The sequence below is a fragment of the Danio aesculapii genome, chromosome 15, assembly GCF_903798145.1.
Source record: "Danio aesculapii chromosome 15, fDanAes4.1, whole genome shotgun sequence".
NCBI classification, from domain to species: domain Eukaryota; kingdom Metazoa; phylum Chordata; class Actinopteri; order Cypriniformes; family Danionidae; genus Danio; species Danio aesculapii.
The window spans coordinates 35,603,083-35,747,261 of NC_079449.1; the positions used below are offsets into that span (position 1 = coordinate 35,603,083).

Consider the following 144,179-nt stretch of genomic DNA (forward strand, 5'->3'; position numbering starts at 1 on the left):
CCCTCAGGATGTATTGGGTCTTTTTTTTTTTGATGAAGAAATTACAAGATACTTGTGTTCTATACACAGCATCACCAAAAACGAAAGATAGATAGATAGATAGATAGATAGATAGATAGATAGATAGATAGATAGATAGATAGATAGATAGATAGATAGATAGATATGAAATAAAATAAACCCTTTGCAAAGAAGTGAATAAGCTGAAGGAAGGAGCAAGTCAGTAAGTGACTTAAACATAAAAAATAAAAAGTTGTAGACTATTGTGAATATAGCTCATATTTGTGAAGTTATGTCTCTGAATTGTTACTGAATTACGTTGTATTTTTGTATTCTCACAATTGTCAAACTTTCAAAAGAATCTTATTTGCATTCATATTAAGAATTACTTATGTGTCAAAATATTATGTGTTGTGTGTCAACTAGCATGGCTTCAAAAGCCTCATCTTACACAGAATGAATCATATAAGCTAATATCACGGTTCCTTTAGTCAGCTGTGTTTCACAAGCGTGCACTCCTTTGTGTTCAGTGGAAACGAGAACATATGTTAATTTAAGTAAATGTGATATCAAAGGCAGGATTTGTTCATTCCATGAGTGTTTGCGCTTGTGTATTTCCACTGGCACTTTAATGAAACACATAATTAAATAAAATTGTTGAAATTTGTTGTAACATTGTTATTTCATGGTAATCTTAAAATGGGTCAAAGCTGAATCATTTGATACAGTTTGATTCCTATAAAAACATGCTGACTAACTGAATAATTTGAAGCAGCTCAAGAGGTATCACATTAGAAATGTGTGATTGAAACAGCAACCAAAAAATATATGTGTGACCAACTTGGAAACATTGTGCAAACAAAAATGATGTAAAGAAAAGCATGGATTGCGTGACAGAGAACAGTGGACAATAATAATTTAAGTGAGAAAATCACTGATTTATGATAAACCTTCTGCTGTCAGCAATATTGGCATGTAGATGTCTTCGGGAGAGGAATCTTATCGAACGTGAATTTCCAGGCAGATCAGACATTGTGTGGATGAGTTATAAGAACTTTCTTCTCCATGACGAAACACTCAACTTTGTCAGTCCGTCATGGACACGCCCTTTGACAAAAACTCTAGATCTTCACAATTTCACATCACAAAGGCCTTTGGATTAAAGTAATGGAACAAGTGTGTGGATTTTGAGGCAGATCAGACAATGCATGCCTGAGTTATAGCAATTCCTGTTTTGTGGCGAAGCATCAAATTTGCAAGGCCGCCACAAATATACCCTTCAACGAAAACTCTAGATCTTCTCAATTTAACATCGCCAAGACCTTTAGATAACAATACCAAATTTACATGTTCATCTCATAAAATCCTTAGGAGGAGTTCGGTAAAATACAACATCTGAAAATAACAAAAACATGCACTTTTTCGGCACAGGAAGTTAAAACTATCTGACTTCCTGTTGTGTTTGAGATTTGCTCCAAGAGACTTTTTAGAAGGTATTGCATGTTTGATGTGTGTGCCAGTTTTGTACTTGTGCGTGAAACGTAACTCAGGGGCCACTCTGTCAAAAGTGCATAGGTGGTGCTGTCAAGCCACACCCAATTCCAAAACCTATAACAAACGTAAGTTTTCACCACTTATGGCGCGTGTGCAAAGTTTTGTAAGTTTTTGAACATGTTTAGACTGTTTTTTTAATGCCTTCTAAATTTTAACATTCATTTTAAAATGCATATGTTTGGTTATTTTGGTTTTGGCATTTACACTGCTCCAGCATCTTTGACCTGTGAAAACTGAACATTTTGAAAATGCTAAAGACTGCATTTTTGTCATATTCTGAGCTATTGTTTGTTTTCTCCACAAGATGTCACCATTTTCCCCAGTGTTTCTGTTTTGGGTTCATTTCTGTTAATTCCGTTCAGCTGTGTCTTGTTAGTCTAGCCTATTTATTCTACCCTCTTGTCTTCACTTGTTACTTGGTTTTTGAGTGTGATGTGCTACCGCTGTTGCCGTAAGATTGTTGCCAGATTCAAGATCCAGACCCTGGTGGCGGCCCAACTAACCGATTGTATGTTCCAAAGGCTGTTCGTTCTCGAGTTCTTCAGTGGTCACATTCCTCCCGGCTGACCTGCCATCCAGGTATTTCCCGCACCTTGGACTTTCTGCAAAGACACTTCTGGTGGCCTACAGCTAAAAAGGACGTAATATCCTTGGTTAATGCCTGTCCTGTTTGCAACCGGGGAAAAACCTCACATCTTCCTCCCCAAGGTCTTCTGCACCCTCTGCATATTCCCCACTGACCATGGTCCCACCTCTCTATGGACTTCATTACTGGCCTCCCACCCTCCCATGGCAACACCGTTATTCTGGTCGTTGTCGACCGGTTCTCCAAGGCTGCTCGATTCATTCCCTTACCAAAACTCCCATCTGCTAAGGAGACAGCAGACCTCGTTACCTCTCATGTCTTTCGAGTCTTTGGAATTCCACAGGACATTGTGTCAGACCGGGGACCTCAGTTCTCATCCCGGTTCTGGAGATCTTTTTGCCAGGCATTGGGTGCATCTATTAGTTTGTCTTCCGGTTTCCACCCCGAGTCTAATGGACAGACAGAAAGGACTAACCAGAGTCTCGAGACCACATTAAGGTGCATGGTGGGTCACAACCCTTCATCATGGTCCTCATACCTCCTCTGGGCTGAATATGCTCACAACACTCTCCGCTTATTCTCCACTGGGTTATCCCCCTTTGAGTGCCAGTTTGGACTCTCCCCTGCTCTCTTCCCTGAGCAAGAGATTCAAGTGGCTGTTCCCTCTGTACAGCAGCATATTAATCGATGCCATCGGACCTGGAGAGTAGTCCGCCGTAAACTTATACAAACCTCTAACCAGTACCAGAGACAGGCCAACCTTAGATGCAGATCTGCTCCCTACCTTCGAGTTGGTCAACGGGTTTGGCTCTCCACTCGGAACCTTCCCCTTCGGATAGAGTCCCGCAAGCTTAACCAACGCTACATCAGACCATTTAAGATTATCAGGAGAGTAAACCCAGTTTCTTTTCGGCTAGAAATACCTAGGTCATTTAAGATTAATCCCACCTTTCATGTGTCTCTCCTAAAACCTGTGTTGTGTTCTTCTTTTGTTCCCTCTGACCGATCCCCTCCTCCCCCTCGCTGCATTGGGGGTAAGCCTGCCTACACAGTCCGCAGGATACTGGACGTTCGGAGGGTGCAACGGTCTCTGCAGTATCTTGTGGACTGGGAGGGTTATGGTCCCGAGGAGCGCTCCTGGATTCCCGCTAAGGACATCCTTGACCCCAAGTTGATCCGGGATTTTCAAGCTCGCAGTTCGGGTGGTCTTGGTGGGAACGTCAGGAGCCGTTCCTAGAGGGGGGGGGGGGGTCCTGTCATATTCTGAGCTATTGTTTGTTTTCTCCACAAGATGTCACCATTTTCCCCAGTGTTTCTGTTTTGGGTTCATTTCTGTTAATTCTGTTCAGCTGTGTCTTGTTAGTCTAGCCTATTTATTCTACCCTCTTGTCTCACTTGTTACTTGGTTTTTGAGTGTGATGTGCTACCGCTGTTGCCGTAAGTCCTCTAGTTACTAACTTTCATCAATTGTGTTTTTGGTTAAAGTACCCTTTGCTCTACGGAGAACTTTATGTTGATTAACTACTTCCTATGTTTTTGTCTGGGTGCTTTTTGATGAATTTGGATTTCCTAAATAAACAGCTTTTTTTTAACTAGACCTTGTGCCTTGGCAATTGGTTTCACCAGCTCTCCCTGTGGCTGAACAGTTAAACACTGGTCTACTACACCAGAGACCCGGGTTCGAGCCTCAGGCTCATCACAATTTTAGTTTGGAAACATTGGTGTTATGGTTGCATCATAGGCTCATTCCGAAAATGTAGCCCTATATACGTTTCTGGAGATTGGGAATTATGTAGCCAGAGGTACGTATGGCTGCGTTTTTTCTTTAAAACCAACACTATGGTGGTGGTATGACTCCATTCCTTTTCGTGCTTACCAGCTGACCACTTACCTCCGTATGGACGGCTTTCCTGCTGTTACCAGTTTGCCCAGTTAGCTCGCTATGTACGTTGAAGCAGAGAGGAGTTGACCCCATCGAGGGAGTCCGACAAAAACTGGTTCCAGAAATTGGGTGAGAAAAAAAACTAGGCCAAAAAATAACATCAACAAGTAAATAACAAGGCAAGATTGTGGTAAAATCAGGTGAGGGCTTGTTTCTGGATTGATTTTTAAAATGGTTGGGTTTAGGGAAGTGAGTGGGCAGGTCAGTCGATGAGTCAGTCAGTCAGTCGACAGCGGCCTCTGGTGGATTTACGCGAGAACAGCAGGTGCGAATGGCACTCACGAGAGAAATTTGAGATCTAAAAAAAACGTACAGAGCGTCCTTTGTCAGATTCTTGTTAACAAAAACTGCAAAAAACAGTTCTCCTGGGATGTATTTCGAGATCTCCAGAAATGTATATAGCGGTTCATTTTCAGAATGAGCCTGGGTTGTATATTTAAGTATAGACAGACTGACATTCAGACTTTTATCCACAATGGATCTCTTACTTTGTCTTTTGGACTATTGTATATCATTCCCTGATTCATTAATCCCCCTATGACTATGATACATGTAACTATTACACAAACAGTGGACTTCAAGTATTGATGTCCGCAAAATGTATGCATGCCCAGTGAGCATGAATGGTCATGTATCATGCATTTCAGGATGAAAAAAAAATTTCTGAAATGCAATAAAAATGTCTGTCTGGACGAATGCCATTTTAAAGATAAAAAAGCCTGAGATAAAAAAAAAGTTTGTGACAACATGTCTATGGATTATTATTATACACTGTTAAACAACTGAAATATAGAGGATGGCCTAATAAAATCTATCCTTAAAGATGCACAAGTAAAGCGAGTGTCAAGTATGTTTTTTTCCCATATACTCTAAATTGGTCCTCTGCTTATAACCCAACAAAGTACACACACACACACATTCTGAGTAAGAAGTGAGAGCACACACACAAACACACACATTGAGCATACACCCAGAGCAGTGGGCAGCTAATGCTTCCAGCACCCAGAAAGCAAATAAGATAGGTGCTTTTTAAGGTTAGGTGGTGATGATGGTGGTTTATTTGTCCACTTAATCACCTACAATAGTATATTTGTGCTCTAGTAGAATCAAAAACATACATACAGAACATTTAACGGCAAAAGCTAAAAAAATAATCAGCCATCATTTACTCACCCTTCAAAAATGTTGAATTTCTGTCTTCTATTTAGCAAAACTCATAGACACTAGCTATGTTTCCATCCACCTATTTTTATGCACATTTTGGATTTGCCCATAAAAAAGTTGATGAAACTTGGCAAGTTGATGCCAAGATGTGCATCAATTTTGAAAATGTGCATAAAAAAAGTAAACTTCTTTTTCAATAAAAAAATGTGCATAAACTACGATGGAAACACCTTTACTGAACAAATTTCAGCATGTGCATTAAAAAAGTCATGTGATTTTGTTATAAGAGATCATGTGATGATAAAAATGTGTGTAAATGGACAAACTAGCAGGCTGAGCACATTGTATAACATCTGAAATTTTGTTTTGATTTTTCCAAAACGCCTTAACCATTTCAGTATTAGTGTTATTAGATTATTCATTACATCCAGTCAAGAGCTTGTGTGCTCCGCGTCTCACTCCTCCAAACTCCACCATGCGTTTATTGCGTGTTGGCATTGTCAAGCAAATGATTTATTAAAGAGCCCCTATTTTGCATTATAAAAGGTCATATTTTGTTTTTAGGGGTCTAAAACAACAGGCTGATATGCAAGGTCAAAAAACACTTTCATTGTCTTATAATATGCATTTATTTTTACCTAATTATCCCAACGACTCCCAAATGATTTGTTCAGCGATTCATTTGTTCCCAAACCCCTCCCTTGAAAGAGGCTGATCTGCTGTGAATGGTCTGGTGACCCAATGTATCATTGGTCAACTTGGTTCAGCATGAGACAGAGAGAAACGCCCAACACGGCTATGTAGTAGCAGAGTATGTGAGAGACCAATGCTGTTAAACACCAGCATAATCCTCTATTCTAAAATCTATCCCCAAGCAGTGGTGGATTTAGGCATGGGAAATATGGGCTAAAAACGGGCAAAAAAAAGGGCGGCAACTTGCTGGGGGCGGCACGGAGAGACGGTAGTAAAAATCCCAGTAAAAATTCCAGTACGCCACAATAAAAATCATCTGTGCTTTAAGATATACAATTTACTTTATGCAAATGTATTAATTTAAAGTGGTAATCCCAGAATGAAGACTTTAGTTCACATTTGGCATTTTTTGTAAACACAAGTTTGTTATTCTCTATGTGCAACTGAAACAATGCTGGTGAAAGAAAACCGACACATGCGCACAGAAAACCATTCCCGCGTGCCTCACATGCTGCTGCTGTTCTTGTTTACGTGCACGCTGATAAAATATGCGCTGCTCATGCGCTGTGAAACCAAAGTAAATGCCTTTCTGTTCCTTTTATGACACGCAGTGAGTTTTGCAAGTTAACAAAACTGAATCTTATAATATGATGATGATGATTTTATTTTGACCAAGCATGGCTATGAAGCAGAAAGGAGGAATAGAGTCAGGGAGGTAAACTTAGGACCCAATCCCAATTACATTTTTGTACTCCTACCCTTTTCCCCTTCCCCTTGGCCCTTAAAACCAAGTGTGAAGGTAAAGGGCTTCAAAATTTACCCCTAAGAATTGGGACAGCTCCTCCATGAACCGCCACCTGATCGTGGTGGAGGGGTTTGAGTGGCTGAGTGATCCTTGTCGGGATGTTGTCGGGGGCTAATGCACGTGGTAGGGTCTCCCAAGGCAAACAGGTCTTAGGTGACAGGTCAGACTAAGTGCGGTTCAAAAAACCCTTATGAGTACAATGACATCAAGGACTGTGACGTCGCCCATTAGGCGCAGCCGGGGCCTCACCCTGGAGCCAGGCCTGAGGTTGGGGCACGTATGCGAGTGCCTGGTGGCCGGGTTATTTTCCACAGAACCCGGCCGGGTTTAGCCCGAAGGAGCGACGTAGGACCATCCTTCCGCAGGCCCACCACCTGCAGGTGGAGCTGTAAGGGGCCAGTGCATTGTGGAACGGGTGGTGTTTGAATGTTAGGACCACGACAACCCGATCATCAGGCACAGAAACTGGCTCTTGGGACATGGAATGTCACCTCACTGGGAGGGAAGGAGCTCGAGCTTGTCTGGGAGGTGGAACAGTACTGACTAGAGATAGTTGAGCTCACCTCCACGCACAGCTGGGGCTCTGGAACTCAACTTCTTGAGAAGGGCTGGACTTTCTTCTACCCTAGAGTTGCTCACAGTGAGAGGCGGCAGGCTGGTGTGGGCTTGCTTATAGCTCCCCAACTTAGCCACCATGTGTTGGAGTTTTCCCTGGTGAACGAGAGGGTCGCCTCCCTGCGCCTTCGGGTCGGGGATAGGTTTTTCAGTGTGGTTTGTGCCTACGCGCCAAACACCAGTGCAGAGTACCCGGCCTTCTTGGGGTCCTTCGGAGGGGTGCCCAGACTAAGGACTCAAATATAAGAGTGTACATCAGTGCACATGGCACCAGGACACCCTAGGGCAGAGGTCAATGATCGACTTTGTGGTTGTATCATCTGATCTCCGACCGTATGTCTTGGACAGTCGGGTAAAGAGAGGGGCAGAGCTGTCAACTGATCACCACCTGGTGGTGAGTTGGATCCGCTGGCAGGGGGGAAAGCTGGACAGACCTGGTAGGCCCAGGCGTATTGTGAGGGTCCTCTGGGAAAGTCTTGCTGAACCTCAAGTCAGAGGGATTTTCAACTCTCACCTCCGGAAGAGCTTTGACCAGATCCCGAGGGAGGCTGGAGACATGGAGACTGAGTGGTCCATGTTCTCCGACTCCATTTCTAACGTGGCCGTGAGGACCTGTGGCCATAAGGTTTGTGGTGCCTGTCGGGGTGGTAATCTACGAACCCGGTGGTGGACACCGGAAGTAAGGGATGCCGTCAAGCTGTAGGAGTCCTACAGGGCTTGGGTGGTTTGCAGGACTCCCGAGACAGCTAATGGGTAACAACGGGCCAAGCGTGCTGCAGCCCGGGCGGTTGCAGAAGCAAAAACTCGGGCCTGGGAAGAGTTGGGGGAGACCATGGAGGAAGACTATCGGTCGGCCCCAAAAAGATTCTGGCAAACTGTCCGGCGCCTCAGGAGGGGAAAGCAGCTCCACATCGATGCTGTTTACAGCGGAAGTGGGGAGCTGTTGACCTCGACTGGGGATGTGGTCGGGCAGTGGAAGAAATACTTTGAGGATCTCCTTATCCCCACCATCATGTCTTTTATTGAGGAAGCAGAGACTGAGGATGCCGGGGTGGACTCTGCCGGTTAGGTCTCTGGATTTTGTGGGGCTTGTCACCAATTCTATTCATAATTTTTATGGACAGAATTTTAAGGCGCAGCCTTGGGCTGGAGGGGGTCTGGTTCGGGGACCACAGGATTTCATCTCTGTTATTCGCAGATGATGTTGTTCTGTTGGCTTCATCGAACATGGACTTTTAGCATGCACTGGGGGCGGTTTGCTGCTGAGTGTGAAGCGGCTGGCATGAGAATCAGCACCTCCAAGTCCGAGGCCATCTCCAGGTTGGAGGAAAGTACTTACCCCAGGTGGAGGAGTTTAGGTATCTCGGGGTTTTGTTCACAGGTGAGGAAAGGATGGAACGTGAGATTGACAGGTGGATTGGTGCAGCGGTGCAGTAATGCGGTCGATGTACCGGCCCGTTGTGGTGAAGAAGGAGCTGAGTCGAAAGGCAAAGCTCTCGATTTACCAGTCAGGGGGGCAGGGCGCACTCTTATGGATAGGGTGAGGAGCTCTGACACCCAGGTGGAGGTGTTCCAGGCATATCCAACCGGGAGGAGGCCTCGGGGAAGACCCGGGACATGCTGGAGGCACTATGTCTCTCGACTGGCCTGGGAACGCCTCGGGATCCCCCTGGAGGAGCTGGAGGAAGTGTCTGGGGAGAGGGAAGTCTGGGATTCTCTCCTAAGACTGCTGTCCCCGTAACCCAGCCCCAGAAAAGCAGCAGAAAACGAATGAATGAATAAATTAATTGGGACAGCACTACAGCACCTGCACACATCATCATGTGTCATCGCGATCTCATGCTTCATATGACTGCTGAAGTTATTCCAATTGCTTTATTTTTTGGTAGTTATCTTCAGGAAATCACTGAAGGCATATATTATGTTATCATAACAATCTAATGTAGCAATAAGATCGTAATACTGTGCATTTAACACAGGAGGCCATATTCATATGTATACACACGAAAACAACATTAACATTATAGCAGACACTGTAAAAAGGTCATTCACAGCCACTAGACTTTTTTGAAAGGTTATTTGAGTGTCAGAATGTTGTGGGACTGCTATACAGGAGTTATGATTTGGAATTATAGATTTTAGCCAAATTTAGCGGTTTTTATTTTAGCATATATATATATATATATATATATATATATATATATATATATATATATATATATATATATATATATATATATATATATATATTTGAAGCATGAAATATTAATATGCGCTACACACTGCATAGAAGGTCATTTTCAAAAACCCATAATAGGGGCTCTTTAAATTAGTTTTTTTTTTTATATTTGAAGCATAAATTTACAAATAAAAAGCATGACAGTAAAACATGAACACAGTTATGAATATATTAAAACATGTGCTTGTTTGTTGTAAAAATTCATAATAATGACATAAAAAATACTAATTTGTGGATCTCCTTACTTCCGGCTTCAGCAATACTGATGTCATGGCTGGTGTATTCTGGCAAATTTTCTTACCCCTTGGTTTCGGGTGTGGTCCTAAAAAATCTTCGTTCAAAGGGGTATTCACCCCTTGTCGTTATCCCTACGCCTTCAAGTTAAAGAGAATTGGGACACCCCTACCCCTTGACGTGAACACGCAAAAAGAGGGGTAGGGGTAAGGGGAAGAGCTAAGTAGAATAGGGATTGGGCCTTAATAACATTAATTCTTGGCCTTGAGTCGGGTCTAAGATGAACAGATAATTCTTTAAAAACCTATATATTTTTCTGTATTCTATAGAATTGTCATAATATTCATGCAAAATATTTCTTGTGATCTTAGCATATCACTCCAGTTTTGTCTTTAGGTTGTTTTCCAGTTACATTTAGGATTGTTTTCTGTTATTCATTTAGAATAATAATTGTATAATAATAATATTAATAATCATTTTATATATATAAAAAAATAAGTATTTTTAATAATCCCAATTCTGGTTTTGCACATATTTTACCCAAAGTTTGGTTAAAACAACATTTTCTGGTCCATATGAACTGTAACAGTTACTGACAAAGTCTCTGTCAAAGTCTGACAAAGGGTCATAAATAATAGTCTCTGCTGCTCCTTTCTTTAATAGCAAACGACTGACGAATCCCATTTTGCAGCATAGGTTATTTTATCAAAAATCTGAAAAAAAAAATTAAAGAAACAAACACAGCACTAGGTTGGCTATATTTTTGCGACAATTAACTTTAACCTTTTATTCCCCGCAGCTGAATCTTCATCTGTCAGTAATCTTCATCTTCGTGTCATGATCAGTTCCATGATCCCCCACGCTACGCTAGTGACTGAAGAGAAAGGCACGTTCACGTTATACCAGATCCAGTACTACATATTTGGTGATTTACCATATCAGCGTTGACACATTCAGGCAAAAGATCCAAACCCAACACGATTCATTTATTTGATGAATCGACAATTTCATTAAAGAATAAATCATTTTAAACACAGTGCACTTTCAGATTTTAACCACTGGATGTTTTCATTCACTTAGTGCTGTGCTACACACTGCATGGAAGGTCATTTTCAAAAACCCATAATGGGGCTCTTTAAATGAGGAAAAGATTCAAGATTCTCCTTGCACAGTAAATTCCATTTTTATTTTTGATATTTTGCACCAGTTTATCAGAAAGTGACAAGTTTGATCTCTTTGACTCATTGGATGGAAACGCGGCTTTATTCGCACACCTGTTATGCAATATTCCAGTATTGCGCATAAATTTAATTACCATCTTTGGATGGAAACATAATTAATGACATCCTATATTTTATTATTTTTTCCCTGCAATAGAAAAGATCTTCTAAAGAACACAAAAGAAACGTAGGGTTTTGGCTTAAACTACTAATTACTTTATGCATTCAATACATGCAAAACTTTTTTGTACATATCTGAGACCTACTGCTAAATAAAACCACATTCCACATCCTACTTACTTCCTCTGTCACAATCAGAGCATTCAGACTTTTTGAATCTTATGTAACCTTTGTAAACATTGTTTAGTTGCTTGATGAGAAGCTTGTTAACAGCATGGATGTATATAAGGGATAGATAATAATGGTAGGTGATATGCACAGATTCCCTCATTTAAGCGTCATGCGTGGCAGATGCTATCTGTGCAGGGAGCAAAAACACTCAGAAACCAGAGTCATGACTAAGCAGATATCAGTCATTCACACTGCGAGGAAGTGAGATGTCAGAGTAACCCACAAAAACTCCATAATTTTTTTATTTTCTGTTAACCTGTAGGTATTTCCTTTTGACCATGATGACACAGATAAACAAAGATGATGTATGTGGAGCGCAAAAGTGCAAAAGGATTTATGCTGCTGTAGAAGTTTCAGCGAGTGGGTTTCATTTTTCAAGTTTTATTTTCTATGTTTTGTTTATTCTCAGGCTTACTTTTAGTGAGAGGTGTTTTTTTCGTAAAACTGCTTTGGAAAAAATTTTGTTATGAAAAGTTGCCCACAAATGAATTTAACTGGAAATTACTTTTTGAGTCTACTACACTGGAAAAAAATGGATGCAAACAATGTATATGGGATAAATTTCAACAAACAAATTACATTTAGTAATGTTCAACTTAATTTGTTTGTTTAAATTCAGCCCAAATAAATTGTTTACAACTTACCTTAAAAAAAAAGTAAATCCAAGGAATCATCTTTAAATCATTTTTTTTCAGTGTAGGTGTACTTAAAGTGAATCTTTTTATTTATGCATCTGCATGACTCTATGAAAAAAGTGTGTGTTTTTTTTATAATGATTAATTCCTTATATATGATAAATTGTTTATTAATGTAGTACTAATAGATACTAGCAGCTTGCCAGATTGACAACACTATGCAAGGGTGTGTTTAGGCCATTGAATTGATGTTTCCCAAATTCATTACTCCAACAAACATTCGCAAACTTCTTTGCAAACTTGTACCTCTAAAGCTGTAGTTAGATGCATAGTTCCTGGCTGTGTTCTATTCCCATTTATGCCCCCTATGCCGTATTCATTTCAAATGTTCCAACATTTAAACTTGGCATGATTAAAAAAACATTGCAATCATCTTTCTTAATTTGCTTTCAAAGTATCTTTTAGAGTTCAGTTAAAGCGATCTTCAGATTGACAATTGTGTTCCCTTTGTAGTGCTCTTTGAAATCATGTATGCCATTTAAAATCATTTAAGCCATTTTAAACACAGCCGACCTATTATTTAAAAGCAGATTTTACAATATGTCTCCAAAGCTTGTGAAAACACACACATATATATTTATACATAAATAATGTATGCTATATAATGGTTTTAGTTTATAGTAGGTTATTTATTAAAAAAATGTATCTGCACGGTAAATGACATGGGCCTTTTGGTTAGAACATTTTTGCAGTGGTTTGAATGTGTCAAATTGTGAAAGTAGAGTAATGAAGTTTGCCCTGCGCGCTCACAGTTTTTAAAGAAACTTTTTTGTTGCGTTAACCTTGTCAATACTATCGTTCAAAAAGGTCATGATTTGCACTCATTAAGTAATTGCTTCGTACTGTTTTTATTTTTACATTCTTTGGATGATACAAAAACACAAACGTTTCGACACAATTCCTTCCTCAGTGTGCGTGTGAAATTGTAAATGTAGACTTTAAAAAAATTATAATAACAATAAATAATACCCTACGTAATAATAATAACAGTGATAATAAATTAGTAATAATAATTATTAAGCATTATTTTTTCTTAATAAATGGCCTACTGTAATTTACAACCATTATCCTAACCCGATTTATATGATTTATATATGGGATTAGAATAAAGTGTTTTTATGTTTTAGAATAGAATATGCCATATTCTCAATAATATATGTAAAGGAAACATATGCCCTATATGTGCCATTTACATATACTTCAATTAATATGAAAACGAGTGCATGCTTTCACTAAATCTAAAAACTAAAAATGCGCGTACATTTAAAACAATAAGTTGCACAAAAAATATGGCTTTTTTCTCTAAAGAAGTTGTTACTCCACCCTGTTTAGGGCATCATTATGGACATTTTACGTTTTAACTAACGTGGTTCAAATGATGGATCTGCGACAAAGCAGCTACAGTTTGGGAAACACTAATCACTACATCGTTCTTTTCCCAAATGGCATAGTTCTATGATAGTTCATCTGCGAGTTATGTCATTGTTAAGGCACATGTTAACGCACCCCAGAAGATTTAAGATTAAGATTTTCTTATTTATCAAACACAACTATTTTAACAACACAGTCATACAAGGAAAAAATTACAGAAAATGAACACTAAAATTCACAAAAAACTTTTTTTTGTAAATATTTTGTTTAATTTATAATTTAATTTAGAAAATTTTAAGCTAGTTTAAATGTAGACAATGTTTTATGAATAAAAACTGTACTCTGATGTATTCATTAACTAGTGTCAGCAGGAAAATAATAAACAGTCCATTTAATTAAACACTTATTTCATGCAGCCGCCATTTTAAAACACAAAAGCAAGGCTGCGGTGGGAAGAAACACTAAAGTATAGGATTAGCACTGTAAACATTGCAACAACATGCTGTGTACTACAAACCCCCCGCTGTTGCCGCGATTTCAAAATGCAGATATGGTGTAAACATTACTTTAATATCATTCAGTTCAGTTAAATTTAAACAATTAAAAGTATATTAGGCATCAAATAACATTACAATCTCTTTCAGAGTAAAAAGCCTAAGTGTCCTCCTATAGGCTTCAATTCATGGCAGCAGGTAAACACTGTGGGGACGCTTCCCAGCTTCAGCCTATGTAACCCGTTGAGCGATAAAACAATGCAGTCCTCTGTAGCACACCCTCGTGTTGTCTGTAATAGTGTTATCCCAGTACTGAAGTTTTAAAAACGACCATTTCCCGCTAACATTTAAGCGCCGCTGAGCACGTTCATAAACAGTGCTGATTTGGCATAGTATTCACCAGTGCTCAACAGAAATGACTGTGATTGGCCATAAAGGTCATCAGTTCACCGCTCTTCACCAAGTGCAAACAGATACACGGACATTGGAGAGTTTTAAAGCCGTGAAGATCCATCGATTCATCAGTGAATCACTCATCTGTGTTTGCGCTCGGTAAACATCGGTGAAGTGCGGTGAACTAATGATCTTCACGGCCAATCACAGTCATTTCTGTTGAGCACGTGAACACAATGGCAATTCAGCACTGTTTAAGAATGCCACCAACAGTGCTTAAATGGTAACGAGAAATGGATGTTTTTTTTATTTTTATTTAAGTACCGAAATTTTGTATTGTGACAAGTCTAATATAGTGAAAGAATCAGTTCATTAAAATGTGTGTTTGGGAAAAGAAATGTTACTAACTAGTGCCATTTCCCTTAACTTAGCTGACAATGAGGTCCAATATCCCTTTTTATTTTCACTAATAATTCAGAATGGACTTTGAGTCACTCGGAAGGCAGTGAAAATATAATTTTTTGTCACTTTATCTTCGCTGATAAGATATACAGCCAGGTACACAACATTCCTGTGTGACTCAGGTGATACTTTCGGGTTTCTTCCCACCGCAGCCTCGATTTCGCTGTTTAAAATGGCAGCCGCGTGAAAATCAGTCTATTACATTTAAAACAGAGAAGTAGCAGATCGGTTTGACTGTACCACGGAAACACCTCACACTCCCGGTGCACTAAAAAAACGATTCTGCAAAACTGTTGCAAACAATTTATAAGGGTTGAATAATTTAAACAAACAAATTAAGTTTAGTAACATTCAACTTAATTTGTTTGTTTAAATTCAGCCCAAATAAATGTTTACAACTACTTAACCTAAAAAAAGTTAAAAAGTAAATCCGAATACAATTTTTCAGCTTGCTAAGACATTTGCCCACAGTATGCAGAGAAATAATCTGCTCTCAAGGCAGCAGGTGTGAGAGACGGCTGTGTGGTTCTGGGCCACCTGTGAGTGCTCTGATGTGGGGGAGAGGCCGATGACAGCAGATTTTACAACATACGATAGAAAATTTATAAAAGTGCTATATGATTAAATCAGGCTTGTTGGCATTGGTTGGGAGCCCCTCCTCCTTAATCGGCTGCTTGCCTCGCTTATTGGTTAACCCTCTACTGCACGCATTATGATAGATATATTTAAAAAATATATATTTGACTGTTTTTATTTTTATTAAGCTGGCTTAACTTGAAGTGCTTTAAAAATGGGGACATTTTTTTTTTTAAGATACTTTATGATATGTTGCCATATGGCAGCAACATCCAACAGTGTAATGTAACATCCAACTTAGCAATTTCAAATATAAAACTTTTCTTATGATTAATAATTTTGTTGTTTGAAATGATTTAATTGATGTTGCAGTATTATAAGTTTTAACACAGAATTTATAAATGACACCTTATACATACTTCCAAACAACTCGTATTCTAACAGCTTTCATTTATTCCATTCTTTTTTGCTGAATATTATTAAAAACAATCATAATATTGTATTATCATGTATACAACATAAAGTGAATATAAACATTTTCACCAGTAAATATTATAACAAATAAATAACAAGTCTAGTATATCCAGATGCATCAGAATAATGTAGCTATTAAAAATCTTTATATATTATACTACGCCTGTCTTATCTGCCTCTGAGCTAACTTATCTGAACTGTCTCTATCACTACTCTTATCAAATGTCCAATCTGCATCATTCTCATGGTCACTAAAACCCATCTCATCCTCACTTTCATCTGCAGGAAGAGCCAGTTGTGTTCTTTTCTTCTTTTACTTACCATAGAGCGTGGTGGTCCTCACTAATACACTGTTCCCTGTATTCATATCTATTTAAAAGTTGTATTGCCATTAAAACAAGATTTTATCCATAATGCAAATGTCATTAACATACAACTAATCAACATTATATTACTAACATTCATGTTGTTATAGTTACAACTTAAAGGTTCACTGCTGACCTTGCTAGCTAGCTAACCCATTGCAATATTGCACGTTCCACTATTGCACAGTGTTGCCATTTAGCAACGCATGCATTTGATCGATTTACAAAAAACTTTGTCATATTCATGAGTTGTGAATATGTCATCAAACCTTACTGAAGGTGATGTTTCAGATTTTTTTGTGGATCTGACATAATTTGATCCTTTGTTTTTATTGACGTTTACATTTGCATTCAGAAACTACTCACAATATATGCCAGTCTGTCAGAAATCGCCACATAAAAACACAGCATGTCATGTGACTTAACCAAAACACATCATTGCTAAGCTAAGGTCTTCTCTTTCCAACAAAAATGTAAATGTTAGTCTTAAAGGAACAGTGGCAGGGAAATTAACATAAATAACATGTTGCCATATGGCAACACCATGCGGTAGAGGGTAAAGTCCACCCCTGAGCCCAGAACACCTTGCTAGGTAGGCATCCAGGAGGCATCTGAAACAGATGCCCAAGTCACCTCAACTGGCTTCTCTCTGTGTGGAGGTGCAATGGCAGTGAACAGTGATAAAAGCAGCTGAAATGACTTGCCTTTGCAGGGTGACAGAGCTCCTCACCCTATCTCTAAGGGTGCACCCTGCCAAGGAAAGTCATTTCAGCTGCTTGTAGCAGAGATCTAATCTTTGTCCATTAGTAATACTGAGAATTGATACCTAAACTAAAAAGTGTTAGCGCTATTTTTAACCTCTAATATAAATTTAGTAATTGTACTGTTGTGTTCTATGTAAGCTGGAGTTATGTGACTTATGTGAGAAAGCGATTTTCTATTGCGATGAGAAAGCAGTCATGCTACAAATGATTGTAAACTTGAGACATTTAAAGTGAACTAAAGTATTTGTGTCCATCCTCATGTTGATTTGAAGTATTGCATCAAACAGAGGACTTTACTTGACAAATATGAATGGACAATTACTATGCTAGCACAAACTAATTCTGAAGCAATACACACATTTCTCCAAACATCTGCTCTTTTTTTTCCACAACCCAAATTCAAATCACATCATCTTAATTTTACGTAAGCTTCTGTGATGGTGTGTTGAATCAGAATACAACCTGAAAAGCACTGTTTATTTCCTACTCTATGTGAAGAAGGAGGTCAATGATTGTGGTTGAGTTTCATTCTGTTCTCTCATTTGCTCTCTCAGTACATTGCATCACATAGTCCTATGACTCTGCGGAAATAATGAGTAATGCTTTAGGACAACTTTCTAGCTCTTGGCTCGGAAGATGTATCTAGGACTTCGCCTGCGCAAAAAAATTTCATGGATTCTCCACAGCTTATCTTATCTCTATTTGTGATCAGCAACGGAATACAGAAGTGACATAGTTTACTGCTAGAGGAAGTCACAAGCACATCCTGTCATTTTAACATGCAAACAGAAACACAGGGTTTCCACTTTAGGAAGTGTTGGTTTTTCCCTGCATCATTAGAATTTGTGTATTTAAATTGGGATTTAACACAGTATATTCCTGCCGCAACATTTGCTTCTGATCTTCTTACTGATTATATGCAAACGGTTTGTTTCCTGTTTAGTACCCTCAAACACATTAAAGTTTACAAAACCAAAATGAGCTTAAAGATAAAGTGATAACTTTAAAAAAGAAACAAAGCCTCTTTTGACTTGGGCAAGTGATCAACATAGTGAAACACCATATCAACAAAGGAAAGCAATACCAAACATGAACTCGGACTGTTTCTATCAAGTTGTTAGAGCAGTTGGCTATAGTATCGGTAACCTACCCAGTGACAAACCTGTTACCCAGCACTCACTTTTGGGGTTTTACACCTACCTAAATTTAAAAAGTAACAGTTGCTGACTCCAGTAAGCTACAAACACAAATTAGGTATCATCAGGAAGAAGACACTTTGAGCTTTACTTTGGTAAAAGGGAACGTTACATGCTCAAAAATATAAAAAGTTATACATAAAAAAAATTGTTTTGTGCTCAATATTTGTTTTTCGATATACAAACAAAGGAAAACATTAATGTAATGTCCAAAGAAAAATTACTTGAAAGCCAAGTATTTCATGAGTCTATATTTCAAATTTGATTAAGATAACATGCAAAATGAAATTTCCGTAAAAAGTTTTCCGAGACTATATCAGTGTTCTTCTTTCCCTCACCGTCAGAGGCACTTTCTCAAAAATGACCTTCCCAAACTAAAACATTCACAGTTGCTGAATAATTTGGTCTACATTCATAGTTCATGTATCTTTGGACCTACCTTGATCAAATGACATAAAAAAATACATTAAAACATGTTTAAAAAAATGCTAACTGATTTAATGTCAGAACCATTTGATACCCATGCATTGATGCCCTTTTGACAACCAAACTAATGACACAAAATTATTATGATTTAAATAATAATTTTTGCTTATTTGTTTATTCCTTTTTATTAGTTTTTTTATCTTCAATAATGTTTGAATTGAAGATTATGATCGCAAATGACGGCGGCCTTTTAGGGGCAGTTCGCATCTCGTGTCATTTCTAGAGTTTGCGCAAGTTTGTTATTTCCAATAGAGGTGCACGACTTCCAGAGGCACCCAATTGAATGAATGCCACAAGCGCACCGCAAGTGATGTGAAAAGAACTGACCGATAAGCTTCATACTTTGTATGGAATATACACATTTCGGTAGACCAATGATCTCAAACAAACTGCTTAAAGGGCACCTATAATGAAAATCAACTTTTGTTAACTATTTGGACAGAACTGTGTTTGGTGTAGTGTCTTCACTGTCATATTGGAGTGATATAAACACAAGTCTCTTTTTTTAAAATTACTTATGTTAAAATAGGATCCAAATCCTATTTTGAGATCCACCACTATGTGACGTAGGAGTGCGGTTGTCCCTGCCCACCGAATTGATTCACAGGTGCCATGTCCACAGAACATTTTTTGCAAAGAAACTTTGATTAAAACATAACTCTTTGTGATCATCTGCACCTCAATAATTAATTTTATAAAGCTTAAAATAAATAGTTTGTAATAAATAGCAAGTGTATCTGTCTGTGGACTGCAAGACAGGGGACTTCTTCATCAGTTTGTCATGACAGTTAGCCTACTCAGCGTTGCCCCCTGTGGTTGCAAATAACAGTACAATGTTGAGCGTGTCAAGTATGAAAGCCTCTGCAACTGTACGTTAATAACTGTAATAGCTGGGTTTAGGTTTGGGGAAGGTGTAGACATTAATAACTGATGGCTGGGTTTAGGTTTGGGGAAGGTGTGGACGTTAATTACGATGATGGCTGGGTTTAGGTTTATGGAAGGTGTAGACGTTAATAACTATCATGGTTGGGCTTAGAGTTGTCGGAGGTATATATGTTAATAACTGTGATGGCTGGGTTTAGGTTTGAAGTAGGTGTGGATGTTAATAACTGATGTACAGCACCATCTTGCCGGCAACATAGTTTTGACATTTGGGTCTCCTTAACTTCAAGTTAAGCCCCTTCATACTACTTCACTACAACTTCATGTCTTGCAGTCCACAGACAGACCCTAATCATAAAGAGGGTAAAAAAGCTATGTAATTCTTAACCGCTATAATTACCACAGCCGCATGGTCTCAGTAAACTTACATATGTGTGTGTGTGTGTGTGTGTGTGTGTGTACTGCAAATGGCATTTGTGTGTGACTCGTCATTTCAGAAAGGCTTGAATAGACTCCAGTACAGACACATCCAATAAACTTAGGTATTTTTGACTCTTGACCTTATTTCAGCTTCATCTGTGCTGTCTCTATCACTGACTGCTGTTTATCTGACGTAATACATGAGAAGCAGACATGCACATCAGAGTGGTGAGCGGGGAGAAACAGCTCATTTGGATTTAAAGCCACAAGCTACAAAAGCAGCTACATTGTCCTCAGCCACTAAAATGGGCAGATTCTACATTAGATGATAAATAATCTGATGAGTATTTTGAGCTGAAACTTTACAGATACATTTTTGAGACACAAAAGTCTTTTCTTACATCTTGGGTAAAATGAGTGGCCTTTAAGTAATGGATGTAATGTAAGTAAACAAATTGATATTTAAGTTTTCCATTGTTCCCCACCACCTTTTCCGCACTATTCAAAACAATGTAGTACACTTCAAACTGTAAATTTTGAGTTTTGTTGTACCCCAACACATAAAAAAAAAAAAAAAAAAAAAAAAAAACACGTAAGTTCTATTTGTATAAATTATAATTATAGTTGATTTGGTTATATTAAATAATTCACAAAACACAGTTAGCATAGATTGACTTCGATGCCATCATTATTCATATTAATATCACATTCCATTACATTCAGCAATGAAATTCAGAACATCAAAAAATGTCTGTACATATATAACATGTACAGTGAATATTTACAATACATGTGCAAATTCGCAAATGATCAATACAAGTCTGTAACACAATTCAGAATTATATTGCAATCTGTCAGCCAGAATAACTGTGAGCGTCATCATATCCTGATGATTTCACACTCTCCATATCTTGTCTCTTCTCAGCATTTAACCAAAAACGCTGGCCTGACGCATGAAGGAAGTGACAGAAGCTGATTCTTCATTTGAGGGCCCAGCATATGTAGCACATCTCTGCCATCTTTCTAAATAAATAACTGCTAGAGCAAACAGCATAATAATAACCTAGTTCAACCTGAAAAAGTCTCACGTAAATGTCAGCTCTACGTCTCCTAATGTAAAAGGCAAAGTGTCCGTCTTGTAAGGCTCTTTTAAAAGTAGTGGACATGTAATGAAAAGTGACGACTCCTCTGTTTTGTCTGAATGGCAGGACAGATCGTCCAGTCCTAATATATTCACAGTCTCTAAAGGAGATTTTTTTAAATATCTTGGTCTATCGTTGTCATTACCAGTTTGTTCGTGAGAAAATGAATCAAAGTCTGTTAGGAGCTTCCTGGTTTTGCACCACATGCAAGTTTCGGAGTCAGAACACAAGCATGTGACTTGACCAGATCGATAGCCATTGGTGTGACTAACCACATTAGCGTCTTCATCACATTGAATGGTTGTTTCGGTTTCATCCTCAGCTGAAGGACTCTGACTACGATACCCATCCCCAATTACTACAATCTCAGATAAGAGATCATCATGCATAGGCTTGGGTTTGTCAGAAATATCTTGGGTTTGAATTCCCAATCCACTGTCCTCTCTTGTTCTTTCAACAGTACTGCTGTTTCCTCCTCCATCCAGGAAAGGAAGCTCCTCAAGGCTTCTTCTTCCACCGCTGAGGCTGTCCTCGGTTCCTGTCAGACTCCCACAGCCGCTGTCTTCCTCTCTTAGGGGTCTGTTTTTGATCGAGTCCTGCTGGCCGATGCTTACGCCGCTGTCAGTGCTTTCCCTTCTCTCTTTTTCATCCTCAGAAAGCTCCTCTATTTCATCGAATGATTTGGTCTTTTCTGCCATTTTAGTGCTGTTCAGTAGCCATCCCTTCTGAGTGACTGATTCCACTTCAGTTTGTCCTACATTCATTGGGAGCCATCCATTCACAGCCAATTTCTGATAGACAATAAATGGAGAAACATATGGTGAGCACTTAATAATTAATCTCACCATAACAGAAATTGTATACATTCAAATGGTTCAGTCAGATACATGGGGTATGATCAATTTATCAAAAAATCATTTATAATGTTACAAACTATTTAAAAAAATTAAACATTTGAACTTTCTATCAAATTATCCTTAATTTTTTTAATAAAAAATGTGAAGCAGCACAACAGCACAATTAATGTTTTCTACATTAATAATGCTAATACATTATAATGAGAGCACTATAGTTCTAAGAGAGATAACTTTAAAGGGCGACACTTTATTATGGACCAATTCTCTCTGTTGACTAGTGGCACATTACCTGCCTATTATTAAGACATTGGCTGTTTGTCAGTACTTTAAAAGTACATATTTTGCTTAATTTTATTCTACATCTCTAATTCTACTTAAAACTGCCTTAATAATTATTAATAAGCAATAAATAAGTAGTGTATAGTGCAAAAAAATTTAAATCTTAGTTAATGGTTTGTTAGCAGGAATCATAAGTGTGACGTTTTATAGTTATTATCAGCTCTCTGGATTTTCCATTAATGAACATTATACTCAAAACACAAACCAATTAGTGTTTTATTTTATTAACCAAAAATAAATCTTAAATATTGGGGAAAAGTATATATTTAGGTAATAACGGGCAATGAGCCATAGAATTATTAGAAAATAGTGTACACCTCAGGTTAAGAAGGCATACCAACTATTCTATTTGTGTTCAGATGTTGCATTTTAACACATTTTTATTCAGCATTCAAGGGTTCAAATTTAGCTGATGATTGATAACGCAGAAAACTAAGGTTAGAAACTTTGGTAATTTATAGTGTGTTTGGATTTATCTGATCGGTAAATCATGTGATAGTTAATACGGGACCAGCTGTGGTCAATCATAAGCATGTGATCCTCTCAAAATTAGTTTTTAAATAAACTTCCCTTTTGTCTTCAAACAGCAGCTGTGTGTGAGTCTAGTCTTTTGCATTTCGCATACAAAGCCTTTTGTATTGTTTTGTTTAGATTTTTTGACAGTTGTAGGGCTGTGAAATAACAGGGATCATTCAGTGTAGTCATGTGGGACTGTAATACGGTTAAAACATGCCTGGAACTACTTTAGCTCTTGGTTTATTTGAAAGTAATTTAGCATACATTAGAATGTTCAACAATCAAATTCAAGCATTGAACAGCCCAATAGTGTATTTATCTTGTATTCGTTATGTTGTGGGGTCCAAATGTCCCCATTAGGTATTGAACTACTATTCAATTTTGACTTTGTGGGCACATTTGTTTTTTGGTCCCCATAATGAAAACAGCTCATATATCAGATGGAATTAGGTATTTAGATTTTTTTCATTTTTATTTCAAGGATCAGGTTTGATATTACAGTTTGTACAGTATGAAAAAAACATTACATATATGGGAAGCCCCCATTAAGATAGCTGTACAAATGTATGTGTGTAAAATGTCTAAAATAAATATTTATAATATTATAAGATATATTAATATTTTATATTGGCTTATAGTTATTTTCCATAATTCTCTAATTGCTTTTTATTCTGAAGATACATTATCAGCAGTTTATGAAATAGATGTAAAACATAAACTAACATTTTGCTCAAAGCATGTACTAATTAAAGGCCAATTCAGAGAACTATAAAGAACTTTAAAGTAGTCTGTTATATATATTTTACCAGAGTTGGGTTGAGTTGAGTTTAAATAAACCAGAGTCAGAACGCTATCATTCTATGAATGGTATCATGTTATCATTTAACACCAAAGAGCACTGACATCACATTTACGTAAGATACAAAAAATCCCTAATGTTTTTCTTACTGCTACTGTTCCTCGAAAAGAGAACTGACACTTGTGACAAGAGTTAACGCTGAGTCTTTCTTATTAGGGCTCAATTCCTTTTTCTAAAACCCCGAAACTGGCTTGCTCTAACACTTTTAGTTTTCATGAAACTAAATCTATTTCCAAATCACCAAATTGACTCACCAGAACAGCAGGCATTTTACCAGGACGCCTCAGGAAGAAACAGACTAATAACATGAATAAAGTTATGACTCCGACTACACCAATAACTCCGATGGAGATCACCACTGACAAATCTGAAAAACAAGAGAAATATATTGGAGCCAATGCACACTTTATCTCTACACAAAAATGAATGAAAAATGAAAAGTGATGCTACAGGAGAACCCTTTTGAAACCTTTAACTGATCAGTCCATTTATTTTGCCCCTATGAAGAAGCTTTTGTGAAATATGAAAGTTCTATGAATTCTAAAAGTTCCTTATGCAATCATTGATACCAATAAAGAAAATTTATTTCTAAGATTGTATGCTTTTAGAAATATAATTAATTTAATGACACCGTTCAAAAAATTATATATATATTATATATATATATATATATATATATATATATATATATATATATATATATATATATATATATATATATATATATATATATATATATATATATCACGATGATGTTTGACATCATTTTTATTACAGTGTAGTAATGTACTATATAATCCACTCACAACAAAGAAACTATGACAGATGTTCTAATGGTTTTAACCTCTACTGGAAAAGTTTGTTTAGTACGTTTATTGATGGCATGTTAAACGAACAATAAATTCTAATGGATTATAACCCCAAAACACACTAGAAACCATTAAAATGTATTGGTTTTAATGGTTAAATTGTGATGGTTTGGAATGCTTTTAATGGTATTTGTAATTCAATATTTTTTAGGATTGATGAAATACAAAGTATAGCATTATTAAAGAAAAAATTATAACTGATGACTGATACATCACAAAGTTCTACCTGACCCATTTGTTAAAACAGTAGAAAATTTGATCTGTAGTACCTGTGGGTGGATGTATGCAGCGTGGCAATGAGGTATTGCTCACTGCATTAGATGTGATCTCCAATCTCACACGGACACAATACGCTTGCCAATATGATAAATCAGTAAATTCCACTTCACCATCTTCATCATCATCATCGCTCAATGTTTTAGCCTACATCAGAGAAAACACAGCTTTAGAGATCGCAAGAAAATACAATGGAAAGCATTTTTGTTTATCCACTTTTTCAATATCATTGGTTCCAGATAAGACTTCACAAAGGCATCAGTTACAGTTTTAGTAGCCACTCAAATGAACAAGCTACAAGGTAAATCATTAAAACATGACAGCAATTTGAATGGTAAAAGGCTGTGAAAATGCTGCTAATTCACCAAAATAACAACATAAAAAAATTTATGTAAGGAAAGTTTTGGATTTTGTATCCCCACAATGCAGGTAAACAACCTTGTTGTCAAAAAAAACAACATCTAATATTAGTGTCAAAAAACGGAAAGAAAGATGCCAATTTGTGTCCCATTATTTTATTAGTCAAAAGAGCATCAAAGTGTGGAAGTCAAATGAATGTCAAGGTTTTGACAATAAATAGATTAGCATTTTAGACGTTTTTTTTATGTTGTTTTTCATCACCGAGCAAACAAATTTTGTTTAATAAACATCTAATAGACATCTAAACGTAGCTGTCAGTGAAAATCTAATAGACATCTAAGAATAGCGCAAAACTAGACTAGTCGTCAAACAGACAGATTAGACAGATTTTATATGTGTAGTCATTCATTTCTGTTTACTTGACGACTAGTCTAGTTTTGGGCTATTCTTAGACACATATTAGATTTTTACTGACAGCCCAAATTTAGCCTTGTTTTAGCCAAGACGACTATGTTTAAACATCTATTAGACATCTTTTAAATACAAAAAAAATGCTTGCTGGGCATCAAGGTGCCAACTGGGTTTGTCTTCAAGCTATGTACACTGAAAAACCAACCTTACTCTCCTGTCCTCTCGGATACAGAATGGCAGAGTAACTTAGTCCATATTGAAAAAGCTCTTTGAGAAATGGCTTTCTGTGAATCTTAACCTTCATCGTATTTGGCCCGGAGAACAGGTCAAAGTCTGGAGGCAACAGCTTAACTAAAACACAAAAAGAAAACCGTCATTACAATTAAATCTGATTTACAAAATATACTATTGTCAGTTGATGCAAACACAACAATTCATAATTTATATGCATTTTTTGTAAGACCTGCTCATCCCCCAATGATGGTTGGGTTTGCTTACTTTTAAAAATAATATAAAGTCATATAAATGTGTAGGAACTAGCTACTTCTTTGCCAATATATAAAATATTTGCATAAAAAGTCCATACTTACTATCATCTAAACGAATCCTTCTTATCACCAACCAGGAAGATTCACCATTTCCACTTAACAGTTCAATTTTTACTTTCATTGTCGGTTTGAATATAAAGTTCCCAAGATCACATTTAGTTTCTGTAGTCATGTTACATTCTGGCACAATGTCCCATTCAGCATCAGGACCAATATCTCTAAAAAAAGACAAACATATTAGCTTTATATTGCTTAAGCTGGGATAATAAACTGAAATGTGTATATGGTGTTGGTGGATAGTAAGACTGCGTACAGTGCTAGTTTTACTTGATAAAAGGCAGGTACAGGGGCCCCATTAGGGGGATCCCACAGCACTGTTACATTTCCCTCCCATATGTCGAACGTCAGATTTAATTCCTTCTGCTCACCTATGAACAAAAGAGAAAATTTAGCGTTAGGATTTTCCAGGCTCTGTCGATGCTCTTTACTTCATAAAAGAGAAGTGGTTCATTTGCTTTTGTTCTTGTCATAGTTCTAGTCTCGCATTTAAGCTGTACTTTCCGGACGTAGGAGGAATAACAACACCTTTATTGAAACAGGCTGAAGTCATTTTGAAGTTGGATGCCCACTTCAACTGTGAAATCACTAGATTTTGCAAAGTGCTATGCAACACAATGTAACAGCAGAAACTGGTGGTTCACTGAAAAATACAGTTACACAAATCTGTGTTTTCTTGAGTGGTATTTTCTATTGGCTTCAACTTTAAGCTTTATTGGGGCATTGAAATTTCCTTGAAATGTCTTTAAATTAATAACTTAACAACGGATTTCTATGATGTTCAAGAAATAAGGAAATAAATATGATCAGATAGTCATTTCTACATATTGGTTGTCGGAGTTATGAACACAATGTTTGTAGGGGGGATCCAAATTTGGCAAGGAATTTACATCACTCACGTCACTGCTTTGACAGAAAAAGAAACCCCCACTTTCCCTTCATTTCTTCTTTTCAGTATTGTTTAAAAAAAAATGTAAAATAAAAACTAAATTTTATATGATATATATATATATATATATATATATATATATATATATATATATATATATATATATATATATATATATATATATATATATATATATATATATATAATGGCTAGAATAATAGATGTTGTCATCAGTTGTAATTGAAAGCTAGGGTTATTCCCCCCCAAGTAATGACTGTTAACACCTCCGAAGTTAACACACTGTAAAAAAATATATATTTAGTCTTGACAGCATATGTTTTAGGTCATTACAACTTATTAAACTAAGTTAATCATGTTCTAACTTAATTTTATTTTTAAGTTACGCAAGCTGTTTTAAGTCAGTTTAACATAATATAAGTTCAATGGACAATGGTTAATTTGATTCAGCTTAAAAATTTAAGGTAATCAGGATTTTTACAGTGCAGTTAACAGTGGCATGATGTTGGCTAAAACTTTTTAGTGCTGTTTAACAATTAATCTCTATTAATAGTGTACAAAATAAAAGTTTGCCTTCACATAATACATAATATATACACAGTAAGTGCACTGTGTGTATTTATTATGTATAGTGTATATACATGCCTACATATACATTCATAAACTACTGTACTTTACGGAATAATTTAAAATATTCACATATATTAATTAATTACACCAATTCATAAGTAACATGTAGTTATAGTATATAGTTATAGTTTATAGTATATGTATATTTAACTATATAGTGTATAGCTAAAATAAACTAAAAAATAAAATAAATACACAATCTAAATCATGTTCATGCTGTAAATCATATATATATTTACAGAACAAATGACCAAATGACACATACATATGTATATATACTTAAAACAATCCTACCTGCTATCAATCCTGGGATCCAGCAGACTAGAAAACAAATCCATGAGGTCCAATCCATGTTTTAATGTCAGTTCAGCATCATATCCAACAATAATACTCAGTTCACGTCCCTTTCCACATGAACGCTCAAAACCCAAACTCACTTTAACGCTCTAAACATCTGTTCAAACAGCTACAACAGCTCAATGATCATCTACTCTTCAGTCTGATATGCATGTCTCTCTCTTGTTCTCTCTCTTTTCTAAATGTGGCTTTGGGTGGTTGACTGGCTCTCTATGTATTTGCGCTGTGAATGTGAACTTCCCCTCTCTGTTTTGTTTCACTCTTCCGGCAGATATTTCCCCTTATCTTATATAGCAACATGTTTCTCTCTCCCTCTCTCTCTCTCTTGTGGTTAACACTGTGTTAATATATAATCTAAAAATTCTAACAGTGAAAATGCAGTATACAAGTATGTTAATTATTTCCCAATGTAAAGGGAAATACCAGTGTATTCATTAATAAGGGAAATAACCAGAGATAACTTGTTTGTTCTTGGTATTTACGAAGGAATTTTTGTTTGTAATGGCTTAAAAAGTTATTACTGTTTGTGTTTAAGAGTTTTTTTAATAAACAACGAGAACTATGTTGCTTCTTCACAAAACTGAACCAGTGGTGTATTTACATATCCGCATGTCGCGAATGTGTGTTTTCATATCTGTGCTTGCGATCTGTAATGAGTTTTGTGGTCATTGATTATACATGCACAGTGAATGCACATCAGTTTGAAACATTTCTGCTCTTCTGATATGTGTGCGTGTGTGTTTTGGTCGAGTGTGGTTGGAAGATTTAACCAAGTTCTAAGAAGACGGCTGAGCTGTTATGCATATTATTATAATTTAATTGGAAAGTTGTTTATTTTTATAACCCAATAAATAAATATGCTTCAAGGATAATAAAAAACAAGATAACATGAATAAAGAATATAAAATGATGGATTTGTGATAGGATATTTATTCATTTATTCATTTTCCTTCGGCTTAGTCTCTATTTCAGAGGTCGCCACAGCGGAATTAACCATCAACAACATATTCCAACATATGTTTTATGTAGCGAATGCCCTTCTAGTCGCAACCCAGTACTGGGAACCACCCATACACACTCATTCACATACACTCATACACTACAGTCAGTTTAGTTTGTTTAATTCACTTATAGCGCATGTCTTTGGACTGTGGGGGATACCGGAGCATCGAGAAGAAACCCCCGCAAACACAGGGACAACATGCAAACTCCACGCAGAAATGCCAACTGGCCCAGTCAGGACTCGAACCAGTAACCCTCTTGCCGTCAAGGAGATTTAAAATGTTTGTTGCTTTAATTTACTGTATATATGCTATACTTGCATTATCCGTCATACAAATTATCACATTAAAATGTACATTAAAATTTATAATTAATAACAGTAGTGATTTTTTATTTAGTGACATTTTTTATTTCATGTAAAATATATATATATATATATATATATATATATATATATATATATATATATATATATATATATATATATATATAGGGCATTCGCTACATAAAACATATGTTGGAATATGTTGTTGATGGTTAATTCCGCTGTGGCGACCTCTGAAATAGAGACTAAGCCGAAGGAAAATGAATTATATATATATATATATATATATATATATACAGTATATACATACATATATATATATATGTATATGTATAAACGTTTCTTGAATACATTATGCACATTTCATTATACATTTACGTATATGACTCTTTCAAACTAAAATGTGAAATATAAAAATAGTTAATTACACAAAATATACACAAAACAGCTTGCATTATTTTCCATAATATATTATTTATGCATTATAAACAAATCAGAGTATAAAGAAATTAAATATATATTAAAAACTATATTACATACTGTAGATTTAGGGCTATTTATGGTCAATAAACAGTCAAAAGCACAATTAATTATATAAAGCAGGGTCTGTTGCATAAGAAAAATTAAAACTGTCTGGCATTTGTTTCACTCTTCATGTTTCACTTTCCTTACAAAAAGCAGCTTGTTCATACCTCTGGTTCACACTTAATAAAACTTAACAAAAACGGTCATCTAGAATCAGTTCCCCTTTTCCCTATGAAGTTTTGTTTTTCGCTGTTTATAAAGAAAGGACTGGTCCCAGAACAGTACTCTCACAAAAGGATTTTCACACACCTGATCTGAGGCTAAATCACATGAAACATAAGACAAAACTCACTCATCAAGTCTGCTTTGAAAAAAAAAAAAAATCAGATTATCGAACTATGACTATGTAAACAGAAACATAAGCTGTTACGTGCTCAGCCAGAATAAAAAAATTAAAATATTGTCCATATTGACATGAGAGCATCACGCAGTTGCTGCAGATTTGTCGGCTGTACATCCATGATGCAGATCTTCCGTACATGCCAAAGGTGCTCAATTGGACTGTGATCTAGTGACTGTGAAGGCCATATGAGTACAGTGAACTCATTGTTATGTTCAAGAAACCAGTCTGAGGTGATTGACGTTTTGCATTATCCTGCTGGAAGGGATGGACAAGGTAAGCAACAATACTCAGGTAGGCTGTGGCGTTGACATGATGCTCAATTGGTACTAATGGGTACAAAATATTCCAAGAAAATATCCCCCACACTGTTACACCACCACCAGCAGCCTAAACCATTGATACAAGGCAGTATGGATCCATGCTTTCATGTTGTTGATGCCAAATTCTGACCTTACCATCCGAATGTCACAGCAGAAATTGACTCATCAGACCAGGTAACATTTTTCCAATCTTCTATTGTTCAAAATTGGTGAGCCTGTGCGAATTGTAGCCTCAGTTTGCTGTTCTTAGCTGCCTTCTAATATAGCCCATCCACCTCAAGGTTTGACGTGTTGTGCGTTCAGAGATGCTCTTCTGCATACCTCGATTGTAACGAGTGGTTATTTTAGTTAGGCCCAATCCCAATTCTATTTTTGTACCCCTACCCCTTCCCCTTGGTCCTTAAAACTGAGGGTAAAGGGCTTTAAAATTTACCCCTAAGAATGAGAGGATGCTGGATGCAGACCTGGTGCAGAGCAATCTGAGCTGCATTCAATGCTTTTTAACGCACTCACCCAACCCCACCCCAAACCCTACCCGTCACAGTGACGTCACTCATTCCATTGAGTGCATTGTGTCTGACTGAGTCATCGCTGAGTGATGCAATCTCAGCTTGCATCATAAAGGCTGCATCCAGATACTATTGCTAAGAATTGGGACAGCACTACAGCACCTGCACACGTCATCATGTCATTGTGCTTCATATGAGATCAGATGATCACGACTGCTGTAGTTTTTCCAGTTGTGCTATTTTTTGTTTTTTATCTTTAGGAAATCACTGAAGGCAATGATATCATGTTATCATAACAATCTAATGTGGCAATAAGATCGTAACTGTACTGTGCATTTACACAGTGGCCATATTCATCTATGTAAACACACGAAAACAACATTACGTTATAGCAAACACTGTAAAAAGGTCATTCCCAACCACTAGACTTTGCTTACAGGGTATTCGAGTGTCATCGAGTGTCAGAATGTTGTGGGACTGCTATTCATGAGTTATGATAATGGATTATAGATTGCGAAATTTAGCTGTTTTTATTTAAGCTTTTTCTTTTTTTAAGCATGACTGCAGCTCACTGGATATTTTCTCTTTTTTGGACCATTCTCTTTAAACCCTAGATATAGTTTGCGTGAAAATCCCAGTAGATCAGCAGTTTCTAAAATACTCAGACCAGCCCATCTGACACCAACAGCCATGCCATGTTCAAAGTCACTAAAATTTTCTTCTCCATTCTGATATATATTAAATTTGATTAAAAATTAATGCGAAAAATGAAAAAATAAAAAAATATTATTTTAGAAAATAGCGCCGGAACTCTTAGTGGCTTTGATACATTTCTCAGATCAGAATTGAAATTTTTAAAACAGTAAGTGCATTTCTCAAAACAATGCATACAAATAGCAAAACAACATGGATTACCAGCAAAAGCCAGTCTCTTGCTCAAAACCTTTAGTTCATCTCTCAAAGCTTAATTTCTGTGTCCATAAATTTGTCAGTGCCATCAGAATGATGAGTCTTTGTATCATTGTTTATGGATAAGACCATGTGGTAATTACCATGTTGTCAATATAAAAATGTATTCTAGAGGGCTGTTCTGATGTAAACTATGGCTATTTTTTTAACTAATTAATTAATTTATTTATTTTGCTGTTTGTACTGTAATTTGTTGACAGATCATGTCATTGTGATACAGAAAGAAAAGACAGCACTGCATACCACAAAGAAAGAAACAAAACAAAAGCAGAAATGTGAACATAGAACAATCTCCTTTGTGATGATGACCTTCTTTAGAAATTCACCTGGGAGAAATTCACAAATTGTAGACAGATTTAGAAAAAAGTCTAACAGAAATGTGTAGAAAAAAAAATGTAAGAGCTGCACGGCGCAGTGGGTATCATTGTCGCCTCACAGAAAGAAGGTCACTGGTTCCAGCCTCGGCTGGGTCAGTTGGCATTTCTGTGTGGAGTTTGCATGTTCTCCCCGTGTTTGCGTGGGTTTCCTCTGGGTGCTTTGGTTTCCCACACAAGTCCAAAGACATGAGGTATAGGTGAATTGGGTAAGCTAAATTGTAGTGTATTTGTGTGAATAAGAGTGTATAGGTGGTTTCCAGTGATGGGTTGCAACTGGAAGGGTATGCTGTATAAGTTGTTGGTTCATTTCGCTGTGGCGACTTCTGATTAATAAAGGGACTAAGCCAAAAAGACAATGAATGAATGAAAATGCATCATGATAAAATATTATGACAACTTGTTCAACTGTTTTGCATGAAAAGACTTAAGCCAAGGACAAATGATTAAATGTTGTGGGGGGTAAGGCTATTCAACACAGACCAAAATAATAAATTTCGATCAACATGACATCAGCAACTGATAATATCAGAGAATTGGACATAGTCTTTTGCATGGATGTACAAAAGCATTTACAACTTGTTCAAAGGAATGGAAACAATGTTTTTTGATGTGCACTACTGACACAATGATCTGAAGACTGAACAGGGAGTTTTGAGAATTTCAATTCTGATCTGAGAAATATTCCAAAGCGACTGAGAAAAACTGTAATATGGGTTTCTGTTTTTATTATGACCTGAGAGTGTAAATAGGTCAAACTCATGACGAATCACAAACTCAAAATCCACATCATGTGTACATATCTAGGGCATGCATCTATATTTAGACTCAGAATGTAAGTACCAACTAAATCTGATCTTTCCTGAAAACACACACAAAGAATCAGCTATTTAAGTCACCAGTCGCAGATTTGTGTTCAAATAAAGCTGACATCATCATCAGTGTGGATTCTCAGAGAAGGTTCACTGATTGAAGATGAAGATTAACTCAGTTAATAAAACACTCACTGACATATTAAAACAGTTTGTTAGAGATTAGGGCTGCAGATGTTGTTATTGCTATGGCATGACTGCTCTTCTCACAGTTAGAAAAAAAAACAAAACACATACTTATTTAAAAAAAAAAAAGAAAAAAAGGATCCAGCAATATGAAAACCACAGAAAAAAAAAAAAAAAAAAAAAAAGGCAAATGTCACAAATGTTTCACACTTCGTGAGGTAGGTGACTGAACAATATGGCAAGCTAATCAAATGAATAAACAAAGAGTATTTGGATTTGTAAAATGTGAATTGATAGGGGAAAATATGGCTTTATAACTAGATGAGCAAACGTTTGAAGCAGACTTTGATGTTGGCTTGAAAAAAGTTGTGAGAATTAGCATATTGCTAGCATGGCTTATGTTTTTAGCATGTTTCTAGTATGTTGCCATTGTTGGCATGAACTGATATATTTATAGCATAGTTAGCATATTGCTAGCATAATTCTTACATTGCTAACGAGGTATTAGCATGTCTAGCATGTTCTTAGCATTACCAAGATTTACAACACAATATCACGGCAATTCGTAACTTCTTGATTTAGTGGCTAATTCGTATGAAATCTTATGATCTCATTTATTTTCGTATGACAGACATTTTTGTATGACAGACAAATGAAAAAATTAGGCACTAAACCATACCTGCCAACATTTGTTTCTGAAAATCCAGGAGACCTATGTAGTGGTGGGGATGTCTAGGTGTCGGGGGTGTGAGGTGTCTGAATAACCCAGCTAAGTAACTGTACTGTTCACCGGGCTTGGGGCAGCTGCTGCCATCAGATCCTATACCAAAGTCAGTGATACGGGGTGTTATAGACTGTACCACCCTGCTAAAAAATCCAGCTTAAACCAGCCTAGGCTGGTTGGCTGGTTTTAGCTGGTTGACCAGCCTGGTTTTAGAGGGGTTTTGGCCATTTCCAGGCTGGTTTCCAGCCATTTCCAGCCTGGTCTTAGCTGGTCAGGCTGGAAAATGACCAGCTAAAACCAGCCTGGTTTAAATTGGACATAGCTGGTTTTGGCTGGGCTCTCAGCCTGGCTAGGCTGGTCAAGCTGGTTTTAGATGGTCATCTCCCAGCCTGGCCAGCTAAGACCAGGCTGGAAATGGCTGGAAACCAGCATGGAAATGGCCAGAACCCCTCTAAAACCAGGCTGGTCGACCAGCTAAAAAAAAGTTTTTTTCAGTAGGGCAAAAAGATGTGGCGAAATTACGGTAGTTTTCCGGGAGAAATAACAAAACGGGAGGGTGGCAGGAGATGGGTCTGAAATACGTAAGACTCTCGTGAAAAACGGGAGTGTTGGCAGGTATGCACTACAATGACTAAAACGTTAAAAGTTACATTTCCTCATGAATTCAGGCTGAAAATTAGCATGATGCTAACATAAATTAGCTTGTTTCTAACATGTTAGAACAAATTAGCATTTTGTTTTCATGTTCAGGCATGAATTAACACAATGCTATCATAGGTTAACACAGTGCTAGCATAACATTGGATTAACATGGATTTGCATGTTTCAAGCATGTTTATAGCACATTTTAAATAATTAGGATGTTGTTAGCATGTTTCTAATATGAATATGCATTTGGCAATACAAATTAGTTTGTTGTACACATATTTCTGCCTTCAACATGTTTATAACTTGAATGTGCATGTTGTTAGGTGTGTTTCTATCAAAGATTAGCATGTTTTCTAGCATATTGAATATTGCTACTGTATATTAACATTACCATTGCTAGCATGAGTTTGTATTTTTTAAAGCACGTTTGTAGCATGTTTAGTTTATTGCTAGCTGGTTAGTTAGACAGATGATGTATAAAGGACTTGACCTGGATGGACGTAGGTTGCTCTGTAAGATTTCGTCACCTTAGAACTATAAGGTTCTATCTGACATTTTTGTCAAAATTGAGTTATTCACATATTCTTATTAAAGAACATCTGATTTACATTATATGATGTTTTTTTTATATATACGTTGTTTACGTTTTAAGACTTTTTATTTAAAAAACAAAAATGGTTTATCTACAAAGTTGAACTCTAGCTTGGCTTTATAAGGTTCTTTCTGTGAGCCAATCAGCATTTTTAATGCACGCACGAGGACCAATCAGGATTTAGCATTTCCTTTACATTGAGATTCATTCATTGATTCATTTTCTTTTCCGCTTAGTCCCTTTATTACTCTGGGGTCACCACAGCGGAATGAACCACCAACTTATCCAGCATATGTTTCCAGCTGATGCCCTTCCAGCTGCAACCCATCACTGGAAAACACCCATACACACTCAATCACACACACTATGGCCAATTTTAGCTAACCCAATTCACCTGTACCGCATGTCTTTGGACTTGTGGGGGAAACCGGAACACCCGTAGGAAACCCACACCAACACGGAGAGAACATGCAAACTCCACACAGAAATGCCAACTGACCCGACTGAGGCTCGAACCAGTGACCTTTTGCTGTGAGGCGATCGTACTACCCACTGCGCCACTGCATCGCCGACATTAAGATGAAATGTTAAATTTTACATTGTTGAAAAAGAGATGAATATTAAAAAATTTATATATTTAATGTGAAATATATTTATTTGTTTACATATAATAAGTGAAACACTTTTCAGTGTTAATTAAACTCATTTGGTCATCGTCTGTTTCTTTTAAAGTCTTTAAATTTTATAATAAACCTTGAAGGGCAAATACTTCTTTTAATTCATGGGACATATAATTCAATAAATATAATTAAATAATTCATATAAAGCATAGAATTTAATACATATTGACACAGTAATTAGATAAAATTAACATCTGCATTGGAAAAAAATATTTAGCACAGCCTTGTACGCTTAATTTAATCAAGAAAAAATATTAATCCTAAAACATGAAATAAATATTATAGAAAGCAAATATTTTACTTTCTCAAGCATCAACATATTTTTACAACTCTAACTTATATATGTTTTGATTGTATTTCTTAAAACGTAATGCTTCAATGAATGATCTGCCAGATAGAACCTTATAATTCAAAGTGGAAAATGACTTTTCAGAATGAGAAGGTTCTATCTGCATTTACTGTGTTTTTTACTCCAATTTGCAAATGTAAGAGAACTTTGATCATTTACATTTAGAGAACCCTTAGGGTCTCTGTCATGTTAATGTATGAAAGACAACTGTTACACACATATTGTTTGCTATATGGAATGCAAAAACTTTGAAGCTCAATATCTCAAAATCATTTAGAACACAGATAGAACCTTATATTTCTAAGATGACGATTTGTTAAACTCACTGGAAAGTCCATACAATTTGTAAAGAGTATTCAATGCTTTTTTTTAGAACTGTAATCAGTTAGAAAATATAAGGTCTAACATAAGTTTGATAGTTGCAGGTTTAGGAGAAGATGCACGAAAGAAGAATATACTGTATTTCAGGCTTTCAAACTAATAATCAGGAATACAATTGTTTGGTGATTTCCATTGCACCATGTTTATGGGTTTTATTTTGCTTTATGAGGAAGTGTGCTCAAGTTGTGCTCATCATGAGGTTTCATTTTTATATTTGGTCTAATGCACTGCTGCTTTATCACTAGTTTCATGGTTTTTCCTTTGTTTCACTGCTGCTTTCAACAAATCAGTGGGTTTAAGTCAAGAAGAAACACATACACACACAAAACACTACATAGAGTTGCTTTTTTTGTCTTAAATATTCTTTTTGATTAGAAATCACTAATCAATGTTGGTGCTGGCTGTCATTTGAATATTTTGCATTTCCATATTAATGCATTTTCATATGTGAATGTATTCATATAATGTGCATTCATGTATTAGGTTTAATATTAAGGTTTAAAACTAGCACCAAAACAGAAATCATTTTTCAGATGTTAGCCTGTCATTTAGCCAACTGTGAAGACGACTTAATAAAATCCAGACAAATAAAATTAGATCAAACATCGCCCTCTTCTGGTATGATATATAATCACATCAAAAACCAAAGTTCATTTCATTCACACTAAGCAGACATTTGGCTAGCTGCACAACGTCCAGTCTCTATTAAAACTAGTATGTCCAGCAGTCACAAATTTTGACAGTTTCCATATGAGTGACATATAAAGTGACCAAGTCCAGCTATTTTTGTTTTGCGAGTTGGTTTGGGGCAAAATCATCAACAAACATTTTTATTTATTTATTTTTTTACATCTAGTCAGCGATGTGTCTGAATAGAGGTGGTTAGTCTGTTGAGTCTGGTGAAATAAGAGAGGATATTATGTTCCACACTGGGCTGTTGACGATTTTACAAAGAAACTGCATCCAAAAGGGTTATGAAACCCTGGACAAAGATTTTAACAGATTTGTGTGTGTTGAATATCAATTAAAACAATGTTAGCATTTGTTAACTTTAATTGTAGGGAATAAGTGAATAATTCTTACCACACCCCCTCCCCAACCCCTATTTTCATTTTCCGGGTTTAAAATCTAGTGTCACTGGTAGTGTCTGATTATCATTAAGTATTTGGTCAATTAAATGTATAAAAATATGACAATTGTCTGCTTTCATTTGAGGTCTGATAAGGGGACACGCTTATGCAGATATGACTGTGATTGGCTCTAATGATGATCACCATTTTTTACAACAATATATACAGTATAAGTAATTTCACATGAGCAGCTGTGCAATATGGCTGTATATCGGCACTGGTGGGAGGCAATCAAAACAGTCCTTCTTTATGAGAAACTACTTCTGCCATTCCTTCACATGTGCAGCTGACCGTCAGAACAACAGAAACCGTTGCTACTTCACAAACATTATTTTAGAGCTATTATTTGAATAATTCTCTAGCGTAACGTCTAAAATTATGACAAAACAGGTGATTTTGCTCACATTTTAAGATTATAAGGCTGAATGGCATGAAATGTCATCAGTCTACAGAAATTTCCCAGTACTTCTCTGTTGCAATCAGGATATTACAATAATTAACTTTGAAAAGCCAAACCAGCGCAAACATTAGCAGAAACAATACCAGACCATGGTCTAAATACAGCACTACAACATACAAAAGAGAGATCGACATTTACTTATATATATATTTAGTTTTATATATATATTTAGTTTTATATATATATATATATATATATATATATATATATATATATATATATATATATATATATATATATATATATATATATATATATATATATATATATATATATATATATATATCTCATAGATGTCCTCATAAATCCAGTACTTATGTCCTGTATTGCTAATATAGAAGTTCTTGGTATTTACTGAATTTGGGTGATTTTTTAAATGTCAGTCACTGTCCACACCTGCATTACATCATCAGTTTTTAAAAATACACCTCCCTTATTTTTGTCTTTGCCTGCTGGAAAATGTGTAATCTGAGATGCTTCGAACTGTGTTAATTAGAGTGCGTCGTAGTTGTTTAATACATTACTGAATATTGGATCTGTCATTGTGCCTTAAGATAATGTTTTACAATGAGAAACTGTGGAATTTGTATGCTAAATAACTGTAAATTTTATTTGTATTATTAAGTTTGATGTGCATTTAATAATGCTATGTGGCATTTCAGTGATGTCACTCAATAATTACTGTAAATAACTGTAATGACACCAACAAACAGTAAAATATGGCATTTATAAACACGACACCCTCATTTTTAATTTTTTTGGATGACACATCTGGTGTTTTTGCTGCTGGTGACTCTACTGCTGAAAAAAAACATGTGTCGGCATCTTCAGAGCTGGATGAGTTTTTTCATAAATAATTTTACTTTTAACATTTTTTAACACAAGTCACGTGTTAAATAGTCACTATCTATAAGGTAAATAATTGCAAGCTTTTTTAAATTAATTATTAAAAATTATGTCAATAACCATCGAATATGATGTTCCTACTTATGAGTTGAAAAGATGTAATAACAATGTCAGGTTTAATGAATGTACGGCACCAAATATGTAAATATGGTAAATTACAAGACAATATAGCAAGGTTTGTTAGTTTTGCTTACAGAAAATGAAGAACAATAAATTCACATGAATTATGTTTTGTTATTGACACACCAAAAAAGTTGCTTTTGGATCTATGTATTCCACCGCATTGATCCACTGTATGTATAATAAAATATAAAATAGTGTATATACTTATCTATTACAGATCAGTGTTGTCACCATGTTTCTCACTAGCATGCCCCCAACTCAGAAACTTTGGGTGTAACTCATTCAACTCATAAATGTGATTTATCTGACATGACTTGAACGCATACTAAGTTCTCCTCCACCTACGAAAATTTGAATAACAATAATAATAATAAACAATTCATTACATTTAGCACTTTTCTGGGCTCTCAAAGCACTTTACAGATATTGTAGCATCCACCAATTTGCGCTAGACCCCACTCCACACAACAGCTTATTATTGGGGAGAATGAAAAGTGATAAAGATAATTAAGATATAGTAATGATTATGAGATCATGATGGACACAGACCAGTGAGAGTCACCTTGCTATCGATGGTGGTCTTCTGTGCCCTATGGCTGGAATGTCGCAGACCCCCTCCCAAGCCTCGTCTTTTTAAACGCAGCCCGCCACGCCTCTGTGTCTCTTCTTGACCCACCCCCTCCGTCTTTCCATGGACCAAACCTCCGTCTTCCCCTCGTCACAGGGGGGAGGGTGACACGTCTGGGGCCATGGATGTTGTCCTCACACACACCTGCTCACCCCTTGGCATGAGTGTTCGAGTGTTCCCAGCTAGAGAAAGGGGGGTGGCCTCCAAGGCGAGCCCGGTGGTTTGTTTTGGGAATGCAGCCCAAAGCGGGTGGTAAACTCCACCTAAGGCTAAATACTTGCATGAGACCAATAACGAACAAGTACCATGAGGGAAAGTTAAAATGAACTTTGAAAAGAGAGTTCAACAGGAAATAGACCTGGGTCCTATTCCATTATTCCTAGCTGGGGTATTCAATAAGGCAAAGTACCGGCTCTGCTTTGAACACTCACATTTTTTCAAAGAAAATGCTCTGTGCCCTAGCAGTGGCCTGCCTCGCAGCGGGACTGACCAGCCAGGTCACCGAGATCCAACTACGAGCTTTTTAACTGCAGCAACTTTAGCATACGCGATTGTAGCTGGAATTACAGCAGTTGCTGGCACCAGACTTGCCCTCCTATGGGTTCTCACCCATGGGTTTGTGATGCGCTCATTCCAATTGCAGGGCCTCAAAAGAGACCCGCATTGTTATTTTTCGTCACTACCTCTCTGTGTCAGAAGTACTATGGAACCTACAAATGAATAAATTCATGTAACGGAATGTGACTGTCGCTGCACTCCATACTGATAAAGTGACGCATGTGATTTGAAGAGGAGCGAATGTGGACACATTGGCTTTTGGGTATGTTTAAACAGACATATACACATAATAATAATAATAACAATAACAATAACAACAATAATAATAATAATAATAATAATAATAATAATAATAATAATAATAATAATAATAATAATAATAATAATAATAATAATAACAGTTTGAGTTGTGCATCATGCTCTGATCGGAAGAGCCTAATCTTTCTATTGTTGAAGGTGAATAAGAAGGAGTAGGAGGTTCTAGCAAAGTTGTCCCCAACTTGAAGATTCCTTAAAAAATATGTGTTTAGCTAAATGGAAACATTGTGATGAAGTGCTGAGTTGTTCGGCATAACAAGCAGTTTTGCCTGGGCAAGGATGATTTAAAAGTCATGGTCCTTCATGCAGAAAAAAAAACAAAACAAAAAATATACAAGCACAACACAGGCTCATTCTGAAAACGTAGCCCTATTTACATTTCTGGAGATTTATATTTTATGTACGAATTGTGTAGCCAGAAGTCTGTATGGCTTTCCCACTATTACCAAGCTTTTCCAGTTAGCTCACCTATGTACATCGGTGGACTTCAGATGCAGAGAGGAGTTGAACATGACGACAGGGTTCGAGTCTGGTGAAGAAAGCAGGTAAAGCAAAAAAAGAAGCCAAAAAATAAACAAACAAGCAAATAACAGGGTGAAAACGTGGTAAGATCTGAAAACATTGTAAAAAGCAGATGAGGGCTTTTCTTTTTCTGGATTGGTTTTTAAAACTGTCGGTTGGGTTTAGGGAAGTGGGTGGGCGGGTCAATGGGAGGTTGGGTTTAGGGAAGAAGCAGGGTGGGTCAGTCGATCAGTCAGTCAGTCGACAGTGACCTCTGGTGGATTTACATGAGAATAGCAGGGAAGAATGGTACTAGCGAGAGACATTTGAGATCTGAAAAAGCATACACAGCAGCCTCTGGCGGATTCGCGAAAACAAAAACGGCAAAAAAAACATAGCTCCTGAGACGTATTTGGCACTCTCCAGAAATGTAAATAGGGGTACATTTTCAGAACCTGAAAACCTGAGTTGTACAAGCAGCTATTGTCAGATCATCAAGCAGTAATGAGAGGTACTGCAGAGTCTATTATCAGCATACTGTAGCAGTGATAAGAAAATCCATATTTCTGATTGACAGATAGTCAATCGATAGTTATGCTATGTGGAAGGAGAACAGAAATTGTGAAAGAACTGGGCCCTGAGGCATCCCAGGAGCAAGACATGGCAACTTGAACACTTCAAGAAAGACACTCCAAGAACCTAAAATTAAGGAAGCATTTATACCACTGGAATGCAATCTCTTAGATGCTGTTTGATGGTTGACATGAGAATCTGGCATGATAATACATACATCATGAGAAATAACTAAGATTTGGAGGCCTGAGAGCATGGTAGTCTCTGTAGAATATCTGATTTTGAAGTCAGACTGGTCACTGCTTGTTCTGTGATGGCAAAATAAAAAAAATTAAAAGAACAAACAAACTTGAAAAGAATGAAACTTTTCATTTAAAAATGTTTCTCGTTCAATCATTCATTCAATCATTCATTTAATCATTCTTTTTTTTTTTTGGCTTAGTCCCAAATTTAATCTGGAGTCGCCACAGCGGAATGGAAGTTGCCAACTTATCCAACATATGTTTTACGCAGTGGATGCCCTTCCAGCTGCAACCCATCACTGAGAAATACCCATACACTCTCATTCACACACATACAGTAAGGAAATTTTTTGCTTACCTAATTCACCTATACCATATGTCTTTGGACTTGTGGGGAAAACCAGAGCACACTGAGGAAGTCCACGCAAACATGGAGAGAACATGCAAACTCCATACAGAAACGCCAACTGACCCAGCCAGGGCTCGAACCAGTGACTTTCTTGCTGTGAGGTGATTGTGCTACCCACTGCACCACCGTGCTGCCCTAAAAATTTTTCTAATATGATGTAATTTGGAGGCCAAGATGGATTCTCAGCATCACCACTCACATGATCTTTTAGAGATCATTCCAACATGCAGGATGGCTGTTTAAGAAACAGGTCTGATTATTATTAGTGTTGCTACGTAGTATTTATATGCTATAAACATTTATGTTGCTGTTGACTGTATAAACAGATAGTTTTGAGCCAGAGTAGCGTCAGGTTTTTCATGTTTTTAGTCAAATCATGTGGATCCAAGTTTCAAGGTGGCTTTTGTTACATTTTTCTTTTGTTGATACAATAAATTGCAGCAAATACCTTCTTATATAACTGTGCCAAAAGCTCTGTGTTGTAGCATAATAGCCAATGAATGAAGTCATGTAACTTGCCCATTTATTACTGTCATTGTTTTTAGTTCATATTTTTGAATTGTTTGCATATTGGTTGAAATATTTCAATACATCAAGGTTGCGTGTGCCTTTGTCATGCATAAAGATGTGTTAATAGAGAGCGTCCATAGACAAACAAGTACAAGGATATAGGGAAGGTCATTTGCAAGTTATTGCACCCGGTTACAAACCTTTACTTCAGCAGAAGTGTGTCCCTGGGGAGTGTGATGAAAAGATGCTCAGTGACGGTGAATGGCTGAACAGTGCTACCTGTGGTGCAGAAAGTTGTTGAATCACAGCTGACCTTTTTTGCCTTGTCATTCTGTCTTTGTGCAGTGTGAGTTGAGCTCTTCCTGTTCAGTGCTGTCAAACGGCTGCCACTGCTGTGACGATGATGAACTGAAGAGTTTCCTTCTGACTACTGCTGTGCAGGAGAATGCGGTCACGTTGTAGTCATCCTGAAAGAGTCAAAAAGATTTCATTCATAATCAAACTATTAAGCTGCTCTGATTTGATATGTATTTATAACAAAAAGATCAATAATAATAATAATAACAATGGTAAAAAATTCATACTCTGTCTGAAAATTGTATTAATTACTTTTACCAATTTATCAGTCTTTCCTCTTTTGTTTTGTTTTTATTTTATTATATTTGTATTATGTATATATTATTGTTTACTTTTGTTTGCTTGTTTCTTTGCTTTTATGCATTGCTTCGAATTTGTTTTGGCATTTTTTTTACCTGTTTTATTTTGTTTAGTTTGGCTTTGCTTTCTGTTTTGTTTAATCGTTGCCTTTTGTTTTTATTTGTTACGTTTTTTAGGTTTTATGTGTTTTCTTTCATTTTTTTTGTGTGTGTTTTCTGTTTCAGTTTGCTTGTGTTATTACTGGTTTCATATACCTTTTGTTGGATTATGCTTAATTGTGATTTGTTTTGCTTTGATTGTTGCTCTTTTTGTATAGACTTCCGGATCACATGATTTCATACATTATCTAAAAAATTATACACATTTGTAAATTAGACAACTTACATATTCAAAATGAAAATACAAAAACAAATCCTAAAAATACATCACAAATAAAGAAAAAACATAAAATAAAACAAAGAAATGCAACAAAATATATCCAAAAAGAAAAAAAAATTAGCCCAAACAACTTATTAGAAATTAAAGTTTTGGATGAATATCCAACTTCTCATTTAAACCTCTTGGAGACAACGTATCTAGAGTGAAAATCCAAAAGCCTTCCGATTTGGACACTCAACAACTTCAATGTGATGACTTCTATGTCAATGTCAAATAGCACATCGATGTTCAGAAATTGTTCCTGAACATCTCTTTATGACCACAGTGTACCCAATGTCATAAAGCGTGATTCATCTCAGACTGGTTTCTTAAACATGACAATGAGTTCACTGTACTCAAATGGCTTCCACAGTCACCAGATCTCAATCCAATAGAGCACCTTTGGGATGTGGTGGAATGGGAGATTTGCATCAGGGATGTGAAGCTGACAAATCTACAGCAACTGCATGATGCTCTCATGTCAATATGGACCAAAACCTCTGAGGAATATTTCCAGAATCTAATCCAGTACCTTGTTGAAACTGGTATGTATATATATATATATATATATATATATATATATATATATATATATATATATATATATATATATATATATATATATATATATACAGTTGAAGTCAGAATTATTAGCCCCCCTTTTTTTCTTCCTTTTTTAAATATTTCCCAAAGCAAGCAAATTTTCACAGCATGCCAGTTAATATTTTTTTCTTCTGGAGAAAGTCTTATTTCTTTTATTTCGGCTAGTTTAAAAGCAGTTTTTAATTTTTTTAAATCCATTTTAGGGTCAAAATTATTAGCCTCTTTAAGCAAATATTTTTTGATTGTCTACAGAACAAACCATTGTTATACAATAACTTTCCTGCCTAGTTAACCTAATTAATCTAGTTAACCTCCTAGGGATTCGGTGTCCACATATGTGGAAAGCATATTTTAGCTCTCAAGTGGTTATTTAAAATACTTTGAATGTTTTATATTTTGTTACAGACATAAAATGTCATCCTGCAACTGTTTTACAGCATATGAAATATCCCAAATACAATTTTTTACTGTCCAAAATGGGAAAAATGGGAAACTATGACAGTCAAAGCAAGTAAAAAAATATATATTTTAAATATGCATTAAACAAATTCAGGAAAAACTGTTTTATGTAAATTTGGACTACGAGTCCACATATATGGACATAATTTTTCTCTAAAAGTACATCGTATCAAAAGATGATACTTCGGTTTTTATTCTAATTAGGTTCCAAAAAGCCCAAATAGCAAAGAGAAATAAAAAATGCATGTAAAAAAACACCTTGGGCCTGAAGAGTTAGAGGTTAAAGGTTATGCCTTTAAAAGTCACTTTAAGCTGAATAGAAGTGTCTTGAAATATCTAGTAAAATATTATTTACTGTCATCATGGCAAAGACAAAGTAAATCAGTTATTAAAATGAGTTATTAAAACTATATAAACAGAATAAACAGGGGGGCTAATAATTCTGACTTAAGCTGTGTGTGTATATATATATATATATATATATATATATATATATATATATATATATATATATATATATATATATATATATATATATATATATATATATATATATATATATTAACCCCTACGTACCTTAACATGTATCATTTTGCTTAATTATTGTTTGTGATTTAAAAGATTCTTAAATGATCAAACATTACTCTAGAACCTAGATGTTTTGAACCAACACACAAATCTATTTTTCCCCAAGCATTAACTTTGTTTCTACACACAAGTGTGTAGTAAATCACCAGTGTTCTAAAATATTCATTGAGCCTGACGCCAATGGCATGTCCTTTGTTATCATTAAAATTCAGACTTTTTTTTTTTAATGTGAGCTTATTTTAGTATCATTGTTTACATGTGGAGAAGTGAGGTAGAGGTCCAGGTTGTGGATAAACTTGTTGGACAGGTAGAGATGACACTGAAAGAGGGAGGATCAGAGGGCAGTCCTTACTATGTCTTGATAAGTAGTTCTAAAATAGACAAGAAGGTCTCATTATTTCTTTGGGACTGTAGAAACAGGTCCAAATCCCACCCACCCAAAATCCACAGACACTTTGGATCTAAGCATAGTCCTCCTGCGTCAAATGGCAGAAAATGACACGGTAAGAGTTAGTCTGCAGGGTGAATGCTATTATTTTTCATCAGATCTATGTTATATTTTAATGCTTGTTGGAGAGATGTCAAGTTCTATATAGTTTATTATTAAAAGCCTGCTTTTAAAAGCTTTTGTTCAGGTCTTGCTTATGTAGTGGTTATGAGCGTTTAAAAGTTACCCAAGTTGGTTTCACAAGAAATTTAGGATAATTTATTCATTTCAAATTTAAAAACAACAGAAATGATATAGAAATGATAACTTCTAATAATAATTTGTCTGTTGATTCAAATAAGTCAAATCAAAACACATTTAGTTCTGTGCATTGGGTTTTTTAAACTTACAAAAAATTGGTTTTATTTTGTAACATTTATTCCAGATTTATGTTTGCATTAAAAAGTGAAACATTTTTAAACATTTATTTTCCCTTTTAGACAACACAATATTTAACTTTAGAAGGGTTAAGAAAAGCAACATTTTGTGCAATAACCCTGATTTTCAATAATAATAATAATAATAAAAATAACAATAATAATAATAATAATATTAATAAATGTGTTTTTATATGTGTATGTATCTAACTTTATATTTGTTTTATAATAAAATTTATTTTGTTAGCATTACTATTCACCACAGCAAATTAGTTAGAATGCACAAATTTACAATAAGTATAATACATTTATTAATCTTAGTTAACGTTGATTTCAGCATAATATTACATTATTAAAAGTTAATTTGCGTCAATATATATAACATTCACTAACAGATAACAGTATTAACTGTCATGAACAATAGATATGGTAACAAACATACTGCTTAATTTTAATATTAGTCAATGGATTAACTAATGCATTGTTTTTATTTTTTTCTCCATTGCCACAGCTAGTTTACTACTAATTGTTTGTATAATTGCTAGTCTTGCTGTCTTAGTTGGGAATGAATATATTGACAAACCAGTTTCTCAACACTAAACTGAAAGCCTTCTGTGCTTCAGCTTTGGTATCAAGCACTGAATCGCATTTATTAAATGGGGAAAACTCTAAGTTAGAGTGTTGATCCTGACATTAGATCACACCTCTCTGTATACTGAGGAAAAAACCTTCTGTTAATTCTGAGAATTAATTTTAAGGGACTGTGGTAAATTGAGATAATCCTCACTCCCATTATCAAATGTCACACAGAAACCCAATGTAAACTGAAACTTGTCCTGGGGTTAGTATTGTTTTTTACCTTATTGTAAGACCATGATATGTTCTTCTACTTCATTTTACTAGTTAAGTAGATTGAATGAGTACGCAGAGATGCATTACTGAAAGTTTATTGTACCTGAAAGACTAAATATTTTATCTAAAAATGTACTGACATAAGTGGCATGGTGGCTTAGCAAAGTCTCGGCACAGCAGGAAGATTGATGGTTCGAGTCCTGGGTGGACCAGGAGGTCTTTCTTTGTGGACTTTGCATGTTCTGTGGGTTTCTTCCACAGTCCAAAGACATGCGGTATACAGTAGGTGAAATGGATAACTAAAATTGGCAGTAATGTGTGAATGGGAGAGTGTTTCCCAGCACTAAGGGCTGTGGCAGGAAGGGTATCCGTTGTGTAAAACAAGTGGAAAAGTAATTGGTGGTTCATTCCGCTTTGGGCCTGATAAAGAAGAGAATAAGTTGAAGGAAAGTGAATGCAATGTACTGACATATTTTAGAACTATTAAAAAAGACATCTCATAGACATCTACACATGGTCAAAACAAGTCTAAACATGGGCTGTCATCTAATAGACATCTAATAATTTCTAAATCATCAGTTTTATTCATTTTGCTGCCATTTTTTGCAATTTATTTTTGCATTATGGAATCTTGATATTTCCTCCAACACCTTTTAAAATCAAAGAGTTTGATGAAGTTACTTTTATTGACAATTTTAATAGTTTGAAGTGATATATTGTCTTCACTTGTGTTTGTTTAAATTACAGTATGAAATTCTGGTTATAAACTTTTTTTTTCCTTGTACAACATGTGGTCACAAACTACACAATACTCAATAAAAATCACTTTGATAAACTGCAGTGCTGAATTTTCGACAACAAATGAGGTAATTCATAACCTGTGAATCACTAAATATAGAAACTGCTAATTAAGCGATATTTTTACAGTGCCATCAAACAAACAGGAATGAATGACAATACATCTATCTGATTAGTCTATTTCTGAATTACTGTTAGATGTCTATTAGATGTTATTGACAGAAACTTATCTCTAAAAATACGATAGAAACGGTAAAATAAATGTCTAAATTTTACAATAAACTACCTTATTTCATTCATTAATAGTATTATACACCAGTGTTTTGAAGTTCTAACTCTGCACATCATATCTTTGGTGCACAGACAAAAACACACCTATAAGTAAGGATTTTACTGTAGCATTTTTACATTTTTATTTTACCATTGAACTTATGGTAATTTTTTATCATGCGTTCAGGCTGTAGTGTGAAACGCAATTTAACAATTGTAAAACGCCATTTTAAAACATTAATGTAAACGCCACCTAAATCAGTAAGCTAACCTCAATACGGTGGGACATTGAGAGTGGAAGTTAAACGGTATTGACTCATGTAACTACATAAATACAGCTTGAATTGAAGCCAAGCATACATTCATTGGCTGTCAAATATTCGTCAAATGAGTTTATTATTATTTGGTCAAGCATAGCAAACACTTACACTCTTACACACACTGGACTGAAGAGGTGCGTTTTCTGAAGGCGACACAGAAAGAGGCTATTGAAATGGAAATTAGGGGAGGCCTTCAAAAACCAATACAACCCTGTAGTAAATTAGAAAGCATCTGGCTCAACTGCACAGTTTCCAAAGGTGTACACCAATATAATCTAGAATTGAATAAGTAATGGATGAAAAAGTCAAAATGATTAGTATTGCAAACAAACCCCAGTAAGGTGATCAGGGCAATGATGCAGATCAGATACATGAATATCAATACTGAACTGCTTTGAAAATGTGTTACATGAGACATATACTGTATAAAACAAATACAAAAAAATAAATAAAATGACAGCAATCAAATTACATAAATCAGTGAAAATGACTGAGAAACATTAGCAGTAGTCTTGTAGCCCATGATTGTGCTTTTGCTGTCTAGTGCTTGCACGTAGACTTAACATGTAATATGCCTGAAAATGTATTTTTAGAAATTTCAGTTTTCAGAATGGCCAAAACACATAAAGATAGCTTAGACATGAAATTCCAAGGGCTTCTGCCCACCTAAGTGTTTTTGTTTTCCCGAGCTGAGCATATTTATCTATTGTTGTCAATGAAAATGTAAATTATTTTTTAACTAAGCATGATTTACGTGAAAACACCCAACACAAGGATATGCAAATAAACTGAGATTAAAACAACTTTTCGAACTATCTGTGATCAGCTGAAACTTTAGAATGAGTTAAAAAATTAATACCTGTTTAAAACAGTACATATTTGTTATAAAGAAAATGATGTAAAATCACTATGTAATTACTAACCGTTGGAATCACCATTATATTCACTACCTGAAAAAAGTCTTGTCGCCTATCCACATTTTAGGAACAACAAATAATAAAAGGCAAAGACCTCTAGATTATACTAATTTTACCTAAATAAAACATGATCATGCCTTGATTTTTAATGATTTAATAAGGACAGTAAGGTCTGACTTTGCTTTGACAAAAGTCTTGTCACCTAACAGAAATAATGTGCAATATAGAATATAAAGTCATGGAAGTGGAAAAAGAATTACTATTGTTTTTGACTGCCATGAGCTTGGATGACTGCATCCATACATCTCTGCAATGACTCAAATAACTTAATAATAGTCATCTGGAATGGCAAAGAAAGCGTTCTTGCAGGACTCCCAGAGTTCATCAAGATTTTTTTGGTTTCATCTTCAATGCCACCTCCATTTTACCCCAGACATGCACAATAATGTTCATGTCTGGGGACTGGGCTGGCCAATCCTGGAGCACCTTGACTTTATTTGCTTTCAGGAACTTTGGAGGCTAAAGTATGAGAAGGAGCGCTATCCTGCTGAAAAATTTGCCCTCTCCTGTGGTTTGTAATGTAATTGGCAGCACAAATGTCTTGATACATCAGGCTGTTGATGTTGCCGTCCACTCTGCAGATTTCTCGCACGCCCCCATACTGAATGTAACCCCAAACCATGATTTTTCCTTCACCAATCTTGACTAATTTCTGTGAGAATCTTGGGTCCATGAGGGTTCCAATAGTTCTTCTGCAGTATTTGTGATGACTGGGATGCAGTTCAACAGATGATTTATCGGAAAAATGCTTTTCCAAATGATCAACTAGAAGTGAAATTGTTATTTGTTTCTTAATGTCTTCTAATGTCTAAAAAAAAGTATTGAATAGACTCCACAACAAATGCATGATCAAACAATAATAATAGGGAATCTTCCTGGTTCAGACTTTATGTGGTATTTCTGACTCATAAACTGCATCTCTGCTTCATTCGTGTCTGTCTCTGTCAATGACTTTGCTGTTTATCTTACATGATGCATCTCAGAACAGTGGGCGGGAACAACCAGCTCATTTGCATTTAAAGGCAAGGGCTAAAATTGTTAAAAAACAACAGCTACAATTTCCTCTGAACCCAAAATTGACTTTCTGAGCATTGTGTAATAAAGAATCTGATGAAGCCCTTTAAAATTAGTGTTTTTTGGAATGAGTGTTTTTTTTAATGCAGCTGAACTTACATCTGAACTTACACTTTGTACTTGACTGCTTTTTTTACGTACAGTACAGTCATCAACATTTCTCCTTATATATATATATATATATATATATATATATATATATATATATATATATATATATATCACAGAAGCCAGTCATAAGAGTAAATGATAATTACTATACCTTACTCAAGTATTCAGGTAAAATACTACTTCATGTAATAATATGCATCCAGATGATTAAGAGAGACATTTTGCTGGTGGTGTTGTGCTCACAAGGATGCAATTCATTTGATCCTTGAGAACAAACTGCCTGGTTACAGATTAGCATTGAGGCATCAACACTTTGTCAAAGGCAATCTGCTTGCTTTTCTTCAACACAAAGTCTTTCCCAAAAGCAAAGAAAACCCTGGTCGCATCTGTTCAGTATTATCATGGGTGGTAATGGATTGGACAGTTTGAACTGATACGATCAAAGGGGTGAAAATGAGCAAGACAGGGAAATGAAGCAAGTGCACATCATGACCCAAGCAGCGTGGTTTATTACAAAATGTGTTTTTGGAGAAGCATCAATCAAAGTACAGGCTGTCAATAAAGATATTATGTTGATGGAGTGAGTTTACTGCAAACCTTTTTTAACCAAATGACATCACAATGGAGTTTTGGCAGCCTGGTGTATGTTGTTGGCAGCATTTTCTGAATGCAAAACCTTTCAAAAGAAAAATCTTTCCCTAATTTTTAATGACAAACAAATGTAATTCCATATTCTGTCTAATTATATACCATTGATATATTTCTTACCAGTGAAGATTAAAATGAACCCATAATTTCAGTTATAATGCCTATTGGAGTACAGATTTTAAAATCATATTTCATAAGCTACATATGAAAAACGTTTGAAAAATAACACTGATTAAGGAGACCACTGTTAAACTAGAGTAGAAGTTTTAAGAAAATTACCACCGGGTGTCAGATTAACACCAATCCCGAGGCGGTCATTTTGACCATTTTTAATGTAGTAATTTATTAACCACCTGGAGCTGAACACGCTCAAAACAGTGGAGATGATAGTGGACTTCAGGAGAAACCCCCCTGCACTCCCCCCACTCACCATCATGAACCGCACTGTGGCTGCAGTAGAGTCATTCAGGTTCCTGGGCACCACCATCTCTCAGGATCTGAAGTGGGACATTCATATAGACTCTATTGTGAAGAAAGCCCAGCAGAGACTGTACTTCCTTCGTCAGCTGAGGAAGTTCAACCTGCCACAGGAGCTACTCGTACAGTTCTACTCAGCTGTCATCCAATCCATCCTCTGCACTTCAATCACCGTCTGGTTCGGCTCAGCTGCCAAAACCGACCTTCGTAGACTACAGCGAATAGTCCGGACTGCTGAACGAATCACTGGCACAACCCTTCCTACACTTCAAGAACTGTACTCTTCCAGAGTGAGTAAAAGGGCTTGCAAAATCACTCTGGACGCCTCACACCCAGCACACTACCTGTTCGAACTGTTACCGTCTGGTCGGCGCTTCAGAGCACCAAGCAAAAAAACAGCCAGACACAGGAAAAGTTTCTTTCCTCAGGCTGTCTACCTTATGAACAGTTAAATATTCCCCTACTGTGCAATAAATATGTGCAATACTTTCTCATACGCACTTGTACACAGCACCTTATATCAATATACAATGCAATACTTCCTACATTCGCACTTGTACACAGCACCTTATAACATGTATATTTATAACAATCTGTACATACAGTACAACTCAACATCCAGGTTTCTTCACTAACCGCATCTGTTTAATGTTCATCATTTTTTATTATCATTATTTTATTTTTTCAGATTTATTTTGTGTTGTCACATGTCACTTTATGTACACTGGAAGCTTCTGTAGCCAAAACAAATTCCTTGTGTGTGTGAAGCACACTTGGCAATAAAACTGATTCTGATTCTGATTCTGATAAAACCCACATATCTATAATACCCATGATTTTTCCTATGTGTGTATATTGTTATTTTATTAAAATGACAAAACACAAAAGAGTTCTGAGTATTTCTACTTTGAATTACCATAGGGGTTAAAACGACTTCATGCATTTCAGTGTCTGATACTTCCCCCGTTCCTTTGAATGTGTGCGCCTCTGTTGCCAAGCAACTTCTTGCTAACATAAACATAATTTCTGATAGCAAAAATACAACTTTACTTCAGACATGCCTTTCAAAACAACATTTTGTGCAGTGAAAAAAAATTCTCTCCCATTTGTGAAGTGAAAGTGGGGTGGCTAAAGTAAAATATTCACAGGTGGTCTAGTAACTACAGTGCACATTTATATGCATTACCAAAAAGATTATATTTATAGGGAAATGACTTCATAAAATTTGACAACAGACATTGAAAGATTAATTCTAAAATCTCAACAGAAGCTTTAATTTTAAATATGACGTGACACCACATCTTACGTGAGAACTGTCAGAATGACCACTATGGCCATTCTAGTATTTCTAATATTCTGCATTCATCACTCAATCAGCCAACAATATCCATACAAGATAATTAGACTCACCACACTGCAAAACATGTAATTGGTTCTTTGAAGCTGAAAACCTGAAATAATGAAATGGCAGCCCAGAGTCCTGATCTAAAATTATAGTTAAAAAAATGACTAGCAATGTCTATGAGAGACTAACGATGTCTGTGAGAGACTATTGATGTCCTGTTGTCACAATTATGCTAAAGTCATTCAAAGCAAAGGACTTTACACTCATTTACACACAGCTGAACCTTTAAGCATTTACTTGTAAACCTTTTTTGTTCTACAATAATTTGTTCTTTAATTTGTATCACTGTGGTTTCAATATAATAGATAGAGGGGTTTACCAGCATGGTAAAGCCTAAACTACAATGTCTTGAATTTTGTTTAATGTCAAAATTTTGGACAACAAAGACTGCATTATTTCTGAAAAAAAAAATCAGATTGTTTTCTAATTGTGATATCCACTGTATGTCAAAGTAGGAAATAAAAGACAACCAATGACATGTTCAAATGAAGAGATTCTTAAAATATGCTGCTCAAGGTTACAGGAAGAACATTTCAGACAAGAAATACAGGCATACTGACGTACTTATGGCATTTGAAAGGAATGTAGAAAACAAAGAATCTTGATGTGGAAGAATAGTTGAGACATTTCAATTATTCTGGACAAGACACGCAAAGTACTTCAACTAAAAGAATTGGCATCTGTTGCATCCTGAAATGATAAAGCTTTAATCACGATCTTGCCAAGAACTGACCACAAGACAGCTGAAGTTGAAGTGAAAAAGATAATTATGAAAGTCGTATTTTTCTCTTTTGCAGAAGGACCCTCCTCCACCATACTACTCTGTGGCAATGGAACCACAGGCCCCTCCTATGACATACGAGGAGGTGATTTTTCAGGATAAATATGGCGTCACACAGAATACTGTGCCCTACTACATTCCTAAAGAACCACCACAAGTCCACGTAGCTGCCGTCATCGTCACACAAGGCGTTGTCAGTAAGTATTGGATATGTTCGGTCAGTCTGGTTTGGTGCTAACAAGATGATATACGTAACATGCAGGAGAAAAAAGCCTTCTGAATAATATGCTGTTGCTAGTTATAGCTAATACTTTACAAATGGATCATAATTAAAACAGCAAGAGCAATAACCGCAGCAAAACCATCTTGTTCACCACAAGATGTAAACCATTGGTGAGCCTCAAAAACAGGAAGGCCATATTAGAGCTCGAAAAAAGCCTTCACAGTGCTGGAACAACATCCTATGGACAGATGAGATCAAGATAAACTTGTACCAGAGTTATAGGAAGAGAAGAGTATGGAGAAGGAATTGCTCATGATCCTCATGGCCACATTTTAGTCATTTTTTCACTCACTTGTTCTTATTGTTAATTATTCCTTTGTTAAAATGTAGTTCCATTATGGCAATGATTTAAATTCAGAGTGAAGTAATTAAAGCATTAAACTGAATTCAAAACTTCCTTTTTAGTTTGAATTACTGTACAGCTACACTCTCATTATGAGCTCAAATAAACAAAAATCAGTGAATATGCAGTCCTTGACTAATGTACATACTTTTTACCATTATTTTGTGGGACATATATTAAGTCAGCAGACTTACTGACTTGTTTTTGTTCTCTCAGCTCCTAGAAGGCAGCAGTCTTGTGGACGGAGTGCTAAATGTTGGGGTGGATTGGTAGGTGTCCTGCTGGTGTTGGGTCTTATTGCAGTGGCCATCTGGCTTGGAGGTAAGGCAGTGGATCTGTAATGATCTGCAGTGTTGGGAAAAATGTAATAAAAGAACCATGAGTAGAACCCCCCCCCCCATTTGCTGCTCTTAGCAAGATTATTGCAACAAAATATTGTATTGTATTGCTTTTAAAAGTAATATTTCCCAACACTGATGATCTGTTATAACATGATATACCATTAGAGTTTACATTGTGCCTAAACCTCCTTGTCTTTTCCGTTATGTTTTATGCAGTGCATTATGGATCCCAGCCTTATTCTGAACATGGCAATGACAACAATTGCATGGAAGATGATTGCAATAGTGAAGAAAGCCACTTTGAAGGTGCACATGATGGCATAAAGGTCCCTTCCACCCACTCTAGCTCCTCCTTGCTGTGTGACGGCATTCAACACTACCAACATGGCATCGATGAGATGGATTGTGGTAAGATAGTCATTTATTCATTAATTTCCTTAGTCTCTATTTCAGAGGTTGCCACAGCAGGATGGACCGTCAACAATTCCTACATATGTTTTACGCAGCGGATGCCCTTCACACATGCGCAGTATTATCGGTTCACCGCTTCTCAAATCTGATTTCAGTGTACTGTTCTAATAACTGAATACCTCCAGTTCACTTAGAAGATCCATTTAAAAAGAACGATTCATTAGAATCGCGGTCACTAATACAGAGATAAAGCCTATTATTGGGCACAAATGTGTTAAATTCATAATGTTAAGTCTCTGTATTTAATGCTGTCACCATGCTGCTGTCATGTCCACTTGTTGTTTTTATCGCGGGAGCGAGGACTGACTGGAGGAGAACCGGTTAGATTTGGCCAAAGGCATCAGGATTACAGATTCTGAGGTGCTGTATGGATCAAACACCTGTTTATATATTAAATACATTTACAAAGGCAACAAACAAAGAACATTTTTGCTATAATTTTAGTTAGTTTCAGTTAGTTTTGTATGTACACAAAGTTTCAGTTAGTTCTAGTTTTTTATTTTTTTTAATTTCATCTTTATTTTTATTTCAGTTAACAAAAATTATTTAAAATTTTAGTTTTCGTTTTTTGTTTGTTTTCGTTAACTATAATAACCTTGATTCTATTACAATTTATTGGTTAACCCCAAGATGTATTTCCATTATAACTATTAAAAACATTACATACACATTCAAACTGGGACGGTTTAAATAGTTTGTTAGTGTGTTTCAGAATTGATCAGTTCAAGTTTTAGTCATGAAAAAAGTAGCTAGACAACAAATTGGTTTCACAACTATGAATCTGTTTTGAGGACAACAGAGAAGTAGACACAATACAAAGAGATTATTGGCTGACGGTTTCAGTCAGATCACACGTCACTTTGACTTTAATTTGAAACCACAATACTGTCATGTCTTGTTAGGAAAACTTGGTTTAATGGGAAACTGTGCTGCTCAGCAATACATATTTACAGTAAACAGGTCTCTATTTATTTGATTATGAGACATGTTGTTTAAAACTGCATTAGTTTGTGAAACTCTGCAAGGTTTACATTTAGAAATGAGGAAACACAATAGGGATAGACAAAGGGGGTATCCAAAGTTTTCAGAAGACCACATATAAAGTTTTAAATCCTATTTAGACAAATCAAAACCAGCGAATCCAGCCAAAATGCCTAGGAAAATGTGCAGGAGCTGATTAAAGATAATAAATAAATAAACTTGTTTACACTAAAGATATCTATACTTATACAAATATACTTGTTAAAAGGATTCTAAAATTAAAATAACAGACTCCTAACAACTATTATGAAAGCAAATACTATTTTCATGTTAGTTATAGTTTTTGGTCTCAACAGAGCTTGAATAAAGACTTGAGTAACCTTACTGGCCAATTTATTAGGTACACCCATTCAAATGATTTATATATATATATATATATATATTTTTTTTTTTTTTTTTTTTTTTTTCACCTTTATTATATGGGACAGTGGAGTTGAGACAGGAATACAGAGGGAGCAGAGAGAGGGGAAAGATCAGCAAAAGACCTCGAGCCGGCAATCGAACTTGGGTTGCCATGATTAATGCTGACTATTATTTAAAAAATTATCTAAACGGCCAATCACATGGCAGCACCATAATGCATGTAGATGTGGTGAAGAGGATCTGGTGAGGATCTGGTTCAAACCGAGCTTCAGAATGGGAAAGAAATGGGATTTAAGTCACTTTGAAAATGACATTAATATCTTAATGACAGACGGGCTGGTCTAAATACTTCAAAAACTGACAATATACTGGGATTTTAATACACAACAAAAAATTGCGTTTTATAGAAAATATTCAGAGAAACAGAAAATATACATCAATTATAATATAAGGTTTATAGTATATAAGTAACTCTGGCTGTTATCACAGAAAACACTTTTAACACTTTTCAGAATTTCAAGTATATTGCTCTGGCTTAATTACTGTAGGTTCAGATAATTACTGCAAAATGACACAAATGTGACCCTGGATTCCAAAAACCAGTCACAAGCACCCGCTTTGAATGCTTTCACAATCGAGATATCAGCTGATTGATATGGGCCAGTAGGGGCCCTTTGTGTCTACTAGTAGGCTTAGAAGACTGTTATCATCCATACACATGGTTAATCAGCTATACTAATAGAGAAGATTCCAGATCCAGATCTGTTTTTACATTACTGTCACAGTTGGGTTTAGGGTTGGGGTAGGGGTAGACGTTAATGAAACACAATTAATGGGAAATTTAATAAATAACTTCCAAATTAACTTCCAGCCACAGTCGTATGTGATCTATAGCTGATTAACAATGTGCATGAATGATAACAGCCTTCTGAGCCTACTAGAAGGTGAGAAGGTCCCTGCTGGCCCATTTCTATCAGCTAATAACCACTGAAAATGCCCATTCAATCGAGTGATAACATTCAAATCGGCTCTCACAGGTGTTTTTTTTTTTTTTTTTTTTTAATATTGAGATTAACACATTCACTAATATGTATAAAATATTTCCATTGATGAAGGGTTTGTTAGGACAGGGCCATATTTTGCTTAAAAGCAACAACATTTGAATCTGAATAATTTAAATACTGAGCCAATTTCCTTTAAAGTTGTCCAAATTAATTACTAATCAGAAACTAAGTTTTGATTTATTTACAAATGATATATTTGTATAATATTGGTATGTTTATGATCATAGAACATGATCTTTGCTTACAGTAATATTCTAATGTTTGTTTGCTTTGGGCATAAACCTGTCATTTTGACCTCTACAATGCATTTTTGTCTATTTCTAAATGGGTTTGTCTTTCAAGGTCACAAATACTTATTATAGATGGACATGCAATTTTAACATTCCTTTCTTGTGTTTTCAGTGAGATTCGGTGCGGGAGGAGAGTTGCAGCTCAGAACTGCTCATAATGGTCAGTTCCTTCCGGTATGTTATGAGGGATGGAATAAGAGTTACGCTGACCAGATCTGTGAACAGCTGGGCTTTAGAGGGTAAACATATTTACTAAACACACTAACAAAAATAATTCCTAGAAGTCAGTTACCCACTCTTCTACCATTATTTACTTGCCCTTATGTCAGTCGAAACCCATATGACATTCTTTCTTTAGAGCACAAAATAAAGTGTTTTGAAAAACATTCACACAGCTCTTGATTAGCATTTACTAGGGGAGAAAAACCTTCAAAAAGCATTACATCATTCTAAATTACTTGTATATTTGTTATTATCATTTATTTAGAATATCATATGTTTAAAAATGTTATGAAATTATAAAAGTGTAAGTTTGTGAGTGAAATATCCCCTGTACTGCATTCAAAAATGACTTTTGCTGCTTGTTGAATCAACACAATTCTTAAGTTGTTTGGGAACAATTTAACCCAGCACTTTTTACAGTCGGCATGCATTTATTATTATTTTTTTTTGATTGTCTACAGAACAAACCACTGTTATACAATGATTTGCATTGCATCATACAGAGAACATTGATGTAATTTATTCCCTAATTGACATGACTTCCTGTCCACCATCTTGAATTAGTTTAAAAATCTGTTGTTTTGAACTCTCCATCGTTATCCCAATTTCCACCAAAATTGGCTCAGACCACGGTGCCAAAAAGTTATAGAATTTCCCAGTTGCTCTGTAGCTTGTTGCCGTGCTTGTTTATGATGTGGCCACTGAGCTGCATGCCCCCGATTATGGCTGCTTGCAGCTATATTTATTATTATTATTATTATTATTATTATTCCAAACAATAAAATAAAAACATGATATAAAGAAAAAAACTGCCTATTTTCAACTTGATATTAACAACTTAACAGACACCAAAAATGTTGAGGCATCTTGAAGCTGCATATTTATATGACCATCATCTTCACTGTATGCATAATAAAATGGAGCCCATAACATAGCCTAAAAATATGAAGCATACCCTGTCTCTTTTGCTGGATATCAGTCAACAATAATCAATAATGACCCTTCTAAAAGTATAACATACAATAAGTTTATACATTAAAGGAAATAAACAGAAGCAATCAGTCAAACTTGCAGAATCAGTACGTGGTTCCATAAATTAATATTAAAGTTACCTGAGATTCAAAAGACCAAAGAGTTATTAGATAAACATAAGATAAAGTAAATTTCAGCTTTAACAACTTTAGTGAACTGACATTCAGCAGAAGATCCTTGTCTGACGTGCTTTGCTCTCACCTGGGGATGTGTGCTCAAAGCACCCGCTGACTGCCTGGGGCTCAAACGTCCGCATACGCTACAGCGCATGCCAAAGTGCATGTGTGATCACGTGATGTGCGTTTTCAACAGTATAATGTGAACGAAGATCTTTTCAGAAACGCTAGATGAAACGCAAGTGTGGACGTGGATTGGTTTCATTAAAACTAAAACGTATTAGTGTAAAGGGGCCTAAGATATGCCAATGCTTGAGCCTATGAGTGGACAAAGCATGAATTGTTTACGGTATAATTACGGTAGCCTTCCTAATTAACCTAATTAAGCCTTAAAATGACATTTTAAGCTGAATACTGGTGTTTTGAAAAACAACTAGTAAAATATTATGTACTGCCATCATTCAAATGTAAAAGAAATCAGTTACTAGAAATTAGTTTAAAAAACTATTTTGTTTAGAAATGTGTTGAAATAATAACTCTGACTTCAACTGTAGCTTTTTTTTCTCAGGTCTTATGAATCCAGTGCTGTGAATAGCAAGAATTCCGAAGCCCTCATTTTAGAACCATCATCAGGCTTACTTATACAGGGACTAGCCAATGTCAGGTAACATAAGATTGTAGAAAGAGCGTTGAATATTTTGCTTTGTCTGTGGCTTCATCAACAGTACATATTGTCTTTCATTTGTTCAGCTCGGGCTGTTTGGACGACAAAGCGGTCTCACTTCAGTGCTCGGGTAAGAATTAACCTTGACTCACTAATTACTGTGATGTATTGTTGAATGAGGCATCACAGTAAACATTCAATTCTTATTTCCTCCAATTGCAAGTTAGTGAGGAACATATTGTGTGGATAATAAGTGAATTAATGAATCGTTTTTCTTTGTTTACACTTCCAGCTTCCTTTAGTGCATAATGTTGCAGTTATTGTTAGAATATATGGTTCAAATACTGCAATTGTAGTCTTGAGTTTTCTCTCAGAAGTGTGCACACCAAATATGTTTAATTCTAATAAATAATTCATTGTTTTGTCATTTCAGGTTCCATTTTATATGGAGTTACCTCAATTACACTGTACTTACATTTAACTTAATAATTTGGTACAAGGCACTTATTATGTACATACATCCCAGCAAACAATTTTGTGTTTGATAGACGTCTAATAGACATCTAAACATAGACAGCTTGGCTAAAACAAGGCTAAACTTGGGCTGTCTGTGAAAATCTAATAGACATCTAAAAATAGCCTAAAACTAGACTAGTTGTCAAATAGACAGATTAGACAGCCTTTATATGTGTAGTCATTCATTTTTGTTTATTTGTGTTGGGCTATTCTTAGACATCTATTAGATGGCCCAAATTTAGCCTTGTTTTAGCCAAGACGACTATGATTAGACATCTATTAGACATCTATACGACATCATTTAAAAACAAAAAATGCTTGCTTGGATGTTACCTATATTAAAAAACATCTGCATGTAATTTCGTCTTTAATTACATTGACCCATCCTTTACACCTTAACCCACCCTTAAACCTAGCACTTAAAGCTTATATCCCACTCAGCAATTTACCCTCCAAAGACATGCCTGCTGAATGCATAAACACACTAGAAAACATTATACATAACATAAAATTCCCTAGGCTTTATAGTAGAGTTACTAATCACAATACCGAACTTAAAAATAGTTGTTGACATTTGCCTGTCATTGTCTGTCTGAACCACGTTTGTGAATACACAGATAATATAATCTATTGTACGTAAACAGGGTGCGCAGAGGCATGCGATTACGTATTTTGACAGGAAGGTAGGACATGTTCATAATGTTTGGACTGAACATTTTGATTGGACAAACTTTTCTTGGCCCTACACTTTCCACAAAACATACACATAATTGTATTAATATACACAAAATATAAACCTAATTTAATATTTACTATCAGAATGTGAAGAGACTTCAGCACAACAAAAAATGGTTTCTGAAGATAATCCAATTTAGTATAAGGTGGGACCCATTATTTTTTCATCTTGTAACATCACAGTAAAACCAATTTATTTCTTGAATTTTTTTTCAGATTGTGGCAAACAGCAAAGTTCCTCCAGGATCATAGGGGGCACTACATCTGAACTTGGCCAGTACCCTTGGCAGGTCAGCCTGCATTACAACAAAGCCCATGTTTGTGGTGGAACACTCATCTCTCCTGACTTCATTGTGTCAGCTGCCCATTGCTTTCAAGGGTTGGTTCTCACTTTATTTTAATCTGGAAATTGAGGCTTGAATAAGCTGAATCAGTGTCTAATAAGCTCAGAACAGGCACCTTCTGTTTAAAGTGGGGTAAATACCATAGCTAAGGCAAATACCATTGCAGTTTAAGGTTTACACACACACACACACACATATATATATATATATATATATATATATATATATATATATATATATATATATATATATATATATATATATATATATATATATATATATATATATCAACATGGGGTCATTCTGAAAACGTACCCATATATACATTGCTGGAGATGGCAAATTAGTACGTATGGCTGCATTTCATCTTTAAAACAAACCCTACGGGGCGGTATGATGGGTATGACCCGGGGTGGGTCAATCAGTGCTTTTAAAAACACTTCTGGTTGGGTTTAGGGAAGGAGGAGCGTGGGTCAGTCAATCGGTCGGTCGGTCAGTCAGTCAGTCAGTCAGTCATTCAGTCTGTCAGTGATTTGGTCGACAGCGGCCTCTGGTGGATTTACACGAGAACAGCAGGTGTGAATGGCACTCCTAAGAGAAATTTTAGATCTCAAAAAGCATATACAGCAGCCTCTGGTGGATTTGCAAAAACTAAAACTGCAAAAAAAACAAATATATCGATACGTTTTCAGAATGAGCCTGGATTGATATATACTGTTAAAAAACAAACAAACAAACAAGCAAACAAACAAACAAAAAAACAGTCAACTTGTAAGGCAATTCACTGCACAGAAGTATTGAGACAGATGGGCTACAGCAGCAGAAGACCACACCGGGTGCCCCTGTCAGCTAAGACAAGGAAACTGAGGCTACAATTCGCACAGGCTCACCGAAATTGGACAATAGATGATTGGAAAAACATTGCCTGGTCTGATGAGCCTCGATTTCTGCTACAACATTCAGATGGTAAAGTCAGAATTTGGTGCCAACATTAAAGCATGCATCCATTCCGCCTTGTATCAACGGTTCAGGTTGGTGGCGGATTAATGGTATAGGGGATATTTTCTTTGCACACTTTGGGCCCATTAGTTCCAATTGAGCATCGTGTCAATGCCACAGCCTACCTGAGTATTGTTACCATGTCCATCCCTTTATGACCACAGTGTACCCATCTTCTGATGACTACTTCCAGCAGCATAACGCATCATGTCATAAAGTGCGAATTACCCCAGACTAGTTTCTTGAACACGACAATGAGATAACTATACCCAAATGGCCTTCACAGTCACCAGATCTCAATGCAATAGAGCACCTTTGGGATGTGGTGGAACAGGAGATTCACATCATGGATGTGCAGCCAACGAATCTGCAGCAACTGCATAACTGCATTATACCATGAAGGATTAAGGCAGTTCTGAAGGCAAAAGGGGGTCCAACCTAGGCATGGGACGATAACCGTTTTCAAGGTATACCACGGTTTGGAAAAGTCAAGGTTTTAAATCTGCCAACATTTTTTTTAATAACGTTCCTAAGGTATGTGTAAGATTTTTTTATTTACTTTTTTTGTCATTTATTTTTTTGGACAACAGTCTCCTCCAGCAGAAAAGATATCCAAATATGCCGTTTTAAATTGTAAAGAAATCAGTGTTTTTGAAACTAATGAAGACAGCAGAAGTCAATGATTCATTTGAATTATTTATCCTGACATGTTTACTGCTGCAATATATTTTAAATCTTTCACAAAATAAAATATATTGTGTTCAAAGGAGAATTTTTTTTTTGTTTTTTACCCAGACATTTAAATATAACTTATTTTAGTGTAGTAATTGTAATACCGTGAAACCATGACATTTTTATTCAAGGTTATCATACCGTCAGAATTTTCTACCGGCCCATGCCTAGTCCAACCTGTCACTAGTTTTACCCTGTGCTAGTAGTGGCCACTTTATTACAATGAATATTGTGAACTACAATGAACTACATCTTGCTAGAATGTAGTTGAACCCGGTTTTGCCTTAAGTTCATATTTACACAGTAAAAAAGTTCCACACAGTTGAGTTCCACTCAATCAATTTATGTTGAGACAAAATGAAGGAATTAACTTATTACTGTGTTTTCTCTAGGATTTTTTTCAGCTGTGGTGGCAGACCTTTTAGACAGATCTACCAACTACCTATAGCGTTATTTTAATGACAAATGTAGTGAGCGCAGTATTACAAGTCGAAATCGCATTTATGCAATACAAGCATGCAAATATCTTTGTTCATGCACAAAACTTCTTGCATGCCCTCAGATATACGCTGCTCAAGTGCCGATTTTCTTGTGTGCTCTCAAATAAATGCTGCTGAAGTGCGATTTAGTGTGTTTATGTAACGAGTATGTCTCCAACATTTATTAGATTTGCGAGGATTATTTATGAATGTCTCCAATAGACCTACAGAGCGGCATTAATGTGTCTTGAAGTGAAGTGAAACAGCTATGAACTGCAGCAAGATAACGTTATTGTATGCAGAGCCTTAGACCTTTATCTAAAAAGTATAATTATGGAAACTCGCTCTTATAATTCAATTACTTTATGTTTTGGTCCGATTATAACCTGCTATTAAAAAATAATGACTGAATGTTTTGAATAAGAAAGCTGTAATTTCTGTGGCGAGATTAATTTTGGTGTGGCGCCCTGCCTTGGAAGAATGAATGTAGCGTAAACCATGTATTAGTTTTTTACAAATTTAAGTGAATTGACCATAAAACAATTAAATTGCCCCAACCCCCCAAATAAACAGCAACATACAGCAAAACCATTTTTTTTTTTGTCTAATCACTTTACCACTGAATCAACAAGATGACTCATAACCATTAGTCAGAGATTTGGGTCCACATTGACATGATAGCATCATGCAGCGGTTGCAGATTTGTCTGCTGTGCATATATGATCCCAATCTAATGTTTCAGCACATCCCAAAAAGTGCTCTATAAGAGTCATATTTGAGGCCATTGAGTTTATTGAACTCATTGTCATTCAAGAAACCAGTTTGACATGGTCTGAGCTTCGTCATGTGGCATGGCATAATGCAGGAAGTAGCCATGACAACAGGAGTTCACCGTGGCCATAAAGGGTTGGACATGGTCAGAAACAATACATAGGAAGGTTGTTGTGTGTAAACTCTGCTCAGTACTAAGGTTCCCAAATAGTGCCAAGAAATTCTCCACCGCACCATTACACCACCAGCAGCCTTAACTATTGATGACAGACAAAATGGGTCCATGCTTTACGTTGTTTATTTATAATTTAGTCCCTACTATTCATGTTTTGAAGCATATTATCAGTTGAGGCATAATTTTTTAGTTCTCTGTTCACATGGATGTTTAAAAAAAAAAAAAAAATAATATATATATATATATATATATATATATATATATATATATATATATATATATATATATATATATATATATATATATATATATATTTATATATCTGCCAATGGGCAGTAAAAGAATCTTGCTTTTAGTCAGAAATAAAATTATTTTGGCCCAATCCAAATTCTTGTACCTCTACCCCATCAGAGTGTGAAGGGGAAGGGCTTCAAATTTTACCCCTAAGAAAAGGGACAGCAGTACAGCACCTGCACACGTCATCATATGTCATTGCGATCTCTTGCTTCATATGAGTTTGGCGATAGCAACTGCTGTAGTTATTAATGTTGTGTTATTTTTCTTCAGGAAATCACTGAAGGCAACGATATAATGTTATCATAACGATATAATGTGGCAATAAGATCAAAACTGTACTGTGCTTTTACACCATAGCCATATTCATCTACGTAACACATCAAAACAACATTAACATTATAGCAGACACTATAAAAAGCTCATTCCCAGCCACTTTTCTGACAGGGGATTCGAGTGTCATTGAGTGACAGAATGTTGTGGGACTGCTATACAGGAGCTATTGTTATGGATTAAAGATAGCAAAATTTAACGTTTTTTATTTTAGCCGTTTTTTCTTTAAACATGATGGGAAAACTGGAATTGTAATAAAACATATGCTTGTTTGTTGTAAAAATTCCTAATAATGACAAAAAATACCAATTTGTCCATCTCATTACTTCCATGAGCAGCCATGCTGTTGTAGCTGCTGTTTTCTGGAAATTGGATATTGGAATTTTTCCTACCCCTTGGTTTTGAGTGTGGTCCTTAAAAATCTCAGTTTCAAGGGGTATCTAGCCCTTCCCTTTAGTCCTACGCTTTCAAGCTAAAGAGAATTGGGACACCCCTAAGGGGAAGGGGAAGGACTAAGAGGTAGGATTGGGATTGTGCCTTTATTTAACCCATTGGCAGATTATTTAGCTTGTTTTAAGGAATAACCCACTTAATTGTGACCTATCATTTTTGAAAACAAAACAATATCCATTAAAAGCATCTGTCAGATAAATAAACGTAATTTGTGCAGAATGTAGTGAATTGTAATGTAGTGAGTGATTTAGAAACATTTGCAAATCTTTTCAGTTTTGTAGGAGTGGTTTGGAGCTTGTAATAAACTCTATGAATGCTGTGATTTCAGCTGCTGGGTTTGTTTTCAGCTCATAGCATTGCTAACCTCAAAATTTGCATGATTTGTTGCTGAATGCCGTTGCTCTGTTGAAAGAGTCCCTAATAATTTTAGCTGATCACATATGAGTATTTTGTTGCACTGTAGGCCCATGACAAATTTAATTAAAGTTAAATTGAATTAAAGTCAGTAAAGAAAAAAAAAAAAAACAGAACAGAGAGAGAATGATATTTGATTACTTAAATTCAGTTTCCCAAGCAGTCCCCATTAATTAAAGAGAACACTTTGTGTATACTTTATTGTGTACATGTTTTCAACTGCTCATCACTGTACAGTAAATATCTAATTAGTCAATTACATGGACATGGACTGTTTCCAAAAGCCTAGGCATCTGACTAGTTGCCTCAATGCACTCAGGCAGTGACTCTGAAAGCTGTGTTTGTGCATGAAGACACCTCATAAAACAGACTTCAGACATACTTCTTACTGGTTGAACCATGTACAAAAAAATGGAGTGAGCTTTGATAATAAATGAGGGAATATTTGCTTGATACAATACTAACTTCTCACTAGAAATGCAATCAAAAGTGTAAAACATTTACACACATAATTATCCGTAAGCTAAGCTTCCAGATGCCATCTTTATATTTAAGCTCAACTCTCATGAATGGAATGCACAAGATTGTACGATATCAAAGGCAGGGAAGGACATATCAATATGTTGATGAACATCCAACTGTAACCGAATATGGAGTCGGGGGCGGGGCTTTCTCTTTGTGGACCTACTCTCTTAGCAAACTAATGGCAAGAGGGACGTGGTTAAGAATATTGTGGCTGAAGCTGTCGACACAGAAGAACCGCAACTACTTATGCAAAAGCAAATTATCAGACTTTGATTGAAGATTACCAACTGTTTAGTTTTGTTTGTTTTAGAGTAGATTAAATTGAACAGATTAGTTGTCCACCTAAAGAACAACAATGGGCCCTATCATGTACCCAGGGCAATAAGGCACACGATGTGTATGGCGTGATTTGTTGCTATTTTCAGACCAGTACAACTCTAATTTTCACATTTTGCGCCACGTTGAAAAAATTGAAAATCCATTTACAGCACTTTGTGGACACATGCTGTTCTATAAAGGAAGTGTGTTAAGATGCATTGTTGGCGCTTTGCTATTTTGAGAAACTGAAATAGACAGCTTTATTGACCAAGTAAAAGCTGATTTAAAATCCAGCCAGAGTCAATAGTTATGCACAAATTATACACAAATATCTTTACCTATGAAAAAAAATTAAAGGATTAAAATGTTATAAAAAAGTTTATTTTTCACATAAATATAAAAAACACAGCCTCCATGCCTTCTTGACCTTTTTTCAGTTTATTCATGACAATTTGTATTTGTATAATGTTATTAGTATTAGGAGTATTATTTATTATATGCTTATTTATATTTGTTTTAATTAAAACAAGTTTAGATTTGTCCACCTGTCGGGTTTTGGAGACGTATGCATCACCATATTGGGCATAAGAATAGGACGTGTGTTTGGATATAACTTTTGACCACACCTCATTATTAATGTTCATTTACTCGTTAGCTGGAAATTAGAACTGAACAAAACAAACAAACAAAACTAAATTAATTATGTAGGCTAATGGATGTCTTCAGTAGAGTGCTTACACCACCGTTTCCTTATCAACGAAAGGAAAGGAGTAAAGTAAAGAGTAAAAGTAAAGTAAAGAGTAAGTAAAGAGGCCAAATGGAGGAGGCTCATTCTTTATCCTTGTGCTGCAGATGTTCTGTTTAACTGTTTTCTCACAAGTAAAGCATTCAGTTTTGACACAACTGACTCTTAAAGAGAATGGGAGATAAGACTCTGATTGGTGTAATGCATGTTATGCTCAAAACACACCCATAACTCATTAAGAGAATAAGCACAACCCTGTTAGACCATGCACCAGGGCACAAACTGTGTTTTTCAGTCCTTAGACTAGCAAAAGCGGATTTGGACATACCCTTAATGCTTTTGCGCCATGCAATTTGGACTTTGCACCTAAATTGTTATAATAGAGCCCAAAGTGTGCTAGCAAAATTAACATTGTGATCTTTTCTGAAAACAACAAATGATGTTTTTAAAAAGGCTCTTGATTTACAAACATTTAGCTATTTGGAATAGAAACCACACTAAAACTCTTGAGTAAGAAAAAAAAAATACAATGCAGAAGCATTTTGAACCCAATGGCCTTGCTAATCATATCTACCATTTAAGTTACAAGCCCGATTATTGGCAGCTTTTGCTATAATTTATACTGTAACTGTTTTGAGTATTAGTGAGTCTTCAGGAATTGTAAACATTTTTGTTTTGTCTTGATCGCAGCTCAATGGCAAATTCAGCATTCTGGCTAGTTTACGTTGGGACTGTTTCCCAGCAATCTCTGGGGATGCCCTATCTAGTGAAGAAGATTGTAGTCAATGAGAACTACAACAGTGACACCAATGATAATGACGTGGCCTTACTGATACTCAGCAGACCTGTGGCGTTCTCTTGTGAGTTCAGTTCACTTTCTCTAACACTTCACCAAAACATTTAAATGTCATTTAAAACTACGGCTGAAGATATGACCAAAATCTAATTTCAATGTATGAGACACATTATTTCATGTTAACAATATCTTTCATCATATAGTCTTTTATAATGGTAGGTATTCCAGAAAATGTACAAAATGGATTTACATAATAAACAAGCTTGAATTTTTAAGAAAATGACTTGACCTTATTTGATTATTTTGTATTTTATTTTTAACCTTATAAATATTATAATATATAGTTTTACGTTACTTTTCATGGTTTTAACAAACCATTATCTAACACTACTAGCCTAATAAATTGCTAGCTAGCTGTTTATTAATAGCTAGTAAGGTAGAAGTTGGGTTTAGGTTTTGGAAGGATTAGGGATGAATTATTTCTTTATACTAATACTCATACTTTATAACAACTAATGAACAATTCATATCTTAATAATTAGCAGATAATAACAGTAGTTAGTAGCATGAATTGTGACCTAAAGTGTTATCAGTATAGACCTTCCACTGTATGAGACATGTTTTATGTGGACACAACTTGTTATTATAAACATTACTCTAGTAACGTCTTCTAGCATATTTAAATATATAGCCCAATTAAGTGACATGAAAGTTAAAGTTAAATATGAAAATATAAAAAATGTAAGGAACACTGTAGGGAAAATTTAAACAGTTTTCCCCTTCAAAAATACAAAATTTATAATTTTTTTTTTATAAATATTGAAACTGATTGTTTCTTATTCAAAATATAAAGCAAATCGGAATGCCATGGAGCATCTTTCGTAGCCTTACACATGCTGAACATGTACGCAAACTACATGTACATTTGGCATTATACACAGAATAAAAAAAAAATTAATTACATGGTAATATATATATATATATACCATCATATCACCCAGCCTTGTTTGAACTGCTTGTTCACACCAATATTTAGGGGCCCTAAAGCCCAAAGTATGCTTTGTTTTTGTTCAGTCAAACACACAGCCCTTTAAAAAATGCTCAATTTTTCCATTAGTGCCGAACAAACTAATGCATACTTTTTGGCTTTAAAAGTGAAATTAATATATTGTCCACATTACTTTGCATTCTAAATATTCTACAACAGCTGACAATTTTCCCTTCTCCATCCAGATACTACACAGCCAGTTTGCCTTCCTACATTTAACCAGACCTTTTCTGGTGGATCGGAGTGCTGGACGTCAGGCTTTGGGACAACAAAACAGGGAGCAGGTAAAGAGATAAATGACAATAAATGAACACTGTAATAGAAAGAAACAGGGCAAAAAGTGATATCTATCTATCACTTCATATTTATAACCTAAAATCAAATGTGTATTTGATGAGCAACTGATTGTGAACATTTTAAATGTTTTAAATATTACCATGTTTTTTTAACCATGGTATAATTATAATTTCATTTTTAAATTTATATATTCAATTTAATTCATTTCAGTTTAAGTTTACTTGTATTGTGGACAAAACACATGATTATTCCAAGTAGCTTTACAAATGGTGCACATTACAGAAACAATACTTTATGATATATAAAAACAAAAGTTAACATAGTTAATATGCACAGTTACACTATAAAGTACTTTTTGAAAAAAATTACACATGCATTTATGCAATTTATTGTGAAGTATTACTTAAAGGAGACCTACCATGCCCCCTTACTTATTATACCCCCCTATTTTGCCCCTTACAGACATTTGTCCCAGTGCGCTTTATTCACAATACTTACATTTTTTTTTTTTTAAGTTTCTGCTCAGCGGGACATTAAACGTAGATTAATTTATATAAATCAGTGCTTAATTAGACCTGGATCTTGCCGGATCCTGTTCCGGGAAATGTCGGCATTTATTTTAATGAATTTGTGCGCAGTAAATACCTGAACGTACGTGTGCATGTGTGTGTGTGAGAGTGTGTGAGAGAGACAGAGCTCTGCCTCCAGCGGCCCCCAGGTAATTTGAGTTTGAGACCCCTGCCCTAGAGTGTGTAAGTTTCAGCTCAAAATACCACAAAGATGATTTTACTCTTTGAAACTGCCCATTATAGGCTTTGATCCAAATTATGCTGTATTGGTGACTTTCACTTTAAATTTAGAAGAGATTGTGCTCCCAGCCAAGGGGCGGACTTATAAATGCCTATTCGCCAATGAGATTCCCACTAATGAACGGGGCTTTCCCCCTCTTATGACATGTACAAAGGAAGAACGTCAAACAAAGTGTTTCTGCAGACTGTTTTTATGAAATAATTGAAATAATTAATTTTTACCATTAGACGTTGGTTATATTCACATACTGTTGCCACACAACTGTATAAACCCCTTACAAATGTGCTTTTTCATAAAAGGTCCCTTTAAAATTACACACAAACCACACCAAATAATGATGATGTTTGTATGATAATGTGTTTTCTTATGAGTTAGATATAATACTATATAATCAGAGAATTACTAAATTCATTGGAATGAATTAGCGTCATTTGACTTTAACTATATAATTGCTTCAAAATGTATGAGACCTTTATTTATTATAACAAAATATTACAGAACAAACCATTGTTTTACAATTATTTGCCTAATTTTCCTAACTCGCCTAATTAACCTAGTAAAGCCTTTAAATTGCACTTTAAGATGAATACTAGTATCTTGAAAAGTATGTAGTAAAATATTATGTACTGTCATCATGGCAAAGATAAAAATGAAATCAGTCATTACAAATTAAAACTATTATATTTAGACCTAAACTATTATATTTAGACCTATTCTAGTTAGACCTAAACTTCATTCCATTGCCTTGTGTTAGACCTAAACTGCATTTCACTGCATTTCGTTGACTTGTACTTGTACATGTGTAATGACAATAAAGTTGAATCTAATCTAATCTAAAAATGTGTTGAAAAAAAGCTTCTTTCCATTAAACAAAAATTGGGGAAAAAATATACAGGGGGGCTAATAATTTTGGCTTTACCCATGCATATAATTGTATTTATTTGTTTTCATTATCAGTCTTTATTTGAGACAAAATTCAGTTCAGACACATTGAAATCTAATTATTTGAGCTTAGAAGTCTGTCTACATCACAATATTTATTTAATATAATCTTGTTCTAAATTTTTGGACTGTTTTCTTCTCTGTCTGATAGATCATGCCTCGAGCAGCCTTATGAGTGTGAGTGTGAACATCATAGACTCCAGTGTGTGCAACAGCTGTCAGATTTATTGTGGCCACGTCACCAATAATATGATCTGTGCCGGAGATCTAAAGGGAGGACGAGACTCCTGTCAGGTGGGTTTATTCAGCCCGATACTGTCCCAATAATACTAGACCTGATGTAAATACATTATTCACTGGCCAAGACTTTATCAGTGTTTCTCAGTCTCATGTCACTGATTTATTCTGGTGTTTGGTTCAAGCTGATGCAAGTAGGTTTTGTTCAACCAAGTATCTACATACATTATAACCTTTGCTTTAAGAAGAACTTTTGAACGTATGGGTAAATCAGAATTTTACAACAGGTAAATTTAATAAATTACAATTTAATGACCACAATCTGTGAAATTGGTGTAAAAAATACTAAATACATAATTGAAATTAAAAACTAATGTCTCAATTTAGTATTAATTAAACAGCCTTTATCTTCCTAAAAACTTTATTTTATTAGTACAATTATACAATATTATCATAAATTTTTGTATTTTTTTTTGTTCTAGTAAAAATATGATTGGCATGATAATTTAATGTTTTTTGTTGTATTTATTAATAAATTGTGTTATTTAGTATGTTTGTAAAATTATTATATAAATGCTAAATTAATATTTTTAGAGTGCAAAGTGCATTAGTTATGCACCTATGCAGGTCCGAATGCATACACATTGCTTAATACACACAGCATGTACAGCAATACACAAATAACTTTACATATGAAAAAATTAAATAAAATAAAGGATTAAAATGTAAAAATATATATATATATATATTTTCTGCATCGATATAAAAACCACTACCTACATGCCTTCATCATGTCGTTTTTTTTTTTTCAGTTTATTCATGACAATTTGTATTCGTATAATGTTATTATTATTAGAAGTAATAATTATTATATGCATATTTATATTTGTTTTAATAAAAACAAGTTTACATTTGTCCTTTTGGGTTTAGGAGACGTTTGCATCACCATATGGGTGACAAAACCGTTTCCTTATCCACGAAATTAAAGGAGTAAAGTAAAGAGTAGAGGTAAAGTAAAGAGAAAGTAAAGAGGCCGAATGGAGGAGGCTCATTCTTTATCCTGCTGCAGATGGTTTGTTTCAACTGTTTTCTCACTAGTAAAGCATTCAGTTTTTCCACATACAAAGTCTGCCATGTAAATAGCAAATACGTCATGGCATGACGCAACTGACTCTTAAAGGGAATGGGTGATGAGGCTCTGTTTGGTTTAATGTTATGCTCAAAACAAATCCATAACTAATTAAGAGATTAAGCACAACCCTGTTAGACTATGAGCCAGGGCTCAGAGTGTATTTTTCCATCCTTAAAACAGCAAAAGTGGATTCAGACAAGCCTTTAATGCTTTTGCTCCATCCACTTAAGACTATGCGCCTAGATTGTTAAAATAGAGCCTTAACTGTGACATTTGCCGCAATAAACTCCTAATTGCCTGCTTATTAATAGTTTTTAAGGGTGGCAGTTAAGTGTATGCAGAATATGTACTCTGTAAGTACTAATAAACAGCTAATATCTTAACAGTTTCAAGCCACTAATTAATAGTGAGAATTGGTACTTAAGCAAAAGTGTTACCATAAACATATATCATTTTTTTTAACCGAACAATATCAAATGAATACAAGCAATGTTTTAAGCAATACATGCTTAATTAAATGTAGCATTTTGCTATTAACTATTTAACAGAATGTTATTTGAAGATCGCTCTCCATGTGTTTTGCGTCTGTGTTTGGTATCAGGGTGACAGTGGAGGCCCACTGGTGTGCAAAGCTGATAATAATCGTTGGTATTTGGTTGGAATCACAAGCTGGGGAGCAGGTTGTGGACAAAAACAAAAACCAGGAGTATATAGCAGAGTGACCAGCCTTCTGCCCTGGATTTACACTAAGATGCAGGTAAGCTGGACAGTCCAACATGAGTCAAATATTGTTCTTACATTGTCCAACCTCCCTAACCTATGTCTTGTGTCTCTTTATATTTAGCAAGAGAAGCCATGATGCCTCTCTTCTGAGGAGGATTTGAGCAACATCAGCCCAAAACTAGGAATCAAGGACACAGTAATGCACTTTGACATGGAACAATGTTGTTATGCCATAGCCACATCTGGACAAAGAAAAAAAATTAAGACTCCATTGGTGCCACATTTTCCAACAAGAAAAAATAAAACAGAGCAGAGCAGCAGGCCTTGTTTTTTCTTAGCATTTATCCACCTTTTCCTCACATCATTACTACATTTTAAATTATGGGTTATTATTACTGTTATTACTGATGTTTTGGAGTACATCCATTTAAAAGAATTTAATCAAATAATTTTAATTAGGCCCTGTCAATTCAAACATAGGTATTTTTAAAACTGCAGTTTTTCAATGCGGTTTGGTCATTTGCCCACATAAAAACCAAGAATATGGGTGAAATCGAAACTTTTGAAAAACTCTGGGTGAAGATTTTCCAAAACTCTGTGTATAGTGTGGTTGTGTGGACACTACAACCATAGTTTTTGCCTCATGATGGTAATAGCCCCTTTCACACAGTGATACCGATAAATATTCGGAAACTTTCTGGAATGACTTTACCGGTAAATTCAAATATGTGCTGTTCACACATGCACACCTTTCCGGAAAAGACCATTCACACATCCATTCTAAAATACTGGTAAATTCTGACATCATTAATCATTAATCAAAAACCGTCTTTTTCTTGATGGTTTCACATTCATTTAAAACTTTAGCTTTCATGTAGCTGCTTTTGTCCCAGAAATGGACCAAATAATGAATATTGTGAACAAGATATGATGAAAAGATATGGAGGAATATCTTTCGCATATATTTTGCATATCAAGATGAACATTTGAGTTTGTGCTTCAGCTTGTGAGATACTTTTTAAAACGAAAGACTGTCGGTGTTGTAGGCTACTCAAATCGGACCCACAGGAGCACTACTTCACATGCACGTGCGTCACACACCTAAAACACAGTTGCCACTAAGAAGGAACATAGAAACGTTATATTACTAACAAGCAGCAGGTAAATGTGTCTGGAGAAGGATTTAAAGCAGTTTATTTTCATAAAGAGCTCGGATGTGAATTTGTCTGATTGGTCAGAGTAGATGTTCACATCTGCGCATTCTAAACGTGAATGCGCTCTTTCTGGCAATTTTCCATCTGCGTTCACATAGCGCAATGTTACAACTTCTCTTTCCGGAAAATTAGCAGAACAAATTTAGCGTTATTTTCAAAAAGGGCACCCTTTCACACCCCTTCACACCCTTTACATATTTTCTGTAAAAGTCTGTAGCTGCCTCCGAAATCCATACTATATAGTACGCTAAAAACAGTATGCGAGTCAAGCAGTATGTCCAAATTTATAGAATTCGAAAAACAGTATGTGAGAAGTACCCAGATGGCCTACTACTTCCAGCAAGATTCTGAAGTGCGCATCGGATGGACGCTATGCTATCCCATGTTGCACTGCAAGTGAATGCGAGTGAAGTGAAGCGAAGAAACTAAAGTGGGTAGGTCACTTGATGATGACAAAATGGCGGATGTAGTACATCAGAAGGTGTGTCCCAAATCGCATACATATGCACTATTCTATGCCATTTATAAATAGTGTAAAGTATTAGTAGTAATAGTTTAAAATAGTGTAAAAATAGTGCGTTCACACTGAAAACAATAAAAATAATAAGTGCACTTTAATTACCCGTATGATGCACTCATTCGACAGGTAAAATGAAGTGTGTAATGTTGGACACTTCACGCCCTCATTGACCGTATTTTTGCTTACATATCGGAAGGGGCGGCGCTATCGGGCGCACATGTTGGATAACTTTTTTTATTTTGGATTGTGAAAGCGAAATTCTCCTATGAGAGTGATTATAGGACCTCCCGATGGTGAATGCGGTTATACTCATGGCAGGTATTACTTCGTACTTTATTATTTGTTAATTTATTTCACTGATTTGGCAACCGTCAAACGTCATCAGGGAAACAGTTTGAATTTCCGCTTAGTAAAAAAACAGTGCTCCGTTTGGGACAACACTACATTCATATACTCTGCTGTTGAGTGTGTAAATGCATAAGTACATAGTGCAAGAGTGCATATTGTGCCATTTGGGACGCAGCTGGAGTTCCATTCATCCTACTCACATTCATACTCTATAGAATGTACTTTTCCAATGACCAAGTAGTACTTCAAATTCAAATGTAGTACCTACTGAGTAGTAGGGATTTCGGACGCAGCCTGTATGTGTGAAAGGGGCTAATGTGCACATTGTTTTCTTCTTTCTGATTGGCCGACATGGCTGTGTTCATACCAAATGTGGAAAAACGCAACATTTGCGCCAAAAGCGTATTCTGTGTCGTTTGCACAACGGGACAGTAATTGTCCACTTTTTTTTAAGATTGCATTGTTTTGTATACAATGTACTCGAGCAAATACTTAATTCCGCATTTGATGTGAAACCAGCATAAGAGGCATTTATCATCGGCTGTTGGTTTGTCGTGCTCTTAACATGCATCAGAGTGCATTTTTGAGTTTTCACGTGGACAGTTTTTTGTTCAATATAGGTGGGGAAAACTTCATTTATAAAAAAAATACTTGTTTATGTGTTCACGTGGCCTACATTCAAAAGATTGCTTGTTCAAAATGCCTATTTAAAATGAACTGAATCAACACAATATTTGGGGACAATTTTTAGGTTCAATCCACTTAAACTTCTAAAAATGATTCAGTTAAATTAGTTGATTTAAGTTAGAAACAACCCAGCATTTTTGTAATGTAATGTTGAGCTACAAATCCATAACTGAGTGAGAGGTGTTTGTGCTTGTGTTTTTATCTGACATTCGTAATACAAGCATATCTGTGGCCAAAGCTCTTTTAGTTCACTATATTATGTTTCTCCAGATTATTGTCTCTTCATATTCAATACAGCATGGTGAAACACAACATGTATAAAACTGCTGCAGAAAGACTTGTTTCGAGTTAAGTTATTCATAGTCTTCTGTTAATTCTAATTGCCTTTTAATAGCCAATGGTTAAATATTGGAAATAATAATAGCATTACATTGTCAATAGTTTTGTAAAGCACGTTAATGATTGTTTTCAGTTTAATGAAAGTTACTCCCATAATCAGTGTTGGGTGTAATTAGTTACTGTAATTAAAGGACTTGTTTGCTGAAAAAAAGTAAAGGGGTTAATTAATTTTTTTTGGTCATTTAATTACAATTACTTATTATATACTTGCCTTAAGTAGTGTAAATAAATTCAACCTTTCCATATGAATCAATTTGGAAAACAGTAATTGAATTTTTCTTTTGTTATACTATATATTTTTTTTTTCTTTTTTTTTTTTTAATAATTCAATGTTTTAACTTAAGGTTACATTTGTCTGACATCTTTTCTGAAGTATTTTTTATAAAGTTAAGGCCATGTTTGACTCAAATTATTCAAATAATTTATAGTTTGAAATCTATTGTCTACTGTATGCGTTGAGATTAAGGTTTATATGCAGTACTGATTCGAGTCATTAAATTACTTAAGTAAATTAGTTTCAGACAAAGTAGTTCAAATACATTTTTTTAACAATGCAATTTGCAATTAAATACTTTTGTAAAGTAACTTACCCAACACTGCTCATAATTTATCCAAAGCATCATGGGGTGTTGGGAAAAGGTGGATACTGTTGAAAGTGCACTGCTAAACCTGATCCTTTCTGATTCTTTAACCCTGATTCTACATAATTATCGGGAGCGTTCTATAAATGTGTATTTATTAACCATAGGGGTGTTAAATGCATTTAAAAATCAATGTCTGTGAGCTTTAAGCTGTGGTTGATCTTTTTTCTCTCTGATTCACATTGTTTCTTTATAAATCCTGTTAAAAACAGATATAGTTTGACATTTGTGAATCTAGTGGTTCGTTTGTAAATCTGAGGAAAGTATACATGCTTAAAGCGCCGCCTGTGGTCATATTATCTTTGGTAATTGAAATGTTTTTGGTAAATTTAAATATTTAATAAAACTGAATGTAACTCTACATCTTTGCCTCATTTAGAATAATCAGAATTTTGAATGTGTTTGAATATGTCCTGCCTCCATTCCCACATCAGATCTGTTCCATGTCAATTTAAATATCTGTCCTGTACATTTACTCATGCTTAAACCATACAACATATAGATGACCATTTCTTCATGGGATATTTAACTGAAGCTGTACTCAACATTTCTAAATGTATCTTCATTGTGATCAGTAGATCCACTGTAATGTAAAACTCACTTATTTAGTTTCGGCTTATTCCCTGTTTTGTCAGAGGTCACCATAGTGGAATGAGCAACCATTTACTTTGGCATACGTTTTACTAGTGAGTGCTCTTCCAATCACAACCCAGCACTGAACCCAAGAAATACCCACACACTCTCCCAATCACACACCAATGCACCTATACCGCATGTCTTTGGACTGTGGGGAAAACCGGAGCACTGAAAGGAAACCCACACAGACAAGGGGAGAACATGCAAACTCCTCATAGAAAGGCCTCCTGGTCAGGCGTATACTCAAACCAGCTACTTTCATGCTGTCTAACCAGCTACTGTGCCACCCAATGTACAACTTCGTGTAATAAATTACAATGTATTTACACTTACTGACAGGCTTTTTACATTAACAGAAGAAAGAGGGGTCGAGAGAGACAGTTATTCAATAAGTGGTTTTGGTATTTTTCACCAGGTTCAGGTGTTCTTGGAAGAGATGGGTTTTTGTTGTCGTTTAAAGGATACCAGTGTGTTCCACCAGTGTGGAACATTGAATGAAAAGGGTTTGGAAAGTAACTTATAGCCTCTCTTCGATGGCACCACAAGTAGTGCTCAAACCCCAACCGGAGGCTCCTGAAGGGGGTGTAGACCATCAGCAGCAGGTGGAGGTGAGAAGGTACAGTACCAGTGGCTGTCTTGTCAGCAAGCATTGGTGATTGAACAAGCTTCAACTGCTAACCAATGCAGAGAAATAAAGAGAGGTGTTATGTCGGATTTCTTTGGCTCATTGAAGACCAGATAAGCTGCAGCGTTCTAGATCATCTGTAGAGGCTTGAGAGTGCAGGATGGAAGACCAGCTAGAAGATCAATACCTTGTTTGAACAGACAAAATCACAAAAACCACCCCCTCGGCACAGCAGCTCTGAATATTTTGATGTGACTGACTGAGTTTAAATCCATCTTTTAGGGAATTTTTTTTTCATAACAAAGTAGATCACAAAGGTATTTATTTTAAATAAGAATTAAATATTTTCAACTGTCAATAAAAACCTGAAAGGTATTTAATAAGAGTGTTTATGGTTAGGGGTAGATGTCATCATTTAAATCCACTGTGTCTCTTCAGATGACTTGGATTTAGATTAGACATAATTAAATAAATACAGTAAGCTGAGTCTAAATTTTATATTGCAAATCAGATCATTTACATCAGCAATACGCATAATCACATTTTAGCGTTGACTGGTGAAGTTGCACATGGTTTGTGTAACGAGCTATAAACCTCATATTTAAAGAGGATAAGGAAGTGTAAACCCCCAAATGTTTAAAAAAAACTTTGATAATAAACATAAAACAACGAAGAAGCAGCAGCCCAGTATCCCAGTATGAAGTATCCCGGTCCAGGTCCTCTCTGTCCTCTTCATCACTCCTTTTTTAATCCTTCCAGAGCTCTTTTGTGATTTGAGGCTAGTGTGGCACACAGGTGACAATTGTGAACAGTTGTTCCCCTGGCCTCACTGCGTTCCATGTCTCTCCCCGCTACTTAAATATATCCCTATCACCCCTCACGGGCTGGGGTACCAAGTCTATACAACAGTCCATAACACACTGAGAAGGGTCTGGTCATTGGTGCATCTCCCTGTGCTAGAAAACCCCACAGTGGAATCTATTCACGCACCTGTTTTCTGAAGGCTACTGATAATGCTGTGCTTTGTGCCCTAACACTTGTACCACTGGCCTCGCTCCACTTCCATTATTCTCGGTCGCACCCCGGTCATATACACCTCCATCACCATGAGAATGAGCTCTACTTCTCCCCACTCCACAAGGGGGGGCTACATCAAGGTTCAAACTCACACTTCCCTAAAATGGAAAGGACAGACGAGGCAAGACAAAAGAGATGGAAGGATGAGGAGATACTGAATAAAGGAGATAGATGAGATAAAACATCGGGTCCAGTAAACAAAATAAACAAAACAAAACAAAATCCCACTTGGTCATCAACCAGTTGAGAGACCCTAACTGGCAATGCCTGGCAGCAGCATTGGCTGCCCCTTAAGTCTGGTTTATACTTCTGCGTCAAGTGATCGGCATGACCCACGGCGCATGCAATGCACGTAGCCGTGCATTAATACTTCTGCACGCTGTTTGTGTTCAGTGGGTTCAGTGTGGCAGTGGGTGTTTATGTTCCTCTGTGTCGAGTTTCTTCACTGTTGTTTTGTTTTTTCCTGAACGCTACCTTAATGTACAACTGGCTCAAACTCACGGGAATCAGCGGACGAGCAACAACTTTAATTATAAGGTAAACACAACAAAACTTTCCATCTGGAGCTGCTTCATGGGACACCACAGTAGTAAACACTCGCTTCATCGAGCTCGCAGGGCTCTTACCTTCGCCCACACTCGTCAGCGCAACCAAGCCGACCAATCACAAAGCTTGTGCTATGCGTCGTTGCGACATGTAGTTACATTTTTTGAGAGCGTCACCGACAGCCATGGCAAGAGCTATGCGTCCACGCGTTGACTGCGCCAAAGCATACGCGTGCGCTTGACGCAGAAGTATAAATCAGCCTTTAATGGATGGCATTGTACTCCTATGTCTTCGGATGGCAGGCATCAGCTTCTCCGATTGAGGGGTACCCATCAGACAGCTTCTCTCCATCATGGTGGATGGCAGCAGGTCTCAATGGCACAGCGGTTCAATAGCATTGTGAATTTCCCCCAGTGACAGGAGCTCCATGACAGCATGTTCCTCTTCCCTCCCGCATTTTATCACCAACGTAATGAGGTTCAAAACTCACACTCATAAGAAGAAGAAGACAGGAGCTGGCAAATGTTCCATAAGCTTGAATTATTAAATTAACAAAAAACAAAAGTAGATTAGCAGCACCTCACAGACGACTGCAGCCCAAACAGAAACAAAAATCCTGGTCATCTCTTGTCTGCCACAGTCATTCCTCCTTTTATATTTCCAGAGCTCCTCTATGGGACTTGAGACTGCTGTTGTGCAATTGTGGATGCTAAAACTCACACCACCAACCTCACTCTGCCCCCATGGCTCTCAGCCCTGCCTCACTCATCACAGTTGGTGTTTAAACATATTAAAAACAGTAAACAGAAATGTAAAGGATTGATGAAAATGATCTATAAAAAATATGTATTGATAAATTAATGATGGAGAACACTGGTGCATCATGTTGACGGCCGAGTACAGATTACCAACTGAGAATATGGCACCTGAATATGCTGCACAAGTCCACCTTAGTGATTTCATGCTGTGGGCAATGTTTTCTTGAGACACTTTAGGACCCAGTAACCCCAAAATACAATTCATGACAGCTGTCAAGTGTTTAAACATTGCAGCCACTAAAGACCACTGCGTTCTGTGACAGTGGTGGTCATCACCAACAGTACAATGCACCATGCCAGACTGCCAGATTCATCAAGTAGTTATTAGAGGAACATGCTGGTAAATTGTTGTTAATGGCTTCAAATTCACCTGACATGAATCCAATTGAACAATTTTGGTTCAAGTTGGAAAAGTAGGTTACACTACATCAACATGACCCCACAATGCATAGGATCCAAAGCACCTGCTTTTGACATTATGGTACCAGATTCTCCAGGAGACCCATCGGCACCTCACTAAATTACTTACACAACATGTATCTGCACTTGTTGGAACTAAATTAGGTCTTACTTGTGAGTGGTCGTAATGGAACGTATTAATAACAACAACTTTTTTTCTAAAATTTTACACGTTTTCCCTATATTATAGTTTTCAACTATTGTTTCAATTATAGTTTCAATTAGCAAACCATTAACTGACACTACTAGCTTACCAATTAGCTGTTATTAATAGTTAGTAAGGTAGAAATTTGGTTTAGGTTTTGGGTATTATTAGGGATCAAGAATAAGATCATGCTTTATAACTACTAAAAAGCAGTACATATATCTTAATAATTTGCAGGTAATAACGCCAGTAGTTAATATCATGAATTGTGACCTAAACTAAAGTGTTGCCTAGTTTTCTTATATAAAATATTGTTTCACACAAATAAAATCATCAATAAAAGTCACTTTGTCAAACTGTAGAATTAGAAATAAAAACTTTATGTATAAGCATAAATAATGGTTTGGGGGCTATGGGCTACGGGAAACCCACAAAGATGTACCACTTAATTTGTCAATAGAAATAAAATCAAACGATGAGACAAATGTTGATATACTGCATACAGTAGGATGAGGAAAAATAAACTGGGAATAGCTAGGAAGATAATTAGATCTTAAAATAATTTTCTTTAGTTTAATTATTTTCTATTGTCTTTGTATCCAACCACAGTCTGAAATACTGCAATCTCTTCTGAATGTGAGATTGCTGTGGAACTTCCCACAAAAAAATCGTCTGGAGAATTCAGTAAGTTTATCTCCGCTTTGTATTATTTAAACTGAAACAGCTGATAACAAAGATGTCTCAATATCTTTGTGGAGTCATGGCGAACGCCTTTGCATTTACTTCTGTTGTTTGACCGTAATACAAAGCTTATAAAGACCAGCCAACCAACACTAGCGACCAACGCGTGCGGTGTCTCTCTTCGCGTGCGTGGCGGGGCGGGAACCGAGAGCGCGTGAGAGGAGAGACAAGGGGACAAGCCAACAGTCAATATAATTATATCAGAAAAAACAGAAGGACACCCTCGTTTGCTGTCATACATCACCAAACGTTCCTTTAAGAGGATTTTCTCCACCCACAACTTTTCGTGACATTTCAAAACGCCAAAAACCTCACTTGAGGACCCTACAGCCGCGCGCATCGTGTCAATAGGAAGCACCATTTGCCCCACTGTTGCCCCCCTTACTAGTGCCCTCAAGGAGACGAGACAAGGTAGGCTATGAAGTGACTTTCTAACTAGGGCGTGTGCTGTTGTTGTATAGTCTGTTGTTGTTTTCGTATATTTTGGAATGACGTGCGTCAAGGCTCGCATTTACTCCAATTACATCACCAATCCAAGTAATATAAACACGTTTAATAATTGTGGTGTGTGCATTTCAACAGCACTGTCCTTTTTTAAATGTGCCAGGCAGTCCACGTAGAGCAGAAGTGCATATAGACTTTAAATGAAATGATTGAATGTATGAATATGATATCACACGCTGTTGTTGTTTTGAGAGGGTGTGTCCGAATTTCATGCGTGCTTGCTTCGTTATGGGTTAAACGATATTTGCATGACACCTATACATCATTTTGGGTGTGCTTTGATGTGTTTTTAGCAGGGTGGGATATATGTTTGCACAACAAAAAGAAAATGTGTGAAAACAACTTCGAAATGAGAGGCAAATGATGATGGCGAGCGAGCGGATTACAGTTTAATAATTACTGAGAGAAAAAATGTATCAGCGGGTGAAAAAAATAAAAATAAAAAAAGTGTGGGGAAATGAGCTTTTCGTATGCGTGCTGAGAGAAATCTACAGGTTGGGAGGGGTTCGGAGATGACCACGACTGAGGTCTGCGCGCACAACAGGTAGCGCGTTATGTTCGGCACTGATCGATAGATTAGAAACTGAGGGCATAAAGCGCGTAATACGCGGCGCGCGCGCTGGAATATTTGATTTTGATTGGCCGAGAGATAAACATTTAATAACAGTAAAGGTTCTCTGTTCTAAAGTAAAATACCAGAGCTATCTCTAGGTAAATCAAAATGTCATGCTTGATTGTTTCGCGTAATACAGTGAGATAAGAATAATTACTGTCGTTTTGTGACCTACTACATTTTTTTTCCTTATCGACTACTAGTTATATAATTCCAATGTCGTGCTATTATGAGTATCTGACTATTGCATTCCAAATAATGTCTAATTTGAGTAAATGTCTTTCCGAAAAAAAGTCTTTCTAGACATTCTGCCCTGTGACAAACATAAAACGCATCGTTTTCATTGTCTAGGTTACCGTCACCATCTCTCTCAAAACTACAGCCAGCTTTCTGTAGTAATAATCGTAATCACCTGACGGGTACAGTTGCCATAGCAATATTTCTGCACCATGGTAGAGGCGCGACTGGCAGAGCGCCAATGAAAGATTTGTTGTCATGGATACAATTTACCCTCGTTGTGGTTGTGATGAGGTCTCACCCTAAATAGTGAACGATGACCTATTGTTCACAAAGAAAGAGATACTACTCAATCAACTGAAATCCTGTCTGTACAATGAAACAAATATATTTTATTCTGGTAGGGAGGAGGTATTGGTGACAATGACCCTAACAGCTGATGTACTCACCAAAAAAACTAAATAAAAAACAAACAAACAAGATGTGCTTACCAACAAAAGGAAGAACATGCGGTGATTTTATATAATTTTTCTTTTTTTTTTTTTTTGCAAGCGGTTTCTGTCATCAACACCTCCGCAGGCATAACAGCAATTACAGTATTTATGAAAGAGATGCAATTTAGTTTATCACAACAGGATCAGATATTATATTGCACTTTAAAACACGAGGGAGGGAAGGAAATGGATTCTGAATTAATGGCACACTGAAGTGTGTGCTGTGAAATTATGATACTAATTAATTTACCATTCTAATAGTAATTCTTATTGTAATCATTTATTATTTCCCCTAACAGTATTTTTGATGGTATTGTATTTGGTTTATCGTCAAAAACAAGTGTCTCTAAATAGTACAATGATAACAAAATATGTCTAAATACATTTTTAATTTGAGAAAATGCTTTTTAAAATAACCAACAACCATTAACAATCTTCAGCATGTCATTTTTAAGTTAATCATGAAATTAAAAGGGACAATTAATTCATTGACAATGTAAGTCTTTGACTTCAAGCAACTGTTTGATTGACTATATATAAAATTTTTATTTTTATTTACAACACTTTGTTTACCTTATGTGGCCCAACTACATGAGCTTTTTTAATAAACTGAAATAATATAAGGAAGAATATCTTACAATCAGATTAAATCAATGAAATTCCTCTTGACACAACAAAGATGGCAAATAAATAAAAAAAACTAAGTTATAGCATTTAGATTACTTTACTATTTATAAATTGACCATTTAACAAGGCATAGGAGATGGCATGAATGGAATTAAATTAATAATAAAAATGTCATGAGATTTGAAACTAAAACTGCCAGTAGGTGGAGTCAAATCTCCATCTTTGTCACTGAATAATTCACTTAATTGAGTTGTTCAAACAGCTGATTGGGCAGCGCAGTGGTGCAGTGGGTAGCACAATCACCTCACAGCAAGTAGGTTGCTGGTTTGAGTCTCAGCTGGGTCAGTTGGCATTTCTGTGTGGAGTTTGCATGTTCTCCCCCGTGTACACATGGGTTTCGCTGTGGCGACCCCTGATTAATAAAGGCACCAAGCTAATTAACTTTTCATTCACAAATGTCTTTCTAAATGGACGACTGAATCAGTAGCTAAGTTTCCATCCACCTATTTAAAAAAAAAAAAAAAAAAAAAAAAAACAGTTGATGGAAACGCCAAGATGTGCTTAAATTTTGAAAATGCACATTAAAAACATATGCGCATAACTGAGTAGAATAAACGTTTTATTCAATAAGAAAAGATGCACATAAACTGAGATGGAAACACTTTCAGCAAATAAATTCCAGTATGCGCATTAAAAAGTCATTCGATTTTGTTAGAGATCATAATGATAAAAATGTGTGAATAGACAAACCAGCAGACTGAGCACGTTGTAAAATATCTGAAATGTTGTTTTGGTCATTCTAAAATTTCTTAACTATTTCAGTATCCAGAATCAAGAGCATCTGTTCTCCGCGTCTCACGCCGTCAAACACCACCGCACGTTCACTGCGTGTCAGGATTGCCTGAGGCGCAAGTCATTTATTAAATGAAGAAAAGACTGATGCAGATTCTCCTACCGCAGCAAATTTAGTTTTTACTGTTGAAATTTGGCGCCAATTAATCAGGAAGTGACGATTTTGTTTGCTTTGACTTGTTGGATGGAAACGCTGCTTTATTCGCACATCTTTTATGTGATAATCCAGTTTTGCGCATAAAGTTAATTAGCATTTTTGGATGGAAACATAGCTATTCACATATTAAAACTCAGGATTCATTCATAAACAAAACATGGTATGGAGATGTGCAGCGGCTGAGCTGTTTAGAAGCATTTGTGAGAAAACAGAGCAACATTTGGACAACAGTAATTCTAAAAGTGCATCACATCACTTGCGTTCTGACATTAGGGACAATAATAACGGTTCAATTTAGAAACAGGGAACCTAGAATCTGCTGTAACTTAGATATAAAGGTGAAGCTTGGGTCGCTAAAGTAAATGCTAGCAAGCTCTGTTAACTGTGTTTACAGTGCATATAGAACAGCTTAAGTTACACTTGTGTCAAGTCGCCTAAACTGTTCTGAAATGCTGTTATGCATGGCAGATACAGCATACATGTATAATATTAAACAACTAAATATCACACCTTCTGTCCTTTTCTTTTTAAACAGTGCAGAAAGTTGCATCTGAACTGCTCTCTAAGGCCCCGTTTTGATGCCCAATTCCGATTTGTTGCCTATATCTAATTTTTTTGCCTGTTCATTTACACATTCTTTTAATTGTGACTCATATCCGATTCATGAGTTTACATTTGCCATACAATTTCCGCCATCGCGCATGCATAAAGGTGGGTTCTAGCATCTGCGCCACACTAGCAATGATGGAAGAAATTGTCTTGCTTTTAGCTCTGCGAAATATGCTAAGTTCGGCCAACTTTTAAAATGAGGAGGAGGAGGAGGGAAAGGGTTATCATAGCAAATTAAGCCTATGGTTTTTATATGGTGTCCTCCACCATTCAGAGGAATTTGTGAGTACGAGAGAGATCTCAGGTCTGGTATACCCCACAAATATTTTTTATAACTCTTTGAAACTACACCTTTTAGGCTTTTATCCAAATTGTGCGGTTTTGGTGACTCTCGCTTTAAATTAAAATTCAATTGTGCTCTCAGCCCTCTTTTCAATAGAGAGCAGAACTACAAATGTCTATGCATCCCTGTGCCTATGTCTATACAAATGCCTATGCTCTGTGAAAAATTGAAAATGTCAAAAGAAGTGGCTCAGAAGAAGGTCTAGGGAAACTGCGGTGTTCATTTGTACATCCTAAAACTCGACATTTAGAATGGCTGTTTCTTACTCAGGGCTCTTTATGATGAAGAATTTGCCCTCTCCTGTGGTTTGCAATGTAATAGGCAGCACAAATGTCTTGATACCTCAGGCTGTTGATGTTACCATCCACTATGCAGATCTCTCGCATGTCCCCATACTGAATTTTCGTTTACCAAACTTGACTGATTTCTGTGAGAATCTTGGGTCCGTGTGGGTTCCAGTACTCTGCCACTTTACCAAGTGATCAACTAGAAGTCAAGTTATTATTTGTTGTTCTGGGATCAACAGCAAGACTTTGGTCAGGTAGTGCAGATTCACACCTCAATAAATCACATCCTTTTCTCCCAACTAAAACTATACATGCGCTTTGAAAAAACACAACAAATACTAATCTCAAATGAACATATTCCCGACGGTAACACATTGTGCCTGAAATAAAAGAGGGAATAGTCTTGAGAAGTTTCTCTCCTAGGTGGTGTTTTTGGGACTAAAGCCCAGCTCAAAAGACAGAGAGAGAGAGAGAGAGAGAGAGAGAGAAAGAGAGAAAGAGAGAGAGAGAGAGAGAGAGAGAGAGAGAGAGAGAGAGAGAGAGAAAGAGAGAGAGAGATAATTAAATGGGGAGAGAAACTGCTTCAGTTCTGGCAGAATAAATGCGTGTAAACACTTGCACTCCTCTTACACCTAGTCATGAGAGCTCTCAGCCGGTGCCAGGCTCTGTTGATGATATTATTCGCTCTCATTCATAGAGCGAGTCATATCAATGAGGTCATGATTCTCTCAGCTTTCGACATATGGTTTAATAACTACTGCTTACATGAGGAAGCTGTATTTGATGCCGAAACAAGCACAACAAAAATAGCACAACAATATATGGACTTTGCAAATGGTCGGCGTCTTACACAAGTCAAAAAATATGATGCCCATTGTGAGACATTCCCAAAAAGCAGTGATGCAATAATCTAACTAAAAACTAAAATGTACATAATCAACTCTCAGCTGACTCTACCATATCTGCGTTGGACAGGCTTTGTGTTTGTTACTCGTCAGTTGAAATCTATAATTCATTTGACAGTCATTGGAAGTGAATTATGTTTTGTCTCTTCGCAAGCCATGCAGACAAGCAGCAGCCTTGCATTTTGTCCTCTAGGGAGCACAGGAAATTTCTGTGGCCAACAACATAGTCTCAATTGACTTTAAAGGTGAATTGCATGGGTCAATGACTGACTGACTGGGTAGGCTGTTACTTGGAAGGAGAAATGAATTGGCTGCATCTAACTATAGCACTCAGCCAATATATCTGCTTAGGTCAGAGGCTATGTGATAATTAAAGCCAGATGAGACTCGTTCTCTGACATCTACAAGTTAACAAAGGGGCTCCAGCTGAGTTGTAGGTTGTAAGGTACAGAATGGTACTTTTTTTCAGAAATACTGCATTTCATTATTCAAAATTTAAAGGAATTTTAATTGCGGCCTTACCATACAGGGTTTTACAAAATAGGGGAAGCATCAAAGCCCTCAATTTTGTGGAACTAAATTAGAATACAACACATAGTATATTCACAAAGAAAGATTATAACTATCATTTCCGAACTTTACAGCAGTCAAAAATGAGTAGGAAGTGTAGAAACCCTCGCTTTCAATGCAAATCTGCAAATCATTTCCTCAGCAAATCTGCAATAACAGGGCTAGTCTCTCACAGACATCACTATGAAGAAGTACAGTATGAAGCCATTTCTTTTCCTGCTTACCAGCTGACTGACTACCTCTGTATGTACGACTTTCCCACTGTTACCAGTTTGTCCAATTAGCTCGCCTTGTACATCGGTAGACATGGGATGCAAAAGGGAGTTAACCCTAATGGGAGTAAACCCCGATGGGGTTTGAGTCCAGCGAAGAATGGTTCCAGAAAGCAGGTAAGAAAAAAACAGAAGCCAAAAAATAAAATAAACAAGTAAATAACAGAGTGAGAATGTGGTATAACTGGAAAATGTGGTAAAAATCAGGGAGGCCTTTTCTTTTTCTGGATTGCTTTTTAAAACTGTTGTTGGGTTTAGTGAAGAAGAAGGGTGGGTCAGTCGATTGGTCAGACAGTCAGTCAGTCAGTCGACAGTGACCTCTGCTGGTTTTATGTTAGAACAGCTGGGACGAATGGCACCAGCAATATTTCAAACAGCATACACTCAGCCTCTTGTGGATTCGCGAAAAAAAAAATACAGCGAGAAACGTTTCACAGGTCATAACTATTCACTCAAATACATCACTAGTCTCTCACAGGACATCACTAGTCTCTCACAGGACATTACTAGTCACTCACAGACATCACTAGTCTCCCATATGTCATCACTAGTCACTCAGAGGACATCACTAATCTCTCACTAGTCCCTCAAAGGACATCACATGTCTGTCAAAGGATATCGCTAGTCTCTCATAGACATCACTAGTCCCTCAGAGGACAATACTTATCTCTCACAGGACATTATACGTTTCTCACTGCTTTCTAACAGACATCACTAGTCTTTCATAAACAACAATAGTCTCTCAGGAGAATTCACTAGTCTCTCAAGGAACATCACTTACCAGTCTCTCACAGGACATCACTAGTCTCTAAAAGGACATCACTAATCTCTCACTAGTCTCTCATAGGACGTCATTAGTCTCTTACAGGACATCACTAGACCCTCAGAGGACATTACTAGTCTCTCACAGGACATCACTAGTTTCTTACATGTCATCACTAGTCTCTTACAAGATTTCACTAGTCTCTCACATGACATTACTAGTCTCTCACAGACATCACTAGTCTCTCACAGGACATCACCAGTCTCTCACAGGATATCACTAGTCACTCACAGACATCACTAGTCTCTCATAGACATCACTAGTCTCTCAGAGGACATCACTAGTCTCTCAATAGTCCCTCACAGGACACCACTAGTCTGTAACAAGACATCACTAGTCCCTCAGAAGACAATACTAGTCTCTCACAGGACATCACTAGTGTCTGACAGGTCATCACTATTCTCTCACAGGACATCACTCACCAGTCTCTCACAGGACATCTCTAGTCTCTCACAGACATCATTAACCTCTCATAAACAACAATAGTCTTTCAGATGACATCACTAGTCTCTCACAAAACATTACTCACTAGTCTCTTACAGGACATCACTAGTCTCTCACAGGTCATCACTAATCTCTCACTAGTCTCTCACAGGACATCACTAGTCTCTCAGAAGACATCCCTAGTCCCTCAAAGAACATTACTAGTCTCTCACAGGTCATCACTAGCCTCAGCCAATAGAGTCTCTCATAGACATCACAAGTCTCTCAGAGGACTTTACTTATCTTTAACTAGTCCCTTACAGAACATCACTAGTTTGTCACATGTCATCACTAGGCTGTCACATGTCATCACTAGTCTCTCACAGGACATCACTAGTCTCCCACATGGCATCACTAGTCTCTCAGAGGACATCACTAGTCTTTCAGAGGACATCACTAGTCTCTCACAGGTCATCACTAGTCTCTCAGAGGATATCACTAGGCTTTCAGAGGACAAAGTAGTCTCTCACAGGTCATCACCAGTCTCTCATAGACATCACTTGTCCCTCACATGACCTCACCAATCTCTCACAGGACATCACTAGTCACTCACAGACATCACCAGTCTCCCACATCATCGCTAGTCTCTCACGGACATCTCTAATCTCTTACAGGACATCACTAGTCTCTCACAGGACTTCACTTGTCACTCACATACATCACTAGCCCCCTCATGTCATCACTAGTCTCTGATAGACATCACTAGTCTCTCAGAGGACATTACTAATCTCTCACAAATCCCTCAAAGGACACCACTGGTGTGTCACATAACATCACTAGTCCCTCAGAAGACAATACTAGTCCCTCAAAGAACATCACTAGTCTCTCACAGGACATCACTAGTCTATCATAGAAATCACTAGTCCCTCAGAGGACATCAGTAGTCTCTCCCAGGACATCACTAGTCCCTCAGAAGACAATCACTAGTCTTTTACAGGACATCAATAGTCTTTTACAGGACATCACTAGTCCCTAGAGGACATAATATGGCATACCATGGGATCTAAAATTAGCAACGGTGTCAGTTTCAATACCGATATACCGTCATAAAAAACAATGCACTTATATAGGAGACAATTATTAAATATTAAATATTATTTATTTAATGCCTAAAAATATGTATGCGTGATTGTCATCACGGGACAGTGTGGAGGAGAGAGAGAGAGGTGAGGTAAGATAGCAAGTCTCACATCGAGTGACCTGGTCTCAAAAAAGAACACAACCTCTGCAGTTTGGCAGTATTTCAGGTTTCGACCAAACGACAAAGGAGACGTGGTAAATACGAACTAGAGGTCTGCATTCCCGCTGCTGTACCGTGAGAGCCGCTGGAGCCGACCAGATTTCTTGCGGTACGGGAATAAATTTCCGAATAAAGCGCAGGAGCGGTCGGTAACTCTGGTGTAATTTAACCGGGAGCGGGCGATCTATTGCTCCCGAGCGAGCGAGCATGAATGGACATCACTAGTCTCTCACAGGACATCACTAGTCTCTCACATGACTTCACTAGTTACCCACATACATCACTAGCCTCCTACATACCATCATAGACATCACTAATCTCTCACTAGTCCCTCACAGGACACCACTAATCTGTCACAGTACAGCACTAGTCTCTCACAAGTCATCACCAGTCTCTCATAGGACATCGCTAGTCTCTCACAGGACATCAATAGTCCCCAGAGGACAATACTAGTATCTCACATGACATCACTAATGCCTCAGAATACATTACTAGTATTCACAGGACATCACAAGTCTCTTACAGGACATCACTTGTCTCTTAAAGGACATCACTAGTCTCACATTGACATCACTATTTTCTCAGAGGACATTACTAATCTCTCACAGGACATCACAAGTCTCTCACAGGACATCACTAGTCTCCCACATGTCATCCCTAGTCACTAACAGACATCACTAGTCTCCCACATATTATCACTAGTCTCTCACAGACATCACTAGTCTCTCACAGGACATCACTAGTTCCTCAGAGGACATTACTAGTCTTTTACAGGACATCACTAGTCTCTCGTTGACATCACTATTTTTTCAGAAGACATTACTAGTCTCTCACAGGACATTGATAGTCCTTTAGGGGCATTACTAGTCTCTCACAGACATCACTAGTCTCCCACATGTCATTACTAGTCTCTCACAGGACATCATAAGTGTCTCATAGACATCACTAGTCTCTTACAGGACATCGCTAGTTACTCACAGACATCACTAGTTTCTCATAGACATAACTAGTCCCTCACAGAACATCACTAGTCCCTTAGAGGACACTAGTCTCTTATAGACTTCACTGGTTTCTCAGAAGACACCACTAGTCCCCCAGGGAGCAATACTAGTCTTTAGTATCTCACTAGTCTCTCACAGGACATCCCTAGTCTCTCACAGGTCATCACTAGTCTCTCACAAAACATCACTAGTCCCTCACAGGGCAACACTAGTCTACAAAAGGACATCACTAGTCTCTCACAGAATATCACTAGTCACTCACAGGGCAACACTAGTCTCCAAAAGGACATCACTAGTATCTCACAGGTCATCACTAGTCTCTCACAGGGCAACACTAGTTTCCAAAAGGCAGGGGCGGACTGGGGAAGCGTTTTCCACAGGACCAAAGTGACAGGTAGTCAGGCCACATCTAATGCGATCTAGAAAGTGAAGAGCGGGGTGGGGGAGTTGTGCGCGGTAGGCCAGAGTAACGGTGGCAGGCCAGATTGACCGCCAGGCCACCGGGAAATGTCCCGGTGCTCCCTATTGCCAGTCCGCCCCTGCTAAAAGGACATCACTAGTCTCTCACAGGGCTACACTAGTCTCCATAAGGACATCAATAGTCTCTCAAATGACATCATTAGTCCCTCTGAGAACATCACTAGTCTCTAGTCTCACAGACATCACAAGTCTCTCACAGGACATAACCGGTCCCTCGGAGAACATTACTAGTCTCTAGTCTCACACAGATATCACTAGGCCTTCACAGGATGACACTAGTCTCTCACAGTTTCTCTAACAGACATCACTAGTCTTTCATGGACATCCCTAGTCTATCACAGACATCCCTAGTGTCTCACTGAACATTGCTAGTTTCATACAGACATCATTCTTCTCTCACTATACATGACTAGCCTCTCGGAGGACATCACTAGTCACCCCCCACATCTACAAGGGCAATATTACAGCACATTGAACTTCTGGAGACTCATCACACCCTCCATCATTCCAAACACATTTAGAATAGCTGTCTGCAAAAGCAAAGACAGGCAAAAGTTCTTTCGATTCAGTTTCATCAAGCTCCATTAAAACAACTCTCTCCCAGCAGTCCTTGCTTCATACTTGCATCCAGTACCTCAGAGTTTGTTATGGGGCATGAATGAAATGTTGCTGAATGAAACTGAAACTGCTGAACTACAGTTAAACGGTCTAAACATTAGAAATGAAACAACTGAAATTACATGGAACTCTGGAGGAAACATTGCATCGAGTTGTTGCCAATGATGTTAATTGACTTATGTAGTATAACGCAATATGGGAACATGAAAGGAATATTCTTAAAGCAACTCATACAAACACCTTAATCATATTATTAGTCTTATTCAGATTAAGCCAAATAATTTGATAACTGATGTCCATGTAAATGTAGTCAGTGTTTTCACAGTGTTTTGGTCATTACATATGATAGAAAGTTTGCAATGACTCCTGCTATTTCTATTTAATATTTAAGTAAATTGGTGACCCAATGCTAAGCGCATCAGTTAAGAATAAACTGTTTAAACAAAATAACTCAATGTGTTTTTTTCATTCTAAATGCATGTGCTCTTTGTGAATTGATAGAGTCTGATAATTTCCACTAGCAGACCACTGTGTGCTTGTAGAATGGGAAACATGCTGAAACAGTAAGTCTCTTTAAAGAGACCAAAACAAGGAAGGCATTTACCAAGTTACATTGTGTTAACATGATTACACATAAGGCAGTTATAGGCTATCTGAGATGACATTTTGATGGTAGAACAGGAAGAACTGGAACACGATTTCCCAGATGTCTATAATTTCCTTGGTTCTGGCTCATTTGCCCGCTCTACTGTTTGGGCATCTGGTAATAAAGAGGTCTGCTAAAGGTAGTTGCTGATAATACAGAGAGAAATTCCAGTAAATCCAATTGTTTAAATACTGATACCCCTTATTTTCCCAGTACTGGGTTGCAGCTGGATGGGCATCTGCTGTGTAAAATGCATGCCATGGTAGTTGGAGGCTCATTTCTCTCTGGCGACCCCTGATAAATCAGGGACTAAGCTGAAGGGAAATGAATGAATGAATGATACCCCTTATGTTCATATTTCATGTTCATGTTATGTATGAGATTTTACTTGTCATTCTTAACCCTCTGAGGGTGCTGGTCATGCTACCAGGACCACCATCTGTTTTTTCTTAAAGCTTTTGTCATTACACTACTTCAGTGTCTCAGAGTCATTTAGAAATTATTTTGGATAATGCTGGATTAAAGCACAGGAAACGCGTTTCATTTCAAATCTATATTTTTTCTGCATGCTGTATAAGTGCATATACATTGTTTAACCAGTGTTTACATGGTCAAAATCTGTGCCTCATTTGTAAATTGCGAGGTCTCGGAACGGATTGGGGTAATGGACCCAGCATGTTACCAGAGGATGGAGAGGTGTTGCGGAAGAAAGTAAAGAAAGATGCGTGTGAGGAGGAGTATTGGTAAAATGAGTTGCTGGATCAGATTTCAGAGGTGCCAGATCCAAATCCAGCTTGTTTCGGCACAAATTAAGCCCTGGTCATAATACAGCAAGTAATACAACAATCATTTAGTTTAGGCTAGCTTTTGCAGTTGGACATTGCTTTACAATGCCCTTGATGGGCTTGATTAGCCAGTGGGGGAGTGTATTTTTGTTCTGTATTGTGCCACTCTTATTTTAAAAGTACTACTATATAAACAAGATCTGGTCTGCAAACACTTTAAACAAATAAAGTGCTTTTTTACTGGAGTATTCCCTTTACCACAGTGGCAATAAAATATTCCTTGTAAATCTCAACGTAAACTTTGATGCAGTGATGCAAATGAACCCTATAACAAAAGTTTTAGGGCACTGTCAAGGCATTAAAGTTTTGTTTAGCTTGTTGGATGAATGGATAGATGGATGGATGGATGGATGGATGGATGGATGGATGGATGGATGGATGGATGGATGGATGGATGGATGGATGGATGGGTGGATGGATGGGTGGATGGATGGACGGACAGACGGAGGGATGGATGGATAGATCGGTGGGAGGGTTGATAGATGGATGGATAGATGGATGGATGGATGTGTGGGAGGATGGATGGATGGATGGGTGGATGAGTGGATGGATGGACAGACTTAGAGAAAAATAGATGGATAGAGAGGTGGATATGTATAGTTAATTGGATGGATAGATTTAGAGAACAAGAGAGGCATAGATAGTTGAACATGTATATTTAAATTGGATGGAAGAATGAACTGCTAGAAGCACATGTGTGGATGGATGGATGACTAGGATAGGGTTGTATACTAAACTTACAGCAGTATTCTACTGTATTGTATAGATGGGTGCAACCTTTGAACCCTGGATATGCCAAAAGTCCTGATTACAAACATCTGTTTACTGTACAAACAAACAGTTTTTTGAAATAACAACCTTGCCACTTCTCTTATTCAAAGTAACACATTTTTCACAAGCTGTGTCAATATTTAATAAAAACAGCATTTAATACATTAACACATGCTGTTTCAATATCTGTCAGTTACCCTGATAGTGCTGTCTGTCACTGTTTTAATCATCACCCTGTATGACTGTATGGTGGTTAATGCCAAGTTCACCGCAAATGTGAAAGTTAAAGGTGACTTAGGCAATCATAAATCCACCAATGTATAGAGCTAATCACAACAAAACCTGCCTTTTTTACTTCAGACTCAAAGTACACTGGTTATATGGAAGTTCTACACTGTAGTGGTCACAAATATGTTTGGTTCTATCAACTTTGCCAGGTGGAGGTGATTTAAAATTAAAATGTTCACTTAAACTCAATACCTTTCTTAAGACGCTTGATACCAAGCCATAGGCTACTGATCAACCTCACACTTCTGTGATCTATGCTTTGTCAGTTTGTATATTTAGAGTTAGAGAGCGATAGACTAGAGATAGAGAAAATTTAATAATAATCAACTGCATTAATTCATTCATCCATTTTCTTTTTCCCATAGTCCCTTTATTATAGTCCCCTTAAACTCCACACAGAAATGTCAACTGACCCAGCCGAGGCTCAAACCAGCAACCTTCTTGCTGAGGTGAACTGCATTCATTTTGAGCATTAATTAATTGATTAGTTAGTGTGTTACGCTGCCAGGCCTACTACATATAATTTAGTCAATAACAGGGGATTCACTTTTTGTAGAATTCACCCACATTTCTCCATCAAAACATGTATTACTGTAGTTGTAATATTGCACTTGATATAATGTCGGTGTAATGCCACACCAGCAGAGGGCGCACTCACAATTTCGACAGACTTTTTTCACGAGTTTACCTGCCTCACCAAACATTTTTTCCATTGCCTTAATTTGCCACTAGTGCTGTAACAAAATAAAATACGTTTTTGAGTTATGGATCAGACCATTTTTTTCTAATCAGCAAAAAGAAGAGGAGACAAATGTGATTTGGTTTCCATTTATTACAAGAAAATTATAGCAAGGAACTCTTTTGTTTCGACAAAAATAAGACACTGTTTTTTTAACAACTTTTCAGTACTCAGTTGTTACATATCCATCAGTTTTTTGTTATCACTATATTTTACAGGAAAGCCAAAATATTTCTACCATATATGACATTTGAATGATGCAGGACACTATTTGAGTTCTTCTGTTCCTTCCCTAGCCCTTAATTAGGATCAATCAATAAGTTTAATAAATGAGGTATTAATCCACAAACCGTAGGTTGTGTTATGTCCAAAAATCTGCATAACAACATCAATTTGCTTCTGTGTTCCTTGCAAGATTATATTGATACACCAGTAGGCAGTGTCAAGTGATTTTATTTGTAATATACATTCAGACATTTAAGGGTTTAAAAATGTAAAACTTTTATGCATTTGGCCATTCATTTACAAAACAAATATGATTGATGCAAGTTTTTAAAAACAGTACTGTTACGCTTTACAAGTACTACAAAAATATGTGATTTTCTGCAAACTGGCATGCTTATGCATGTTACATCTAGTAATGCTTCAGTGTTTCAGGTAATTGGTAACCAAAACAACCACAGTGGATTAATTCAATTAAATTCAATTAAATTCACCTTTGTTTGTATAGCCAAAGCAGCTTGTATGTATGTGCACAGACAAGTTGATCTTTACAAAGTGGCATCTCCACCATGTTATGGATCATAATGAATGGGGATAATGTTCAACATTGACATATATATATATATATATATATATATATATATATATATATATATGTGTGTGTGTGTGTGTGTGTGTGTGTGTTGTATTGCACTAAGCATTAGGGCAGTGTGTCTAATTTTAGCATCTTGTTAATTTCATCAACTGTTAGTCCTAGGAACACCATTTTCTCAGAAATGAGCTGGTTCTCTTTACAGGTTGACCATGACACCATTTAGAGATGGCGGTGTCCTATTTAAAGCCAGGGTGGCTATGACAGAAGCAGCTTTAAAGGGTTGAGAAGTAGCAGGCATGTTTGGTATTTATAGATATTCATATTTTTCCAGTGTAAAGCCACTCGTATGATTACGTGATTGAATAAATATGAATATTGTTCTAGTATTTGACATTTCATAAAGACAATGATTTGAAGTCTTATATATATATATATATATATATATATATATATATATATATATATATATATATATATATATATAAGTGATTGTTTAATTAAAACGGAAAACCTGCAATTAATTTACCAGCCCTCAGGTCATCCAACATATAGATGTCTTTTTGTGTAGTTAAAGGAATGAGAAAAATAAGAATTTTAGCTTAAATAGCGATTCCTAAAATGCCACAGCTTCCAGCACTTTAAGGGTCCAAAAAAAAAAATAAAAATAAAAGAAATAATAAAAAATAAAGGCAAAACAAAATTGATTCAAAAACTGGACATTATTTACAACATTATTAGCTTTAAATCCACATTTTCTGTAAATGCTCCTCAGTTTGTTTATGGGTTGATTTCATAGACTGTAAAAAATATGGACAAAGTATCAGTGACACTACCCATTGGTTTCTGAAGAGAGCAAATGAAGCTACAACTAGTCATGGCCAAACATCGCCATTTTGTTGACCGAGGGTGACCAAACAAGGTAAAAGAGGCAGATTGTTAGTTGAGCTACAGACGAACTTAGTTGCTTAGACGAAATTTTTTGGGGGGAGAAACGCTAATACTTAATTACCTGCGACTCGTTTCTGTTCTGACAACTTGTGCTTGGCTGTATACTATATCAATAAAGTGTTTAGTCTTTTAAAAACACTGTTGTAATACATTGACCACTAAACATTGTTTTATGATGTTTTTCTACAGAAAAAAAAAAGATAATTACTTCCAAATACTTCAAATATAATCTGTGTTAATAACTGCAAGGCTATTTATAAAATCCAGGCATAAAACTGTATGGCAACGTTTCAGATAACTGTTTTAAAGCCTACAGCCTAATATATATATATATATATATATATATATATATATATATATATATATATATATATATATATATATATATATATATATATATATATATATATATATATATATATTAAGGTTGTTACGATACGCATATTCGTATTGAACTGTTCGGTACGAGACTTACGAGATGTTTTCAGTGCAACAACGCTCAACAAGGCATCCCAAATGACGTGACATGCTGCCTTCCCCACCCACCTCCAAACAAACACTACTCCAGTCAGGCACACGCTGCACTAGCTAACAAAATGGCAAGTAACATTAATGTAGTCCTCCTATAACCAACAGCGGGTCTGCCCCACCTTCAAGCTCTTCTTATTGGCCCACTGCGCTAGAACAGAATGCGAATAGATTGGTTAATACCAGCTGTCAATCACTCAGTTTTGATGACAGAGAGGTACTGTAGCAAAAAAGGTCTGGATATGAGAGAATATTAACAACACTGACAGATTTAGTTTTAGAAACCACCTAAAGTTACTATTAATGGCACATCTGATCAGTGATCATGTGCTGAATGTCAATCCAGCATTTACACTTTTCGAAGAGTGGATAAAAGACTTCCAGTGTTTGAAGTCCGCTGTGAAAATCACTAAAGCATTCACTGTAAAGCCAGTGGGACAGAGTTTTTAGGTAACAGTGTTTGCCCCTGAATCTACACATTTTAAGCAGGAGATGTTCTAACGTTATTTAATCTTTCATTTAATTATCACGATGCTGTCAGTCGCGCGACTGATAGTACGTTCACCATCGCTAAAGAGCATACATTCACCGAGATGAAACTAATATTGCAGCTCATGAAAAGACCATTATTGCTATTAAGATGACGTATACAAAAATAAGTTATATGTCAATATCATCTGTGCAAAATCAGACACCACCCCTGAGAACAGCAGTTATTATTGTTAATTCAGTTAATCTTATTCACGTCAAGCAGTGCATGCAGGGCTGGTGAGCGTATGCAGATTTGTGTTTATTTGTTAGTTGTGATATGTTAATATATAATAGAATCTGTTATTATAAACGTGTAGTAACAGTGCTCATAATTTTTGGTGGGTGCGACAAAATTTTGTCTGGTGCGCCTAAAGGAGCACCGGTGCTACCAAGAAAAAAAGATAATTTCGAGCCCTGTGAGACCTTAATTGGTAGTGTAAATGTTGGGTTTTAAGAAAATGTTAAATGTAATAGAGCCCCGTTACATTATTCCTTCATAAGCCCAATTCAGTCAGATAATTCTTGCTTTCAGATCCACTAAAATGGCAGGTGACAGTCAAATCAAGCAGATCTGTGCTGTCTGACGAAAAGGTGGACACTCATCTTTCTGAAAAAAAAAATTGCTTAAAAATTGAGTTCCATATGAAAACTAAATTGTTATTTAGGATTTGTTTTATTTTAATAAACCCCAGTAGTATAGCTCTATCATTGTTTAAAGTAAAAGGAAAAAACAAGATCATACTTTTATGAGGTTAGTTTTAATACATTAAAAAATTTAAATCAGAGAAATCGTTTGGCTTTTTTCTTTTTTTGTTATATTGTAAACATACCAAAGTGTGACACCACTGCGTCGTATCGAACCAAACAGTGATTTTTGTGAACCGTTACACCCCTAATATTTATATATTAGGGGTTATATTTATATTATTTGGTGGTTGAGCAAGAGGGGCACCTCAGCCAATGAGGGCAAAGGGGCAGTGGCTCTAACCACCAGGCCACCCTCCTGTGCACGGCCCTGAACTACATGAATGAAATGTTCATGAGTTAAAGTGAAACTGCCAAACTGGAGTTAAAGTCAAGCATCCTGCTGATTTGAATCAGAATTACATCTGCACTAAAATATCAAGGTGAAAGTCATCATAGCTTGGGTAGAATAGACCCAGCTCCCAACGCAACTTTGAGAATAGATTAACGTCGATATTTTTTTAATCGCATATATATATATTTATATATATATATATATATATATATATATATATATATATATATATATATATATATATATATATATATATATATATATATATATATATATATATATACATACATACATACATACACACACATATACATACATATGTATGTATGCATACATACACACATATATACATACATATATATAAAACGGTAACTGAAGTCACAGTTCGGTATGTACCTTGGTTTTGAGGTCAAGGCAGTGCTCATTTGTCAAACTGTTTATACCAGAGCAGTGGACCAATCAGAAGAATTTGGAGGTGAGACTAGTGTTGCGATATTTACGGTAACAAGTTGGCATTACAATGGCAACATGGCGAAACCACTACTGAGCATTCTTTAAACAATACTCTTTCTTTGTCTATTGTGTGTGAAACAAGTGTAGAAAATTTTATTATATAAAAAAGCATTGGTTGCAGACTTTACCAACAGAAGTTGTTACTCCACCCTCTTTGCAGGTGCATCATTATGAAAGTTTTACATTTTAACTATTTAATTATTTCAGACTATGGATCTCTGGAAGAGTTTGGGAAGCACATGTCACTACATTGTTTATTTAATGAGCAAAGCCTACCATGATAGGTCCTTATGTAATAGTGAAAGCTTATGTCATTGTTTGGGAAACACATCCCTGGTCAGTTAATCTGGTCACAGCAGTAAACTGTTAAAGGAACTTGAACTGTCACATACTGGAGCGATGAACAGATTTGAAATCTTTGCAAAGCTGAGTTTAACGAACATGTGGTGATTTGTCCATATAAAATTATTGTTCCACAATATATTCATTTATTGAATCACTTAGAGAAGGAGGATAAATGTCCTTACTGTGGTCAAGGGCAGTTAATCTCCTCTATCTCATGTCATTTTATTGTTGATGACTCCCCAATGCTTAATGTCCTAGTAAATGACACCGTTCTAACTGAGCCCCTGAAAGTTGTCATAGGAATTGTAGGACTGCTGGCAGAATCCTGTAATATGCTGCCCATGACACTGAGCAAACGACTTTGTCCTCCTATAACAAATGTTATTACAGCACTCTCTGACAGAAAATCAAAACACAGAGGGAAAAAAAATTTAAAATGCAGAAAGAAACAGCCAGACAGGCACTCGACACGAGTATTGGTAAGCATATGTAATTTCAGAACAAGGCAAATATTTGTAGCCTAGATTCTGAGAACATCTATAATTGTAAATTTTAAAATCCTTTGCAATTTGTTATATGATTAAATGTTAAGTTAATTTGAGCTTTTTGAAATTTGTTTTCTTCTTTTTCTGTGAAATCTACTACTAATTTCACAGGAAGTGACGTAAAAAAGACCACATATTTTTTGACAAATCAGTCACTCATAACTGTTATGGCGATTGTGTGTACTTATCAAGCTGGTTTGCTTTAATTACTCACAACAGCATGCAAAACTGGTTGATTAATGTTTTTATTAGATTTCCTATTAAATGCAATTAGCTTCTAATGCCAGAACATACTGCATCCTAGAGTGTCTGTGTAATGTGTGTTATTTTGTTTAATTGCAGGGCTTGTTTGGATTATTTTATGGAAGGCTTTGTTAACCACGCCATTTAAAGACAATTACCTTTTCATTATCCAAATGTGTCTACAAATTTATTCAACTGTAAAAATAAACTAAAATAAAACCTAAGAGTTCCTATTGGCAGTGTGTCATCACTTTCTTGTACTGTAGAAATTGAAGCCAAAACTGGGACATTTTGGAATCAGTTTTCTACACTGCCTGTCATTACACTTCAATGATGTGATCTGCCAATGTAGTCTGTGCAGTATAGTGAACATTAGCTAGAGCTACGTCATCAAAATCCAGCCCTAACTCCCATAGATCCAATCATAATCACAATATCATAACAAGAAACCACATTTTTACAGCATGAAATAACTGACTTACACTTGAACATACATCAAGATGTTTAAAAATCTAAAATGATGAAAACCATATTTATTTATTTTTTGTTATTATTAAATATAAGGACCTGTTTACAACTGGTCACTTCATGTTTTTTTTTTTTGTTGTTGTTGTTTTGGTTTTTTGATCTGATTTCTGAAAATGGATTAATATGTCACCGATAAAGGAATATGATTCCAATTGTTAAATTCCACGCTATACGCAAATGTAACTAGGTTACGTTGACTAAAACATCAGAAACACTGCAATTTATTTAATTAATATCCTTATTCACAGAAAAGTAAGCTATATATTATATTTGGCATTCAAATTATTTTCTATGCAGGCTGTAAAACATTATATAATAATCTAAATAATCTATTTTTGTCATACAGATACAGATCTGACCTTGTATATATATATATATATATATATATATATATATATATATATATATATATATATATATATATATATATATATATATATATATATATATATATAGTGGGGGAAATAGGTATTGAACACATCACCATTTTTCTCAGATAACATATTTCTAAAAGTGCCGCTGACTTGAATTTTTCGCCGGATGTTGGTAACAACCAAAGAAATCCATCCATAAACAAATCTAATTCGTTTACAAATTAAGTTATGTGGAATAAAATGACCCAGACAAAGGTGTTAAACACATGAAAAAAAGGGAGGTGTAGAAAGGCAGTAAAAGCCCAGACAGCAGATTAAAAATCTCTTAGTAGTTATTCAGCAACCCTCTGCCCTTTGTCATTGTAAATTAATAATAGCTGCTTCAGTTCAACATCTACATTATCAGGATGATGAGGATGAAACCAGAATATACATTTCAGCAAGACAATGATCCAAAACAAAACCAAGGAAAGTCTTAAATGTTTCAGAAAAAGAAAATAAAGCTGTAGAATGGCCCAGCCAATTACCTGACATCAATCCAATAGAAAATACAAAATAAAAATCAGTTTGGATAGTCAAACCCACCGAACCATCCAGATTTATAAACTCTGTTGAAGTCTGTAAAAAATAAAAACACACACCTGAGCAATTCATGAATTTATTCTCATCTTTAAAAGTCGTCTTTAAGCTGCCATCACCAAAAAAGTATTTAATATAAAGTATTAAATACATTTCAGTAGTTCAGTGCTTTCTCCTTGACTCATTCCCAACCAATTTATCAGAATTTTTGGTGTTTTTTATTTTTTTATTGTGTGGGTTTTAATCAAAATCTGGTTCAATTCCATGTCAACAGCTACTTTAGAAATATTATTCCCAGGAAAAAACATGACATTATTTAATTATTTATTAAAGGAGGGTGGGAGGTAAAATTTGCATGTGTGGTTTTAGTGATCAGATGAATTTAGACCTGTCTAGTTTAATCAGGAATGCGTCTCAGACCACCTCCTGAAGTGGTTTGAACGATCTGATTTATTTCCATCTCAAATGCATTGGATGATTTCTGAAAATGGATTAATATGTCACCGATAAAGACCTGTCTAGTTTAATCAGGAATGCGTCTCAGACCACCCCCTGAAGTGGTTTGAATGATCTGATTTATTTCAATCTCAAATGCATTGGAAACATGGTTTTTGCTAGATCGGATATGGTTGCGGCCTGAAATTAACAAGAATTGTTCATATCATTTCTTAAATTTCCCATTTATTTTATTTTATTAACGGCAACCCCCACCCCAACCGTCACAGTAACGTAAAAACAGTAGTTGTACCAAGTATTATTTATGTTATCTGTTAAATTACCCAATAAATTGTATTTTTATTGCCTACCCCAAACCTAAACCCAACCATACTGTAAAAATATTAATTATTGTTATACAGTATCATAAAAACTGCTACTATAATTGATGTGCATATCGTAGTTCTGGCCGGCCACATATCCGATCTATACTTTACCAATTTACATCCGTCCATAGCTATCCGATCAGAAAAAAATGCATGAAATGACCAAGTCTAAAGGGAATCACACACCGGATACGTTGCGCACATGAAAGTTGAAAGTATCGCACACCAGACATGCACATTTGCATGTTATTTAAAATGAAACTATTCAGATGCTGCTCTGTGGCGCAGCAGAAATATGAATAGTGTCCTGAGTCATGGCTGGGCGCCGCGGACAGCCACTGACTTGCGGCGCCATTGTGTGTACCTTGATAGAAACCTATGTTTAGAACTCTGAAATGCATGGCGCTGCGTGGCGCAATGCTGCATGTCGCTATGCTGCACGTCGCAATGCTGCACGTCGCAGAGCGGCGCTTCTGGTGTGTGACCCCCTTAACAAACCCATACAGTAGATACACCATATAGTGGCAACCATTGGAATTCATTGGAAGTCATTTCAAAACTGTTATGACACCCCAAAGAACTTCTTCCTGAAATGACATCACTGGCACAAAATAAATGATTCAAAAAGCTTCACGAAACAGTGTTAAGCTAAATGCTAAATAAAAATATTTGTCTGATCACTCTTTCCTGGCAACCAAGCCCTGTTATGTGACAACTTTAACCCAGACGTGCTGTGAACCCTGGGCATAGGCTTCACAAGATATGAATCTGTGATTTATCAGTCTCCAGGGAGTATAAATTCAATCTGAAGCTGTCATAGGAAGAATGACTATATTCCAGTCAAGGACAGGGTGCAGTCGTCATTCTGAATACTGTGAGCCAGATCTTTCTAGTCTTTCTGAATGTGGTAAACATGTAACCCACTAACACCAATTCTCACTCTATTTACTATGTGTGTCTCTCTCTTTCTCTCTCTCCCCAATGCAGTTGCCATGGAAACTGTTCTGGTCTTCCTTTTTTCCCTTCTAGTCTATGTGGCGGGTAAGTACCCCACACCCCCCGACCCCACCCCTTCACTTTGGGCTCCCGTGAGTCCACTGGGATCAGAAAGAATGGAGAGGGAAAAAATACATGACATAACACATTAGCACCATCCTAGAGTTGTTAACTGAGAATTTCATCAGTGACCTCTCCAAATCTAGGGGCATGTGTATGTGCATGCGTGTTTTCAGTAGACTCAATATAAAGCTCTGTGTTTGTCTTTTCTGTGAATTACTTTTACACATTAGTGAATTCATGTCCTGAATTGGCCAAACAAACTTAATTTGAGAAATGAGAGCATTCATTTAAATGCACTTCCATCCATGCCAGTCCTCTGAGAGACTCCACCCAAGGCATAATTAGGCCACATGAACCCACCAGCACATGTGCACTAGATTCACTCACACACGGAGCTCTCTACACTGGTAAAAAATGTATCTTTCTGCTCTGTCAACAAACATGTTGTACACCATGGAGTGGGTGCACCACTGACTGGTTTTCATCTGCTTATCTTACATAATGTAACAAGGCCCCTTTCTTCTACCCTTCATTCTTCGTAAAGTCAGGTTTTTTTTTCATGTTTTCATTTTTATTTTCTTCCATTAATAATTAGTTCTTCCTTCCCACTTTCCTACATTAAAGGTGCTGTAAGGTTTTGACTCTTCTAAAGCATTAAAACACCATAACTTGTTTAAGAAACATGCCAAGTGAACATACATTTTCATCTGAAAAACAACGCTGAAGTCAGATATTGTGCTTTGAAAGTGTGCTTTCCGTGCTGGAACGTCACTCTTTGTTCTGGTCATTTAACCCGCTTAATGCCATTTTAGTTAATTATTTTTTTATTTACTTTCAGCAGCCCGGGTTGCCTTGGTGTGATTAATTCAGTCATGAAGGCTCTTAAAGCATGTCTCCGAGATTGAAACGCGACCTCTGATGGAGAGCAGCAGACTCTAAAATGAGCCGCTTATACTGAGTTCCACATGAGGTGGTTATTGATTAGCAAATAATATAAATATTACAAACTTAACATTAGTTGAGCAGGTTACATTCTAGGTTACAAATACAGCCATTCAGAAGCACAGAATAGTGCACTCACTGCACTCCAACAAAATGGTAATGTTTATAATCTGATTAATACAAATAAATCTCTTTAACCTTATTAATTGCACATGCTGAATCACTGATATGTGTTGGCTTGCACCTTGTCACAGTTCTAAAGTTCAATTTCAAATGGTTTATTTTATTTTCAAGATCTGAGGTAAACTATCTGCTGCTGCTGCTTTCAGTATTATGGCAATAAATGCCATGTAAAATGGCATTCAATCTCACATTATTAGCATTTAATACTGAATGAAGAACATGAGGTGTATCTGAGGTGATCATTGTCAGTTTTCTGTTGTTTGCTTGCGTGTGTTTTGAACCAGGCATGCAATAATTAGTCCAACCACTAGGTGTCAGACTTAAATACTGCACCTTTAATTTATTTCTTCCTTCATTCATGTCTTTTCATACATTACACATAGGGTTAGGTATTGGGTTTTTTTTGGTAATGGTGCCAAAATTGTGCCTAAACCGATACTATAAAAAGCCACAAAAGATGGCTCGCTGATACACACAAACACACACACACCTGTTTAGTGTACAAATACATTTTACTGTTTACACTTCTACGCTCAACTACAAACCTTTTATGCTCAAGTACATTTTTTTCCATTCACTTCTATATCAAATTACGAAACCTGAAACAAAAGACTCTAAGGCACATCAAATCACATGTCAAATCCAGTTCCTGGAGGGCTGCAGCTCTGCACAGTTTAGCTTTAACCCTAACTAAACACACCTGATCAAACTAATTGAGTCCTTCATGCTTGTTTGAAATCTACAGGCAAGTGTGTCGAAGCAAGGTTGGCACTAAACTGTGAAAAAACTTGTGCTCTAAGGCTAGTGGCTCATATTCATATGACTTCATATGATTTATTTCTTGAGTTTTTTTTTTTTTTTTTTTAAGGAGGTGTACCCCAAAATTCCACCCCTAAACTTCAAAAGAGTGAGCAAATTGGCCTAAAATGTATGACTTAGATCAGTGTTTCTCAACCCTGTTCCTGAAGGCACACCAACAGTCCACATTTTCAACCTCTCCCTAATCAAACACACCTGAATCAACTTATCATAACATCAGAAGAGACTCCAACACCTGAAGTTAATGGGTCAGAGAAGGGAGACATCCAAAATGTGTACTGTTGGTGTGCCTCCAGGAACAGGGTTGGGAAACACTGACTTAGATCATACCATATCATTCCACGTGGGCACAGACAGTTCATGAAATGGTATGTACGTGAAACATTTAGAATCCACCAAAATAAATATATTAATTTAAAAATAACATGATTGTTGTCAAGTGGATATATTCTGAGTTCCTAGAACTACACAAGGTGAAGGCCCCCAATGAAGCTTAATTTATTAAGGGGTCAGAGGCAGCAGCTGTCTTTTTACCACAATGTGCAGCCAATGAAATGACACCCTGCTGATACAACATATCTAAATGAGATCTTAAAGCAATTTTCTACAGTATTTGCTGTAACCAATTAAACTATTGTAATTATCTCCTGAATACCTTTTAAAGGGATAGTTCACTATAAAATGGAAATTTCTACATCATTTACTCTCCTTACAGGTTCAAGCTGAAGATGTGGATTCTCCATGTTGACCATTAGAAAGTCCACCAGATGTATGAATGTTGACCATTCATATATCTCTACACTAGATGTCTCTACATGTGAGCCTTATTGGCCAAAATTTAGATAATGTAGTTTTACACACCATTTACCGCACCAAAACAACTGTATATATCCTAGGGCTGGCTGATATTGAAAAAAATAAATAAATAAATAAATAAATATATATATATATATATATATATATATATATATATATATATATATATATATATATATATATATATATATATATATATATATATATATATATATAAACAATATTATATTTCATATCATTCGTTATCGATAATTATTGAATATTTTTTCAACAATCCATTAAGAAATATTAGGATTTTTTTATTTAACCACTTTATTTTAATTTACCAACATTACTAATGCAAATAGTTTAATTGTCAAAAACTAAAATATGAAAACAAAATACCTGATCTCTTCAAAATAAAATAAACATAAGTGTTAAAGAGACTCTTAAAATTAATAAATAAAATGTTACAAAGTGTGTGGTAATGTGTAAATACTGAACAATCAAAGCAAACTGTGAGGTAGATCAACATCTGTAAGGTGTGAATAATAAATGATACAGTAATGCTCAAACTCTGTAAACAAAACAAATTATGATAATCAAATTTGAGCTTTCAAGTAAAGGAACCAACCCTCATTATTCAAATACATACTGAAGCAATACAAATTGTGATGTTGAATGACTACATTCCCCCATATGCTAAAAAAATCTTTCAGATGGGGTGCTATAGTGGCTGGGATGCACAAGAAAATAGAAATCACTCTAGCGACATCCTTACACCTTTTTTCTTTATTTATTATCTCTTCACTGCTGCTAGCCATGGCACTCATTTTTGCATGTGTTGTTATTCTGACCTGAAGTGACAATGACGCAAGTCAAAACTCACACGTGAAAAGCGCAAGCATGTAATTTCCTTTACCATTTTCAATGCTTTCGTGCTCGTGCTCCCCTGCCGTCTTTTTGTAACTACAGAACCATCAACTGTTTTCTCAGAGAATGACAAAAAGACAAACCTTTGCTGTAGCTCTGATACAAGTTTATGGAGAAAAGTAAAATGCACTGCAGTGTTTAGATGGTCTGTGTTTGTCTAAGGTAATTAGTCTACTGTTATTACTGAAATGTATATATTCTATACAAAGTGTGAGGCAGATTAGTTACTTCTACGCAGTGCTCTTGTGGCAGTCTGCAAAAGTTCCGATGTTTTTGCACACCATGTGCACATTGCTCCCTATGGAAATGTGCGTGCCTCCATTACAAATGACAAACTTACACCCTAAGTTTATTGGCATTGCTTTCAAGGTGCATGCTCAGCAGCCACATTTTAATAAAACTATAGCCTTCCTACCGAAACTACATAACAAACTTTTTGTTTTAGCGTTATTGACAGTGGTGTACGGTCAATAAATACAGATACCGATTTCAACGCCCTGCCCTAATATATCCTTTCTGTCTATTTTGATAACATTTTCCGCATGGCTTCTGATAATAATTGCATATGGAATGTATGTTATGAATGGTTCAAAACATCTTACAAACGTTCTTTCAGATTTGTGTCTTTCATCTTACACTTTGTTCTAGAAGAACATAAAAAAGTAACTTACCAATAATGTTGCAACTTCTTGTAAAATTGGCAGAAACTAAACAATCTTTGCATACATGTTCTTAAAAATCAATTATACAGTAATTGTCTGATAAAGACACGTGTATGTGTGAAAGCCCCTATTACATGTTTATTTCCTATTTAGTATTTTTTTCCTACTTTATTTTTATGCATTCGCCTACATTGAATTCTTTTATTTCTGTATTACTACCATTTTTCTTTATTTTTGCTCAAAATTACTATATTCCTTCATTCTTTGACTGTCCATATTTTCACATGATTTTAACCTTTCTTCAAGTCCCCATCCTCCTATCCTTTCTTTATTTGTTTCTCATATAACTATTTCATTTTTTTCTATCAACCTTTTTTTTTACATTCTTCCTTTAGTTATCTCCTACAGTATGGGCTGTAAATTATACATTTAGTGTTTCAGTTTCCACTTTCTGTCTCTGTTCATGTGTTTTTGTTGCCATAAGGTTCCTCTGACCTTGCTCTCCCCATTTCAGCTCTGGTGTGAAGATGAGCACAGATTTTACAGCACATACACTGTATATCCCTGTGTGAATAGAGAGATAAAACAACTAGACATACTGACATTTCTTAATGTCATAAAGTGATTTATGACTGACATTTAGAAATAAAAACCTGTTGACGTTTATATTTCAAGCATTACCTGTCACCAGTGATAATGTTAAAATATATCTGTTGTTGTGTATGGCCGAGCTTTAGACACAGTCATTCTTCCACAGACTATATGCAGTTAAAACTCTAGCTTTTTGTTTCTTGTTGTACATATTGAAGGACTAGTTAAAATGCTATAAAAATACTACAAATAATAGGCATAATAATTATTATTCTCTCCCAACCAATTGTATTGTGCAATAGTGTAAGAACAGCAGAAAGAATTTGGGTAACTTGAGTGACTTTAGTGGCTATTGTTCTTCTCAATATTTTTCTTTTTTTTGTAAAACTACTACAAAGAGTGGAAAAGTATGTACATATTCACATTTACTTTAACAAGTTCAATTCAAACTATTTTGCTAATGTACATAGTTTTTAAGCAAATCTTAACCAAATGAGGACAATCTATTTAATGAGACCATATTAGCAGAAATATCCTATTTACGCCACCAGCATAAGCCACATAGAGGTGTTTGAACAACAAAATAATGTACAGGTGGTATAAAACTGATAATAATCAAATGACCCCTGAATATTTACAATAATAGAGCTTTAGTAAAAATAGAGCACTTACAGCCATATATTTTAACGATTAAATCAGCCACACAGAAGTAAAATGCATGTGTTACTCACGACAGCTCACTGAGAGAAAATGAAAGTAAAACTTATCCGAATGCAGTTCTATAAATGTCGACTAGGTGGTGGGTCAAAACCACAAGTGGCTAGATGTAACTGCACAACGATAGTAGTTCAAAAATAGATGTTTTGGTTGGCCGAATCGCATTATATTTTTGACATCAGTTGTGGCCAGAAGGAGGAGGGCGGCCCCTGCTTTGTAAGTTTCCCTTTAAACTCACAGGCATCGATTTGGTCTAATGGCTTTCTTAGCATTGTATTGACCATGTGAAAAACCCTATTATTATCTCTGAATCACATTTATTAGATGATGTCATTTTTTTTCCCCAATATGCATCTAGCTTAGAGCACTGGGATCTTTCTCAACAGGCTAAAACACCCACCACAAACAAACAGTCTCCTTTCAGTTATTGGATGTTCTGGTGAAAATGATGTTTCCTCTGTTTTTCTCATTTCTAATCATTGTTTCTGCTCTCTGTATTGATCTTCTGTCCTAGGTTTGTCTGACTCTGCTCCCCAAGGCAAGTTGTAATGCGTTTGTTCCTATGTGCATTAATACATCACTGTATATTACCAATGGTTCAATTCAGTGTCTAATTTCTAACGCTTTCCTATCAGGGGAAAAGGGTAAGGAACTGAGCCCATTTGCATACGGTAAGAATCAATACTTACAAAAGCATGCACATACCATATTTACTAGAAACACTCTAAACATTTGGGCAGTGTTTCCCAACCCTGTTCCTGAAGGCACACCAACAATACTAATTTCAAGCTATCCCTAATCAAACACACCTGAATCAACTCATCAGAACAAAAGAGACTCCAAAACCTGAAGTTAATGGGTCAGATAAGGGAGACATCCAAAATATGTACTGTTGTTGTGCCTCCAGGTTGGAGAACACTGCATTAGGGTATGAAGTATTGGGTTATAATCCCTATAAATTATGCCACCTGTATAGTCACACTTAATATATAATCCCATTCATGTGTCATCAGAATGAAATTACACCCTGCTGATGCAGCATATCTAAATTTGATCTTAAAGCAATTTTCTACAGTATTAGCCGTAACCAATTAAACTATTATGATTATCTCCAGAATACCATTTGAAGGGATAGTTCACCATAAAGTGAAAATTACTACATCATTTCCTCTCCCTCATAGTGTTTTAAACATTTATGAGATTCTTCTGTTGACAATAAAGAATATTTTACCAAATGCTGGTTGCTGGAATATATTTCTTTCGATAGTAGGATTAAAATACACAATTGAAGTGAATGGATGCCAGTTATTTCTTCAAAATAACTTATTTTGTGTTTAACAGAAGAAAGAAATTCAAGATAGTTTTATACAAGTGAAGGGTGAACAAATGATGGCAGATTTTTATTTTTGGGTGGTGAACAATCCATACAAAATGTGTAGATTCTTTGAAATTTGATGAACTTCTTGATTATTTTGGAGAGACTCCATTTATTATGGTACTATGGTATAATTGTATAGTTTTGAGAATATATTTAATCACCATAAACATAGGTCAGTGCAAAACACGGGTCAATATGGGCTCCACAACAACACTCATGGCACAATTTTAGATTTGACCTCATCACATTAGAGTATGTACAATAGTGTAAACACTAATCGTTCTTGATACATCCTGGCTGACAGTGAAAAAACGCCTACTGACCTGTCAATCAACTGTTTAAAACTAGAATCATAATACCACATGTTGTACAACCGGAAAGATCACATCACACTGCGATCCTTTCATATTACACCAAAGAGCAAGGGTATAAAGGGAGAAAAGTTATGAAACCATCACAGCTGACACTAGATCAAACACTAGATCCAAACAATCTGAACAGCAAGAGGGGCAGTTGTCAAGAAAGAAACCAAGAGGCCAGTTCCATCACTGACAGAGCTCTAGTGCTCTTTGGCTGCCCAGAAATCAACAACCACTTCAGCTTTGACAGGTTGGAGAGTGGCTGGAGGCAAGACTCTTCTGCCACAATTACAACATCATGCCTGGATATCTACAACATATTTCCACCTGTCTGTCTATCTATCCGTCAATTCCCTCTAACATCCACCTATCCATCCATGCATCTATAGATCTATCCATTCATTATATACATCCATCATGTATCCACCTATCAATACAACTTTCCATCCATCCACCCATCAATATATACATACATCATGCATCCACCTATCAATTCATCAAACCATGAATTTATCCATTCATATAATCATCTATCCTGCATCCATCTATCCATCCATCCCTGCATACATTTATCTATTCATCCATCCATGCATCCATCATATCTGTCTTATATCCATGTACCATCCATCTATTCATTGTTTGTCCAGCTATCCATTCATCTATCCATGCATGTATCTATCTATGCATCTACCCATCCATCCATCATACTTTCATACATCCATGTACCACCCATCTATCCATCCATGCATGCATTTATCTATTCATGTACCCATGCATCCATCATATTTCCATATCCACATGCCATCCATCTATTTCTTGTCTGTCCATCCATTCATCCATCCATGCATTTATCTATTCATCTACCCATGCATCCATCATACTTCCATATATCCATGTACCATCCATCTATTCATCCATCCATCTGTCCGTCCATGCATTCATCTATTCATCTACCCAACCATTCATCATACTTCCATTTATCCATACATCCATGCATGCATTTATCTATTAATCTACCCTTGCATCCATCATACTTTCATATATCCATGTACCATCCATCTATTACTTGTCTGTCCATCCATCCATCCATGCATGCATTTATCTATTCATCTACTATCCATCCATCATACTTCCATATATCCATCCATCCATGCATGTATTTATCTATTGATCTGCCCATCCATCTATTATAACTCCATATATCCATGTACCATCCATCTATTCCCTGTCTGTCCATCTATCCATCCATGTATGCATTTATCTATTCATCTACCCTTGCATCCATCATACTTTCAAAAATCTCTGTACCATCCATCTATTACTTGTCTATCCATCCATCCATCCATGCATGCATTTTTCTATTCATCTACCATCCATCCATCATACTTCCATATATCCATCCATCCATGCATTTATTTATTGATCAACCCATCCATCCATCATACTTCAATATATCCATATACCATCCATATATTCCCTGTCTGTCCATCCATCCATCCATCCATGTATGCATTTATATATTCATCTACGATGCATCCATCATAATTCCATATATCTGTGTACCATCCATCTATTCCTTGTCTGTCTGTCCATCCATCCATCGATCAATATGTCCTTCCAACAATTTATACGTTCATCTTTCAATAAATAATTCCATCCATAAATCAGTCAGTCCATCAATCCATCATTCAATGTGTCAATTCATCCACTCTGTCTGTTTATCAATCCATATATAAATGTATCTATTAATTCATCCCTCTATTTATTCACTAATCTATACATCCATTGTGTGTCCACTTTTCAATACATTCCCATCTTTCCACCCATCCATCCACCCATCCATCCATCCATCCATCCGCCCATCCATCCATCCATCCATCCATCCAAATTTACCCTATTTACTTTCTTAATTTGCATTACTCACTTTATTATAAACTTCACTGATGCATATTCTCAAACAGAATAAGCTATCATTTTTAAAACATACTGCATTCATAACACACACTATTTATTTAATTATTTATTTTTTGTGACTTAAGCTAGAGTCTTTCTTGAATGATATAGCTGCAAATTGAAATCCTTTATCTCTTATACAGACTATGAGAGTTTGAGGATCGGTGGCTTGGCATTCGCTGTGGTGCTGTTTGCTCTGGGAGTGCTCCTTATTCTCAGTAAGAAATATATTATTGTGAAATTACTGTGAAAAAATATGAGATTACAGCACAGCTAAACTAAACAGCCTCTCATAACATATCAATTATGAAGCAGTGGCTTTATTCAACTGTGCATGGGATGAAGCTATATCATGAAAAAAAGAGATGAATGACTAAATGTCACACTCGGTGACAGAGATATCAATGAAGCCATGCAAGCTATTAACATCTCAGGGATAGCATATGTAAAGAATTATTATCTCCTGTTATCCCAGTCATCACCCCAGAATATATCCTGACAGGTAATTTGTATAGTTTGATATTCATCTGTTTGATCTTAATGGCTTTGCTTTTGTGCAGGCCGCAGATGCCGCTGCAGTATCAACCAGAAGCCCAGGTTAGTCCTACTCAGCCTCTATGAAAATCTGTCATTAGTCACAAAGGATTGAACTGAACAGAAAAGACAAATAGTTTATGCCACTATAATTGTTCATAGTTTTATTTACGAGGTTTCCTAGATATGTTTACATCCATTGAACGTCAAAAACACTTTTGTTTTTTTTCTAAAAATAAGCATTGTAGCTTCAGCTCTTTTCTCACAATATGAAACATACTTTATTTAAGTATTGGGTCTTTGTGTAAATTCCTCCTTTCCTGATGTGATTGGTCAGCCTGTTGTGATTGGTCAATTACGCAATGGGTCAGAAACCAAATGTTTGTTTCCATACCCAAACTGTACACATTCTAACACATCTGTTTGAGTGCAAATCGTTGTCTTTTGAAAGTAGGTGCAATGTGAAATTTTTTTGGCATGTCGACAACATGAACCAAACTTTTCCAGGTCTCAGCTATGACTACAGTGTCCGAATGTTAATGGGCAAGATTACAGGTTGGAATTATGTAAAGAATAAAGTAATAAAGTGATCGTTACCGCAAAAAAAAAAGCCAGATTGGCTTAGCAGCAGCCCAACGCAAAATGGACTGCAGTGTATAAGACTTTGGGGGCAGTTTATACAGAGTATATATTTTTTTCCAATGCACTATTTTTCAATAGTTTTTCTAAGGAAACGTGCTTGTCAGATGTATATGACCGTTACGCTCATGTCTCGCATCTTTTGAAGCACCACGCATGCTAGCACCTCATTTTTTAGACACCATGTAAAGATCTTAATCTTTCACAGGCAGTGCTGCTCATCAATATCAGTTCCAAAGCAGTAAACCAAACAAAAGAACTCTAAGGTGTGATAATATTTGTAAGATTGTTTATAGGCGTTCAGTGTCCAGATACCCTCACGCTTTATGCTGGGATTTTTTCAAACCATTCCTGAGCACTAAGTCTCACATTTTTAGAAGCAAAGATGGGCTTGGTGCAATTGAGCCCTTATTCTGTGAAAATAACGGCCTGTATTACTTTAACCCACTTATTTCATGGGTATTTGCCACAAACCAATAAAAAGTAGGCACAACGCTATGTTCTGAGCTGTAATAGTTTATTAATTTGTACTAACCTACATATTATTCAATCACAAGATGGCATCAATCAGTCAAAATGAGTGATGTGACAGGCAAATGTATAAATATGCAAGCATATGGATGTGAACGTGCTCACTTAGAGTCAAGATAAGTAAAGTTTATTAATAAACTAATTTCGAGAGGATCACATGCTTATGATTGACTACAGCTTGTCCCGCATTAGCTAACACATGATTCATCAATCAGATGATTCCTTAGGTCACCATAAATAAAAGTTCCATCCCACAGATATCTTCATTTTGAAGAATCCCTCATTCCACCCCTACTCCTCCTCCTTTCCTAGATTGGCCAGCACGGTGGCCCAGTGGTTAGCACTGTTGCCTCACAGTAAGAATGTCACTGGTTTAAGTCCTTACCAGGCCAGTCGACATTTCTGTATGGATTTTACATGTTCTCCCCGTACTCGCTTGGGTCTCCCCCAGATCCCCCGACTTTCTCACACCATCTTAAAGACATGTTACTTAAGTTAATTGACTAATCCAAATTGGCACCACAGATGAGCTCTTAGCCAGCAGTATAGCAATTCCTAATTTGTCATTAGCTATAAACAGAAGCGGAGCTCTCGAGATCTACCTGAGCTCAAACTACCCTCTTGCCCAGCAAATGGGAGGGAGCCCCAGGCTTGAGGATCTTACAAGCTTAGTGCTCTCTCCAGGGACAGCATGCTAAACACGCTTTATAATCAATCATCAGCTAAGTGTGAACTCTTGAAATATTCGTAATTACCAGATTAGGCCTAGTTGTTAGTTTCAGAGGTTGTAATCTGGGAATAACATACCTTGTAAATAATAAACAGAAGCATGCAACACCTGTGCAGGTTTGTTCAGGAACTAAGACTGGAATTGCTGATGAGTTGTTTTTGATGACGAGTTCTTTTTTGTGAGACAAACTGTTTATCACCTACTTTGAACAACTACATTACACATTATAGGAAATGTAATTTGGAACCATTGGGGCACTTTAACCTAAGATATATTTGATACTTTCTCAGGGCTCCAGGAGATGAAGAAACTCAAGCAGAGAATCTCATGGTCTCCAAGGGTAAGACAGAGTGCTATTTTCACTATTGTTAGTCATTTTTTTCACTGAACACTTTTTAACTTCTATTTATTTCACTCATTCTTGCTTATAAAGCCAAGGAGACTCCTAAAGCAGAGAACTGAAAGCGTTCAGGTACAGCAACTATCCTTATGAGAATGATTAAAGAATCAAAAACGACTGCTCTATTTTGTCATGTTTGCTTCTTTATTTGTTTGCAGTGTTGTTGAACACATAGCCGTGGTTGAACAACTTTACTGAAGCTGAGGATGGTGATGATGATGAAGCTGATTCCAGACCATGGCTATGATGGCAGACAGAGATTTTGTGGGAGGAGGAGACTATGACTTGGATTTTTAATGGGCCAGTGTCTTGTACGTAGACCTCTAGTCCTGTCATGTGAAACCAGTATCTGTATCCGTCTTTCCGTCTGTGCCCTTTTGCGACAGTTTGTCTTGAGTGAGTTGTTTTAGCAAAACTAGCCACTTTCTGCAAATCATTCTTCATGTTTTTTGGCTCCTCCCCCAACTGAACGTGTACGTACAGATTAAAGGAATGGTTCAATCAAAAATGAATGTTCTTATTCCCTTCTGACTCAAGTTATGAGTCAACTCCCTCAAGTTATTTGTCTTAAGTACAACACAAATTGAAAAGATTCTTTAAGTAGCTTTTATTATATAATAATGAATAAGATAATATGATAATAATAATGATAAGCTCAAAAAATGGATGCCATAATTTTCATTTTTGCAAGAACTGTTCCTTTAATAATTTAGTCTCAACGTCTAACAGTCAATAACTGTTAATGTTATTGGTGGTGTGACCACTTGTTAATGTCATTTGCTTCCCACCTGCTGTTTTTCTCTTTTAGATTGTATAGATAATATGCAAACATATTTAAATACACCTGCGTTCTATTAATTCATATGTAATGCAGAATATATATTTGAATATAAAGTGTATGCATGTGTGTGCGCGTATGGATAGATCTATTGTAGAGCTTGAATGCGTGTGTGCATGTGTGCCCACGTTTTGGGCAGCTCCTCCCGACAATCTTTCAATCCCTGCACCCAGACCAAGCACAAAAACAGAACAGCTACACCACTGTACCACAGGGGGCGCCATAGCACTGTCCCCTGATCAGCTGCAACACTGCCAGGTGCAATACTGCCCTCATTTGGACCCACAGCCTAAACGTCTGCGGCCTCAGAACGAGACCGCAGGAGCAGTTCACGTCACCATAGTGCCGCTAACCTGTGTCCTTTACCTTTCCATCGCACGTCTACTGTAGCCTATGTATAAGCATTCTTAAAGGGATAGTTCACTCAAAAATGTTTTTATTTTGTCTACTCACCATTGTGCCCTTAGAAATTAACCAACAAAAGTTTGTCTTTATGGGAAATACAAAAGAAGATATTTTAATGAATGTCCAAACCCAGCAAGCACAGGACATCAACATGATGTTAGATTGACGCTGTACCCTAACATCGTGGGGACGTTGAATTTAATTTGTAAATGAAAATCATGTTGATGTCAGAACCCGTCGTCAGACCGTCATCAATGTCTAATCTAAAATCAATGTCTAATGATGTTACAGCTTGGCGTTGTGTGGACGTTACCACTATGACGTCTATCAGACGTTGGATTTTGGTTTCCATACCTGATGAATAAATGTCAGTACTTGATATCATTATGACGTTGGTTTAAGATATTGGCTAAATGTTAGATTTTGGTCACCTTCCAACACAATCTAAAATCAACCAAATATTAATGTCATTTGACGTTGTTAATGTACGTTAAAATAACATTGTCCTTAGATGCTGACTAGACATTGAATTTTGGTCACCTGACGTCACAACCTTAATTTAACCTAATATTAATGTCTTATGGCATTGAGTGCCTGCTGGGAAGGCTCTTTTACAAAGAAGAAAGTAAAGTATACTGTACTTCAGTTTCAACAGAAATTAGTAGCGACAAAAATATTTGGCGATGTTGCCCTTTATAATGTTTTTTTGTTTTTCAAATGTAAAACAACAAGACAGGGCAGTGCTGCATCGTGTGTACAAACTAAATAATGAACTAATAAATAAAATCATTGAGGCATGTGCAAGCTGAATATTTCTATTTATGGTGTGCATTATGGTAATGGTGAAATAATGTAAAACACCATATGTAGAGCCTAGTAGCCTATATAAATTCTAAAAATATGCATTTGCAAATTATGAGCTACAACCAAAATAAATGACCAAATCCAGGAATTAGAGTTCATTTTTTTCCAAAGAAACTAGTTAATTAAACACTCTTTTATTAATTCCAGTGGCCAAATATTTTATACATTTATATGCACTTTTAAAAATAAATTGATAAATCTAATTTGTTTATGTTTTTTTTTTGTTTATTTGTTTTGATCATCTGCATTGTAATGTTCATTCATTAGATGAGCAGATCAGAGAGTGCAATTTTTTTTTATTACACTTCTGTTTGTGTCAAGCCATTTTCATTGATGAAACTAGCGCTGATTTTATTTATATATATATATATATATATATATATATATATATATATATATATATATATATGAAGAGTTCAGATGCAAAGACCTCTAAGTGCAGTCTAAAATTTTCTTCTAAAATTAGCATTTTTCTCAGGATTCTATGTTTGTGTTCAGTTATTTCACTTTAAAGGCAAGGCAATGCAAAGAACATATTATTTGCCAACATACAGACAGATGCTTGAGAAAAATGTCCATTTTAGGAGAAAACTTCAGATGGCATTTAGAGGTTTTTGCATCTGAACTTTTCATATATATATATATATATATATATATATATATATATATATATATATATATATATATATATATATATATATATATATATTATATATATATATAGCAGTGCAATATGGCTGTATATTGGCATTGGTGAGAAGAGTGGTGTCCCACTAGTGACGATATACAGTCATATCACACTGCTATGAGTGTGATATTGCATTTATACAACAGTTCAACGGCATAATCGTGTATATAAAAAAGAAAATCAAACACAGAATATCAAAAATCCTTTTGTATGATTCATTCATTCACATCTGCAGCTGATGTCAGAACAGCAGAAACTGTTGCTAATTCACCAACGTCATATTAGAACTAGTATTTGAATGATTCTCTGGCGTAATGTCTAAAGTAATATATATATATATATATATATATATATATATACACACACACAGTTGAAGTCAGAATTCTTAGCCCCCCTTTGAATTATTTTTTTTTTTTCTCAAATTATGTTAACCAGAGCAAAGACATTTTCACAGTATGTAGGATAATATTGTTTCTTCTGGAGAAAGTCTTATTTGTTTTAATTTTGCTATAAGATAAAAGCATTTTAAATTTATTAAAAGCCTTTTTAAGGTTAAAATTATTAGCCCTTTTAAGCATTTTTTTTAATAGTCTACAGAACAAACCATTGTTATACAATAACTTGCCTAATAACCCTAACCTGCCCAGTTAACCTAATTAACCTAGTTAAGCCTTTAAATGTCACTTTATAGAACTGTATAGAAGTGTCTTTAAAAATATCTAGTAAAATATTATTTACTGTCATCATGGCAAAGATAAAATTAACCAGTTATTAGAAATGAGTTATTAAAACTATCATGTTTAGAAATATGTTGAAAAAATCTTTTCTTTGTTAAACAGAAATTGGGGAAAAAACTATATAAATAAGTGAATAGTGGTGGACAGGGGCATTGCTAAACATAAAGCTCCACTGGGGCACGCACCCCCTTCCACCCTTTAAAAAAATAAAAAATCTATATGATCTTAAATGTAACAGGAAAACAATGTTAAGACACAACTAGAGTGATATTCTAAGATCATTTAAGAATCATCTTTTGCATGAATGGTAATTTCATGTTAATTTCATCTGAATTAAATTCTATAGACAGTTCAATTAAATACAAAAAAAAAGATGTTTTATAGAATTATCTGTTGTCTTAGACTTGACACATGGCAGATTATTAGGTTTATTAAGTCTTACCTCTCTGAGTCGGCATTGCTCCTTTTTACTTCATAAAAAAAAATTATATCAGGAGGCATGCTTAGTAAGATCACCATCACATTGTTTAAACTTTAGTTTTGTCGACTTGCAAAACAAAAAAGGCTGTTACGCCGGTTTTACAACGCATGAACGGCGTGTGAGCAACAAGTAGCATGCTTTTTTGACGCAAAAGTTAACTACCGGGACTCGCACCGGCAGGAGAGCAGCGTGTGCGAGAGGCACGCGGGTTCTCTGCACATACGCGGAGATGTGTCAGTTTGCTTTTTGATTACACTGCTTTCACCAGCGTTGGTTCGGTTGCAAATAGAGAATAACGTCTTTTTTTCAGAATTACCACTCTTAATAAATACACTTGCATATGAAGTAAATCATATCTCAATGCATTTACTGGGGCACTGGAGACTGGGACGTGCCCCAGTAAATTGGGTCTAGCGACGCTCCTGGTGGTGGATTATTGCTGCGTGGTGCAAATGACGTGGAATGTGTGACGTTTGACACAAAAGTGCAGAATTCACCTTAATCACGTAAGTTCAAGTAATTGAACACAAGCAAACAAATTGCGAGAGGGGAAAAACTTTCCATGATTAAACTAGAGATAGTGATGTGGTTCTTCATGTTTGGTGTGAACCCAGCATCAGTGCCTTGTTTATAAAGAATGATTTGCTATTGGATTAATCAGCATTTGTGACTATATTTCCTGAATGAATGATTCATTGACAAACGCAAATGCTTCACAAATGTAGATTTAAATGCTGCAGCAGTAGAAAGATCTATACAAAGATCTACAATTAACATAAACATTTTACGACTATTAAATCACAATAAGGTGAACATGCGATGACAGAATAAATATATTTTTAGTGAACTATCTCCTATGGGTTCAATGGGACCAAAATGTCAAAATTTCAGAGACCAGTCATTGCTTTTGTGTGCGTCTGCATACTGTATGATCCACACATGACTTTGATCGAAATGTTGGTCAGTTTATAAAAAGAGAAGCATTTCACAGAATATTAGTCACTTATATTCAAGACAGTGCTACAGATGCTTTGCTATTAAAGAGAAATTGAATACACATTTGTCTCATCTCTGTGCAGCTGCTGTGTTTGGCCGCTCTTTGTGCTTCTAAATAAATAAAGTCTTTGTCTGACACAGGCATCAGTGTGTCGGCTTATTTTTTTTCCCTTTTGAGGAATCTGAACAGGAATGCCAAACGTCAGTTAAACTTTTTTCTTCCTCTTGCACCTTTAAAAGGTCATATATCACCTGCCAGAATGATAAAAAAATACTTCAATATGTCAGGTAAAATTTTATTGAAACCATCCGGACTTGGTTATCCATCAAAATGATTGATTTGTAGCATCTAGTGTCCTGCGCTGCCAAATAAAACAGTCCATTTCAAGTCAATTACAAGCCCTCTGAGGTCTCAAAGTCAAGAAACAATATGGCCCCGTTTTATACTGTGATGTAATTGGACGTCCCTTGGGCAATGATTCCAAAGGTTGGGCTCAGCGGTATTTTATCTTAGTTTGAAGGCCAGTGTTTATGGGCTAATAAATGCGTTTCAAAGAATCATGGGGCGGCCAGATTTACGAATGCTCTGGGAGGGATGAAATACACCTCACTTAAGGAACTAAACACACACTCACACACACACATGCACATTAGCCAGGAGCTCAGGAGGAAGAGGAGCCTTTCTACTGAACAGGTGAGCTGAGAAAAGATGTCAAGGATTTTAAATATTTATTATTATTATTTATTTTATTTTGTTTTTTGCAGAATGCTACACATAAGAATGTTTGTATTGATTTGTTGTTCCATTGTTGGTAAATGAAGACATTTGGGATGTTTAGAAGGGTTTCTGTGGGTTTCATTCAGTCACATTTACTTTAAGACTTTTTTAAGGACCAGTATGAATGAAATATCAGACTTAAATAGGATTAAAAGATAAGGATTTTTTTTCTGTAATGGTCTGGTTGGGCCAATGGAAAAGATAAAAAAATAAATAAATAATCAAATTTAGTTATTCCAAATTTAGTTATTATATGTCTTATCCACATATTTAAAATAATGTGTTAATATACATGCATATGTTATACAAGTTTTTTTTATTGATATAGTTAAACCATATTGGCCTGATTAGGTAGATTTACATGAACAAAGGAAAAGACCTACAACACAATATTTCAGTGAATTTAAGATTTTTTAGGCCTAAAATGCAGATTTTGAAATTTAAGACATTGTAAGACTTTTTAAGACCCAGCAGACACCTTAGTTTAGGCTGTGTGTTCATGCACATGTAAATAACAAGATCAAATTTAGAATCAAAACTGGATGTAAAATCGACATGAACTTAGTTTGAGAAGTTGTACTTAAGGGGTCAGGGTAAATCGGTGCCATAAAAATACAAAAAAGGTGAAAAGATTCAAACTTAAAAATAATATACATTTTGTTTGTTTCACAACACTTTGAACAGTGCAATAAAAAACACTTTTTGCATTTGCTGAAGTTAATCATTTTGAGGTTTATATGATCCATATAAATATCAATCTTTTGCAATATGTTCATATTTCTTGATTATATATATATATACATATATATATATATATATATATATATATATATATATATATATATATATATATATATATATATATATATATATATATATATATATACATATATATATATATATATATATAATATATATATATATATATATATATATATATATATATACATACACACAAACATTGATTTCTTCACAGATTATTTAAATTTAATTTAAATTAATATAAACATGACTGAAAACATTGCACCTTATATCATGCAAATAAATAAACATATATATACATTTATAATATATATATATATATATATATATATATATATATATATATATATAATATATATATATATATATATATATATATATATATATATATATATATACACACACATACACACAGACACACAGTTGAAGTCAGAATTATATGGCCCCCAGAATTATTAGCCCCCTGTTTATCTATTTCCCCCAATTTCTGTTTAACAGAGAGATTTTTTTTAACACATTTTCAAATATAATAGTTTTAAAAACTCATTTCTAACAACTGATTTATTTTATTTTTGCCATGATGACAATATAAAAATATATGACTAGATATTTGTCAAGACACTTCTATACAGCTTAAAGTGACGTTTAAAGGCTTAACTAGGTTAATTAAGCTAACTAGGCAGGTTAGGCTAATTAGGCAAGTTATTGTATAACGATGGTTTGTTCTGATGACGGAAAAAAAATATATAGCTTAAAGGGGCTAATAATTTTGACCTTAAAATGTTTTTAAAAAAAATTAAATCTGCTTTTTTTTTTCTAGCCAAAATAGCATAAGACCTAATCCACAAGAAAAAAATATTATCAGACATGCTGTGAAAATTTCCTTGCTCTGTTAAACATCATTTGGGAAATATATATAATATTTAGTTTACCTGCTTTTATTTATTGCTATGAATAATTCAAGGATCAAACAAATACATTAAAAAGTACAGGTAGACATTAAAAAGTAATTGTAACAATTGTAAACATAACCTTAAGCATGCAAAGCTGACTTTTACTTTGCACTTCGTATTGTCTGTTACAAAAGTTTTATGTTACTAGTGAATAATTAATAGTATCTGGTGCAGTTTGTAGAGCTTTGATCAAGAAGGGTTTAAGCAATAAATAATCACAATTGTGCCCCTAAGTGGAAATGTTAACATAATGAACCAGAAGTGCTTTTACCTTAACAAGAACTACATCAAGAAATTGAAAAGCAAACTGTCCCAACTGAGATTTTATGAGTCGCTTTCTCTTCAAAGCAGCATGAGTTAATCATTACAGTGAAAGATGTGGACTGGAAAGTATAGTGCAGTCAATCAATGTAAGCAATGTCTTTAAGAAAGCCTGGAGGAGCTGAAATGAGAGAAATACGCAGTACAAATAACCCTTTTCATATGAACCACCTGTATGGAGCGGAGCTTTATGACCCTTGATATCCTTTATCAGTTTCAAATCAAAGATCTGAGTTCTTTGAAGATTTTACCTGGAATCATTTTGCTTCAGAAAAAAAAAATTCTTTGAGTCATATTTACTAACAGATTTTGTCAGTGCAAAACCACTTTTTATTCTTTTGTTTTTTGAAAAACTACTTTACCACACTATAAAAAAAATTCTTGCTGCCTTAAAATTTCTAGGTGAATCAGATTTACTTTTCTAGCCATCTCAACTTACATCAATCAAACTGACTAAAACATTAAGTTGACCATTGTATAACTACAAAATACAGTAGAAACCTGATAAACAAATTAAAATAAGTTAAAGCAACATAATATATAATATATGTTGTCTTCACTTTGTTATTAAATATTTTATAGTGTAAAGACACGCAGTAAAGCATTAGTGATGAAAACGCATTAACAGACAATTGTGTAGCAGACCTTGTTGATTTGTAGTTCACAATATGTGATTTTCTAAGGTTTAAGTTAAGTTTATTTACAAAGATTTAAAGCCCCAAAAAACTTATCTTAACCCATTGTGCACATGTGCTTTTAGCAGATTATATACATCTTATCCCCATCGCTCGGCCTGTTTGCGGCCTAATTTATTAGACATCACAGAAATTAGCTGATGCATTTATGTTATTTAAATTGTATGCATACCTGCAAATCAATTGCAAAACTATCCACCCTTATTAGCATCTTTATGTTAATTGACCCTGTTTATAAATACTGCTATCACATACTACTAGAATTACCATAATGATTCATTCCAGAATTGCAAGTACACTGAAAAAAAAATGTCTGCAAACTATTTATATTTGTTGCATTTAAACAAACAATTTAAATTTAGTAATGTTCAAGTTTAAATTTGTTTATTCAGCCCAAATAAATGGTTTACAATTACTTATTTCCATTGAACTAGAATGATATACAACACACTGATTTCCAATAAACGGAATCTATTATCAATATAAAGTAATGCAAAAGTATTAAAGGAAAAAGGAACAAGTTATTATATTATGATAATGTTGTTTAATGTATAGTTAAATTTTAAAACCGTAACAGTGTAATTTTCCACTATTCTGTGCTTTAGCTCAAGATGCTAACCTTAAACCAGATACCACATGGAAAAACATGCATTTTCATCATATTTTTGTTTGTCATTACATATTACATATTAGATATTTGTCATATTACAAAAAGCGAATGATAAATTCCCTGAAATATCACAGTAACAGAGTTGACATTTAATCTACTATATCCTGATATATTTTGTAAAAATGAATGAGAGAAGAATAATGACATGACTCCAAGCCTTGCAGAGTTTTCCATCTTTTTTATAGACATAAATTGTCTGTCTTTACATTCTAATCAACTCAGTTACATGGGTTAAGAAAGGCATAGCAAGCTAAACAGTACTGATAAAAAAAAGTAACTTGCTCCAAGTGATGTGACTTCTAGGCATGTCATTATACCTCTTTCATTAATTTTTAACAAAATGTTTAGGCTACACCAATAGCGTATTAATTATTTGTCAACTCTGTTATTGTGATATTTCAGAATATTTCTTTCAATTTTTTTGAAAACTACAATTGATAATAGAATTCTGTTTTAGACATGCCATGTAGTTGTTTGAGGTTAACAGCTTGAGCTAAAGCACAAAATGGTGGAAAATGTCAATTCTGTTATTGTCAACCCAGTAAACGTGATTTTAACAATGTGGTTTAAAAATAATCTAAACAATTAGTAACAGAATCAAATGTTCCCCAGTCACATTTAAGGAAATGAATGAAAAAAGCAGGACATGTATTGGCATTTCTGGAATGAGTCACATGCTTCAATAGACAACCAAAATAGTCAGAATTTATTTATTTATTTATTTATTTTTGTTATTAAAGATGTTTTTATTAGAGGTGATTACATTCTGGTAATATTAACAATGATAAAACTATGCATGACATGCATGGATATTCTAACACATAAGCCTTTCAAGCACTTAATAACTAAGAACTGCTGGATTATAATGGTTTTTTAAATTTACATCACCAGTTTTGCCATTGTGTGACCCACACAGAACAGCCATGTCCTCTGGAGCAGGTACGTCTCATTTTTAAAGGTTTTCTTGTTTCTGTGTATATAAGTACACTCTGCTTCAACATCTGATATAGACAAAGGCATTTATCAGATCAAATACTTTGAATCAAGCATAGCATTATGGCTTTTTAGTTATGTATTGTACCAATGCTGTTGTTTCTTTGGCCAAAATATTAAATTATGGCAGATTTCATGAATCTATTGACAAAGTTGCATGTGCCAGATATCAAACATCATTCGGTTGTTGGAAATGTATTTTATATATGTAATAAAATGTATTTATGGTTTGCAGATTTTACAGATAGCAAAAAAAAAAAAAAAAAATGAATACATATTCATTTTCATGTACATTATAAGGTTGGGGTTAGGGTCCTGTTTATTTGTTAATATTTTTCTCAGGAGAAAAAACAATGACTAATTTATTAATATTATTATTAACTTTTTGTCAGGCAAATAAAAAAACAAAAAACAAAACAAGTATCATTTAACAGGATGAATGATTATTTATGAGCACATATTTTTAACCCAAATTTTTTCCTACATTCTCTCAAAAATATATTAAATTTTCAATTATTTTTTTACAGTGTAAGCCAGAATCCATTTGTTGTTTAAATAATGAAACATTATTTAGCTAATATTTTGGCATAATTAATAGATTTACGCATACTTATTGTGTGTACAAGTACACACACACACACACACACACACACACACACACACACACACACACACACACACACACACACACACACACACACACACAAACAACAACAAATTATTATTATTATTATTTATTTGACTTTTTCTTACCATCCAAAAAACACCCAGAACATTTTGCAGAAAACTATTTCACCAAAACCAAAACTTTTCTGCCATACAGTACTTGCTCATTTTACTTCAAAACACTTTTATAGACATCTTGTGTTGTTTAGATTAAATTATTTTCCTCATCTCATTCTAACTTTACATCTTAAACAGTTTTTCCTTTCAACAGTTCAAGCATTTTTTTTCTTTTCAAACATATTTAAACAATATTCTGAAAGGGATATATGATTTAAATTGATGTTGCAGTGCATGAACCTCTAAATGTCAGTTACACCACGTATTCCTTTACTAGCATGTATATAGTCGTCACCACTAGAAAGAAGTAGGTAATGTCTTGACCATACAGCAAATACAGAACAAAATCCATCGAAAAATCTGTCTGTCTGCACCTCGAGGAATTGTAAAGGGAAAGTTCACCCCCTGCCACCTCCACAAAGTTTGACACATTTTTCTTAACGTAGGACATTACAGAAAATGTTTAGTTGAAATAAAGGTTTATAAAAATTTATAAAATGTAGGGGTAGCAGGACAATGACAGTGGGTCACTTGGTGATTTCCAAAAGTCAAATAAATTTTATTAAACTATTAGAATTACTTTATTTTATCCACCACCCACAGAAGATAAAAATAGTAGTTAATAGTTACATAAAAAGCAACAACATGCAAATAAAAAGCCATTAGCCTTATAATTTTTTTTTATTGGATTGGTGTATTTATCTATGTTAGATTAACAACACAGCAATTGCGTCAGCTGCAGCAGTTTGATATTATAGCACCAGGTTAAACTTTCTGACATCTTTATAGCAATCAAATATATTGAAAATTAATACAGGCCACAACTGAACATTGAGGTTGATCAATCCACAATTAAACCAAGAATAGACTTGTGCAGCAAACATTATGCCCACCAGTCTCATGAGGTGAGGTTATATTAAATTAAACAAATTAATAAATACATTTAAATTATAGCTTATGGTTGTTAGACTGTTAAGCTGTTGTCAATATGCTCGTGTTTATCTAGGCCTATTGTTGTGTGTGCAACATTTGTATAAGTTTGGGAACCGCTGACTCAAGGAATAATCATCGGTCTGTTATGTGCTAAAGGATTGCAGATGCACAAAGAACAAAAATGTCCGCTCAAAGTCTGCCTTGTAATATTGATCTTTTTTTTTTGGTCAGTTGTGATTTCCTTGGACTATGCCTTTAATTTGGTTGTTTTGATTGTTACTCCAAGACTGAGTACTAAAAGGACAACTGGCATGCAAATAAATGGCCCCCACCCCCCCAAATGATGCTTGATCATCCCTGAAGAATATGAAAACGAGATGTATGGGGGGGGGGGGGGTGGCAGCCCCTTTAATTCTGAGAAATAGTTCGCTCTGATCTGTATTTTAAATAATAATGTTAATAATTACAATAGATAACATAAATATCAGTGGTGTAAAGTAACTAATTACAAATACTCAAATTACTGTAATTGAGTAGTTTTTCTCAGGAATTGTAATTTACAAAGTAAAGCCAATTTTTATAAATGTGTACTTTTACTTTCCCTTGAGTACATTTTACTTTTACTCGAATACTTTCCTTCATCCTGCAGTCACTACTTTATATTTTCTTGTCGATGGGGATTAGAAAATTCAGTCCTGTAATTCTGTCAGGGTTTTTATGGTTTCTCTGTTTCCCTCTTGTGTCTAGTTATTTGTATGCAATTTCACCTGTTAGCAATTCCCTTGTTTCCCCGTCCCTATTACTCTCACCTGCTCTCCCTGATTATTTGGCTATTTAGTCTCCCCTTCTCCCTCATTCTGTGCTTGAAAATTGTTTTGTGTCTGTAAGTTGTGTGAGCTACCTGTCCTACCTGACTAGAAGTTAGAACCTTGTGTATCGTCCAGTCCTGTTCTGTCTCAATCCATTTGTTGTTTGTTCATCTGTGCACTGGCTCACCTCTGCTCTGCCCACAGTCTGCGCTTGAGTGAAACCTATCCGTCAGCTCAGCTGCCTGAGGTCTGTTCCATTATTTTTCAACTGTTTGGCCAAGAGTCTCTTTTTGTTTGACCAGTCCATCATCGCCCAGAGGAGGGCTGATTACTGACTGTGTTCTCACTATTAATTGAGTGACTTTTTCATACTGCTTAAGAGAGCAGAGTTTTGATCCACATCTGTTTAATAAATCATCTTGAACTTCTCCCTTGCGCTTGGGTCTACTTTATATCACGACAGATTCATGCCCAATCAAATCGCACATAGAAGGTAGATCGCCTCATAATGAATTACCTCAAGTCATGGGCAATTTATAATTGTAGCAAACTGTTTGTAAGCATTACAAAGTGTCCAAGAAGATGTCCACACATTGACCCAGAGAATGTTTAGATGCATGTCACTGATGAGAAGATAACTGTTGTTTACTGTATGATGAGCGAAATTAGATTCAACTTTATTGTCATTACACATGTACAAGTACAAGGCAACGAAATGCAGTGGCAACGAAATGGTCTTAAACACCCAGCAGGCACAAGACCTCAACATGATGTCAGATCGACGTGGTACCCTAACATCTGGAAACATTGCATTTTGATTGGAAATGAAAATCGGGTTGAAGTTAGACCTCAAAGTCAGGCTAACATCAATGTCCAACCTAAAACCAATCACATGTCAACGTATAATGATGTTACAGCTTGACATTGTGTGGATGTCACCACTATGACGTCTATCAGATGTTGGATTTTGGTTGCCATTGCAAAACCAAATTGCAAAAAAACCATTTAAGTAAAAAAAAAAAAAACTAATCCTAATGAGTACTGTGAACTTAATCCATTTGAGCAAATGAAGCAATTTGCGCACAGTAAAACCCAATAAATGAAGAGAACTCAAACCAGCTAAGTACTGTTAGACCTAATAAGTTAAAGCAACTCTAACCGTTTGAAGAAACCAATTGCAACAAACAATTTGAGTAAAAAAAAAACTAATCTATGAGTACTGTGAACGTACACCATTTAAGTCATGAGGTATTTCATTAACTCATTAACTTCAACACGGAGTTCAAAACTCTTTTCAAATGAATAGAAATAACTTTCAGTAAATTTTGAGTTAACTACACATTCCATTTGATAAAGTTTTACAGTGTGCTGGCCAATAACTAGATGCCCTACAGAATTACGTTTACGAGTTACGTTTGCATACACATGCACAAATTACATGTAAACGCATCAGCTTTTAACATGGTAATACTCACTACTCTTAAATACTTTTAAAAGGGCTACTTTTTACTCATACTTTGAGTAAAATTTACAACAGATACTTTTACTCCACTTGCACTACATTTTTAGACAAGTAATGGTACTTTTGCTTGAGTATGATTTTTTAAATCCTCTTTCCACCACTGATAAATATACAATTGACCACCCTTTTATAACTGTTCATACCATTGTGAATGCATAATTGCGCCAATCAGTCTATGCGAGAAAAACATTTATTCAACAGTCTCAAATCAGCAGATCTAGAGCACCTAAATACATCGTGAGTGTTTACAAGACTTGTAAAATAAGTATTTTCTTGTAAAATAAGTTTTTGTATCTACATGTAGCCTGAAAGTAAAGCCAAATTAGATGCATAACATTAGTTTGTATAACTTGACCTACTGCAATGTCTGAAATAGCTAATCAGCGGATACTGTAGGTCAGAAGAATGCACTAAATATCCCTTAAAACACTGGAAACTTAAATATGCTTAATTCATAAATTAGATGTAATTCAGATAAATACATGCATAACTGAAGCATGTACTTTATAACACAAACATTACCAAAAAAGTTGACTCCCGATCGTCAATGTATATTTAGCATATATATATATATATATATATATATATATATATATATATGCAAATCAGAATAATTAAACCCCCTGAATTATTAGCCCCCTGTTTATGTTTTCCCCAATTTCTGATTAACAGAGAAAATATTTTTTCAACACATTTCTAATAATAGTAGTTTTAATAACTCATTTCTAATAACTGATTTATTTTATCTTTGCCATGATGACAGTAAATAATATTTTACTAGATATTTTTCAAGACACTTCTATATAGCTTAAAGTGACATTTAAAGGCTTAACTAGGTTAATTAGGTTAACTAGGCAGGTTAGGGTAATTAGGCAAATTATTGTATAACCATTGTTTGTTCTGTAGATCGAAAAAATATATAGCTCAAAGGGGCTAATAATTTTGACCTTAAAAGGTTTTTTTTTAAAACGCTGTTTTTATTCTAGCTAAAATAAAACAAATACTTTCTCCAGAAGAAAAAAATATTATCAGACATACTGTGAAAAATTCCTTGCTCTGTTAAACATTATAAATATTTGAAAGAGAAAAAACAATTAAAATGGGGGGCTAATAATTCTGATTGCAACTATATATATATATATATATATATATATATATATATATATATATATATATATATATATATATATATATATATATATATATATATATATATATATACACACACACTACAGTTCTGTCTGGTTCTTGAATCTGATTGGCTGATGATAGCCGTGCGATATTTTGCCAGTAACATCACACAAAGGCCTCTTCACCCTTCACCTCTGTGTATTACTCCGCCCACATACAGCCAACAAGCAAAGATGCTACAGTTTGACAAATATTTCTGTTGTTAGACAACAAAATGTACTTTTCAGGCTTTTTTAGTCAAGAATGTAGTTGTTTAGATTGCAACTATGCAGTTTATTTGTAAGAATAGTGCCTATTTTAAAATATTTAAAATTTCTGAGAGAGCTTACCGGCGGCCAAAGACAGTTGACGTTGTGGATCCACAACATGGCACCAGGACCACATAATAAGCCCTTGCTTAGTGTGTTTTCTTGAGGGTCTTTTTTTTTTCCTTTTGCCTACTCATTGTTGTTGACTGGCATGTGTGTAGTTGACAGCACTTGGGAGCAGGGGCGCCACTAAGGGGGAAAGTTAGGAAGATTCTAAGGGCCCATACATTTAGAAGGGCCCCAGAGACATTATCAAGGGCCCGCGCCAATTATATATATATATATATATATATATATATATATATATATATATATATATATATATATATATATATATATTTATTTTTTTATTTTTTTATTTTTTTATTTTTTTCAAACTTTTTAGTTGAATGATATAAACCTTTCTAGTTATCTCAGGTCTGATTAAACATATTAATGACACTTTAAATACCCACAAACCTTTAATGGAAACCTGATTAACTAATAAGTTAAAGTAACAAACACATTTGTTATCGTGACTTATTCATTTTCCTTTGGTTTAGTCCCTTTATTTATCAGGGGTCGCCAGAGCAAAATGAACCGCCAATTTATCCAGCATATGTTTTATGCAGCAGATGCTCCTCCAGTTCCAACCCAGTACTGGGAAACCCCCATACACTCTCACATTCACACACATACACTACGGCCAATTTCGTTTATTCAATTCACCTATAGCGCATGTCTTTGAACTGTGGGGGAAACCCATGCAGAGAGAATAGAGCTCGGTCCATATCCTGGACCAGGCCGTATCCCGAGCAGCTTCTGTGGTGGTCATGGAGGAGTGGAGAACATGAGACTGATTCCTGTGACGCTCCAGGGACAGACGAATCTTCGCTGAGCCCAGCTTCCAGCGTCCGCCGCTGAGACTGCAGCTCTGCACAAGACGTTTGGCCAGCTGAGAAATTAAAATGGCCATGCCCAACTGAGTCTGGTTTCTCTCAAGGTTTTTTTCTTCACTTTCGCCAATTAGTGAAGTTTTTTTCCCTCTCCGCTGTCGCCACTGGCTTGCTTGGTTCGGCATCTGTAGAGCTGCGCATCGTTGGATTTGCTCTTCAGTGTTTGGACTCTCAGTAGTGATTATTAAACCACACTGAACTGAGCTAAACTGAACTGAACGTAAACACTAAAAACTGAACTACACTGTTTCAATTTACTATGACCTTTTATGTGTAGATGCTTTGATACAATCTACATTGCATAAGCGCTATACAAATAAAGGTGAATTGAATTGAATTATTACCATCTATCAGGGAGAACATGCAAACTCCACACAGAAACACCAACTTACCCAGCAACCTTCATGCTGTGAGGCGAAAGCGATAACCACTGAGCCACCGTGCCACCCTAGTAGTGACTTTTTGTCATATTATTTTTTACAGTTTATTTTGCTTTAGATTGGTATTTAGTATGATTGCGTTTAAAGTGTGTAAAATGGTGAAAAAGACTGATGTCAAAAATTTTCTTTTAATGCAAAGGACATTATCCCATATTTGATGCTTTCTGTGTTCCCAGCTCCTACGGTAGACTACGATGCTGACTTTATCTATGGTAAGGACGATAAATCTTCCACTCCATTAATCTATTGTTGTTATACAGGATGTGAATGGCTCATAAAGGATAGTTCACCCCAAAAAATGAAAACTCTGTTATGAATTACTTATCCTTTCAATCAAATGAGATTTTTGGAATACAAATGAATATATTTTGGATGGATATATATATATATTTTGGAGCTCTCTGAGCCACAAAAATAATGACTTTATCCAACAGTTTCATTGAGCAATATACAATGATCTATACCCTAGATGCCTGGGTCTCACAGAATCTTTGGTACATTTCTAGATATAAATCAGGCATCATCACAGCTGCAACCCAGTACTGGAAAACATCCGTACACACTGATTCACACACATACACTACGACCAATTTAGTTTACTCAATTCAATTATACCGGCATGTCTTTGGAGTGTGGGGAAAACCGGAGAACCTAGAGGAAACCCACGCGAAAACGGGAGAGCATGCAAACTCCACACAGAAATGGCAACTGACCTGGAACTGAACCAGCAACCTTCTTGCTGTGAGGCAACAGTGCTAAAAAATGAGCCACTGTATCACCCTCTCATCCAAAATATTTTAGTTGGTGTTCTGAAGATGAACAAAATCTCAAGAGATTGAAACAATGACATAATATGTATCTGATGAGGATGTCTCCACAAGCTTTACAATTCACCAGCATCATGTCAACAGATGATGATAAATGTACTAAAATTACACTACTACAATGGCTTGATTAGAAAGTATACATGAGATTAGATCATATCATTTTTTTGAAGAATGTTCTAAACTGGGAGCCATTGGCATCCATATAAAATATAAAGTCAACAGCTACCAGTTTCCAACATTTACTAAAATATTGTGTGGGTGCGTGCGTGCGTGCGTGCGTGTGTGTGTGTGTGTGTGTGTGTGATCATGCGTGCATATTTATCAGACGAAAAAAATTCTAACAGGTTTATAACAAATTGAGAGTGGATCATAGTGATAGAATTTTCGTTTTTAAGTCAAATATCCCTTTCATTAAAAAAAAAAGTTTGTCAGCTTTGTACATATTACAAGTTGTTCACACATTGAACAACATGTTGAAGTTCTTAAATATAACCTCTTTTATCTTTATTGATCATTTTGCAAAATTTAGTCCTAAATCAGAATATCCTCAGAATGTCTTCTGTCTCTGATTCACAGACTATGAGACTCTGCGGATTGGAGGCTTGGTGTTTGCTGGGGTCCTTGTGGTCCTGTCTATCTTCCTCCTGACAGGTAATTATTTAGTCTCTCTTGCTCTCTCTTTCTCTCTCTGTGCGTGTGCGTGCGTGTGTGCGTGCGTGTGTGTGTGTGTGTGTGTGTGTGTGTGTGTGTGTGTGTGTGTGTGTGTGATGACTCATATCAATTCGCTGATGTGTAATGAATGTTTGGTGTTGTTGTAGGTAACCGCATCCGACGGTGTGGCAAGGGGAAGGTAAGTGCCTTTAACTCATGTGTTTCTGGTGACATCTAGTGGTGAGTTTACATAAATATTATTATTTCAAAAGAGAAATGAAGACTAGAGCTGTTTTTTTAAACTCGTGTTATCATTCTATGCTGTTTCGAAGAAGATTTCCTTTTGTTAGGAATGTATAAACAAATAACACAAAACACATATTAAGGTTTCATTATAAAAACTCTGAATGATAGGTCTAGGTGTTAATAATAATAATAATAATAATAATAATAATAATAATAATAATAATAATAATAATAAGCCATGTAATCAGCCGAGAACCAAAAAGAAGGAAGACGAGACCACCACCCCATAAAAAATTATATATATATATATATATATATATATATATATATATATATATATATATATATATATATATATATATATATATATATATATATATATATAATGTGTGTGTGTGTGTGCGTGTGTATAATACTTAAAAATGTATAATAGAAATAATAATTTAATAATAATAATAATAATAATAAATATTTAAATAATAATAAATAACATTCCTTATATAACCATTTTATATTGGCCCACACAACTTAAGTTTCAGTTTTTGTTTATCCGTTTTATCAGTTAAATAGTCACCTAAGTAATATTTAATAGGTTTATACCCATTAGTTTATACTTTGTACTTCAATGTCAGCACAGATCCACACACCGCTAGATGGCGCTATTAACTCGGTTATTTCTCTTGTGTCCACAGAATATAAATTGTTTAATTTAGTACTCTTTATTCCACGTGATAAACTACCAGTCAGTCAACAATTTGAACTGTAAAACTATTAAGTCCAGATGAATTCTACAGAATCCACTATGAAAAAAATGTTTAAAAAAGCATACATGGCTTAAGGGAATTCATCACTTCTCATTTCCTCCAACGTAGTCCCTGTTTTTTAATAGTTTTAATTAATTATAAAATATATTTTTTTATAAATTTCTAATATCATCTAAACTTATTAAACTTTCAGGTATTTCATTTCAGGTGCTAGACTGTAGCACTGAATAAATGAAGACATAAGAACAGATGACTTGCAGAAAATAATAAATGTGCGTCCTGGCTTTATTTATAATGTACATAGAGCACATGGTCGTGATATGAAAATGAGAAAACAGAAAAAGTGTGTACAGCCGCACACACATTCAAAGCCATTTCATAATGCATATTGTCAGCAGCTCCCTCATACGCGTACGTATAGGACTACACAATATCATTATATTATATACACAGTATCCTACATAGGTCTACAATTACCTTCATGTGCACAATGATAAACCATGGAGGGGCAAACCATCAGGTCATCTGCTTTGATGACGAGGAACCACATGATGACCCCCCCCCCCCCTTCAAATAAAAGAAAAGAAACTGGATTTACGCAAATTATGGGGGTCGCCCCATTGATCTCGGAAAATATGGAAATCTATATTTATATGGTAGAATCACATCCCTGAATAATAATAATAAATGGATAAATCAGCGCCAATTTGTCACACCATAGGACATATCCCATTTCATCATCAGTTGTGAAATGTTTGTACCCTTTCTCACAAGACACCCTTGTCTGAGGCTGGCCCACCACAGGCTGATCAGACTTGGGTGTGTCACATACTGTCATTTGGCAGCCCATTTTGATTATCAAACTTTGACAATTTTAAAAAATGTGCATATAAAATGTATGCACATACAAAAGTAAGATAACGGTTTTATCCTATGAGCAAAAATGTGTATGCACAACAATAGAAAACTTTACTAAATAAATTCCAGGAGGCGTGTGAAAAAAAAAAGTCATGCGATTTTGTTTTAACAGACCATGTTATAACAAAAATGGGTACGGTGCATAGGAAGACATTAATGGACAAATCAGTGCATGGACCACGTTATAAAATAACACTAATGTTATTTTTGTTATTCTAAAATGCTTATGCCGAGTTCAGACTGCATGATTTTAGCCCTGATTTTGACTCGCCAACAGTTTTGAGAAATTGCAGACAAATGCCTGAAATCAAAGGCAAATCGCTGCTCGTTTCTATGAGTAACGATTGCACAGTGTGAACTATCAAAGACGCCATCTGAGAGAATCGCCAATGAGCGATTTAGAATGGTGTGAAATGTGTTCTGATTAAAAATAACATCTGCGATTACCTACAGCCAATGAGAAAGCAGAATCCACTAGTATAGGTACCTGCAAGGGAGAGGTTAAAAGGGCTTCTTTTCAGTCTATTTCTTGTGTCTGTTTCAAAAAGGGTTGGGTTGAAAAAGAAAAACGTGAAGAGAAATACTAATGCTAATTCTCTTAAAAAGCCAGGTGAGCAAAATAAGTACATTTTCTACTCAACTAAAGGCTTCTTTCTCATTATGTAGTTAATAACAAAAGATATGCTATATGACCTCATGTTGTTTCTATGTCACTTCTCGCATATGTTTGGTTGTGAGACGTAGTTTGTGGACCTAACTAGAACTAACTGAAACTGCATTGTGTACAGTACATACAAAACTAAATGAAACTAACTAAAATTATAGCAAAAACCTTCTTCATTTTCGTATTTGTGAATGTATTTAATACATAATCTTACTGTAAGCCTTTTAGAAGTAAATATAATTCGCGCTGCAGGTGTTTGACCCTTCACACCTCTATAGTCTATAGTCCTGCTGCCATTGGCCAAAATCGAGCCGGTTCTCCTCCATCCTCGCTGTTCCTCCCGCGACAAAAACAACGAGTGGACAAGACAGCAGCACGGTGACAGTATTAAATACAGACACTTTAAACTATTACTCTAACACATTTGTGCCCAATAATGTTTTTTATTCCTGTATCGCGATCGCGAACAAATCTTTTTAACCTGATCTTCTAAGTGAACCGGTTGAACTAGTTAACCAAATCGAACTGTATCATTTGAAACGATTTGCGTCTCCAGTAAGCACTTATCCACAAACTACTTACTTTTTAACAAGCCTAATACCCCCTCTGACTTTAAATAATCCAATATATACTCTCATTCAGTTATAAGAACAGTAACGTTAAATTTGTTGTGAACCGATAATACTCCACATGCATGATTCAGTGAACCAAACACAAACAGTACAGCCTGCTGTGTGATTGAAGTAATCTTGAACAACTGCAGCGCAGGTGAACCGAGAGGGTCTGGTGAAAAACGCAAGTTTATTTCAAAACAAACAATTGTAATGGAATTTAAATAAGTGAATTGTGCTTCAGTTGGGTTGCAAAACTTTACTGTAAGACATATTTCAGATCATGTTGAAGTTATAACTGACTGAAATTACTATTGCTGAGAACATAATGTTGAGTCCTAACATCCGTGTTAAAAATCTGAACTTCCTATCACTACTGTGTGTCAAACCTCAGAAGCAGCCTTGCACACATATTGTACTTGGGGCTGCTATCTTGTGGGCTGTTGTATTTGAATTTGAGGATGGGTAAATGGTTGTGGTAGTGACTAATGATAGTGTTCATGTGTTCTCTGAATACATGTTTCAAAAAATGTATGACTGAGTTTTTATTATACAATATTTATCCTGTTGATTTTGAATCTTGCACCTAAACAAATATCCTCATTTAGAAAAAAAAAAACTAAAACTAATACTGAAACTAACAAAAACTAAACTAAAACTAAGTCATTTCAAAATATAGAAACTAATAAAAACTAACTAAATGTGCCCTTTAGAAACTAATTAAAACTAACAGAATTTTGAAAACAAAAAGTCAAAACGAAATAGAAACTAAAACTAATGAAAAATCTAAAACTATTATAACCTTGGTGTTGTGACTACTTTAAAAGTCTGAACTCGGCATAAGCCAAAGTCCATTATCAACGTGATTCAGTATTATTACCTCCTAGAACGACTGCGCTTCCAAAGAGTGGTTTCATGCCTCCAAAAGCCACCACGCATTCATTAGATTCCATTTTCTGAAGTAATTTATTAAATACAAAAAAGGACCACAGTGGCCTAGCCTAACCCAGCAAACTCAATTTTTCTTTTTGATATTTTATGACAGTTAATCAGGAAGTGGCAATTTTGTTCTCTTTAATTGGATGGAAACAGGACTAAAGGAACACCCTTGCTCTATTTTTAGATGCAAGGCTCATTAGGCTCAAGGTCACAAGATCAACATTCATCACATGATCACTCTAATCGGAGTTATTGTTTGTAACTTAGTTTGTAGGTAGGTTTGCAAACATGTATATTTTCATTGCGTCTACCTTAAACTTCAGCTGTTTGCATTTCTCGCGGTCACAGAAGCACCCTGTGATCTTAACTAGGTGCAGGTGGAAAAGCGAGCGCGTTGCCTCACGTGAGTGTCTCTCCATTGGAAATAAAATAACGAACTTGCCTGCAGGTCGCACAACAGAACCGCCGCTCGGCGACACCTAGCGTCGTGCCATGCATTTTAGAAATCTAAACATGGGTTTCTATCATGGTACACACACCAGCGCTTCAAGTCGGCGGCTGTCCGCGGCGCTCAGCCACGATTCAGGACACTTCATATTTCTGCTGCGAGACAGAGCGCCATCTGAATAGTTTCATTTTAAATAACATGCGAATGTGCGGGTCTGATGTGCCGTGTCGTGGCTCTATGTGGGTCATCCGGTGCCTCAGTCAAAGTTAATTTAGTGTGCGTGGTTATTAGTCTCGGTGTACAAGGTCGGAACTTTAAACTAGCACACAGTTGGCTCTAAAACTATATAAAGACACAAATGATTTTGTACTCTGCTTGGTCTGTGTCCGAGTCGTACATGTATGGCTGAATGCTGGTTCTCTCACTCATGTTGCTTCTCTCTGTCTGCCTGTCTGCTGCTAAACACGGAGCGGGGGAGCTCTTTGCTCTGCCCCCTTGTTACGTTGGGCGAGAAGTCGAAACGAATTTTCATGTGAAGCAACACACCCCTAAAACGGCTCTCTGTGTACATGCCCCGAAACTGACACTTTTTAACACATTATAACAAAAAATCTGAATTGTGTTTTAAACTGAACCCAAACTGGCACACTCAAAAGAATCATAATATTAATATTAAATCTTAAAAATGGGTAAACTATGTGCCCTTTAAAAGTAAAACTGAATGAAAATGAGAAGCATTTATTAGGCAGAAAAATATGTTATGTGTGTAAATTTCTGTTAATCTGTTTAAAGTAAGGCTCAGTTTTTCATATTTCTGTAATAATGTAAAAAAAACAAATATTTATACATCTAGTGCTTGACTTCCATTGTCTGAGCAGAAGGTCATTACATGTCTGTGTGTGTGTTTCAGGGCAAGCATGGGGATGAAGCCATTTAACTTCTGGGCAGGATGAATTTGGGACGTGAACAGCTTGTGAACCAAAAAGTCAAATATTATTACACTCAACTTAACACTTTTTCTTGGATTTAATTATGATTTGTATTCAAAGCTTTGATATGGAAAATGCGTTATGATGTTGAATACAAATAAAACTGTTCTAAAGTTTTATTGAGAAAGTATTTCAATTTAATGCATTGTACTGTATAGAAAAAGGAATATATGAATATCATAATATGGTAAATAAAACAAATATTATTGGACTGTTTTTAGCACATTCTTTTCATTTCAAATTTTCATATTTAACTCATATTTAACACAGAGCAGCTTGCAAATTCACTGTAACTTTTTTTAAACATATTTAACAATATACTGGGGGTGGAAATTGAGTAGTAAATGTTATTAAATTGATGTACTACATGCTCTTTTACTATCAATCGACCACCTAGTCTGTTGTGTATCTTCACCATTCGCAAATAAAAATTAAGGACTTTACCCTAAATTAGTTTCGTTTTTTACATAATGCCACTATTGTTTTTTATGAAAATGTTTTGTATGTTATAGTTCCATTTTTTGTCAGTATCATATAAAAAAGTACAACTTTCTCTCTAAATCTCTGATTTTGATACCAGCAAACTCACATAATTACACAATTTTAATTAATTTGGCCAACAGACCCCAAAAGCATTTAATTTCCCTACACGCCAAACCAGTTTTTTTTTTTTTTTTTAACAGACATCATTGGGATGAAATTATGCTGCTTTAATGGGATTTAACAGGTATTTTTTTGTTCTGAAGGTCCGAAGTGCAAATGCACTGTGTACTTACCAAATGTCATTGTAGATTGTATTAAGGAAAAGAAAAAAAAAAAGAAAAAAGAAAAAAAAAAACTTTATGTAACCAAAATTGTATAAGAATGCAAGGTGTAAAGTTGTGACAGTTGAGTGTGTGAAGGATCCAACATTGCACTTTATGTTGGTTAATTGTGTCATCCAGGTATTTTAAAATTCACTTTTCAATTTAGAAATAACCAGAGAATGAACTTCTTGCACTTTTAATATTTTTAATAATGTAATCCATTTGTGCAAAATTATGCAATTTGGGACACACAGAACATTCTCAGCTCACATACTTTTCATATAGCCTATTTTAAATTTGGAT

General features: G+C 35.7%; 3 protein-coding genes across 3 annotated transcripts; 2 read left to right on the forward strand and 1 right to left on the reverse strand.

Moving 5' to 3' along the window:
* Window positions 1-20,648: 20,648 nt before the first annotated feature.
* On the reverse strand, window positions 20,649-28,355 carry il10ra (interleukin 10 receptor, alpha). Its single transcript, XM_056473723.1, has 7 exons — window positions 28,047-28,355; window positions 26,472-26,586; window positions 26,201-26,376; window positions 25,816-25,961; window positions 24,833-24,986; window positions 23,949-24,061; window positions 20,649-21,914 (listed from the first exon to the last, which is right to left on the reverse strand). Exons 1-7 carry the CDS (start codon window positions 28,102-28,104, stop codon window positions 21,066-21,068), a joined length of 1,611 nt encoding a protein of 536 aa, XP_056329698.1. The 5' UTR covers window positions 28,105-28,355; the 3' UTR covers window positions 20,649-21,065.
* Window positions 28,356-46,404: 18,049 nt separating this feature from the next.
* On the forward strand, window positions 46,405-75,428 carry tmprss13a (transmembrane serine protease 13a). Its single transcript, XM_056474526.1, has 13 exons — window positions 46,405-46,493; window positions 54,584-54,764; window positions 55,410-55,514; window positions 55,751-55,942; window positions 58,876-59,002; window positions 60,702-60,797; window positions 60,884-60,927; window positions 62,265-62,427; window positions 69,321-69,490; window positions 70,660-70,758; window positions 72,675-72,817; window positions 74,494-74,649; window positions 74,737-75,428. The coding sequence occupies exons 1-13, from the start codon at window positions 46,476-46,478 to the stop codon at window positions 74,749-74,751; spliced, it is 1,509 nt and encodes a 502-aa protein (XP_056330501.1). The 5' UTR covers window positions 46,405-46,475; the 3' UTR covers window positions 74,752-75,428.
* An 8,001-nt stretch (window positions 75,429-83,429) lies between these two features.
* On the forward strand, window positions 83,430-121,124 carry fxyd6 (FXYD domain containing ion transport regulator 6). Its single transcript, XM_056473698.1, has 9 exons — window positions 83,430-83,882; window positions 106,674-106,727; window positions 112,902-112,925; window positions 113,023-113,058; window positions 116,221-116,295; window positions 116,638-116,674; window positions 118,802-118,851; window positions 118,945-118,983; window positions 119,070-121,124. Exons 2-8 carry the CDS (start codon window positions 106,679-106,681, stop codon window positions 118,971-118,973), a joined length of 300 nt encoding a protein of 99 aa, XP_056329673.1. The 5' UTR covers window positions 83,430-83,882; window positions 106,674-106,678; the 3' UTR covers window positions 118,974-118,983; window positions 119,070-121,124.
* The last annotated feature ends 23,055 nt before the right edge of the window (window positions 121,125-144,179 follow it).

Excerpts from the sequence above, each read along its gene's own strand:
- il10ra (XM_056473723.1), bottom strand. The coding sequence starts at position 28,104 with ATGGATTGGACCTCATGGATTTGTTTTCTAGTCTGCTGGATCCCAGGA. Across the intron at positions 25,962-26,200 it reads AAGGATTCGTTTAGATGATA|TTAAGCTGTTGCCTCCAGAC; the intron begins GTAAGTATGGAC and ends TTTGTGTTTTAG. Across the intron at positions 21,915-23,948 it reads GTAAAATGCCTGCTGTTCTG|AAATTGGCTGTGAATGGATG; the intron begins GTGAGTCAATTT and ends ATTGTCTATCAG.
- tmprss13a (XM_056474526.1), top strand. Across the intron at positions 59,003-60,701 it reads GAACAGCTGGGCTTTAGAGG|GTCTTATGAATCCAGTGCTG; the intron begins GTAAACATATTT and ends TTTTTTTCTCAG. Across the intron at positions 62,428-69,320 it reads GCTGCCCATTGCTTTCAAGG|CTCAATGGCAAATTCAGCAT; the intron begins GTTGGTTCTCAC and ends TCTTGATCGCAG.
- fxyd6 (XM_056473698.1), top strand. The coding sequence starts at position 106,679 with ATGGAAACTGTTCTGGTCTTCCTTTTTTCCCTTCTAGTCTATGTGGCG. Across the intron at positions 106,728-112,901 it reads CCTTCTAGTCTATGTGGCGG|GTTTGTCTGACTCTGCTCCC; the intron begins GTAAGTACCCCA and ends CTTCTGTCCTAG. Across the intron at positions 116,296-116,637 it reads GGGAGTGCTCCTTATTCTCA|GCCGCAGATGCCGCTGCAGT; the intron begins GTAAGAAATATA and ends GCTTTTGTGCAG.